The sequence below is a fragment of the Lactuca virosa genome, chromosome 9 (assembly GCF_052849685.1).
Source record: "Lactuca virosa cultivar CGN04683 chromosome 9, Lactuca_virosa_CGN04683_v6, whole genome shotgun sequence".
NCBI classification, from domain to species: domain Eukaryota; kingdom Viridiplantae; phylum Streptophyta; class Magnoliopsida; order Asterales; family Asteraceae; genus Lactuca; species Lactuca virosa.
The window spans coordinates 145,875,124-145,987,158 of NC_136434.1; the positions used below are offsets into that span (position 1 = coordinate 145,875,124).

Here is a 112,035-nt window from a genome sequence, read left to right on the forward strand (position 1 = left end):
ATAAATAACCGGATTCACAGTGATGGCACTAGCCAGGCAGCATTCTCTTAATCTGTAGATCATTGATCTGAAATCTCCATGAGCAACAGGAGGTTCATCCAACACAATCGCCAGATTATGCATGTCAGCAAACTTAAGATTCGCCATTGATCTGCACTAAAACAGGCCAAGTAAGAAAACAAAGTATTTAAACAATTTAAAACTTTAAGTTTTCTTAATTAAACAATTTTAATTTGGCCTTAAAAATTATTTTGACCACAAAAAATTGGAGTTTACGGTCAATATTGGTCAAACATTGAGTTTACGGTTCAAAGTGGTCAAACAGAGTTTACGGTCCAAATTTGGGTTTACGACCGTAAACCCATAGCAATGGTCATCTGATCGTAAACAGAGTTTACGGTCGTAAACTCGGAGGAGTTTACGGTCGTAAGCCCAAAATGAGTTTACGGTCGTAAGGCCAAAAGGAGTTTACGGTTCTTGAATCTCCCCAAACTGTAAACCCTCCCCAAACCGTAAACGCCGACGAACACTTAAACCCCGATTACTCCTTCAGTTTCAGTCGAATCGAAGAACAAACAGCATTTCCCCAGTCGGTTTTAGCATACCTTCGAAGTGGACTAGTTGATTTCGCAAAAACTCACAAAAAATTTCCGAGGAGAGAGAGTAGAGAGAGAAAGAGCTTGCGGCTGTAAAAGGGAGAAATGGGAGGTGAAAAAGGGTTTACGGTAGTAAGCCCCACCTTTTATACTTCCTTTGAGATTACCTGTCTCCCACACAGTATAATGCACAGTCCAAATCCCGATTAAAATTTTTAAAATAAAACTTTTGAGGATATTTAAAATAAAAGTAAAATTAAAATTAAACTAAAAATAAAATAAACTAATTTCTAAAATCTAAAAATTAAAGGATTTAAAAATTAAATTTTGACAATTATAAAAATAAAATAAAATTAAAATAAAATTAAAATAAAAATAAAATTAGAATAACCACAGACAAAATTTATCTCAAAATTCACTGAAAATTATCTTGTGACACTGGGATCAAAGTTGTTAGACAACCTTACTCCACTTGTCGGTACCGTCTATCTTCATGTCTTTGTCTGGTTGATCGTCGGTATTGTGGTCCACTTAAACACGAAAAAGTGTGACAAAATTAGGACATACTATTAATTATAAGACAAAGTGATCCTAAGTTCCTAGATACTATATTTTAAGGACCATTCAGCTGACGACGACCAGGGATATTGTTGTCCACCTAAATTTAGCAGCGAGATCTATAGACAATCTGTGAGTGTTCAATTTTAATTGTACTGGAACATGTTTCCCGCTTCCTGATATGCTCCAGTAATCAAGGACTTCCAGAATACTCCTTACATCAGGTGAGCAGACAATCATTAAGAGAGAAGATAGATTTAGAATGCATATGCTATACACCCAGGTCAGATCTCTTCCAATCACGCAGAGGGTGGAACATATGACTAACTGAAGTTTTAGAGGGATTGAGAAGTAGAATGGTGCATATACTGTGTACCAGGTCGGATTGTGAGTCACGCAAAGGAGACAGTATATGGCTAACAGATAGAAAGAATTGCATAGATAGAAGATGCAGAGAAGTAGAATTGCATATGCTACAGTCCAGGTCGGATTTTGAGTCACGCAGAGGAGGTAACATATGACTAACAGACAGATAGAGAAATAAAACAATTTTCTACAGACCTAACTTATTGGAATTCACCAGTCACCCCATCAATACCGGGATTAAGGACATAATCCGCACATCGAGGAAAAGTTAATCCACGGTTCCAAGTACAGGATCTTTAATGTGACCAGTAGATTCCCATATATATCTCCCTGCTCAACCTATCCAAGCGTCGTATTGTCAGGCTAAACGGATCTAACTAGGTCAAGATTTGTCAAGTCTATGAATTCCTTAAGTTCAACTCTGCCTAGTCATGTCCATTTAGAATCTTTCGTGCCTACCAACGCATCAAACCCAGAGCATAGACCCTTCAACTTTGGGTACGTTACGCAGACTCAGATTGTCTGTTATCACTTTATAATATCACTTCCCAGTACTATATCAACAAGCAAAACTGAAAGCGACAATATTTTTGATTTTTCTGATTTTTTTTTAATGTTTTTGGATTTTTGAATGTTTTCTGAAAAAAATAAAACAGAAACAAAATGTTTTTGGATTTTTTTTTAATTTTTCAATTTTTTGTTTGACTTTTCTTTATTTCTCCCCCTAAAGTTGTGCATGGGTGAGAATGAAAACACTAAAATGCACAAATTTAAACTAACCTAATGAATAACAAAAATTTAATCCTCAAAACGAATCATTTTTAAAAATCCCACAAGCACATCGAATCGAGCTTTGTTAAAAGGCTTGGTGAACAGATCCGCCACATTATTGGCAGTGGGAACCTGTTCTAGCCTAATGAGCGAGCGCTCATAACAATCTCTGATAAAGTGAATTTTGATATCAATGTGCTTGGTTTTGGAATGTTGGACCGGATTTTTAGTGATTTGAATTGCGGCCTCATTATCACAGTCAATTGGGGTTTCTAGATAATTCAAACCATACTCCAACAGCTGATGTTGGATCCACATAACTTGAGAACAGCAGGCAGATGCAGCAACGTATTCCGCTTCTACTGTTGAGGTAGAGACGGTATGCTGTTTCTTGCACTGCCACGATACCAGCCTATCGCCAAGGAATTGGCACCCTCCTGATGTTGATTTCCTGTCAAGCTCACAGCCTCCATAATTACTGTCAGCAAAAACATATAAATCAAATTCAGAATTTTTCGGATACCAAAGACCCAATTTTGGGCTGCCTTTGATATACCGAAAAATTCTTTTGACATCAATAAGATGAGAGAGTTTAGGATTAGCCTGATAGCGAGCACATTGACAAACTGCAAACATGATGTCCGATCATCCACCTGTAGTGTGTCTGATCTACGGATTCGCCATCAATATCTGGATTCAGCAGGGGTCTTTCAGCCATTGGTGTCGATGCAGGTTTTGCGTCTTGAAACCCGAACTTCTCAAGAATATCCTCAACATACTTAGCTTGATGTAGCAGGATTCCGGTTGAATTTTGTTTAACCTGAAGCCCCAGAAACATGGTCATTTCACCCAGTGAACTCATCTCAAACCGCTTTTTCATCACGCCTTCAAACTCTTTACAAAGTTGTGGACTGGTAGACCCGAAGATAATGTCATCAACGTAGATCTGGACTAGTATCTGATCATTACCAACATGCTTGATGAATAAAGTTTGATCAATAGTGTCGCGAGAGTATCCATGCTCGAGCAAATGCTTTGTTAGAGTCGCATACCATGCTCGAGGAGCTTGATGTAACCCATACAATGCCTTGTCCAACTTGTAGACATGATTAGGAAACTTGGAGTTAACGAACCAAGGGGGTTGATCAACATAAATTTCTTCCTTCACCTTGCCATACAAGAAGGCAGTCTTGACATCCATTTGGTAGACCGTGAAGTTCATGTAGGAAGCATATGCGAGAAAGATACGAATAGCCTCCAATCGAGCCACAGGAGCATAAGTATAGTCAAGACCCTCAACTTGTCGAAACCCGCGAACCACCAACCTTGCTTTATTGCGCACTATTACACCAGAATCGTCTTGCTTGTTACAATAGACCCAACGCGTGTCAAGAGACCTTTTGCCCTTCGGTAACTCAACCTACTTCCAAACCCCGGGATTTTCAAACTGATTTAGCTCTTCATGCATCGCATCTACCCAGCTGGGCTCATTCAAAGCCATGTCAACGTTCTTGGGCTCTATTTGAGATATAAAGCAAGAATAGAGACATGCATTTACATCTCCACTCTGACTTCTAGTTTTAACTCCGTCACCCAGCTGGACAATGACGTTATCAATCGGATGATCGCGTTGAATTCTTGAAGGAATGTCTTGGCTGATATCATTGAGTGAAACAGGAAGAGTGTGAATGTTGAAACCTCCATCATTTGCTGATTGATCCACATTGGATGGATCTGCTACAAACTCATTAGCAATTTCTTCAGGAAAGAGTAGTTCCATAAAAGTTGGATTGACAGCGGAAGCATCTCTAGACATGAACTCTCTTTCAATAGGGGTAAGAGGTGTAGCATCAACATCAGGAGTTCCATCTTGAACTTTAGACTCTGGACTAGTAGGTCGATCAGATGACTCCCCCTCAGGTGGAGCAGAGGACTCCCCCTCAGATGGAGCAGAGGACTCCCCCTCAACCGTTGGAGGTCTGTAAACAACTTCTTCGTCTTCGTCTTCAGAAACAATCTTCGAACCAGAAGAGGATCCATTCGAACCATCTGAAGACACATTTAAGGATTTGAAAAGCGATGTGTAATCAAATAGCCAGTCAGGACCCACTCGAGCGTCTGTTTCATTCTCCTCCAACCAGCGCACGTCATAGGATTCAACAATCTGCTTAGTCTTCTTGTTGTAAACCCTATATGCAGTGCGCGCAGCATATCCAATAAAGTAACAATCATCGGCTTTGGTATTGAATTGAGGGTTGGATTCCAAGTGAAGAAGGGTGCAAGGGCAGCCAAATACACGGAAATGGCTGACTGAAGGCTTGTGTCCAAAGAGAATCTCGTACGGTGTCTTCATTTGTGCTTTGTTGATTAGAACACGATTCTGCACATAGAAAGCAGTGTTAATCGCCTCGGCCCAAAAGAAAACAGGTAATTTTGAATCACATAGCATTGTCCTTGCAGCGTCTTTTAAAGTTCTATTTCTCCTTTCAGCAACGCCATTTTGTTGAGGCGTGTGAGCAGAGCTGTATTGACGCACGATCCCCTTTTCTGCGCAAAAATGGTCAAGAACCGCATTCTTGAACTCAGTTCCATTGTCAGTACGAAGCGCATTCACCTGGTTGTTGGTTTGTTTCTCAATCATCACAATGAACTTCTTTATCAGATCAGCAACCCCTGCTTTGTTGGATAAGAAGAAGACCCACGTGAAACGAGAGAAATCATCGATCACAACTAGACAGTACGAGCTTCTGTTGATGCTCAGGACGTTGACCGGACCAAATAAGTCCATATGCAATAGTTGAAGCACCTGACTAATTGAGGTGACTTGCTTGGGCAGGTGTGGTTTTCTGTGATCTTTTCCTTGAGCACAGGACACACACTTCTCAAATGTAATAAAGTCTCTGACAGGTAAGTCTCGGACCATCTCATTCTTAGCAAGGCGATTCAGATTTTTCGCGTTAGCATGACCAAGTCGTCGGTGCCACAGCATTGCGTTTTGTTCGGAGACTTTTGAAAATAGGCAAGTGACTTGTTCAGGGATGTTGCTGTTCATGTCAATAATGTAAGCATTCCCATCCCGCTTAGATTTGACGAGAATCCACTCTTCCGGGATGACAATGCCTGGCTTGAGAATCATGTATTCTTTATCGGTAAAATGGGTAGAATAGCCTTTGTCGCAAATTTGGGAAACACTCAACAAGCTGTGCTTTAACTCGGGAGCAAAGTTGACATTCTCAAAGCTTAGCACTCCATTTGTAACAGTTCCTCTTTGAGTGATCTTGCCACCATCTCCGCCCGAGAAGGAAACATACCCCCCATTAAAAGATTGAATTTCGCTCAATTGGGAGATGTCTCCTGTCATATGTCGGGAGCAGCCGCTGTCGACGTACCAAGGACGAACGACATTCCTCCGCAACTGTCCCTGCAAAATGAGCGGAATCATTTAGATTTGGGAACCCAGGTCATTACTGTCTTGGGTTTCCTTTTCGCTTTCTCTGATTTATCCTTTAATGTTTTCAAATTAGAATCCTCATTCCTAATCACTTCAGAGGATGGTAATGATGGATTGGAAATTGATTTGGGCATCCAATGATATTTAGGTTTTAAAACATTCTCAGGTGGTTTTGAAATAGGTTTCTTATGAGTTTGCACTGAGCCTCTGGATGTTCTACCAGAAGTGGAAGACCCAGAATTGCTTTTTGACGACACCGATCTTGGCGGAGCCTTGTTCGGTTTTGGCAAACTATTTGGAGATTTGTTAGTAAAAACCCTTTTATTCTTTTGAAAAACCGTCCTTTTTCTGCTTCGATCATCTTTCCAATCATCATTTCGAGAACGAGTTCTTGAGGATTTTCTAATTAAAGACCTTCCTCGAGATTCATTCTCTCCTCTTGGTGACATATAGTTCACAAAGATCCTATTTTGACAATTCCTAGCTATATGACCACCAACACCACAATTAAAACAAATCTGTTTATTATTTGAACTTGTATTACGTTTCTCAGATTTATTTTCTTGACAGACACTCTTACTCTTCTCAGAAGAACATGCATGAGAAATAGGTTGTGAGATAAGTGAGGGTGCCTCAGATGGTGTGACTTGTGGAATTGATGGTTTTTCATGAGAATCACAAGCATCAGAATTACCAAACAGTTCATCAAACATATCAAAGAAATTGAATTCAACAGTATCAGATGTGGAAGCATCACACGAAACATTATCAGTCTGAACATTAGAAACATAAACATTTTCATTTGAAACAAAAATATCAAAATTCGGAACAGAAACAGAAACAGATTCTCCAGCTTCACGCGTTGCCTTATCTAATGGTTGATCTGCAGGGGAAGTAGAAATGTCAGTACTTTTAACATTAATAAATCCTCCTGAAACGAAACCAGATGGCTTGCCATAAACCATAAACGGTTCATTGGCAATCTCATCCTTGGATAAGGGTTGATACTGATATGTATGATTATAAGGAGGAGGTACACTATCAAATCCTAAACCCTTTGACTGATTTCGTCTGAACTGCATGCAGTGATCAATCATGTTGGCAACTACCTCGCTTGATCCATCAAATTTTCTAAAATCAAAATTTGCAGTTTCAAATTGTCCTTTTAATGTATCAAGCTCGGTAATTAGCGCATCATTTTGTATTTTAATATAATCATAAAGCTCACACTTTTCACTGTATTCTGCCTGAATTCTTCTAAAATCTTTTAACTTAGTTTCTAACTGGGCCTTAAGGGGCTTTTGTCCTTTCCTAAGTTGGTAGCCCTCATATCTAAGGTCCTCTACTTCTCTACGTAATAATTTAATTTCATCATGAAGAAGTTTAACATATTCATTACAGGCCTGAGAACAAGACGGTAGATTTACCTCACTTTTCCTGGGCTCGGAAGTAGTAGACACCATTAGAGAAAACTGCAGCTCCATCATTTCTGCTTCGGGATCAGCTGCATCATTCTTCAAGGAAGCATCGTCAATCTGAGCTAGGTGAGCATTTTCTGGCCTTGAGATATTCAAAGCCTGAATCTGGTCCTCCCAGTCAAAAGACTGAGCGACCATAGCAGTCTCACCATTGACCGCATCACCTGCACGGTTGTTTCCCACTGCAACCATCGTCCTGTTGTTGTTCGTCCTACGATCAGGCTTTGGACACTCACGAGCAAAATGACCCGGCTCGTGGCAGTTGAAACAACGCAGCATGCCTTTGTTGAATCCCACCTTCTTGTCAGCATTCATGCCCCAGTTGCTCTTCCCTGTCTTCTTAGCAAACTACTTGGCCCTAAAGATAGCCATAGAAATCTGCCATGTGATATCCATCTCCTCCACGTCTTCTGGATGAATCTGATCCAGATCATCAAATGACAGCTGAGGTGGAAGCTCTCCAGCTACGAAAGCATTGTAGCAGTTAACAAGCCCAGTGGCTAGAGCCAGATTTTCATCAGTGTCCTTTGTGTTTGAGGAAGATGCTACAACTGGTACATTTGGATGGGGAACAGCTTGTGGAGTGACAAATGGTTGACTTTGTGGACTGGATGATGCAGCAGCAAAGGTTCGAATCTGAGGTTGTTGAGCAGCAAACACATGGCCTGAGGAAGTCATGATTGAGGAGAGAGAATTGTTGGATGAGATTCCAAGATTCGCAGTAGAGTACGAGTTCACATGGTTGATTTCTCTCTGCTTGTCATCAATATCACAAGCTTTGATGATTGCCATGATTTCAGCAAGAGTAAGGCGGTTTAGATCCTTGGTCTTCTTAATCACAGCAACATTCATATCCCATGATCTAGGAAGAGCATTTAGAAGCTTCTTGTTAATCTCTGACTTGGTTAAGAAAATCCCAGATATATTCATGTCAGTGGTGAGAGTTGTGAACCGTTGCAGCTGTGTCTCAAGAGTCTCTCCGGGAATGTAGTTGAACATGTTGAACTTTTGTCTCAACATGTCCTGGCGACTCTCCTTCATATCTTCATTGCCCTCATATACCTCAATTAGGGCTTCCCACAAATCTTTAGCTGATGTGTACTCTCAGAAACCTTGAGCAATATCAGGAGATAATGTCATGGTTAGAGTGGCTAAAGCCCTTTCCTGTTCTTCCACTTTTTCAAACTCTTCATCAGTGTAGTTTTCAACAGCCTTGTCAATCACCTGTCCTCCAACTGTAATAGTGATTCTAACAGGTCCTCTAAGTATGCTTCTCCAGACTTTAAAGTCCTTCATTTTGATGTACTTCTCAATTCTATACTTCCACTCAGGGAAACCATCTGCAGACATTAATCTTGGAATGCGCGTAGTAGTGCCCATGACAGTATCAAGTTCGTGAAAATGATTTTGACTTTGAGATTCCATTTGAAATTGAAGCAAATTAAAGTCAAAAAGGTGTTTACGGTTGATGATGATTACGACCGTAAACTGAGTTTACGGTTGAAGGTTTACGACCGTAAACTTGGTTTACGGTTGAGCAGTTTACGACCGTAAACTATGTTTACGGTTGAGCAGTTTACGACCGTAAACCATGTTTACGGTTGATGAGTTTACGGTTGGTGAGTTTACGGTTTAAGCGTTTACGGTTAATGAAGTTTGGTTTACGGTTTTTGAGGATTCACAGTTTACGGTTCTTCAAGATCTTGAGTTTACAACCGTAAATAGGGTTTACGGTTGGCAGTAAACTCCCAGAAAACCTTCAGAAACACGTTTTTACAGTTGATTCAGTTCCTTTAACCACTAAAACACTAAAACCAGGCTCGAACAATAAGAATATCAGTTTAAACAGCCCAAAAATCGATTGAATGAAGCTTTGACACCGGTTTCTGCTCTGATACCAATTGTAAGGTCCTGAAAAGGATCTTTACCAATGATCAAGCAACAAACAATCACAAAAGAAGAATAAGATGAAAAGAAATCGAGCTTGCACACGTTTATATTCAGAAAAATGTCAGGTACAACTCGATGGAGCACTTCTGTAAATGCAATGGCATCAACAACCACACAATGACCTACACCTCCACTATTTATACTGAACAAGACCGGAAACAGGGTTTACGACCGTAAACTCGGTTTACGGTCGTAAACGTGTTTACGGTCGTAAACACACTTTCTGAACAAAAACACTTAAACAACCCACAAACTGTGTTACAGACTCATACTGAACATAATACAATGAAATCCTAGACCAAACCATTTACTGGACCCTTCAATGTTTCCAGCGGAGAAGCACTAATTCGACCATCTTGCGTCGTAACTTCTTAGTCTTTCGGTCAACGATTGCCTCTGGTTCTGCAATTAACATTTTGTTCTCATCAATTCTTAACTCAGAAATTGGAATTATATCGGGAACTTCTCCCGTGAACTTCCTGAGATAACACACATGGAAAGTGTTATGAATTCCATTCAGTTCTTCGGGTAATTCGAGCTTGTAAGCTTGGTTCCCAATCCTCTGAAGAATTTTAAACGGTCCAATAAATCTTGGACTTAACTTTCCCCTTTTACCAAATCTTATAAGTCCCTTCCACGGCGAGACTTTAAGTAAAACCGAATCTCCAACTTCAAAAGCCATCGGTCGTCTTTTCTTGCCAGCATAGCTCTTTTGACTATCTTGAGCCGCTAACATTCTCTCCCTGATTATTTTCAGCTTTTCAGCAGTCTGGTGGACTATTTCGGGTCCCATAAACTGCTTTTCTCCAGCCTCAAGCCAACAAGACGGCGTACGACACTTATGTCCGTACAAAGCTTGATAAGTTGTCATCTTAATGCTCGAGTGGAAACTGTTATTGTAGGAAAATTCTACCAAAGGCAAATGTTCATCCCAGTTGCCTTGGAATTCCAGGGTACATGATATCTTTAAGTGTTTGTATCGTCCGTTCGCTCTGACCATCAGTCTGTGGATGGTAAGTTGTACTCAAACACAACTTCGTACCCAATTCCTCTTGTAGACTTTTCCAAAACCTTGAGGTGAAATGGCTGTCACGATCCGATACAATCGTTAAGGGAACACCGTGAAGCCTCACAATTTCCTTCACGTAAGAATTCACAAGCTTATCCATAGACCATTTCTCATTGGCAGCTATAGAGTGCGCACTCTTAGTGAAGCGATCCACGACCACCCAAATTATGTCGTGACCATTCTTTATTCTGGGCAGTTTAGTGACAAAATTCATAGCAATGTATTCCCACTTACCCATAGGTACAAGTAAAGGTTCTAAACTCCCATATGGTTTCTGATGTTGTGCCTTAACTCTAGCACATGTCACACACTCGGCCACATACTTTGCTACATCAAGCTTCATCGTCGGCCACCAGTAGTAGGGTTTTAGGTCCCTATACATTTTAGTGCTACCGGGATGAATCGAGTACATGGTTTTGTGAGCTTCTCCCATCAGAAGATCTCTTATGAATTAGGCACCCAGATTCGATCTTGGAATACCTTCAGTCTGTGACTGTTTATACCGAACACTAACGTTTTGCCCAAACGTTCTTCCTTTCGGTCATTCTTCTCAGAAGCTTCTACTTGAGCTTTCTTTATACTCTCCACACTTGTCGAGACAACTTCTATTCTCGACGCTCTTGGCTTTTTTCTTTCAAGATTGACTTCTATTCAGGGGTATAACTTGCACGTAAATCGAGGTAATATGGAGTGAGAGGAAAGAAATTGGCAACCCTAAACGGTTGGCCTCGCTTTCTATTTATAGGAGGCTGAAACTCTATGCTCACGTCGTGAGCCACTAATACTCACGTCGTGAGCTCGATAGGTCACTGCGTTTGTCATGGCCACTTGCTCTTGAGAATGTCCATCACCTGCTCACGTTGTGAACACTGTGCTCACGTCGTGAGCTCTGACACAGGGGTTGAAGTGCGTGCCCCGAACTTCAAAAATTCATATATTTCGCATACGAGCTCCGTTTTCGACGTTCTTTATATTCACGCGTAGGTGAGACTATGCTCTACAACTCTCATTTAGACTTCGTTGGCTAATTTTGATTTAACATTTATTATATTATTTTTAGTAGGCCGGGACAGGAAAACTCCGTTAGAAATTCATAACTTCTTCATCTGACGTCCGTTTTCGTCTATGTTTTTACCGTTGCATTACTATCGATGAGATCTTCGATTCTCGTTTAGATTGTTTCGTCTAGAAACCAATCGATCTCATATTCGAAATCAGATTTAGAAATTCATAACTTCCTTATACGAAGTCAGATTTAGACGTTCTTTTTATGCACGCTCTCGGTTTAACTTATTCTACGAGTTTCGTTTCGATCACTAAGGCTAAATATCGCTCTATCGTAAATTCACTATTTACGTCACACAGTGTCGTACCGGTTCTGTCGCGAAACTTCGACAGGTCATAACTTCTTCGTTATAACTCGGATTTCGGCATTCTTTATATATTCGGAAACCTTGCCACGACCACTACAACTTCCTTCATAGATATCGGGCTTATCTAATATTTTACTTTATCGCTTATTTTTATCCTTAATTCATTTAAATCACACAATTAAGCAATAAACACATAATACTCAAATAATACATTCTTATTATTTCAAAACGAGTTACAAAGGTTAACCTAGACTGTTACACCATCATTAATGTCTAGCCTAGAAACACGGGCGTTACAAATGAATAACAAGCAATTTGGAAGGAATACACGAATTTATGAGACACAAAAGGATCTGAGGTATCAGAACCAAATAAGATGTGAGCAAGTTTAGAGTTGACGAGAAATGAACCAGTCACAACATTCGGGTTCTCGTGTGCCTCCTTTATGGTAATCTGAAATGTACGACATTTAACCAAACGATTGTCAAACTCTTCAAACCTCTTAATTGATGGCGGTGTTCAAATCTGCACTCGCTCTTCATTCTTTATTGGGCCTTCGGTTCTAATCTTTGAGTTAAACAAAAATCAATTCTCATTGCAGACTCTTACTCCTTCATGAATTTGGGTTATTGACTCAACCCAAGATAAGGTTTTCACTTTTGCTACAACAACAACGCGAATGGTCGTATTCTAATGACCTTTGATTTCATAACGTAGAGGTCCACAACGAATCATACTCTTAATTCTATTAGTCATACATTATCATAGGAGAAACCTTCCTTCATGTTCTAATGTGATATAATATCTTCATAACTAGTAGCATTTCTAGCTAATAGTTGCTTAATCCCTTAATGAAGGCTGTTATACTTTTATTGACTACCTCGACCATCTTCTTCTTCAATCTTCTGACTGAAGTTCGTCGCTACACAAAACATGGTTCTCTGAACCAATCAACTCACTTCACAAATCTATATTAGTCGGACTCGATGCTTTACGACCACTAAGGTCTGAACGAAAATCATCTTCTTTGTCATCACCGAAACGAAGGTAATGACATACTCGAACAAAAATCGGAATCAATTTCTAGTTTCTTGGTAACCTTGTGACTTTCCTTGATCCAAGTGTGAGTCTTGTGCTTCCAGTAGTATAGGACTCTACTACTATTCACACCTACTCATACTCGTCCCAAGTTTTGTCTCGCAGTTTTCCAAGTCACCATTCAAAAGTTTTTACAAAGCGACTTATCACACATGAATGTGTTCAAACCAGTACATACGACAATTTCTCCTAGACTCAACTAGGGATTTTGCATTTCTATCAAACATATCTTGGATTTCCTATACTCGCCTTCTAGGATTCTTCTCATGCATATGCTCGATCTAGCATATCCTAATACTTTTTCATAGGTCGATAGAAATCTTACTTCCAATTCTTCATATAACTTCTTTCTCGGGTAGTGTCTAATATACCAGAATTTACTCTAGCAGCATGGAGACAAACGGTCTTCAACTACCTGCATCATCTTCTAACTGATGCAAATCATCATACATATTTGTTCATTTCATTATCCTTTCATGACATCGTCATTCTTGTATCTAAGTAAGTCTTCTTCTCATGGTTGTATCTTTTAAGTCTTCTTCATAGGAGTCTATTTAAAGAAGTTTGCATTATAGTTGCATCTCAGCATGTTCTACTACTTTCAACTGTATACTACATCAATTTCGATACTGTCGAAGTATTTATCACCATCTTCGGTTCTTCCTACTCTATAAGCAATCATTGCTTCAATCTGGACAGCGGTGGAACAACTTCATCGGTTATGCTAAAACATTCATCTCGTCTGAATGTACTTCGAATACACAACATTCTTCCAACGGTGTTATTATTTCACTAAACATAATTTGAATGTACAACACCACTCTATAGGTATTAATACACTATTTACGATATCACTTGATAAATATTATTTTACGATATCCCTCGATCGTTTATCTATAAAATTATCGATGTCGACTATCATAAGTCTTTTTATCACTTAGAAAAATTTCATATCAGTTCTAATATAGAAAATTTTAAATCTAGAATACATAAAATTTCCTCTTCCATACTATGGTCGGTAACAGACCTTAAAATTTCTCAAGTAATAACAATATATGTAAGCAACCTAAGGCACGCTATATTCATTTATCATTTAGCACATATTAGAATATAAGGCATATATTCTCTAATATTCTAGTGCTTGTGTCCATTTAGGTATTCAACCTAAAATATACTAGATACATGTCGTATCATCATCCCTTAACAATCCATGTTTAAGTCTAGAAATTCTCAAAATTCCTAGTTCACTTAAACTAATTCTCTGAAAATTCTTGAAGTAACTTAATATTTTAGAATACTAAGGTTTATCACTACCCAATACCCCACTTAAATCTTTCCTATGGTTTGTATCCATATACTTACAATGAATCAGGTCATATATTGAACTTCCGATGGTTTAAGTCTAAATACCAATCTGTGGTATTTAGTTCACTTAAACTACTGCTCTGATACCATGATTGAAAGACCCTAACTTTCGTATTTCTGAAAGACCCAAACTTTCATACTTCACAATATTTTTACTCCAAAACATGCTACATGCATATTTATAAATAATATTTCACATTGATAATTTGATTACAAAAGACTGGATACAAACCGACTATTACAAAGTGTTATATATTACATAACTACCCAGGATATTAAAGTTTTATACATACATGAGTACTAAATACAAAAGTAATAGCTTTTAACTATTCAAAATCTTCTAACAGTATATGACTATATTGTATGCTTATCACCTGCAATTGTTAAACACTGAGAGGGGTAAGTGGTGACGCTTAGTGAGTTCAATAATAGATACAATATAACGTTATGTCATATATACTTCAATATGGCAGAAGAAAATGCATATATGGATCATGTGACAAGCTTTCCATATCAATCAATGATTTGATTCAAAGATATACAATCAATGAGACATAACAATTTCGATACTTGATATACATCAATAAAGCTTCAGCCCAAATAGAACAGAAGACATACACTTTATGATTAAACATTTTGGTAGATTTCGGGCTTTCAGTCCTATATAACCTTCTGCCAATGCCATAGGGGTAGAAGTCATTCCTCTTACGAGGCATGTTCTACACGGCCAGAGGCTACATACCAATACCATCGTGAATCTAAGTCCTTTCACTGATCACATGGTCAAAGGTGTTGGGTTTTGAGCATTCTAACACTCCTATGGTGTACATGTAACCCTATAAACCTTGGATCTATGTTTTCTCTATTATACATGCAAATATTAACTATTCCAAGGTTTCATCCTAACTAGCATATTATGAAGCACCTATACTACAAAGTTCTAGTTAGATGACATACCTTTTGATGTAGCTTGATGTCTTCAAGCTTTAAGAGCTTAGCCCCAATAGTGTGGAAGCCTCAAATGGAATCACAAATCACCAAAACACCTTGGAAGAACTTGAGAGAATATGTATGCACACTAAAATCGGCCCACTCTTATTTTCACACACTTGTGCCAATTTTGTGAGCCAAGGACCCCTTTATATATTATGGAGGATTAGGGTTACATCCATGTAAACCCTAATACCCATGAGCTTTCATTTACATAGGATCCATGGGTTAAAAGCTCCATGGACCATCCATGAAAGCTTAGCCCAACCTAAATGAACTTGGCTCATTCCATATATATAAGAGTCCATATTTAATTAGTTCTTTTTGATCACTTAATTAATTCTAAATTAATTATTGATCAATACTAATTAAATAATATGATTCCATATTAATATATTAGAACTTATAATATATTAATATAAATCATAAATATACTATTCTCAAAAGACTATCCATATAAATTGTGCCGGTGAAGTGCAACCCAAATGGACCATGCCGGGTCGGGTCAAGTACATACCAAATATAATTATGGACTTAGACATTAATCCAACAGTCTCCCACTTGGATAAGTCTAAAACTATTATTGAGTATGACTTCAAAACCTAACTGGCAATCGTAGCTCTTAAAGCCGCTGTCGAACTCTCACCTTGTCAATGACTTGTCCATTAGATAAGTGATCATATATTCCTCCATTCTAGATATCATATGGACTGAGACATGGATTATAATCATTCTCTCTGTCCATTTGTTGTTTCCCGATTTTCGATTTATGATGACTGACTGATTGAACAAATCACATCAGTCCTGGATTGGCCAAGCACTCACATGTGTCATCGCTAAATCATCGAGGGGCCCACCGATATCGCTTTTATCCCGAAGGTAAAAGGAATGGATAAACTTCGACTCATATGGCTTGTTCTACTACTTGTTGAATCATACACAAAGGCACGTTTTATAACATCGAGTTACCAAATGCGTTTTCGTGCAATCAATGTATAACCAACTCATAGTAACAACTCATATCTATAGGTTTGAAGAATATAAGATATTATCGTCTCACACTCGTGATAAAATCCATGAAGTGATTCAAATGAGCGCGGGTTGAATCCAATACTCAGAACTTATGAGCACTCATGAGTGTTGTAGCACCACTTTGTCCACCAACTTGGACCTCTACAAACCAACCCATGACAGTCTTGATTCATATCCACATCCAACATATGACCGACTGTGGATGGTTTGAATAACTTAATCATTCAGGAAGAGCGACTTAGTTATTCTGGAAGTCAAAACATGCAAAGTGAAACACAAGAATAAATGAATCAAATATGGTATCAAACCCTATGAATATAAATAAACACTTTTATTTATCACCATACTGATTAGTCATTATTCATTGTTTCGGTTTTATCAACTTTATACTTGAATTAAAAACACTAGTTGTCCCATGCTCCAAGCATGTACACTATGTTTTTCTTAAACAATAGCTTTTCCATACACCAAGTATGCACTCTATGTTTGTCTATGATCCTTACTTTGTGAAATAAACCAATTGAACATAATTTCAATGATTCTAATTTCACACTCCCAAATCCTTATCGAAAAATGTGAGAATTTCAAATTCCTATCATTTATCGAAATCTGTTTAGATTTTAAACTTATATGCACTGACCCTCCTGTAATGAATATGTACAAAGTCACAAAGACTTGTCAACAGTCATTATAAGGTATTCCAATGGAGATCAACTCCATGGAAACTAAGTCTCATATTCAAAGTACATTGCTTTGGACATGCTTCTTGCATTAAGTTTTCTAATCTTACACAGATAACTTCCACCTATGGAGACAACTCCATATTCTCATTTTGACTATCACTTCTGAATAAGAGATGCCTCTTTTCAGAATATGTCAATATGGTCCTTCCAAAATTAGCACTATACTTCCAACTGTCCCTGAGCAACCAATCTTTGGTAAACCTCAGATTGTCCTCGACAATTGCTTAATCATTTTAGTCATATCCAATTCTAGACCTTTTCCCTTCTTAATGCCTCTGGGCATTTGGAAAAATTTAGAAATGACAAATATTATAGCACATGCAATCGATCCTGTACCCAAAGCAAATGGTACACGATTCATGATGTCTCACATAAAGACATGATTCTAGACCAGTCTTTTGCTACAATATTTTTATTTGCCATGTTTTCAAAATTTGACTATGAAGAGGGATGCCGTAATCATATTCGAATTTTGAGAACGCAATATATAGAATTTCCTTAAGTTGAACCAAAACAACATGAAATTCATATATATATTCTTGACTAAAGATGATTAAGGTCTCAATCTAAGCCTTTAGAACTGAAATGAAGTATATCCTCTCCCTTAATTATAGCAAAACAACTTTTTCAATCCCTGCAGCCTCACGAATTGAAACTTTTGTTTTCTATAATTAACATTGCTAACTTGCAACACTAACAATAATTATCATGCTCCCACTAACATGATGATTATTAGCATAACACTTATGCTCCCACTAGCTTTGACATGTACTCAGAAATCAGCTGGACTTCTAGAAATCAATACTTTATTGACTTTCTTACCAAAGTTCAGATTTCTGATATGAGATGCTTTGATAAAACTTTATCAAAATCATACACCTTTCCTTAGATAGCATGCATGTGTGTCTAAACAACTTCAGAACTATGAAAAGGGATACCGTAATCATAGTCTCAATTGTTTAGACCTTTTGCCATCTGCTTCAAATCTACTTGGTGGAAGTGTTTCCTCACCATCATTTTCATGAATCGGAGAGAAACTTTATGACCCTTAGATTTTATGGTGTATGTGTTCTTATCCATGTGAATCATCAAAAGCATAGTCACAAGACAAGGATAATGACAAATCCAAACTCATATGGACTGAACTTATGCAATCTTAACTTCTTGTCACCTGCCAGTATAGGGCCTACCATTGCTTCCAAGTTGTTATGCAACCAATTGAGAACTTTCAGAACTCCTATGCAAAGCCAACTTTAACTGGAATGGGCACAGAATATGTCAACACGATATGTTATAAACCTCAAGTCGTGTGCTAGTGAAGAACCTCAGGTTTTATTCTTGTGTAATGAGGATCTCAGAATAGAACTTAACAGAGTTAGATAATGGGCTCTACCTGATGTAGAGTCAAACTTATTGACTTTAACATCCTTAGGTAAATTTGGCAGCTTTGCAATCAACGCCCCTTCCTTTGGCAAAATAAACATATGGACCCTTTGGTAATGGGACTATCTCAGACTTAGCCTTTCTCTTTACCATTTGGTCAACCGGGTTGACTATGGCCAATCCCTTTCCATTGGGAAGAGAATGCTTTTTCTGGATTTCCAGTGTCACCATTGTCACTATCCATAAAGTTTTTGGGAAGTTGATCTTCTAATCAAATTTGCTTTACTATCGTTCCAAATCATTGCTGATTCAGCAGCACCAAGCAAATAGATATAATCATTAAGGTTCATGTCATCGTCTGTTTCATAGTAGTCCCAAAGGAACTCACTATGTGACTTAGAAAGTGATTGAACATCCAACTTTCTCAAGACTTTGACACCCAACTCTCCCGGCTTGTCAATATGTGACTTCATCTCTAAGATGTGATCACACATAGACCTTGCTTGCCATTAGGGCTTGAGTGACCTTGAACTTGTGGCTTAGGGAGAATAATTGGAGGAGGTGGAGGAAGATAAGCATGACTTCCATGAGCCAAACTCGGGAAGTCATATTCATTAGGAAAGCTTGGTTTGGGAAGATCATTGTTGTCTAAACCAAACATCAACAATGGGAGAAATTCACGTAAAGTTGATTTAAGTCCTTAATATAACACCCAATATGATATATTAAGGCTAGGACCCAACAAACTATTTTATAACTTGGAAGAGGGATGCCGTAATCCAAGCTATAAAATATTTGAAGGTAGGTGAATGACGATTCACCAATTTCCACCAAGATAAAAGAAATTTATTATTAGGTTTTAATTGGTTTTGAAACTCCTAGATTCTTTTGAGATTCATTGAACTTTTCAATGGCATGTTTCAATCTCGAGTGTGCCCTTCAGGTTTTGTGACTGGGATGCCGAGGATCACAAAACAAGGTGTGAAGTAACCATGCAAATATACTTGGTACCCTTAATATTTACCCCTCAATCGATGTGTCGGTTAACCACACACGCTCCAACGATACTATGATAAACATTAAGTTACCCTTTGCCTACCTTGTTAAGTCCAGGTTAGTGTGCCGGTTAACCACACACGCTCCACTAACAGCTTAAACAAAGTGCAAAGTGTTATTTCATGGATTAGCACCTTATTCACATTTTCCTAAGTAACTAAGATTGGGAATTTATAAGTGTTTAGTTACTTAGTATTTATCATTATACTTATAATGAAGGGAGAATTATAGTCCTTGTCCTACCTGTTCGGCTAACGACCATCCGCCGGTCAAGGAAGCGGTGAGTGAGAGTGGACACCCATTAAACTGCCATTTTATAGGCAGTAACCTTATACCCCCCTTATAGACCGGCTTCGTGAATGAGGCCTACTAATGGTAAGACGACTTGCTCTTATACATATAATATATTAAAATTTTAATATTATAATAGTATAAGGGTGTATTTTAGACATTTAAAATACTTGGTGGTTTAATCTATTAATTAAACTAGACTTTTAATTTAATTAAACTCAAACCATATATTTATGGATTTAATAATACTCTTTTAATTAAACACTTTAATTAACTATTAATAAAGTCCATAAGAGTTAATTTGAACTATTCAACAAAACATCATAATTCCAATTATTAAACTCAAAATTAAAACCATTTAATTAATTGTTTAAGTTATGAACCCAAGAGTTTTAGAATTCAATTCTTTTTTTCATAAAAAACTTTTTTCTCAAATTCCAAAACTTGAGGGCAAGTTTTGTAATTCTTGAAAACCTTTGGATTCCATAACTTATGGAATTAATGGTGTTTTATGATGAAACTTTCCATGTTCCATAACTTAAGAACAAGTTATGGAATTCTTTAAAACATTAACACCAAATTTTGTAACTCCATAAAAACTTTGAATCAATTTTTTTTTTTTAAAAAAAAACTTTCATATCCATAACTTATGGAAGTTTCAAAAACCCTTAAGATCACAACTTTAAAAAAAACTTTTGAGCTCCAAAATTTTATGACAAAATATGTAACTCCTTAAAACATTTAGATCAAACTTTTAAAACTAATAAAATAATCATATCATTTTATCTTTTACTAAATTTGACCTAATTCAACTCATATAACAAATGATTCAAATTTTACAAATAATTCGTTTTTCACAAAACAAGTAATTATCTTAAAATTTGACAAACGTCATGTTTTTTTTCCTTTTTTTTCAACTTGAAAATAAAACATTTGCATCAATAAAACAGAAAACAACTCATGACTCTGATACCACTGTTGGGTTTTGAGCATTCTAACACTCCTATGGTGTACATGCAACCCTATAAACCTTGGATCTATGTTTTCTCTATTATACATGCAAATATAACTATTCCAAGGTTTCATCCTAAATAGCATATTATGAAGCACCTATACTACAAAGTTCTAGTTAGATGATATACCTTTTGATGTAGCTTGATGTCTTCAAGCTTTAAGAGTTTAGCCCCAATAGTGTGGAAGCCTCAAATGGAATCACAAATCACCAAAACACATTGGAAGAACTTGAGAGAATATGTATGCACACTAAAATCGGCCCACTCTTATTTTCACACACTTGTGCCAATTTTGTGAGCCAAGGACCCCTTTATATATTATGGAGGATTAGGGTTACATCCATGTAAACCCTAATACCCATGAGCTTTCATTTACATAGGATCCATGGGTTAAAAGCTCCATGGACCATCCATGAAAGCTTAGCCCAACCTAAATGAACTTGGCCCATTCCATATATATAAGAGTCCATATTTAATTAGTTCTTTTGATCACTTAATTAATTCTAAATTAATTCTTGATCAATACTAATTAAATAATATGATTCCATATTAATATATTAGAACTTATAATATATTAATATAAATCATAAATATACTATTCTCAAAAGACTATCCATATAAATTGTGCCGGTGAAGTGCAACCCAAATGGACCATACCGGGTCGGGTCAAGTACATACCAAATATAATTATGGACTTAGACATTAATCCAACAAAAGGTACAACTTTTGCTACCATAATAGCATGAAATAATAACACGAGATAATAACACGGAAAAGCACATAGCACATATAACACATAACATACAATTGTCCCTATATATTGAACTCACCGTGAATTAACTGGAGGTTAAAATAGTAATTTGGGCAGCACTTCGTTACTATAATTAGCTTTCTTCGATGAAAACCGGGAGCTTTCTTGAAAACCAAGCCTTGCGAGGGTTGAGCTTCAAACCGAAAAGATAAACTTCTCGGGCTCTTCGGGCACTTCGGAACGTGTTTCGGGTGTTGGGTATGATCCCGGGGCTTCGGGGGATGCTAAGTAGCTTAAAAGAGGGTTTAGGAGTGAAAAATGTGAGAAGTTCCAACCAAAACCGGGAGATCTCGCACCTCCCTTTATATAGGGGAGGCTTCGGACCGAGGAGAGAAGGAAGGAACACGTGGCTCGCATACGAGGGACGCAGGTGGCGAGCATGCGAAGGGCGAGACAGGTGGAAGGCACGCGTCGGATTCTGGTTGGCCGAGCCTTCGGTGCGAGGAGGGTGCGACACGGGTCGACAACTGGCATCGTATGACTCATCAATTCGGACACGCGGCATGCTGCGAGCGAGGGTGACGTGGCCGAAATCTGACCATACGAAATTCCTTGGATTTTGGGATTTTCTCGAATTTTGTGCCCTGAACTTCAAAAATCCATAACTTTCGTATACGAGCTTCGTTTTTGACGTTCTTTATATGCAGGCGTAGGTGAAATTATGCTCTACAACTTTCGTTTAGACTCCGTCGGCTAATTTTGAGTTTATTATTATTATTATTATTTTTAACAGACCGGGGCAGGAAAATCCGTTAAAAATTCATAACTTCTTCATCCGATGTCCGTTTTCGTCTGTCTTTTTACCGTTGTACTACTATTGACGAGACCTTCGATTCTCGTTTAGGTTGTGTCGGCTAAAAATCACTCGATCTTTATTTCGAGTTTTTAGCTATCTACTGCTATTCCGAAACTTAGAAAAATCATAACTTCCTCATACGACCTCAGATTTGAACGTTCTTTTTATGAAAATCATCGGTTTAATGAATACTATGACTTTCGTTTAGATCATTAAAGCTAAAAAGTAGTTTATCGAAAACTCACTTTTTACGTCATACGGCGTCGTGCCGGTTCTGTCGCGAAACTTCAAATAGTCATAACTTCTTCGTTATAACTCGGATTTCGATGAGGTTTTCGCCTAAATGTTTCTAACAAGATTCTTTACAACTTTCAATAATAAAATTATACTTATTTCAAATTTTATATTTTCGTTAAATTTCAATATTTGACATTAGATTGGAATCTCATAAGACTTCCAATGTTTTCCGAGAGATTCTAAACATAGTTTTACTTCATTTCTAGTAAAAAATATCTGTTAGAACTCAATACTCAAATTCATATAGTATTTCATAATATTATTCATCATAAAACATGATAACAAAACGTGTATGTTACATTTAATTTTTTATATTTTATATATTTTAAAAGTTTTCAACTACTTTTGTTATGTCTACACAAACAATTTTCAGCAAACTACTGTCTCATCGTTAAAAAATAAAATATTAGTAGTTAGTTTGGCCAAACATACCCGATTTCTCTGATCTATATTTCTTACAAAATAAAAATATAAAATAGTAAAAAACAAAATGGAGTTGGGTTGTAGAAAAGTACTATGAATTAGTGATTTTAGTGTCACGTGATTTTTTTTTTGTATAATAGACAATTCCAAATAAATAATTTAAAGGTGATCTAATAGGAACAAGGTGTTGTGGAGTGCACGATGATCTAATTGAGGGGAACATCAACACCTTTTATGATTGGTGAAATCTCATGGAGGGATTAGATTCTCGAATATAGGAGCTAAATCGTGATGGTAATTTCACGGTAAATGAGACAATATAATAGATCGAAGAACTTTGTTATCCAATGAAACAAAATGGAATAGATATGTTCCTTCAAAAGTGATTTTTTTTACGACTTGACCTAGAACGGTTACCTAATCGGACAAATTTTGTTTTCTAGAGGCATTGATGTTCCCTCGATTATTTGTTTGTTGTGCAACATGCAACCAGAGTATCTATCCCATTGTTTGGTGTTTGTCAAATAGTTACATGGACTTAGGAATGTTGTAAAAAAAAATCTATGGAGGTTTTTAGTTAGAGTTGAGACTTCCGTGAACTAGTTCTTATTTTGTTCAATGTGTACTTTTTGATATAATATCATAAAATATCATAAAGGAACTCTTTTTAGTTCTTTAATGTCTATAATAATTTAATTATTTATTGAAAGTTTGAAACTGATATTTGTTGAAGGAATGCATAAATTTAGATGAGGGTCTGTAACCAGAAAAGAGGACTAGATGTACTCTTATTTAAAGATATTCAGAGATGTTAGTCTAAGTAGATGAAATAGATGTAGAATTTTGCAATTTCTGATTTTCAATATAAATCCATTTTTAATTTTCTAGTTTGTTTTTTTAGTAGTGGTTAAAAACATTAAATGAACACTAGATGCTAAGATGCAAGCAGTTTGTGGATGTAGGTTGAAAACCTAGGCACTAGCCTACATCCCTTGACTTTTTAATAGACCATTTTGTGAATTTGCAGTTTTATCATTAACTTTTATTAATATCATTTATATTCTAATTTTTGTTTTGCTTGTTCGTTTTCCAGATTATTTTGTTTCAAAAGTTCAAAATTTTTGATTATCTACTTGAAACAAAATTGATGGATAATATTTGTTTTAAGCTATAAATTTGACATGGCATGTTGCTATTTGAAATATATGAAGGAGAAATCAAAGTCGTATCTATGGACTACAATGACTCAAGAAATATCAAATAGGTTAGCACTTTTAAATATTAAAATTCGATTTATAGCAAATGTTATATAAGAAATTGATAAACGTGTTTCAGAAAATGCATCAAAAAATTGTTTTAGGTGATGTCTGCAAGTTTAGTTGTATAGCTATGAATTTTTGAAATTATAAAAAGTGCTCCATTTTTGTTTTATAAATTTATGTTGTATTTGAGTTCCCAGAATTATAGGACCATATTTAAGTCTCTTCGTCCGGGGCATTGAAAACGTATGGACAAGCCCTTGAGAGTGTAAGAGTATTAAAGAGTCCCCATTCTTATGTTTATCATGCTTGGAGAGTTTATCATGGCAGATTACCAACAAAAGAAAACTTATATAAAATAGGAATTGGCCCCAACCCACTATGCACCCTCTGCAACCAGCATGCAGAATCCGAGAGCCACTTATTCACTACATGTTCAGTGTCATTAAAAGTTTGGGGTGACGTTAGATCCTGGTGGCATTTGTTTCCATCGAGTTTCCAGTCGGTCTTAGAGCTACTACACTGCAAGGAAAATTTTACATCTAAAAATGATCTAGGACGGTTTCATGAAGCTGTATCCTTGGTCTTTATTTGGGTCATCTGGAATTTTAGGAACAAGCTAGCTCATTCAGAAAAATGCACCTCACCTTCTGGTCTCGTAAATGACATTCAGACCTTATCATATCTATGGATAAATGCTAGGCATAAAACTAAAAAGCTCAGATGGATAGATTGGTGCTGCAATCCAATTCTTGAGTCCGACATGTTGTACAGTTCATGTGGGGGGTGGGGGGGGGGGGGGAGATGGGTTGGTTTGGAATTCATTTGGTGTCTTGGTGTATGCCAAGTAGCAGTTAAGTGTGTGTTTGGTGTGCGTTTTCTTTATCTTGGGTAGACATCTCTCTAGGAATACAACTGTGCTTGGCATTCTTTTTCGTGTTTCTTTCTAGTGTGCGGTGTTACAAAATTGGGAGGGGGGCGAAATTTTATCTTGGCGTGTGTTTTCCTCTTTTCTGTTTGTTTCTTTTCGCAGGGATTATCAATTGGACACTTCTTGGATGTTGGACGTAGCTGCATAATTTTCATAAGCATTCGACTATGCGCGCTTGGAGAAGCCTCATGGAAATAATTTTTGGTAGCATTTAGTCTTTCTAGAGGGGTAGTTTGCATCCCCAACGTTCTGGTGACAAAGGTTCCTATTATGAAGACTCTATATTAAAGATCTGAAGCACAACTATTTTACCTGTAGTGTTGTACTACCCTTTTGGTGTTGCTTCATTCAAAGGTCGACGATACCTCAAACATACTTGGTTTCACTTGGGGAATTCTAGTTCATTCTTAGTTTTGGTTTCCATTTCTAATTCCTAGATCAACACTAGCTTTGTCTAGGCTATTTTATCTACATCTCTCTCCTTAATACACTATCTGTATGTACTGTGTTTGTCTAGTTACCTGCTGGCTATCTTTAATGAATGTTTTATCTTTGTCGTTCAAAAAAAAAATCATGCATGGACTTTTATATTAAGGCCTCAATGAAGGTTTCACCTTTTGGGGGAAAATGACGTTAGTCCTAGTACGGGGTAATGACATTGATTGGAGGATTGTTTCTCTTTCTCCCATCTGAGCGTTGATTGTCTCATAAGGAATATTGGTAGTGGTGCGTCATGCGTGCACTACTACCGGCATGTGTAGATGTTTTGTCACAAGGCGAATTGACCGTGGATATGTAGTATGACCATCATGCAACATGGTTAGCATGAGGTGGGTTGACTTGGCAACGAGACTACGAGACTTTAGGTTTTAGCGAAGGGTCTTGATGAAAGAGTTACCTTTAATATATTTGATTTTCCCTTAGGTTCTTGACGTATTGAAAGGATACATTATCATTTATATATTAAGATATGTTATTTTTATGATTTTACTAAACACTAAATTATAATAAACTAGTTTATAATTAAGATAACTTATTTTTTCCAAACAGAGTCTAAATTTATGTTTAGGAACAACTAGTTACAACTCGTTTTCTTATTAAAAAATAGTTTGTCACATCGAGAAATACAACCAACCAAATTCATTTTTTTTTATCATTTATCAACAACCTAACACAACCACCAATACATTTTATATGACTTTCATATATGTATATAACAATATATCATATTTTACTTGATTTATAAGGAATTAAAGACCATTAATTTTGATATAATTTTTCAATAAACAAATTCCCTAATAAATAGTCTTTGAAATTGAAAAGAAAAAAATATTGACCACTTATAGCTTGTCACGTGTGAGGTTGTGAAAAAATTGCTAGACAACATTTTCTTAATCTTGCCCTTTGATGTTTTAAAACTTGGTTTTCTAGCTGATCTAGTATGACGATAGTTTTACGGATTAATCGATTCAACCGTTGGTAGGGACAGAACACGAGCACTAACATTAGGTGGATGAAACCGAAACTTTAAAACAAAATTATATAAAATAAGTTTTTTTTGGGTGAATTATAGCATATAAAAACATTTATACTTTTTGCTTATGAATTAGTTCTATAACAACTAACAACTAGTTTTGGAAAGTCTAATCAACTAAAATGAAATATATTTAAATGAATAACTACAAATTTTTTTTTCATTTTTTTTTCTAAAATTTGTTTTTAGTAACAAAATTATTTATGTCCAATGCTAAAATCCTAATTAGACATCAAAACAATAACACAACTACAAATATAAAAATACTAGGCGAATACCCGCGCGTTGCACAAAAATAGAATTATATAGTTAAAATAATAACTTTTACCAAATTATTATTTAATATTTCTACTTTGAAACAAAATGTTAGTAGTAAAGCAAACATATAGTTAACATATTAGTTTTATTAAAATTATAGTTTAATTTTTAAGTCATTGTGATATATACAATTATTTGATAATTTTATAAACCGTTTAAAATTGTGTAAATTATATGTCAAATGAATGATAATATAACGGGTAACAAAACGTATGAACAAAAATATGAACTGCAACTTTTAGTAACAGAAAAATAGAAAAACATCTATTATAACATTTGTATTAAAAAGATATATATACAACGAATAATAAAAAATATGAAAAATAAACACTATAACTTTTAATAACATAAAAACACTAAAATATTTATTATAACATTTATATTAACTCTTCATATTTAAATCACAAATCTCTTCAAACACATTAATGTTTTTAATGAGCAAAACTTTACAACCTTATAAAAGAAAGGAAAATAAAAAGTTATTAGTGATTACTAATTAATAATCATAAGTTAAAAACTTTTGAATTGTAACTAATAAATATACATCAATTAGAAAACACTTGAGTTGTAGTGTGAGTTTCAAATAAATACGGTACTTGGAAATGTGTATTTATTATTATTATTATTATTATTATTATTATTATTATTATTATTATATTTCTCTAAATAATTGGTTTTGATGCATCATTTTAATCCCTTCAATTATTAAACATAAAGATATTTAATTATAAATTTATAACATACATAGATACATATACATGTTAAACAAATCACATATAATTATGGTTCTAAAAAACGCGTCATGGCGCGCCTCAAGGCGTGCCATGGCGTGAGGCGTGGTGTAGCCGTTACGAAAATGTCCAAGGCAGGTTTGTTAAGCGTGACGCCCAAATAACATGGCAAGGCGCGCCTTATCGCGATATGGCGTGAGTTTTTATCAAGGTGCGGGTATTTTTTGTTTTTTTTTTTTTGATTTTTTTTATCGAGCCTAAAATAATTGAGTTTTTGTTAACTTTTTATATTAAATACTAATATAACACTTCTAAAAACTTGATATGTTTGATAAAAATCAATAATTATGTGATTTATCTCTTTTAATATATATAAAATAGTCACGCCTTGAAAAACGACATGGCTCGCTAAGGCTTGTCATGACTTAACTTTTACCTTGCCGTCAATCCACGTCTGACGTTATTTAGAACCTTGCATATAATATATATATATATATATATATATATATATATATATATATATATATATATATATATCGTAAATGTCATTTGTAATTCTTGTCGTAGTAATATGGATAAATTAATTTCATATGAAGAAAATATCATGATAAGTCTATCATAATTACATATCAAATGTTAAAAATTATGTTATCTTTTAAATATTGTCTTTTAAACATGTTGTGTAGGATAACCCAACAAAAAATAATAGAAAATAAACATAATAAAAATAGAAAAACTACAATCAAATAAATAAGAGCATTGGGTGGTTGAATATATAAATAAAGATGTTACATAAACATACATTTAAATCAAAAGAAAAAACTAACATTCGTCAACTTTGCTCAAACAAAAAAACCTATATCCGTTTTCTGAATCTTCTTTCTTCATTTAACACCATTCAACAATAGAAACTTGATGACAATTCTTCACTAACCTGCAATCAAAATATTTTTCTTGAAAAAAAAAATCAGAAAGATATTCCAAGCAAAACATTGATGTTTGGAGAGTCACATTCAAGATTGAGTAATACACACAAATCACATATAAAGATTAATTGAGAAACTGAATATAAAGAAAGAATAGAAAAGCTTCATTTGTTTTGGTTGAAAGAAAAATCATATTACAATTACCATCGATGTGACATAACCCATTTCTTCAAATCATCATATTTGGATCGTGAATGCTTCAACTATATGAAAACTTTTGAATCATAATATCTTCAACCAAATGACGACTTTTTGTAAGAAAAATGTACTAATATAACTACATATATAATAAGAGAATGCAAAAAAATTATTGGAAATTTATAAATACTATAAATGTTTTTAATTAAGGAATATAAAAAGTTATGTAAGTTTCAAATCAATATGGTTTGAGAAAACAAAATATCTCTAAACATATGATTTTGAATGGTATGGTTTGAGAAAACAAAATATCTATAAACATATGATTTTGAATGGTCTTATTTATATTACTGAAAAAAAAAATATAACACGATCAAATTATGAGTAAAAAATGATACATTCATCCACAACCTTGACTTGTAAAGCTCTTTTAGGGACTCCATCACTGCAAATACATTCTAAAAGAATTGTGCCTATTGAAAATTTTTCTTTTCAATTTCTTATGACATCCTTCTTACATGTAAGATTTTATATAACACAAAAGACACAAAAGATTGACTTTTTTATAGTAAACTTTTCACTAAATGCTAATTAAACATAATATAAGTTATAAAACTTTTGAGTGTTAAATCATAATTAAGAAAACTTTTGAGTTGCATTAGTTAAAAAAGAGGGTTTCAAATGAATGTGGTTTGAGGAAGTTAAAAAGGGGGTTTCAAATGCATGATATTCAAGAAAAAATGCTAGCTTTATAAGTATGTATGACAAGATTGCTTAATATCTCAAATTCTAGCATAACAAAATAAAATAAATTGTATAGGCTAGAGTCAAATTCTATATTCTAAACATGATTGATTCATAGACACACATAAGAAAGTACATTGTACTTTAACTATATTCTACTCTTCTTCCTAAGGCCAAGCGGAGTGGAGGTCGCCAACGGTCTCGCTACACTCGCTAACCAACTTGAAACATCACCCCCTAACACTCGCTAGGGGGGGTCGCTAATCGAAGTTTTGGCGAGAAGAGAGAGAAACAGCAAAGCATTGTGATTGGTTGGACCGGATTGCAAAAAGACAAATGTTAAAGAACTTACCAGGAATTTCAGACAACAAGACGAAAAGCAAAGTTGTTCCAAACACCAAGATCAAGATCCACAATCCACTTCAATAAACTTATCAATTCATGAAGTAGGAAATTCCATTTATGAACGAAAACGCAAAAATTTCATAGAAGATTTGGGAAGATATGGAAATGGGAGAAAGAGGTGGGTCGATTTCAAAAATCTGGAGAGGATTTAATGAAAAGTCAAAGGGGGTATTTCGTCTTCACAAACCCACAAACTGTATCCTTTCTTGAACTCCATACCCGTTTTGATGGTGCCCCATTGATAAAGAAAAAGGGGTGTTTAATGGGAAGGATTTGGATTGCAAAAATGTGTGTGGTTTAAAAAAAATAAAATGTGTATAATATTTGTGCGCAAAAAATGTTTGTATATTAAAATAATGTAATTCAATTAAATTAGAAAAAAAATGGAGTGTTAGGAGTGTTACCACTCCCTAGCAAATGCTAAGATTAGGTGCTAAATGGTCAAAAATGAGATGACACTCAAAAATCTGATGTGGCAAGGTGTTAGGAGTGTTACCACTCCCCTTAGCCTAATGTTAAGGGAGTGATGACATTTATCTCCATTTTGCACTTAGGAAAAAAATCAAATCATGTTTTCTAAATATGTCATAGACAAACATAAGAAAATACATTGTACTTTAACTATACTTTACTCTTCTTTATAAGGTAAAAAGAGTGATGACATTCTATGCCTCCAGCTAGGGATGTAACTAATTACGGAATCGGACCGAAAACGGAATAACTGAAGATTTATTAAGGAGTGAACGGTGAACCGAGAACCAAACGAAATATCACTAATCGGCTCCAGTTCTAGTTCGGTACTACTATGAAGTGTGCTAATGTGCTATCTAAGAAGATGTTCGGTACCAGAACCGACCCAAACCGAAATAACTGAAAACTAAAATGATGGACTGAAAGAAACGAGAACCAAACTGAATACCACTAACCAGTTTCGGTTCCGGTTTGTTTTTTCGGTTAAAAAGTTCATCCCTACCTCCAATATTGTATGACACATATACATAGACACCACTTAAGATTTTGTCAATCTATGTCATTTCATGCCTTATTCATCCAAAAATGATATATATATATATATATATATATATATATATATATATATATATATATATATATATATATATAAGGAAATTTCACTATAATGTTATAATACGTTGTTTTGTTTGATATATTCATTATAATGTTCTTAAACTCCAACCCCTAACTTGATTTACTTTCAAGATTTTCGAAATTTCACTATTATATTTCTCTTACATCATATTTTTTTGCCGAACACCTACTAGGTTATATATTGTAGTTGAAAGTGAAAATTATATAAAAGGAAGATAAATGTGTAATTTATAAAAATCTTGGAAGTAAATCAAGTTAGAAGTTAAATTATAAGAACATTGGACAATTAGAATGTAATATGGTGATTGGGTACCTAAGTTTATATACCCTTAAGGGTATATATTAACTTTTCCCATATATATATATATATATATATATATATATATATATATATATATATATATATAAGATGTTCACGAGAAGATATTCACAAACAAAACTAAAACACTTAATTAAACCTAGAAGAACAAGCCTCATGGAGAATATTTGTGTTGTGTCATCCACAATAGTGATTTTGTGAGGGGAAACGACTTGACGATGGTGATGTAGCAAGGGGCGAAGACATGAAGCTCTACTTTTTGATAAACCCTGTCCAGGTCATTCGTAATTATAAATAGGCAAATACCCGCTTCTAGTTGGTGCATTTAATTCACCCGGTCATGATCCAATCATGTAACGCCCCGTTCCTGGTACGTATTTAATTTGATTAAATGTTTCTTTTTGTAAGAGCTACTCGGCGAGTTGTAGCCCTAACTCGCCAAGTAGATGTCGAATTGGACGCGGGCTTTAAGTGATCTACTCGGCGAGTCCACGCCTGGACTCGGCGAGTAGGCCAGTCAGGAGGAAACCCTAATCCTTAGGGTTTGCACCCTATTTAAACGTCCTTATAGCCCCATCTCAGCCTCCATCACCCTCATAGCATTCCTTATCGAAACCCTAGTCTCCATTGGTGAGTTTGAGTGATTGTTGCCTTGTGAAGGGACTTTTGGTGCACATTGGAGCAAGTGGAAGAAGGAAGGGGTTGAAGAGCTCAAGGAAGGGGACTTAGATCCAGAACACATTCATTTGTGGTCACCCATTCTGGTAATAAAGTTTCCATCTTGATTATTGATCTATTAGATCTTGTTTGTCCCTAAATTGTTGCTTTTAAGCCCTAAAACCCCAAATCCTTGGTAGAGAAACCTTATGGTTGGGCTATACTTCAGATATGGACCCTCATTACCTTCTAGAGTTGTAAAGTCTCAGTTATGTTCGTGATTGAGGTCCCTCTTGAGCTTAGAACCCCATTAAGAGCTTAGTTTTGACATTTGGAGCCCTTAAAGCTATGCATGCATGTAAAGTTTGCAACTTTACGTGATAAGCATGCCCTAGAAGCCTAGATCTATGGTTTGGAGCCGCTGCATGGCTCAAACCAGGTGTGTATGGAAAAAGGACTGAATGAACTCGGCGAGTAGAACGCTGGACTCGGCGAGTCCTATGAACATAGCCGTGAACTCGGCGAGTTGGTTGAGCAACTCGGCGAGTTCGTTGAAGATTGCCTTGAACTCGGCGAGTTGTTAGAAGACTCAGCAAGTTGGCTAGGGTTTCTTCCAAATCTTGGCCACGTATGAACTCGACGAGTTAAAAAGGGAACTCGACGAGCCAATCAAGGATTTCACGACTTCTCGAGTTCAGGAAGGACTCGACGAGTCGGTGATCTGCACTCGACGAGTCGAGTCAACATAGACTGTTGACTTTGACTGTGGACTTTGACTTGGACCAAGGGTTGACCAGTTGACTTCTGATGGTTTCTGGTAATTGGGCGATTTATGAAAAAGGTTTGTATGGTACCTATAGGTGGTGGAGTTCGTGTTGGACCCAGGAGTTAAGCCTTCTTATTTCCGACGACAGTTGCGAGGTGAGTTATCCTCACTATACTAAGGGGTCTAAGGCACCAAGGCCGGCCCATTGGATATGATATCCTAGTAGTTGTATTATGTTGAGTATGAGTTAGTTATGCATGCTAGTTTGATACGCTAGAGGGTAGGTCTGTAGGACTACCTGTGATACTGATTGATTGTCTGTATGTGCATTATCTGTTACATGTTGATATGTTATGTGGGATGGGTTGAGGTTGTACTGCTCCGTGCGGTAGCCAACAAACCCTAGAGTATTCCAGATATGAGCTGAGGGCCCGATAGGCATTCCAGACTCATACTGAGGACTTGGGAGCATTCCAGATACGAGCTGAGGGCTCGGTAGGCATTCCAGACTCGTACTGAGGGCTCGGTGGCATTCCAGATACAAGCTGAGGGCCCGGTAGGCATTCCAGACTCGTACTGAGGGATCAGTGGCAATCCAGATGTGAGTTGAGGGTCCGGTAGGCATTCCAGACTCACACTGTGGGCCCAGGGGTATTCCAGTCTGTAAAGTTGTGGACCCGTTATGTGCTGTTCTGCTCCGTTTGTTATGATATGTCATGGTGTGACATGGTTATGTGGACTGTATATGTATCGGTATTTTGGGGGTAACTCACTAAGCTTTCGGGCTTACAGTTTCAGTTTATTGTTTCAGGTACATCAGGGGATCGCGGCAAGGCGAAGGCATGATCGTAGAGCTCCTCCTATTATGTTATGTTTCTGGGAAAACTCTGATATAAATGTATTTTGAAAACAAAGTTGTAATGTTTTGATAAATTTGACATGTTTTGAAAGTTTAAATTTGGCTTGAATTTTTGGGTGTTACAAGTTGGTATCAGAGCCTTGGTTTGAGTGAATTGGAGGAACACTCGTGTGACTCCAGTCTCAAATCAAGGAAAGGATTTTCAAAATGATTTTTCAAAAAGGTTTTCAAAATAAATAATTGAGGATGCAGGGCGTACGATCAGCCGGAGCCAGTAAGTAGACCCCAAAATACTATACAAGTTATTTGATTATACGATATGATATAACAGCATGTTAGTACTAGGCTAGGGATCTTCAGGAATTGCATGATAGAATTGCCTGAATACATGATGCCTGCTAGCCTAGGGTTTCCTTTATGTGAGATTGACATCATTACTGTAGTTGTCTAATGTATGCATCCCAGTTGTACATAATTAAGATCTTATAGCCTGAGAATGTTTGATTTGGCCTTATGTTCTGTTCTTGTTTGATTGGGGGCTTGGGGTAGGATTGGATATTCTAAAGTCTATAGGGTCCAGGGTTATGCATGGCTAGCATACATTAGTGCTGCAGGGTTGGTGGAAGTTTCATGGATAGGAGGGATTGAGTGAGACCGGGAGGTCAGTTATAAGATATTTAGCATTCCTCTAGGAGTAAGGATTGAGCGCTCGCCATGTTGTGCATATTGTTAGGGTGTTGTGGTGATACTTGGGGCAAATATGGGTAGGTGTGGAAGGTAGTAGGGGCCCATGCTACTGAAAGCACAGGACCTATACGCGTGTCAAGTAAGTCGCAATCCCTAGGGTTAGTAGGGAGTTGGCTCCCAGTGATTTATATGAATTATCTGATAACTGGTGATATGTTTCAGAATGGTGATGACGAGGCGCTTCGTGGCTGGATCCGGTTCGGGATCAGGATCAGGGGACAGAGGCCAGGAGGGGCCGACAGCACCTGAGCCAGTGGTGCAGATGGGTACAGAGGAGTTGGATGCCAGGATTCGAGAGATCCTGCATGATGAGGTTGCTGCTGCATTCCGGGCTCAGTTACCGGAGATGTTCGGGTCGATCAAGACCGCCATGGTGGAGTATTTTGATGAGCGTTATGCAGCCCTTGCAGAGACAGCCGCCGCAGCAGCTGCATCAGCTGTATCAGCGACGGGAGGAGGAGTTGGTAGAGGTTTTCAGTACAGGGACTTCGATAACACGAAGCCCCCTACTTTTGATGGGACGCAGGATCCCATCAAGGCTATGAGGTGGATTTCAGATGTGGAGGGGTGTTTCTTCACCTGCTCGTGTCCTGCTGACCAGAAGGTCAGGTGTGCTCTGAACCTGCTTAGGTCTGGGGCCAAGGACTGGTGGAGACTTGCGACTGGGTCGTACTCTGATGATCAGAGAGCTGCTGTTACTTGGGAGCAGTTCAGGGATATGTTCCGCGCCTGTTACATTCCACGGGTTGAGCGGGAGCGATTGGCACAAGAGTTTTTGAGTTTGAGACAGGATGGGGAGTCGGTGACGGAGATCACCCGGATGTTCACTGAGAGGGCGATGTTTTGCCCGGAGTTTGCTTCAGAGCAGGCCCAGATGACCCGTTATCTGAGCATGCTCAAGACGGATATCCGTCAGTTTGTGTCTACCCAGCGATGTGATACTCTTCTAGAGTTGCAGGAGGCCGCCAGACGGCGTGAGTTGGAGATTGAGCAGCAGTTGAGAGAACAGCGGCAGGCCCCGGCACATTCTCAGCCGGCGCCGAAGCGGTCTAAGACCGCTGATACTAGGACCGGGGGTCAGCAGAGCCGCACATGTGGGAAGTGTGGCAAGGGTCATTCTGGTGTGTGTCGAGCTGGTAGTGGATGCCACAAGTGTGGCAAGGAGGGGAATTACGCGAAAGACTGTCGCCAGGCCGCTCCAGTTCGGAGTATGAGGTTATGTTACCATTGTGATCAGGTTGGCCATTTGAAGGCCAACTGCCCGTTACTCGCCGCCAAACCGGCGCAGGCTCCAGCGCCGGCTACTTTGAGGATCACGGATGGGAGACCAGTCAGGGCAGAGCCTCCAAAGGCTCAGGGTCGTGCCTTCCAGCTTACAGCGGAGGAGGCTAGAGCAGCACCAGATGTGGTTGCTGGTACGTTTTTAGTGAACTCCTTGCCTGCTTTGGTCTTATTTGACTCGGGGGCGAGTCGGTCCTTCGTATCTCAGACATTTAGTAGGGAGTTCAGTGCGCCAGTGGGCGAGTTAGAGTGTCCGTTGCGAGTGTCTATCGCCAACGAACACAGGGTTTCTGCTTCTTCAGTTTATCGAGGGTGTGACTTGGAGATTTTCGGGGTGTCATTTCCGATAGATTTGATTCCGATTCCCATGGGGGAGGTATGCGTGATTGTAGGCATGGATTGGCTCAGTCGATTCGGTGCCATGATCGACTGTGAGGGGCAGCGAGTAGTAATTCGAACCCCAAGTGGGGGAGAACTGATTGTATATGGCGAGGGCACAAGAGTGGGATCAGGGTTTTGTTCAGCTGTCAGGGCACGACAGTACATTCAGCACGGGTGTGCAGGTTATCTAGCGTATGTGGTAGATACGCGAGCCAGGGATCAGATTTCGGTTTCCGACGTACCGGTGGTCAGGTAGCCAACAAACCCTAGAGTATTCCAGATATGAGCTGAGGGCCCGATAGGCATTCCAGACTCATACTGAGGACTTGGGAGCATTCCAGATACGAGCTGAGGGACCGGTAGGCATTCCAGACTCGTACTGAGGGCTCGGTGGCATTCCAGATACGAGCTGAGGGCCCGGTAGGCATTCCAGACTCGTACTGAGGGCTCGGTGGCAATCCAGATGTGAGCTGAGGGCCCGGTAGGCATTCCAGACTCACACTGTGGGCCCAGGGGTATTCCAGTCTGTAAAGCTGTGGACCCGTTATGTGCTGTTCTGCTCAGTTTGTTATGATATGTCATGGTGTGACATGGTTATGTGGACTGTATGTGTATCGGTATTTTGGGGGTAACTCACTAGGCTTTCGGGCTTACAGTTTCAGTTTATTGTTTCAGGTACATCAGGGGATCGCGGCAAGGCGAAGGCATGATCGTACAGCTCCTCCTATTATGTTATGTTTCTGGGAAAACTCTGATATAAATGTATTTTGAAAACAAACTTGTAATGTTTTGATAAATTCGACATGTTTTGAAAGTTTAAATTTGGCTTGAATTTTTGGGTGTTACAAATCATGTTTCTAAACATTGGTTACCCCTGTTGTCCACATGGATTTTTTATCATCTTGTAACACCACCCCCCCCCCCCCATGGAAACCTAATATTGTCGGCTATAATAATCATTTTGATAAAAATTAACAAGTTTATTGATCTTATAAAACTTAAAATGAGTTAAAGAATGAATAATCATCATAATTTAAAAGTTTACTGTACTAATTATGACTTTAACCCTACATTTTATGAATATTATGAGTATAAATACTCGAACTTCTAAGACCGGAGGGTGTGGGAGTGATGTTTCCCTCACTTTTTGTGGGCCACACCACTTTTTTCCTCACTTTTCTTTCCCTCACCTAAAACCTAAGGAATGGGTGGGAAGCTTCCCTCACTATTTTTTTATATTTTTTTAAAAATATATTTCATACATATATTATATTCATTTTGTAGGGAATTAAAAACCATGAATTTTAATATATTTTTTATATTTTTTTGATAGATATATAATTTTATAAATATTATAAAGGATAAAAAAAAAACCCCTGTCCAATAGCATGAAGAGAGAGAGTGCGGCACTCCCTCCCCCACCTCTTTCCCGCGGGATGTTTCCCTCACCCAAGGAGTGGTGTTCAAGAGTGAGGGAAGCTTCCCTCACCCCTTTCCCGTTCCCACTCCGTCCAGCCTAAGAATTCGAATAAATTCAATACAAATGTGGTTTATGGGCTTTTCTTTTTGTTCCCAAGACATTTAGGGGGTGTTTGTGATTGTTTTTTAATTAGAAAGTGTTTTTTGATAGAAAAACTTGTTGACTTATGAATTTTTTTAGAAGAAGTTTTAAAAATGTGTTTATATTAAGAAGGGGTAAAAACCAAAAAGTCAAAAGTCACCAAAAATCATCAATTTCTTATTTCTAAAACAACTCTTTTTTCCTATTGTCAAAAAGTCCATCTAAAAAAACTTTTGGAATTGTCGAATACTTTTTTAAACTTTAAACTTTTGTTTTTTTTTTTAAAAAAGCCAAAAGTTCAAAAATCAGTTTGAAAAGTAATCACAAAACACCCTCTTAAGTGGCTACCGTTGGATTTTAAGTGGCTACTGTTGGATTTTCTTGTGAAATTATTTATGAAAAACTCACGTATAGTTAAATAAATTTCAAGGAAAGAAACATTTTCCAACGATTTGATCATCCATTCACTCTATTTTTAACATTGCTTACTTGTAGAAGAAGATTGAATAACATGCCAGGACATGAGCATGTATTTCATCCATAGTGAGATATTTTCAAGCTAAAACAGTTAACACCTCCATAGTTCTAAAAGGAAACCCACAAAGATATGTTATAACATATTGAATTTCGTTATGAAATAAACTAGATTATGACCCGAGTAAAACGCGGGGAATATATAAAAATATAAAAAGTTGGCACAGTAATTTAAAAGAAAGTAACAGAAATAAAATTAGCGTTATTGGTAACATTGAAAAAATTAATGAAATGTTTGAATATCTATAATCAATGAATGACCTCTTTGTAAACAACGGTTTTTGTTTTATTAGTTGGACGACCTTTTTTGTCACATATGAGTACCTTCAAGACTATATATTTTTAATTTATACTCTTCATAGGTTCGGGAACCAATGTCAGTTGTCTTTTTTCTTTCTTGTTGATGTATCAATGAATGCAATACAAATTGGTACTACAGTCGGAGCTTGTAGTGCTATCAGTCGATTTGTTAATGATCTTCCAGTAAGTTCATGTTTTTTTTTCTAAAAAATTACAACTTTTTATATTTTCTTCGAGTTAATGTTTTATTATTGATTTGTAATAATAATAATAATAATAATAATAATAATAATAATAATAATAATAATATGATTGGTGTAGGAGGGTCCTCAAACACTTGTAGGAATTACATTTGACTCATTACAACAGGTTATTTTTTTTTAAAAAATTAACCTTTCAAAAAGAATTATTCCTTCAAGCTCTTTTGCATTTTTTATTGCAGCCATTGATGTTCTTAGTTCCAGACATACATGATGTTTACACTCATCTCCCCTCTAATTGTTCAACTTTCTAAGGTAATGAAGTTACCAAAGACTGGCGTTGACGATCATTGGACATTAGAAAATAACATAAATGTTTTTTCAAGAATCCTGTAAGTAAATTTGTTTCTAACTCAAGTTATGACAATACCCTTGTGTTTGTCTGTTGTGTGTTTATCATAACATTTATTAAAGGTATTAGTATCAATTTATACATATCTCCAAATATAAGTCAATTTTAATCAAAGGGCAAAATGCACCTTTTTATTGAGTTAGCAAAAAACTTTAACCTGGAGAACACAAGTGCGACCTATATAAAAACTGTCAAATGTTATCTAGAATCTGAAATGTCATAAGTTGTCTTTTTAGTTGAATTATCTGTCATTTTTCATTTTCATTTCAGTTCTTTTGAGTATAAGGCTACAATTGGTGTAAAACCCAACAATGATAGTTCGTAACATTGGTCTAACTCATCTAATTTTGTATCATACACTAAAAGAACAAATAAAAGAATAAAAAAACAGCTGCAATGAAAACCTTGTTTTGTGTCTCAATAAGTTGGCATAAAACTCAATAGTTCTTATATATAGGAAGAGTCTACTCTTCAAAAATGAAATTGGAAACTCTAATAAGTAACCAGTTCGTATAGATGTGCAATCTGTAATCAAATCCAACCGTCCAAGTATACCTCAAGGGCTAATTTTCTTATGAGAAAGCATGACAAAATCACCGATGGGAAATTCATTTGGTGGCAAGTTAAAAAGCTTTTTGAATGTCGAATTCCTATGAGGTGACTTCAGATTGAGCTGTCAAGAAGTTAGAATAATTCGTATAGATGTGCAGTCTGTAATCAATATATTGCAAAAATTAAAAGATTTTTACAAAAAAATGAAAATAAAAAGCCCTAAAAAAAGAAGTGTAAAAGGGTCATTTACCAATCTTTAGATGGTTGCAAAAAAGAAACGCTCTTTGTTCATACTTACTTCACACATACATCATTTTAATAATGCAAATGTCAATTTACCTATAAAGAAATTAAAAATAAATAAAATAAATAAATAAGTCAAACCTGAGAACCTTTTTGACAACATATGCATCTGACTCAATTATATTGGATCTTGAAAAGCAAATGTATTGGTTAATGCAAGTGAAGGATATGGAATGGATTTTCCAACATACATTTTTGGTAACATCCACTTTCATATCCCTTTTACATATATTTCTGCTTTCATCATGTGCGATTCTTGCTTCTATTAAAAAATACAAAGTTATACAACCATATAAACTAGAGAAGAATTGCACTTTTAGAAAGCATGTATATTATGGAATAAGGTTAGAACAAGTTTGGTCTTCAAATGTAAGAATCTTAAAAATGACCTAACTACAAAGATTCCCAAGTATAGTGTCCCACTGTTGGTTGTTTATTCCAGTGAAGGTGATTGTATCTCAGTACCTCGATGGTATATTATCTAAGAAAGTAAAGAAATAAGGCTAAATGGAACTTGATGGCAAAACGCCATTTTTCGTTGGTTATACTGAAAAATATATAAATTTTATAAATTCTTGGAAGTGGATATATTTTGTTTTGGTAATCAACCTTTTATACATAAAAATCCCAAATCTTCCCGGTGATAAACTTTGATAGTACACGGTGATTACAATTTTTTTGTCTCAATAGCTTAAGCATCTAATAACGGCTTGAGGATATGAATATAAACTAAAGAACTACATACAATACATACCTAATAACCTTAAATACTCCAGAGCTTCAAATATTATTCTCACACTTCTTCTCTCAACTTTTACATATTGACGACATGTCTCCAATGGGTTGAAGCGCTTCAAGACTTATGAAATTGTTCATAACCTGCAATGATAACAATATACTTTTTAATCTTAATCCAAATACAAATTCTATTCGAGTACCTAAAAAACTACATTATGGTGTCTCTGCTTTACAATATTAGAAAAATAAAAAAAAATTCATTCCTTTTTTGCAACTTTTTCATAAATTGCATGAAAAGATCTATCAATCTTTTTCTGGTCAAGGATTTGATCTCCCTCATCATACTAAAATCATAGTATATTAATGATTCATGATTCATGATTCATCTGAGCCAATTGCAAGGTTTCTAGGATGAGGATCAACATGAAAGAAACCAGTTGCTATCTACATAAAATAGGAAAAATATATTAAAAATTCAGTAAAAAATAAAAGCATTTTTTATTTTTTTTAATGGGCGTGTTCATCTGAGTGTTGGACGTCTTATTTTGGGAGTTTTTCTAAGTTTTGTGCCACAATATACTCTTTTTTAGTCCAAAAGAAAACTTTCATTTTATTTTAGAGGCAAAATTATAAAATTATTTGACCACTTCTATTTTTTATGATCATACAAATAAATGTTGACCACTTTTTTATATTATTTATCAACTACTCAATCAATGTGAACTCTGGAACTAAAAACTCACCAAATATCTTTTGACGACAACATCTCTGTCTATTCTATCGTTTTCTACAACTAAAAGCAAATACGAAAAAGAGATATATTTAACTATCATATTACTTGGTCCATCGGTAACAACAAAAAAATCTAACAAGAAACATATTTGAAGATTGAATTGCTAACCGATGCAAATCGACTCCTCTTTTTTATTCCCTTTTTTTGTTTATTTTCATATGACGATACCATCAAAAAAGGGTATTTGCAAGATGGTGTTAGATGTTCTTGAGGTACTGGGTGAATGCCAGTTGACATCAAGAACACATATCATAATTGTGTTCAACAAAAACTCAAAATCAATATCAAGATAGCCCTGAAGAAAAAAGTAAACAAACAAAAGGTATATAAAAAAAACAGAGAATAGTGAAAAAAATTGAGGGAAAGAAAGAAAACAGTAACAAAAATCGTATAAAATGCAAAGCAAGAGGTTGGAGTGGTGTAGAAAACAAACCTATGAACAAATCAAAAAGACGAACGTCGAACGCATTAAATGTGTGTGTATGTCGTCTTTCCAGTTTCTGCAACAGATAGAAAGAGGAAGGTGGAGAAGGAGCGGCGATTCTCTTAATTTCTGAAAGCAAGTGTAGAAATTAGGTTTTTTTCATCAAAATTGAGAAATAAACACCAGAAATCGAAACATAACAAATTAATTATAAACTGTTGTGCGGAGAAACAAATAATTGACCGGAAGAATGAGAGCCCTAAGTGAAACGCAAGAAATATGAAGAAAGAGAAGGAGACGAAATAGATGAGTGTTTGTGGTTGTGATCATAAGATGAAAGGGATTCGAGGTTACACAATGAGGAATCAAAGGGATACGATTATGGATTGTTTGTGCATAGAGACATGGGAAGAGAAATTGTTTCCGGATTCGAGGTCGTAGAAGGGAGAATCGATTGAATCGTTGTGAAAGAAGACGTACGCATCATTGAAATTAGTGGGAGAATCTTTCTTATATATCTTCCAGCACCATTGATATTCATATCTTCTTTCCTGCGATAAATTGAAAAGAAAATAATGTATGAACAAAAGAAATGGGTAATGAGGGGTGGGGCGGTGTATTATTTTATTTAATTTTTGTGAGATTTAATTGTCATTAATAGATTTCTTAATTTTAAAAGTAATTTAATTTTTGGTGAGATTTGATTGCCATTAATAAATTTATAATGTTAAAAGTAACTGTCATTAATAGATTTCATAAAATTAGTAGACCAAAAAAAATAAGGGTTGACTAGATGATGATGTCATCGTAACGATCTAAAGGTGGAAAATATAGGAATGAAACACAATCAACGACCTTGATTGTTGAAGGTGATGTCACAAGGTTTCTTTTTTAATAATATTTAAAGATTGGTATCGGTTTTAGTCTTTCTCAGTGGTGAATGGGAATTGCTAGTTTTGACTACATGTATACAATAAGGATAGTATAAAAAGTTTTTCTTTACTAATAATATCAATAAACAATAGTTTTGAATTTTAACTTTTAACCCATTTGAGGAGTTTTGGGATTGTTGCAAAAGTTACTTTTCCTAATTTTAAGTGATCGACGAAATTGATCTTGGTATCTTTATTTTAAGAGGAAAGAGATTTTTTGCAATAAAAGTGAATTTTTAGGTAAACGTAAAATGACATAAGATTTCCACTTTCAGTTAAGAGTAATAAACAGTATTATAAATGTTATAAATTGCCTATGCAAAACATCAATCCATTGTCGTCCAGCGGTTAGGATATCTGGCTTTCACCCAGGGACCCGGGTTCGATTCCCGGCAATGGAACCTTTTTTGTTCCTGTTTTTCAGCCTAATTCAATTTATCCATTGACAAAAGTAATATTAATTAAAGCTCAAATGTAAAAAACAAATTTTATACATTTACAATTTGCAAACATCTTTTTTCTTTTCTATCAAACAATTAAAGTATGAAAGTTCCGAAAATCCCTTAAAATTTACATTGAAAAGTCATTGCAAATTTTTGGAGACATTTGGGACATCTGGGTTGATTGGCTTAATAATTGTAGCTATTTTTTTTGTAATTTTGTAGCTTTTTGCTAGTTTTAAATATATTTCACTTGTTCTAAAAAAAGTTAAAATAAAAAAACTAACTTCAGATATTCGTTATAGATTAAACAAACTATATAGCCGTAAAGCTATTTACAAATTAAAATACATATTATTTAATAATTCCAAAAGAAAATTACGCAAGTTTGCACAGTTTATGTGATCGTCATACTAAAAATCCAACTGTAAGAAAGGTTAACTACACATTTTCCCTACAAACGGATACAAAAGTTTAATTTTGGAAAAATAATAATCTGTGCATTGCAAATAGGATTTAACAGAAAAAATATATTAAAAAAGTTTAGGCACATGAAATGAAAATGATAAGAGATTGTGTGGTTATGGAGTGAGAAAGAAGAAGATAAGGGTAAAGGAGTCAAAAGGGTGTCTTAATGGATTTAGTCTTGTTTCCATTAAGTTCACAGCAATGGCCATTTGAGAAAGGTTTTGTATTTCAACAACTACAGATTGAAAAGATTGGTATTGATTAGTAACATTGATTGATTTTATATTTGAAAACTGCTAGCTTTTAATGTCATAAATTACAAATGTTTCATTTGTTTAACCATTAAAGGTTAAGCAAAATATGAACGATTAAAGATATGGAAAGAATTTACCGAATCGTTCTTCGAGCCTTGTAATTGTGGTGAGAACCTCCACTTCATCTTCCCCAAGCTATCCGTGAAATATTTTTGGAGCCCGAGATTCATTTTCCAGGTATAAAAACATGTTGCAACACATTTGGAACATTAAAAACTAAAAACTTCAAAGAAATGAAAATGTTTTGAAGGAAAAGACAAAAATACCCCCGGGTTGCCTCCCGGTTAGCCGCCCTTGTTTTAAGTCGTTGGCTCGACGTTGCCCCCGAATATGCTTCGTTCTAAGTATGTGGGCCTCTCCAACACATCAATCTTCTTGCCACCTCCTTCAATGGAACACTTATCTTGTACTTGACTTTCTTTTTGCATGGGAACCATGCTGGACTTAGACCCTTAATGACAACAATCGTCCAGTCGATACCTTTCTTGTACTTGTCTAGTAAGGTGGTCAAATCTTCCTTCTTCGATAAGGTGGTCGATTTGATGACCGGTTGGGTGTCTTCCTTCTCGGGGTACATATCCTTTGAAGGGTCCAACAAATTTAACGTTTTCAGCTCTTGTGGTTGGTCTACCATTGAAAGGAGTTTCTCATTGGTAGTGGGTGGCTCAGCCTCTTTTTTGTCAACCTCCAATACCTCCTCTACAACTTCCATGTCAGCATTCTTAATTTCTACTTTTTCCTCATCAGCCTTCTCCACTTCTACTTCTTCCTCCTATTCCCCATCTTCTAATTGCAATCTTGGGCCATCAACATTTTCCCATCGTTCAAGGTGATGGAAGAAACGGTATGCCTTGGGTCCTCCTCCGTCTGCGATGGTAGTTTTCCCCGAGTTTCCAATATACTCACAGATTGAGTAAGTTGTGAAATCTGTTGCTCTAAGCTTTTGAGGCTAGCTTTGGTTGTTTCTTGGAAGATCTGGGTAGTAGTGGCAATGCTTTTGACAATGTCATCCAAGGACATGCTCGACGTTTCAGGTTGTTAGGGAGGTGGAGAATATGGTTGTTGGAACTGTGTAGTTAGTTGGTATTGGTCATTTCCCCGGCAACGACGCCAATTTGTTAGGCGTGCTTGAGATGGTCGGGAAGAGCCTTCAACTCAAGAATCGGTGGTTGTACTATGGATGGGAGAAGTTTCGGATTGGAACTTTTTAGCTTCATGTGGGGTGGTTCAACTCTCATGGGTTGTGCTTTTTCCAGGGAATTGATTACTTCAATCAATTCATCCTCCAATGTGTACTTGTCAGCCAAATTCTTAATCCCTGTCTCATGTTCGCTCAAGATGGTGGTTAGCACATCTTGGCTTGACATCTCAAAGCAATCATTAATACATGTATCAATAACATCTATGAAGTTTAAAGAATGAATATCACTAGGATAACGCATGGCTTCAAAGATATTAAAGTTAATCACCTCACCATCGAACTCCATAGACAAAGTACCATTGGCTACATCTATTTTTGTTTTTGCGGTACTCATAAAAGGTCTCCCCAAAAGGATGGAGTTCGATTGTGGGGTGTTTTCATCACCCATATCCAAAACATAAAAGTCAGCGGGGAATACAAGTTCATTAACTTGCACTAACACGTCTTCCAATACACCTTTCGGGTGTACCAAAGACCGGTCAGCAAGTTGAATGATAACTCCGGTTTTTGATAAAGGACCAATTCCCATTGTCTTATAGCTTGAATAGGGTAAAACATTGATTGATGCTCTAAGATCAAGCATGGCACGTGGTACAAAAAGGTTACCCATTTTACAAGGAACCGTGAAAACACCCGGGTCCTTGCATTTTTTTGGTAGCCGCTTTTGTAACACGGCCGAGACATTTTCACCAACTTTCACAGTTTGATTTCCTTTAAGCTTTTTCTTAGATGTGCAAAGTTCCTTGTGGAACTTAACATATCTAGGAATCTGTGTAATAACATCTAAAAGAGGGATATTGATTTCAACCTTTCGAAACATGGCCATGATTTCATCATCTTCCCGTTCTCTTTTGGTGCTTGCCAACCTTGAAGGAAATGGAGCTGGTGTGATTTTCACTTCGGTCTCTATGGGCTTCTTTGACTTGGAAGTACTTTTCCTTTCCTCTTCTTTGATAGCTTCTTCCACCTCTATCTCTTTCTCTTCCTCTTTTTCATCCGGCATCTTTGGACCTTCATAGCTTTTCCCACCTCTTAAAGTAATGGCACAAGCATTGTGTTTCGGGTTCTTCTCCGTTTGAGATGGTAGTTTGCCTTGTGACTCCATCTTACTTACGGATTGAGCAAGTTGTGACACTTGTTGCTCCAAGCTTTTTATGCTTGCCTTGGTTTCTTGTTGGAAGCTTTGAGTGCTTGTGGCAAGGCTTTTCACTATGTCCTCTAAGGACATACTTGATGAACCCGCTTGTTGAGGAGGGTGTTGTGGCTGCCTTGGCTGGTAATTTTGAGGTTGGAAGGGTGGTCTTTGTTGATTTTGAGGAAATGGTGGTCTTTGCTGGTATTGATGTGATTGATTTGACTGATAGTTTCCTTGTTGGTTTCCTCCCCAACCTTGATTATTGTTCCATCTCTGATCACCTCGTGGTTGCTCATAACCTCTCTGATTTGACCCGGAATAGCCTCCCATGACTTTTGCTTCTTCACAATCTTCCTCTTGGAGTTGTGGGCACATATCGGTTGGATGCCCCACTTGAGTGCAAATACCGCATGGGTGGGGTGTGGGTTGCACACCTTTGTCTTTGGCCAACATCATTACTACTTTTGTTAGCTCGGACAATTGAGCTTCAATCTGAGGAGTTTGAACTTCCTTTACACCTCGGGGTGCATCCGTGTACCATTCTTCATCATGGCTTGAATGTTTGGAATCTTCAGCCATGTTCTTGATTAGATTGCGGATTTCGGTTGGAGTCTTATCGGGTAGAGATCCGCCACTAGAAGCATTGAGAAGTCTTCTTTCCATTGGGGTCATGCCTTCAATAAAGTACTGTAGGAGTTGGTACTCGGTAATCCCGTGCTTTGGACAACGGGCACATAGTTTCTTAAATCTTTCCCAATATGTGTGGAAAGCTTCTCTTTTGTGTTGCTTGATCCCGATAATTTCCCTCCGTAGGGCTGAAGCTTTCATTTCGGGAAAGCACTTATCCAAGAACAACCGTGCAAGGTCTACCCAAGTAGTCACCGTCCCCGGTGGGAGGTCATAGAGCCAGTCTTTGGCTGCATCTTGCACTGCAAAGGGGAATGCCCCAAGCTTGATCTGATCCTACGTGACATTGTGTGGTTTCATACCCACACATACTACATGGAACTCTGTGAGAAACTTGTGAGGATCTTCATTTTCCAGGCCTCTAAATGTTGGGAGTAAGTGAATGAGGCCGGATTTTAGTTCCAAGTTGGTGGCGGCTGGGTATGTGATGCAAAGAGGTTGTTGATTAACCTCTTGTCTTGACCATTGACGGAGAGTTTGTTCGCGTGGTAGGTTTGGAGGTGGATTTCCTCCAGGGATGTCTGCCATGGCTTGAGAAGTGGGTGATGTTTCTGTAGGTGAAGTGTTTAGGATATTATGAACAGGTGAAGAAGGTGGAGTGGTATTTATGGGTGAGGATGGTTGTGGTGAGAATGATGGGCTTTCTGTTTCTGAGGCTGATACACTTGAGAGGGGTATGTCCTCCCAAATGTTGATGACCGGGGGAGTAGATAACGAAGAAGTCTCGGAACCCGGTTGCTTCTTACGAAGCTTGGCTTGCTTCCTTAGCTTCTTTGCAGTCTTCTCTAACTCCGAGTCAATTGGCAATGGTGTACCTGTACGGAAAGATCTAGGCATAAACAATTAGTAACACCGTGTCCCCGGCAACGGCGCCAATTTGTTAGGCGTGTCAAACCCAACAAATAAAGGGGTACAAATGACTCCAAGTACACTACTCTATTGCACTAGAAAAATAGTACAAGGCAAGTAGGGTCGATCCACAGAGACACGGGATAATTAGTATATACCTCTTTGCGTAAGGTATCTGTTCACAAAAGATTAAATAAAGGGGGGGGGGGTTGAGTGTAATGATGTAGTAAACCAATTTAGAACACGAGTAAACAACTAAACTAATGAATTAAGTTCAGATTTTGTAAGGACTCCAACTCCATGTATGACAATTCAGCAATGTGAATCAAAGATGACAAGACATTTGTTTCATTCTATCTAAGTTGGTACTTGAAAGTGTTAACAAGCTCTAACACTTTCCATTCACCACATTAATCAATCAAAACAAGCTCTTTGATTAATCCTAACCTTATTAACCTAATCTAAACAAGCTCTTAGAAGTAGATTAAAAGATTGCATTAAGCTTATTGTGAATGTTCCCAACAACACCCAATACTCCTCACAAGCTCGGGAGCGTAAGAATGTGTGAAAAGATTTACACTAAATTAATTCATAAGAAATCAATTTAATGCTTGTTACTTAGTTCAATTCACAAAATAATTACGGATTTTGCAAAATGAATAACTTGAATGACCTAACCCCAATTCAAATGGCCAATAAGAATCATTATTAGAATCAAACATTCGATTGAAGTAAAATCAATTTCACTAGATAGAAATTAAACACAAACATCAGGTCATATGATTTGATTCACAACCAAAAACTCAAAACATGAAATTGGAGAAGTTAGGGTTCTAGCCACACATGGCTAGAACAAGATCACAAGTCTAAAGATGAAATTAAGTGTAATTACAACTTACAAAAACGAGAATTAATGTTTCCAAATGATTAACGGACAAACCCTTGCAAAAACCTTTGAAATCTCCTCTCCAATGGTGCTCTGATATGTTGTGTGTGTGTGTAAAAATGGCCCTCAACCCGTAATATGAAAGATAGGAAAAACTGCCAAAAGTTGGTTTTTGGGTCGAACACGGCCCGTGTTAAAATAGGCTAAACTGACACGGGTCGTGTTCAGCAGCCAACACGCCCCGTATTGATTTGCACTAAACTGACACGCCTCGTGTTCAGCATGGTCAACAGCTCCCATTTTGGTCAAACACGCCCCGTGCCCACTTTTCAGTGTAAATTCAACACGCCCCGTGTACCTCTCTGACTCCAATTCCAAACTTGATTTTTCCAACTTTTTCGTTCTTCGCCCGATCATCCCGAAATCTTCACCAATGCTTCCCGGCACTTCCCAAAGCGCGTTCCAACCTCCGGTTTACCTGAAAAAGACATAAAAGTGTGAAAATAAGGTTGTTCTAGAGACTAACATGAATATGATGAAATGTAAGAAAAAGGAAGAACAATTATGCTAAATAGATGCATGAAATGGGACTAAAAGTTGTGCAAAAAGGTGCACAAATAGCACCTAACAAATCTCCCCAAGCTTAGACCTTTCTTGTCCTCAAGAAAGAACAAGAACCGGACAAACATGACGATTTCTAGATGGCAAAAAGAAACATAGAAAAAAATGTGGACAGAAAGATCCTAAAAGCTAAGAATGAATGCATGCGATGAAAACCATGAAAATGAAACATATGTACAAAAGATACTTAAGGAACAAAAATTGAACCAACGAAAGATTTAAGAACACAAGTAATCTTTTTATTTATTTTTATAAATATGGACATATACGATCAAACCTTACATCAATGGGGCTCCAATCATTAATACCTAGGCGACCATCCTGCTTCCTTCCACATATCACAGACTCCCAAGGTGAAGAAGACCCGAAACAGTGTAACCCAATAATTCAACCCTAGTTTTATTAAAACTTTATACCTTACTAAGCTTTATGGGCGAAAATAACATAGTCCGGATCTCATGTCCTTACGACTAGATGGCCAAGAATCAGAATTGACGTATCCTTAAGAACCCGTCACGACGAATCAGCTTTCGCTGAAACAGTGAGCCCACCCGAAGGGGTCCATCTCCTATGCTTTCACTTTTTCGAGAGCCACAAGTATCATATCACACAGTTCTTCATTCGCCAGATTTGACTTTGAATTGCTTTTGATTTGATTGAACTTTGATTTGTACTTCGTTTTGAATTTGGATTCTTCAATCTTCATTTTTGGAATTTCTTGAGATTTCTTCGTTTTGGCACTTGAAATTCTGATTTGGGTACTAGATATGACAGTTGTACCCTTCCTTCTTTCTTGACTGTGGGGATCTGATACTTAAGCTCTCTGTCACCGCGAGGGTAACGCGTGTCAACAAATAGGTCCGTGTTCTGTGGGTCCAGAGTTGTCGATAAAGATTCTTTTTATATATTCAAAAGCAAATCATCCTAGAGCTGTTATTACCGCCCAAAAAATGTTTCAATATAAATTCTTTTTATTATCTAAGGCTAGGGTCTCGAATTACGTGTTTGGGTCCCCTAGTTATGACAGCTGATTCTACACTTCCGGTAACTATCCGGTTGCTTCGGTATTTTTTTTCATTTTGATTTTTCGTTTTCCCACTTCATGGAGCACTTGTATGTAAAGATTGTCTCATCTCGTATTAAATCTTTTTTTTAAACGAAATGCATGAAAATGAAAATGCATGGAGATGTTTTTTTTTAAGAAACTAGGAAAAAAATGGAAACTAAGAACATACACGAAAAATTCTTTTTGGATTTTTTTTTTTGAAATTTAATGCATGGAGGTGATCCTAATGTACAACTCTACCCCTCCCCAAGCTTGAATATAAGCATCGTCCCCGATGCTTGGAGAGGGTGGAACAACCTAATCACCGGAAGGTGGGCGGGGATGGTAGTCGGGTCGGGTAAGAGTCCAAAATAGTCACAAATGCACACCAATTGGATTTTTAAGCAAAATATGAATGATTAAAGATATGAAAAGAATTTACCGAATCGTTCTTGGAGCCTTGCAATTGTGGTGAGAACCTCCACTTCATCTTCCCCAAGCTATCCGTGAAATATTTTTGGAGCCCGAGATTCATTTTCCAGGTATAAAAACATGTTGCAACACATTTGGAACATTAAAAACAAAAAACTTCAAAGAAACGAAAATGTTTTGAAGGAAAAGACAAAAATACCCCCGGGTTGCCTCCCGGTTAGCCGCCCTTATTTTAAGTCGTTGGCTCGACGTTGCCCCCGAATATGCTTCGTTCTAAGTATGTGGGCCTCTCCAACACATCAATCTTCTTGCCACCTCCTTCAATGAAACACTTATCTTGTACTTGACTTTCTTTTTGCATGGGAACCATGCTGGACTTAGACCCTTAATGACAACAATCGTCCAGCCGATACCTTTCTTGTACTTGTCTAGTAAGGTGGTCAAATCTTCCTTCTTCGATAAGGTGGTCGATTTGATGACCGGTTGGGTGTCTTCCTTCTCGGGGTACATATCCTTTGAAGGGTCCAACAAATTTAACGTTTTCAGCTCTTGTGGTTGGTCTACCATTGAAAGGAGTTTCTCATTGGTAGTGGGTGGCTCAGCCTCTTTTTTGTCAACCTCCAATACCTCCTCTACAACTTCCATGTCAGCATTCTTAATTTCTACTTTTTCCTCATCACCCTTTTCCACTTCTACTTCTTCCTCCTCTTCCCCATCTTCTCATTGCAATATTGGGCCATCAACATTTTTCCCATCGTTCAAGGTGATGGAAGAAACGGTATGCCTTGGGTCCTCCTCCGTCTGCGATGGTAGTTTTCCCCGAGTTTCCAATATACTCACAGATTGAGTAAGTTGTGAAATCTGTTGCTCTAAGCTTTTGAGGCTAGCTTTGGTTGTTTCTTGGAAGATCTGGGTAGTAGTGGCAATGCTTTTGACAATGTCTTCCAAGGACATGCTCGACGTTTCAGGTTGTTGGGGAGGTGGAGAATATGGTTGTTGGAACTGTGGAGTTAGTTGGTATTGGTCATTTCCCCGGCAACGACGCCAATTTGTTAGGCGTGCTTGAGATGGTCGGGAAGAGCCTTCAACTCAAGAATCGGTGGTTGTACTATGGATGGGAGAAGTTTCGGATTGGAACTTTTTAGCTTCATGTGGGGTGGTTCAACTCTCATGGGTTGTGCTTTTTCCAGGGAATTGATTACTTCAATCAATTCATCCTCCAATGTGTACTTGTCAGCCAAATTCTTAATCCCTGTCTCATCAAAGTGTTCGCTCAAGATGGTGGTTAGCACATCTTGGCTTGACATCTCAAAGCAATCATTAGTATATGTATCAATAACATCTATGAAGTTTAAAGAATGAATATCACTAGGATAACACATGGCTTCAAAGATATTAAAGTTAATCACCTCACCATCGAACTCCATAGACAAAGTACCATTGGCTACATCTATTTTTGTTTTTGCGGTACTCATAAAAGGTCTCCCCAAAAGGATGGAGTTCGATTGTGGGGTGTTTTCATCACCCATATCCAAAACATAAAAGTCAGCGGGGAATACAAGTTCATTAACTTGCACTAACACGTCTTCCAATACACCTTTCGGGTGTACCAAAGACCGGTCGGCAAGTTGAATGATAACTCTGGTTTTTGATAAAGGACCAATTCCCATTGTCTTATAGCTTGAATAGGGTAAAACATTGATTGATGCTCTAAGATCAAGCATGGCACGTGGTACAAAAAGGTTACCCATTTTACAAGGAACCGTGAAAACACCCGGGTCCTCGCATTTTTTTGGTAGCCGCTTTTGTAACACGGCTGAGACATTTTCACCAACTTTCACAGTTTGATTTCCTTTAAGCTTTTTCTTAGATGTGCAAAGTTCCTTGAGGAACTTAGCATATCTAGGAATCTGTGTAATAACATCTAAAAGATGGATATTGATTTCAACCTTTCGAAACATGGCCATGATTTCATCATCTTCCCGTTCTCTTTTGGTGCTTGCCAACCTTGAAGGAAATGGAGTTGGTGTGACTTTCACTTCGGTCTCTATGGGCTTCTTTGACTTGGAAGTACTTTTCCTTTCCTCTTCTTTGATAGCTTCTTCCACCTCTATCTCTTTCTCTTCCTCTTCTTCATCCGACATCTTTGGACCTTCATAGCTTTTCCCACCTCTTAAAGTAATGGCACAAGCATTGTGTTTCGGTTTCTTCTCCGTTTGAGATGGTAGTTTGCCTTGTGACTCCATCTTACTTACGGATTGAGCAAGTTATGACACTTGTTGCTCTAAGCTTTTTATGCTTGCCTTGGTTTCTTGTTGGAAGCTTTGAGTGCTTGTCGCAAGGCTTTTCACTATGTCCTCTAAGGACATACTTGATGAACCCGCTTGTTGAGGAGGGTGTTGTGGCTGCCTTGGCTGGTAATTTTGAGGTTGGAAGGGTGGTCTTTGTTGATTTTGAGGAAATGGTGGTCTTTGCTGGTATTGATGTGATTGATTTGACTGATAGTTTCCTTGTTGGTTTCCTCCCCAACCTTGATTATTGTTCCATCTCTGATCACCTCGTGGTTGCTCATAACCTCTCTGATTTGACCCGGAATAGCCTCCCATGACTTTTGCTTCTTCACAATCTTCCTCTTGGAGTTGTGGGTACATATCGGTTGGATGCCCCACTTGAGTGCAAATACCGCATGGGTGGGGTGTGGGCTGCACACCTTTGTCTTTGGCCAACATCATTACTACTTTTGTTAGCTCGGACAATTGAGCTTCAATCTGAGGAGTTTGAACTTCCTTTACACCTCGGGGTGCATCCGTGTACCATTCTTCATCATGGCTTGAATGTTTGGAATCTCCAGCCATGTTCTTGATTAGATTGCGGATTTCGGTTGGAGTCTTATCGGGTAGAGATCCGCCACTAGAAGCATTGAGAAGTCTTCTTTCCATTGGGGTCATGCCTTCAATAAAGTATTGTAGGAGTTGGTACTCGGTAATCCCGTGCTTTGTACAATGGGCACATAGTTTCTTAAATCTTTCCCAATATGTGTGGAAAGCTTCTCTTTTGTGTTGCTTGATCCCGATAATTTCCCTCCGTAGGGCTGAAGCTTTCATTTCGGGAAAGTACTTATCCAAGAACAACCGTGCAAGGTCTACCCAAGTAGTCACCGTCCCCGGTGGGAGGTCATAGAGCCAGTCTTTGGCTGCATCTTGCACTGCAAAGGGGAATGCCCTAAGCTTGATCTGATCCTCCGTGACATTGTGTGGTTTCATACCCACACATACTACATGGAACTCTGTGAGAAACTTGTGAGGATCTTCATTTTCCAGGCCTCTAAATGTTGGGAGTAAGTGAATGAGGCCGGATTTTAGTTCCAAGTTGGTGGCGGCTGGGTATGTGATGCAAAGAGGTTGTTGATTAACCTCTTGTCTTGACCATTGACGGAGAGTTTGTTCGGGTGGTGCGTTTGGAGGTGGATTTCCTCCAGGGATGTCTGCCATGGCTTGAGAAGTGGGTGATGTTTCTGTAGGTGAAGTGTTTAGGATATTATGAACAGGTGAAGAAGGTGGAGTGGTATTTATGGGTGAGGATGGTTGTGGTGAGAGTGATGGGCTTTCTGTTTCAGAGGCTGATACACTTGAGAGGGGTATGTCCTCCCAAATGTTGATGACCGGGGGAGTAGACGACGAAGAAGTCCCGGAACCCGGTTGCTTCTTACGAAGCTTGGCTTGCTTCCTTAGCTTCTTTGCAGTCTTCTCTATCTCTGAGTCAATTGGCAATGGTGTACCTGTACGGAAAGATCTAGGCATAAACAATTAGTAACATCGTGTCCCCGGCAACAGCGCCAATTTGTTAGGCGTGTCAAACCCAACAAATAAAGGGGTACAAATGACTCCAAGTACACTACTCTATTGCACTAGAAAAATAGTACAAGGCAAGTAGGGTCGATCCACAGAGACACGGGATAATTAGTATATACCTCTTTGCGTAAGGTATCTGTTCACAAAAGATTAAATAAAGGGGGGGGGGGGTTGAGTGTAATGATGTAGTAAACCAATTTAGAACACGAGTAAACAACTAAACTAATGAATTAAGTTCAGATTTTGTAAGGACTCCAACTCCATGTATGACAATTCAGCAATGTGAATCAAAGATGACAAGACATTTGTTTCATTCTATCTAAGTTGGTACTTGAAAGTGTTAACAAGCTCTAACACTTTCCATTCACCACATTAATCAATCAAAACAAGCTCTTTGATTAATCCTAACCTTATTAACCTAATCTAAACAAGCTCTTAGAAGTAGATTAAAAGATTGCATTAAGCTTATTGTGAATGTTCCCAACAACACCCAATACTCCTCACAAGCTCGGGAGCGTAAGAATGTGTGAAAAGATTTACACTAAATTAATTCATAAGAAATCAATTTAATGCTTGTTACTTAGTTCAATTCACAAAACAATTACGGATTTTGCAAAATGAATAACTTGAATGACCTAACCCCAATTCAAATGGCAATAAGAATCATTATTAGAATCAAACATTCGATTGAAGTAAAATCAATTTCACTAGATAGAAATTAAACACAAACATCAGGTCATATGATTTGATTCACAACCAAAAAGTCAAAACATGAAATTGGAGAAGTTAGGGTTCTAGCCACACATGGCTAGAACAAGATCACAAGTCTAAAGATGAAATTAAGTGTAATTACAACTTACAAAAATGAGAATTAATGTTTCCAAATGATTAACAGACAAACCCTTGCAAAAACCTTCAAAATCTCCTCTCCAATGGTGCTCTGATATGTTTTGTGTGTGTAAAAATGGCCCTCAACCCGTAATATGAAAGATAGGAAAAACTGCCAAAAGTTGGTTTTTGGGTCGAACACGGCCCGTGTTAAAATAGGCTAAACTGACACGGGTCGTGTTCAGCAGCCAACACGCCCCTTGTTGATTTGCACTAAACTGCCACGCCCCGTGTACCTCTCTGACTCCAATTCCAAACTTGATTTTTCCAACTTTTTCGTTCTTCGCCCGATCATCCCGAAATCTTCACCAATGCTTCCCGACACTTCCAAAAGCGCGTTCCAACCTCCGGTTTACCTGAAAAAGACATAAAAGTGTGCAAATAAGGTTGTTCTAGAGACTAACATGAATATGATGAAATGCAAGAAAAAGGAAGAACAATTGTGCTAAATCGATGCATGAAATGAGACTAAAATGTGTGCAAAAAGGTGCACAAATAGCACCTAACAGTTCTTCATATCAGGTGGCATACTCCTATTTTTGGAGAGGTGTTCTTTTTTGGAATGCCTCCATCAGTTATTAGTGTTAAGATTTTCAAATTCTTGACAGTGATAACTAGCTTTGAGGTATATAATTATAAACTTGAGCTGTCTAGGTGGAGGCCTTTTATGTTCTTCGTGTAAAGTCTGAAATTTTTTATCATGAAGATTTGACTCTTATTAGTTAGGAGGAACAAATGAAAATAAGATGCTATAATGAACAAATCGATGAAACTGCATTGCTATTTTTCTGCATCTAATCCATCCTAAACTAAATACTTATATTAGTTTTATGTATTTATATAAACTTTTATAGATGGAGATCTTGGTTCTAGATATTGAATATATTTAAATTGTAGAAAAGTGTCTCATATGGTTATAACTGCAAAAAGTAGCAAAATACTTTCATTTATTTGTGCAATAATACTCTCATTTTTTTCCATTTCATCTATAGGTGCATTATAGAAATGAAAGTAGGATGATATATTAGTAAAATAATTACAAGGACATTTAAACAAATGAAAAAGTAAAAAAAAAAAAATTCCCAAAACAGGCCGGGTTTTGGGCCCGAGGAAATCCACACAAAGCGGTTAGGATATTTGCCTTCACCCAAGAGACCCGGTTCGATTCCCGACAACGGAACTTTTTCGCATGTACTTTCCTTTTTTTATATTTATTCATTTTATCCAATGAGAGAAGTAATATTAATTCAAGCCCAAATGTAAAAATAATATTCCAAAACATCGAAAAGAATTTTTATTTTTAAAAACATTTTTTTTTCTTTTGTCAAATCAAAATCTTAGCTATATTTTGGTAATCAAACAATTAAAAAAAGAATAATGTCTTCTACACACGATTGGTTCATGTTTCTTTATATATATCCCAAAATTCAAGGGGCTATCGTGCCATTTGTAGTACAATTTTGGTCTTTTACTTGAAAGTCTTTTTAAAAAAAACCATTGAGGACGTGCCAACCCGTTCATATGGAGGAGGAGGCGGTGTTGTTCTTCGATAATGGATTACGCGGGGCGATTGAGGACATTGTGGTTTGTGGTGGCCCCTTCTTTGGTGACTTACAGTGGCGACTTGCTTCCCTACCCATTCGGTTTGGTGGTTTGGGTTTATACTCGGCAGTAGATGCTACCTCATATGCTTTTGTTGCCTCAAGGGCCCAATCTTAGGTATTGCAAGACCACATCTTATGTGATAGCGGTATTTATGTTATGGATTCTGATTATGATTGTGTCTTAGATTCTCTTCGTAACAAGCATCCGGACATTGACCTTAGTAGTTTTACCACTAAGGACACCGTCCCCCCTAAATTCCAGAATACACTGGTGAGTGCCCTTTTTAGTAAAATTATCCAAGATATGGAGGTGAATTTTAATATGACGACTCAGCAGAAAGCAGTTTTCCAGTGTTTATGTGCACCACATGCTCAATATTTTCTTCTAGTTATCCCTATAGATGGGCTTGGCCAACATATGTCTCCGGTGGAGTATCGTACCATCCTCAGATATCGACTCATGATTCCAATATTGCCAACCGATGTGATATGTCCGGTGTGCCGCAATGCATGTTTGGACTCTTTCGGCGAGCATACAGTTCATTGCAAAGAACTCCCGGGGTTCAAATACAGACACGATATGGTTAGGGATGTTTTGGTCGACATATGTAAGCGTGTCGGGGTTTCCGCCAAGAAAGAGGCTCCAGTGAATTTCCTGACTGACCCGACAGAAGGAAGGTCAACCCTTAGACCGGCTGACGTTTTGATTTTAGATGGGTTGGAGGGAAACACGCATGTGTGGACCTTACAGGGGTATCACCTCTCGTAAGTTTGAGGGTCGAAGGTTTCACGGCAGGACAGGCTGCATTAAAAGCTGCTACATGCAAGGTCACCAAACATGAGAAACCGTGCATGGAAAATCAACACGCGTTCATACCATTTGCATTTGATACGTTTGGTTTCCTTGCGCCGGATGCGGTGGAGCTTCTTAGTAGACTACAACGGATCATGCATAGCAATGTTATATCCCCTAGATCTATGGATGTAGTCTTCAAAAGAATTGGTTTTACCATACAAAAGGGCTTAGCGGCGCAACTTGTTGCCCGTTTGCCTTCTCATTCGTTGTATGATGATAACTAAAATGTTTATGAATTAATTTTAGTTTCTGTAAAAAAAAGTTGATAAAATGATTGTTTTTTTTGTTCTTTTTTCATTTGAGGCTGTATCATGGGGGACTATTTTGGATTGTTTTGGAGTGGACAATGGACTCTTTTGAACTATACTCTTTTCACATAACCAATTTTAGTAGGTAAATAATGACTTCAACGAAAAAAATCAAATTATATTAGTCTAAAAAAAAGTAATGACATATTAGATAAAATCAAGAAAATGTAAAAACTTTTCTGATTTCATAAACACATTCATCCTTGGATTTTAGTGATCACTTAGTTTTCCTTCTTTGGAAAAAAAATTATTAGAAAAAGGTGCATATTATAAAGACAAAATAGAAAGTGAACCCAAGCCAACCCAACATCATTAATTGGTTTAGCTTTAGCATGCAGGGACTATGGGAAGTTTGATGGGAAAGAGTCAGAGAGTAAAGTCAATAGAGTTTCAATTGCATTCCCACATCGCCAGTTGAATGGAAATGTACAACTTAAACAAGCTCTATAAAGAAGGCCCTTCACCATCCTTTTGAAACCATGCAGCCATGTGATGAGCACAAAGCGAACAATTCTTTCGCCTTTTACTAAAGAATACCGTGTGTTCTTCACATTATGTGGCATACGCCAATTTTTGGAGAGGTGTACCTTTTTGGAATGCCTCTAGCAATTAGCAGTTTTTAAACTATTATCCAAATGCTAGATAGTGAAAGACATTTGTTTAGTTGCTAATTATTAAATTATTTTTCAATACTTGATTGCAAAAACTGGCTTAGAATTATTAGACAAGTTAATGTTTTCATATTAACAATTTCCATTAAAATGTTTATCCCCAATACTGAAAAGCTTAAGTTACTCATTTCGTCACCATAGTCATTACAAATTATCCATTCTATCAGTCAAGATCTACATGATTTCTTTGTGTTACTAGTATTAAGAAATATTTTAAACATTTGACTAACATGTTCACAAGCTTAAATACTACATTGTCCATAAACTTTATAAAAAAAAAGAAATAACCAACAGAGATTATTGCAAAAATGGTGTCATGTGCTTGAGAAAAATATATGGTTTTGGTCCAAAAAAGTTTGTCGTTGCATCGGTTGTCCGATTTTGGATCTTTTAGTGATCTTGGTCTGTATCAACATGAAAAGACTATTATACCCCTTATACCATCTTCCACCATCACCACCTACTACCATCATTGTTCGCCTCCACCACCTTCATCTCCACCTAGATTTTTTGCCACCTTAATCTCTGCCCAAAAATCATTCCATAAACGATTAGACGCCACGATATATATATATATATATATATATATATATATATATATATATATATATATATATATATATATACACACACACACACACACACTAGCCGTTTACCCACGCTAAGCGTCGGGCGGCAAAGAGTTTCTTTCGGAAGATAATTTTAATGTGATGATTAGTTTCCTTTAGACGTGAGCTATTCATTGCGGCCTTTTGGTAGACTATTTTGTGTCGAATAGTTCATTTCAACGGATAGTTTCTTGCTAGGTGCATAGTCATATAATACGACAGAAGTTGAGTCTACATTTGGATTTTCATCTAATAGTTCATACTTGATTTTACAATATATAAATAACAACAATCTGCAATTATGTAGTTTTGTACACTTATAACATGTCCAATATATAAACTACATCAATCTGCAATCATGTTGCTTCATCTGTCAGCCCTGCATTAAACATCAAATGAGCATCTAAGATACATATTTGAAGTAATTGTAAAATAATAAGTTGTTGATTGTACCTTGTTAATCACATAAAACTTCTTTGTACACAACGTTTGATGTGTAGATTCCATCATTATCAAACGTTTTTTCTGGCTTTACTAATACCTTGGTATTGACACGTGATATTCCTCCGGACAGCGCCACATACAGTTGGCCATGTGAGAATATCGATTCTGGTGGCTAAACACCTACATTTGGAATTGTTTGTCCTTGAGCTTTATTGATTGTCGTAGAGAAACTAAGCTGAATTGGAAACTGCTTTCTCTTTAGTTTGAATAGGAACATCTCATCGTCAGACAGACATAGAGGAATTCTTGGTAAAAACACTATTTTTCCAGCATGTTGACCAACAACTATCTCTGCATCAATGACATTTTGTTGGAAAGCTCAACATATCAATTTGGTGCCATTACATAACCCATTTGAAGGATTGATATTTCGCAAAAGTATTACTGGGCACCCAATTTTTAACCGAATATAATGAGGGGGTACACCACTAACATTTAGCGAGTTCAAATATTCCATCAGATATAAGTTATTTTTGTCATCTTCCGCTTCATCAAAATTGTAGTAAACTTTTTGCTCGCCAGAAAATCGTTCAATCAACTTATTATTAATCTCATCAACACTTTCATTTTTAGAATATAATGGTGATGATAATTAGGTGATGATAGATAGGTGATGAATTACGAGTCCAGGCGATGATAATTAGGTGATGATAGATAGGTGATGAATTACGAGTCCAGGCGATGTTGTGGCTACGTATTCATGCGATGATAGTCTAACCCTTATTATGAATTACGAGTCCAGGCGATGTTGTGGCTGCGTATTCATGCGATGATAGTCTAACCCTTATTATGAATTACGAGTCCAGGTGATGTTGTGGCTACGTATTCATGCGATGATAGTCTAACCCTTATTATGAATTACGAGTCCAGGCGATGTTGTGGCTGTGTATTCATGCGATGATAGTCTAATCCTTATTATGATTTACGAGTCCAGGCGATGTTGTGGCTGCGTAATCATGCAATGATACCCTAACCCTTACTAGATACATATTGAGGGAGTGATCCGCGAATTAGTATTGTCTATGCGATGTAGGCGATGATCCTTAGGAAAAGTTCTTAGGAACAAACATATAAGGAAATAAGATGTAAGGAGATGAGAGGTAAAAATGATATAGGAGATGACCCTTAGGATAATATCTTTAGGGAAGATTAAATGAAGATAATGGGGATTGGTAATTGGGTTGATTGTTTGATGATTAAATATAATAATTATATTATTGTGGGTTGAAAACCCTATACGCTCACCAGGCTCCCAAGCCTGACCCACTCAGTTTTATTTGCATTACAGGTAATGGCACAAGAGTATAAGTTGGTGGACTTGACGAGAGATTTTGGATTATAGATCAGTAGTTATAAATGACTGTTGTAAGGTCTATTTTATACTGTTTATGCTTTTGGTCTGTATCGGAACATGACATCCCGAGATTTTGTTATTTAATGAAAATACATTTCTTTAAAGAAATGCTTTGATAAATTCTTATCACATTTTGTTTTGGGAACAAATTCCGCAGCTCTTTTAATCAAAGGACTACTCTGATTTTATAAAACAAAGCATAAACAAATCGGACTTTTCTGGCCGTGATTTTGGGGGTTTCACAAATGTTGACGAGGACCATATTTTGCACTCATTCGGCACATCCATATTGTTTCCTATAATCTTCAGAAAGAGAATGATAGTGGTTATCCCATAACTTGCGAACATTTCCTGGTTCACAAAAAATCAGCATTGTCGCAAATAACCTTCTAAGTGCGCTGGGAAATTGAAATAAGGAAGCCTCTACAATACATTGTGATAAATTATCATCGGTCTCTATTAAACCTCTTTCAAGAGCTGCTTTTCGAAATGTAGGGTGTAATACACCATTAGCTGTGTATAAATCTTCAAAGCAGGTAGGCCCAATAATATGACATAAAAGCAGGCGTAGGTAGACCATGTGATTTAGTAGTCATGTATGTGTGTGTTTCACACGAATAAAAGTGCAATAAATAATATACTGTAAAAAATACAAGAAACAATTGTACGATACCAAAAGCTTAAAGCGTCGTGTGATGTGATGGGATGAACATTAACAATTTTAAAAGTACAAACTTTTCATTTGTCCGATCTAAACATTAACAACTGTATACATGCTCATTAATTCAACAAAAGATTCTCACATGAAACTAATTTGTTGTTAGAAAAATCATCAAATTTGATTTTCACAATAATTTTTTTAGTTTTTCAGGAAGCAACACTGCCTTTAATAAATAACCAACTATACTAAAAACTTGTAATCCAAAAACACAATAGAAGAAACTAATACATAGTTAAAAGAAAATTTCCATAGATATCCAAAAATTATTATATATCAATTCATAAGCCAAGACAAGAAAAATAAACCACACATGAAAAAATTCACCACAATATGTCTAACATTAATGTAGATCAACTCTAAAAGCAACGCACTCATAAAAATTGTCAAAACTTCAAAAAAAAAACACCACCAAATGTCTCACACGGAATTACAAATTCTTATAGGCATATTTATGATGTTAAATGCTTTCGGCATCCTCGGTTGGAACTCTACGTTGCTTAATTTGGGTGATATCAAAATGTTCACTGAAAATAAGATAAAAACTATTAAAACGTATTGATTTAGTTATTTTAATATCACTACGAGTATTATAGTTTTCTAGAAAAAACTTACTTGAATCCAAATGAACCAATTTCACCCGAGAAACAAATATTATATACTTTCTCTTTATCGTATAGCAAGTCTTCACAATCTGATGGCGTGTTCAGTCGGTTATATATAGTTTCATCTTTATTATACCCCCTATTTATAATCGAATATTTCCAAAGTCGTCTAATTTTGTTTTAGTGTAATAATAATAATAATAATAATAATAATAATAATAATAAACACTTACGTCCCATCTTGGAGATATAAAGTGAACGAAGTTAACGTCAGTAAACCAAAGTAACGGGAATAGTTTTGCTTGCCTTTGATAATTTTTCCAACAATATCTAAAAATAGTGATTATTAAAAGGATAACTTGTTATTATTTTAAAAACTTTAGAATGCTAAAAATATATATAAGTTATTAAATTTACCGATCATCATTTTTCTCTCTGTCCGATCCTCTACTAAACTTTTTATCGAGGGAACCAATGTAAAAACCGGAAACCATGATATGATAGCATCGGCCAAACGATTAAATTGTGTGTTATTGCTGATCTTAATCATCAAATCACCACGTAATAAACTGTATTGTTGATACCTCGGATACTCAGCATGGGTTGGTTCGATTTGGAAATGGTTTAAAGAGAACACACTACCCAATAGATTCCCTCCATAAATAAAACGCATCATTTGTTGTGGAACAACTGCTACCAATTTCTCTCTCTAATAGAAAATGTAATATTTTTATAAACTGAATACTTATGATAAATTATGAAAATGAAAATAAGATATAAATAATTTTTTAAACATACATTTTGATCAATGAGAACAATGAAGAGTTTGTTTGCTCTCGCGTCTCTCCAAATGAAATCCACACAAATGGGTGTCAAAATATACCACAAATGGAAGTTTAGTAGCAATGAAAATGCATCAAAGTAAATGTGATCGTTCATGATTCTACAAAACGGAAGTCAGATGTGATTGATTAAAATTGTCAAAATTGAACTTAAATCTTACTTTTTGTTGAAATGGTTAAAATAGAAACCGTAGTTTTCGGTTAAAAATGTTTGTAGTTTATAGGTGGAATAAACTATTATAGAATTGAAATGGTTAGAAATGAAGAACATATACTGAGTTTATATGTGGAATAAACGCTTAAATCGTGTGTTATTGTTGATCTTAATCATCAAATCACCACGTAATAAACTATATTGTTGATACCTCGGATACTCAACATGGGTTGGTTCGATTTGGAAATGGTTTAAAGAGAACACACTAACCAATAGATTCCCTCCATAAATAAAACACATCATTTGTTGTGGAACAACTGCTACCAATTTCTCTCTCTAATAGAAAATGTAATATTTTTATAAACAAAATACTTATGATAAATTATGAAAATGAACAGGGCAGGTCTTGAAAAATGAAATATTCTTAAATGCCCAGGATGAACAAGAAAAAAAGGGCCCTTATCTTTATTATAATTTTGTATTTTTAAATAAAAATATATAATGAAAAATATTGGGCCCTGTGCAACTGCCCACTTTGCCCCCCCCCCCTCCCCCCCCCCCCCCCTTCTAAGCCCCCCATGAAAATGAAAATAAGATATAAATAATTTTTTAAACATACATTTTGATCAAGGAGAACAATGAAGAGTTTGTTTGCTCTTGCGTCTCTCCAAATGAAATCCACACGAACGGGTGTCAAAATATACCACAAATGGAAGTTTAGTAGCAATGAAAATGCATCAACGTAAATGTGACCGTTCATGATTCTACAAAACGGAAGTCAGATGTGATTGATTAAAATTGTCAAAATTGAACTTAAATCTTACTTTTTGTTGAAATGGTTAAAATAGAAACCGTAGTTTTCGGTTAAAAATGTTTGTAGTTTATAGGTGGAATAAACTATTATAGAATTGAAATGGTTAGAAATGAAGAACATATATTGAGTTTATATGTGGAATAAACTATTATATAATTGAAAATAATGTATTTTTAGATATTGATAATCATTCCAAAATTAATCAAATTAAAATCTTATCGTGAATACTAACATTGACAAATATACTTGAAAATTTAAAAATAAATATAATAACTATCAAAATTCATACCAAAAATATTTAAAATCATTCAAAACTTAACAAATATACTCAAAAATTTAAAAATTAATATAATAATTGTCGAAATCCCTACCAAAAATATTTCAAATCATATAAACAAATACAAAAAAGGCAATCTACTTATAATCCTATAAAATAAAAAAATATAAATTTAAGTGAGTTTGACTTTGTTGACCAAAATTAATTACCTTGGATCCTTTTTGGGAGAGTGCCTGTTGGTCTAAAAACTCACGTTTTTAACGGATTTTTAGATCATTCCTCATTGCAAATGGAATTCCAGTCACAATCACAACTCTTCCAGCTTGATTAGCAAAATCTAATCATTCACTTACCTATTTATATAAAAATTTAAACTTTTTAATAAATGTCATAAGGAGAAAATAGTCAAATACTATATAAAATTATAAATTACCTTTCCACGACATACAACAAAAAACACTGCATCAGTAGTTGAGTTGTCTCTTAGCTTAGCCATGTAGTCCTGTTCAAATTTTAAAATGAATTAAAGAAAAATAATTTTTTTTAACTGAAAGTGAAAAAATAATTTACTCTTACATCAATTGCTTGAGGAAAAAGTGAAGATTGTCTAGGTTCCACAACTGGTAGCTTATGCTTACAAATTCTTTCCCAAATAGTACTTGAATTTGTTGAAGTTACACCCTGAAAAGATCAAGTTTGTATATTAAAAAGTACAAGAAATTGTAATCTAAGATATTATTAATTTATTATTACCGTGTTCTTCCAGAAATCAATGCATAGTTTCAAAAGGTAGTAAGATAGAAAAAAGACAAGAAGCCCATCAAGTACTATTCGAGCAAAATTCACTACAAAACAAAAAATTGTAATATTAACAAGTGATTTAACATAAAATTTTATTAAAATTGTCATATATAATATACTTACCAATGGAATACAGCAGACCCTTCACCAAGCTCCCAGCATCAACTCAATTCCAGCTTCTTGTAGCTGCTCAAATACATCTTCTGCTTTCTCACAAAGTCCTCTAGCAAATTCATTTATCAAAGCAGTGTAAGTACAAATATTCGGTTTGCACTTTTGACTTTTCATTTCATTGAACACTTTCAAAGCCATGTATGAACGATTTGCCTGGAAAGTATACAACACAAATTTAAAACCTGGAAAAAAGATGAACAAGAAAAGAACTTCAATAGATTACATACATTGTTTTTTTAATAAATGAGCTGTAATTTTTATCACCTTCCTGTATAAGTTTGTCAGCATTGTGTAGGTATCAGTAGAGGGTTGGCAACAATTTCTCTTCATCCTTTGGAAAATCTCTACAGCTTTCTGTGAGTTTCTTCCCTTTATCAACCCATCATATATAGACATTATACACCACAACACCTACAAAAAGAGCCACGTTGCTTGACTTTAATGGCAAGATATCATGTGAAATTATTTCTAAAAGTATTTAATAACGTGTACACTGAAGAGGTTTTTTAGTATTGGAGATATAACAAAATAGTCGGCCAACTAATATGTCCTAGGTCCCTCCCACCCCACCTTTTTAACTAAATACTCAACAAAAAAACAAGCAAGAAACTTGCGTTGAATTTCCTCTTTCAAATCATCATTTTTTCCAACCAAGCACATGAAACTACATCCACACATTAAAGACAATTAGTAAACAGACAATGAACATTTTGAGATGTATTCCAAAAATTGAGATATAAACAGACATATAGAAAAATCACCAAATCAAGATGTTCTTGATTTTCATATTTATATTTAGCAAGTTTAAAAAGAAATGGAACAAACGATCATCAATGAAAATAAAAAAGAAAATAGATCCCTATCGTATACTTCCTGTATCAACAATATTGTTTCAAAATCTGAAATCAATTTAGGGGAAGTGAACCAAGAGTTTGAAGAACAGCTTACGAGTTTAACGGGAAGAGGCTCTACAATCGAGAGAGTTAAATCTTCATCCCACACAACATTTAGGTTTTTCTTCACCACTCGAGTCTTCATTTTCTGTACAAAAAATTAGGAAAAGAGTTATTTTATTATCAGAATTTTTTTATTGTTTTTCGTCTCCCTCAAACCGAGATTATTTTCCAGCCTTGGTTTCGTACTATCGTAATCAACTCTACACTAACACCGGTAGCCACCATCAGCCACCGCACAACCACTACCATTTTCTTAGTAGCTTCAACACCTCCGTCGATGAAAATTTCGACAGAGCAACAAACTTCCGTAGTTTCCGCAAGTTCATTGATCATCCACAAAATTAACATTTGGAAGAAGAATAACCCTTGTCTGACTAACGATTTAGAAAAAATTAGGGTTTTAGGACATAAATTATGACATAAGAAAAGAGAATAGAAAGAGAGTTACAGACTGGAGCGGAGATTGTTTGATGTTGTAATTTGAGGAGAAGCCAACTTTTGTTGATCCCATCCAATCGTTGTGGTTTGCTAAGAATCGAACGAAATGGTGGACGGTGACCCGCTAATAGGTTGTACCGACGACGATCTAATGGTGGTTGAACGTGGCGGCGGGATAGGGTTAGGGCTACTCATATTGACAGAAGGTATAAGCGGGGAGACAACGGGGGTGGCGGACATCGGTGACGGAAAAGGTGGACTTCCAGGGGGTCGTCGATTCTGAAGCGATTAGGAAGGAGACTGTGACATCCCTATTTTCACAGCCAGAAAAGACCGATTTTGTTTATGCTTTATAAAAATCATAGTACTTCTTTTAATAAAAATGTTGCGGAATTTGTTCCCAGTAAAACATGATAAATATGTTATCAAAGCATTTCCGAAGAAAAGTATGTTTTATTCATTTTAAAACATTTGGGATGTTATCGTTAATACAGAAACATAAAAATAAACAGAACTTACATTCATTATCACTAGTGATTTATATCTCCTTAATCTCTCAGTGTAATGTGACTTCATATCAACACCTGTGATATAAATAAACTGAGTGGGTCAGGTTGGGAAACCTGGTGAGTACATAGGGTTTTCAACCCACAATAATATAATTTTTATGTTTAATCATCAAACAATTAACCCAATTACCCATCCCCATTATCTTGTTTACTCTTAAGGATCTACCCTAAGAATCAACTATTTCTTGTTCATTCATTCCTAAGGATCATCCTAAGGAATAGACACAAAATCCATCGTTGCCAGGGTTTACTCAACATGCACTAAATCCATAGTTGCCAGGGTTTGCTCAACAGACACTAAATCCATAGTTGCCATGGTTTGCTCATCAGGCACTAAATCCATAGCTGTCAGGGTTATCTCGTTTATCGACAATATCGTTTCCGAGAATCCACTCGCAATACATGTCAATGGGTTTTTATCTCGTTTGTCGACAATATCGTTTCCGAGAATCCACTCGCAATACATGTCAATGGGTTTTTTATCTAGTTTATCGACAGTATCGTTTCCGAGAATCCACTCGCAATATATGTCAATGGGTTTTTATCTCGTTTATCGACAGTATCGTTTCCGAGAATCCACTCGCAATACATGTCAATGGGTTTTTAGAGTACAGCTGGTGAATACACAGTTCAAATAACACCTACAGGTTGCGAGCCTGCTAGTGTTCCACTGGACTGCCTAGAATAGTCCGTGGTTGTCATCCATACTCTGCTAGATGACGGGGCCAACACTTGGGTAAAAGGCTTCTCTCATGGTTCACCTCTCACCCTTATCTCATGGTCTATATCACCTCTCATCATTTTATTTTTGTCACACAACAACTATTTCATCTACCCATGTTTTACCCAACACATTTTGTAGATATAAAATACATATACAGTTTAGATCATTTAAGGCATGTATAAAACGTTTCATCCAGCATAGACAACAAGTATTCAGACAGTATACACACATAGCATGTAGTTTATATAAAATACTTCATATCTATGTGTAAGATGAAAGTAACTATGCACTCACCTGATAAGGTGGTGACTCGGTACTCGGACAACACTTCGTTTTACTTTAAACAACTTCCTTCGACAAAACCTAGTATCATTACTGATGGGTTTTTGAGCATTCTAACACTCCTATGGTGTACATGCAACCCTAGAAACCTTGGATCTATGTTTGACTAAGATACATGCAAATAATTATTTTTCTAAGGTTCTTATCCTAACTAGCATGGCATGGGGTACTTGAATCAAATAAAACTAGTAGAATTACTTACCTTGTAGTAGTAGTTGATTGCTTGGAGTTTGAGAGCCTAGCACCAATAATGTGGATGCCTCAAATGGAAGTCACAAATCACCACAAACTTGGAAACTTGAGAGAATAGTCACAAACTTCTTGAAATCGGCCCTCTTAGTTTTCACACATCAACTAGTGTGATTTCAAGAACCAAAGCCTCCTTTATATAGTGTGGTGGATTAGGGTTACATTCATGTAAACCCTAATACCCATGTCTTTTCATTTCCATGAGATCCATGGGTTAAAGCTCCATGGAGTATCCATGGACTTTCCGTGCAAGTCTAGCCCATTCCAAATAAGCATTAGCCCATACTATATAAATACAAGAGCCCATATTTAATTAGTCATACTTTTGATCTCTAAATTAATTCTAGATTAATTATAGATCAATACTAATTAAATAATATGATTTTATATTAATATATTAGGACTTATAATATATTAATAAGTCATAACTTATACTATTCTCAAACGATTATCCATAAATTATTCGGGTGAAGTGCAACCCAAATGGACCATGTCGGGTCGGGTCAAGTACATACCAAATATAGTTATGGACTTAGACAGTATATCCAACAGTCTCCCACTTGGATAAGTCTAATAACTATAGTTGCAAGTATGACTTTAGGAACCGATCAGCAATCGTAGCTCTTTAAACTCTGTTGAACTATGAAGCGCCATTTTAGATAAGTGATCATATAATCCTCTGTTCTAGATATCAGCCGGAAAAATACATGGAACATGGTTTTGCTTATTGTCCAGCATTTGTTTCCTGATTTCCGATTTGTTTGACAAAGAACTTAATTGAACACATCAACTTAGTTCTGACCGGGCCCGGTACATAGGTCAAAACAAAATCATCGAGGGGCCCAAATATCAGCTTCTAATCCAAGAAGGAACAGATAAACTTCGACTCATATGTTTGTTCTACCACTCATTGAATTATACACAAAAGCACGTTTTATAACATCGAGTTACCAATGCGTTAACGTACAATCAATGCATAACCAACTCATAAGTAACAAATCATATCTCTAGGTTTGAAGACTTATATGATATTACCGTCTCACGATCACTCGAGATAAATTCCATGAAGTGATTCCAGTGAGCGTCGGTTGAGTCAAATGCTCAGAACTTATGAGCACTCATGAGTGTTGTAGCCATGTCCAACAACTTAGACCTCTGCAACCAATCATGACAGTCTTGATTCATACCTACTTCCGACATATGACCGACTGTGGAGGTTCGAATAATATGATATACCAAACATAATTATTCTGGAAGTCAAAACATGCAAAAGAAATATAGTAAACGATCGACAAGAGATAGCAACACTTTACTCATAAATAAAACACCTTTTATTCATCATCTAATGTCAATTACACTTTACAAATTTCAAGGTTATCTAACTACTAAATCTAATATCATCCTTCAGCCCTATGCTCCGAGCATGCTGGAGAAGCTTAACCCGAGTCAGTCCCTTCGTGAGGGGATCTGCTGGATTCTGTCGATGTGTCTAGATCTCCCGTGATCCCTTGGTTCCTTGGCTAAGGCAACTGCACTTTCACTATCACAGAAAATTTCCATTGGCTCTTTAATAGCTGGTACAACTCCAAGGTCTCCAATGAAGTTCTTCAGCCATATCGCCTCCTTTGCTGCCTCGCTAGCTGTTATATACTCTGATTCGCAAGTTGAATCAGCCACTGTCTCTTGCTTGGAACTCTTCCAAGAAATTGCTCCTCCATTTAAGGTAAAGACCCAGCCTGATTGAGAGCGGAAACTATCCCTATCAGTCTGAAAGCTAGCATCACTATACCCTACAACTCTCAATTCTTCACTCCCACCGAGGGTAAGGACCCAGTCCTTAGTCCTCCGTAGGTACTTGAGGATATTCTTTACCGCAGTCTAGTGTGCCTTGCCAGGGTTCCCCTGATACCTGCTAACCATGCTCAAAGCAAAGGCTACATCAGGTCGAGTACACGTCATAGCATACATGATCGATCCTACAGCCGAAGCATAAGGTATTCGACTCATTTCTGCTATCTCAGCCTCAGTACTAGGGCTTTGTGTCTTACTCAATCTGGCGTTACTCTGGATGGGTAACTCTCCTTTCTTGGAGTCCTGCATGCCGAATCTCTTCAGCACCTTATCCAAGTAGGTACTCTGACTAAGTCCAATTAGTTCTTTACTCCGGTCTCTCAAGATCCTTATCCCTAGAATATAGGCAGCTTCTCCTAGGTCCTTCATAGAGAAACACTTCCCAAGCCAAGACTTAACTTCCTGCAGAGTTGGGATGTCATTTCCTATGAGTAGTATGTCATCCACATACAATACCAAAAAGCTAACTATACTCCCACTATCCTTGACATATACACAAGATTCATCTTCACTCCTAGAAAAGTCAAATTCCTTGACTTTCTCATCAAAGCAAAGATTCCATCTGCGAGGTGCTTGCTTTAACCCATAAATGGATTTCTCAAGCTTACACACTCTATTAGGGTACTCTGTGTTGACAAAACCCTCTGGCTGACTCATGTAAACATCCTCAGCCAACTTTCCATTAAGGAAAGCGGTTTTGACATCCATTTGCCATATTACATAGTCATGAAATGCGGCTATGGCTAACAGAACCCTAATAGACTTAATCTTGGCCACTGGAGAAAAGGTCTCATCATAATCAACTCCCGGAGTTTGTGAGAAACCCTTTGCAACCAGTCGTGCCTTATAAGTGTGTACATTACCATCCATGTCGGTCTTCTTCTTGAAGATCCATTTGCACCCTACAGTCTTACGACCTGGTACATTCTCAACCAAGTTCCAAACTTGATTGTCATACATGGACTGTATCTCGCTGTCCATTGCCTCTTTCCACTTGGCTGACTCAGGGCCTGCCATGGCTTCCGCGTAACTGTTAGGTTCATCCAGACCTATCAGTGTCTCATCACTGATAAGTGTATCACCTTCCGCAGTAATATGGAATCCATAGTAATGCTCAGGTGCATTCCTAACCCTTATGGAACGCCTCAGAGGTACAAACTTGTCAATTGGCTCAACAGGAGTTTCCTCCTCAAGTTGAGTGCTAGGGTTTGAAGTTCCTTCACCACTTGACTCTTGAATTTCTTCAAGGTTAACTTGCCTCCCACTGTCTCCTTGGCTTATGAACTCTCTCTCTCGAAAGAAAGCCCTCCTAGCTACAAAGACCACATTCTCACTAGGTCTGTAGAAGAGGTAACCAAAGGATTTCTGTGGGTAGCCGATGAAAATACACCTCTCACTTCGAGGTTCGAGCTTATCATGAGTCTCGCGTCTCACGAAAGCCTCGCAACCCCAAATCTTAATGTGGTCTAGTTTGGGTACTTTACCAGTCCACATCTCATGAGGAGTTTTGGCAACTTTCTTTGTGGGAACTAGATTAAGGATATGGGCGGCAGTCTCTAAGGCATACCCCCAAAATGAGATTGGTAGCGAAGCTCGACTCATCATGGTACAAACCATATCCAACAAGGTTCGATTACGCCTCTCAGCTACACCATTCAACTGCGGTGTCCTGGGAGGTGTCAATTGTGAGACAATCCCACATTCCCTAAGATAGTCGAGGAACTCTGAACTAAGATACTCACCACCTCGATCGGATCGAAGCATCTTAATGTTCTTGCCCAATTGATTCTCGACTTCCTGTTTAAACTCTTTAAACCTCTCAAAAGTCTCTGACTTATGCTTGATTAAGTAGACATATCCATATCTACTGTAATCATCAGTAAAAGTCAAATAATAACGATTAGCATCCCTTGTGGCATGTTTGAAGGGCCCATACACATCTGTGTGTATAAGATCCAATAAACCTTCACCCCTCTCACAAGAACCTGTGAAGGGTGACTTTGTCATTTTTCCAAGTAAGCATGATTCGCAACTATCATATGACTTTAGGTCAAATGACTCCAAGACTCCATCCTTTTGGAGTTGGCCTATGCGTTTCTTGCTTATATGTCCAAGACGACAATGCCATAATGATGCTTTATCCAAGTTATTATCATTAACAGAATCAATACACAATACATTATTTCCTAAGTTATCAACCACAGATACAGTTTCATACACACCATCACAAGGTAATGCTTTAAAATAAAGAACATTATTAAAGAAAGCATTAATCGAACCAACTTCATTATCAAATGAAAAGGTGAAACCTTGTTTATACAATGCATGAAAGGAAATAATATTTATTGCCATTTCTGGCGAATAACAACATTTATTCAAATCTAAACTAAACCCACTACTTAGCGATAAAGTATAAACTCCAATCTTGGTGACAGGTAAAGCTTTCCTATTCCCCATGATTAAGTTTATTCTTCCATGCTCCACATTCTCACTTCTTCTTAGTCCCTGCAAATCAGAACAGATATGAATACCACAACCGGTATCAAGGACCCAAGAGTTAGAATGGGGTGAGTTATTAGATAAGATAGTGTAAATACCTGCATGGTTGGGTTTAACTTTCCCATCCTTCACATCTTGCTGGTACTTTGGGCAGTTCCGCTTCCAATGTGACTTTTCATGGCAATAGAAGCATTCAACCTCTTTAGGGTCAGAAGAAGGAGTGACAAAACCTTTCTTGGTTCCACTTGAAGAAGAGCCATCAAGGGTCCTAGCCTTGGTACCATTCGAAGAGCTCTTCCTCTTCTTCCCTCTACCTTTCCCGATTGCCAAAACCGGGGCGGAGTTTGGAGTAGGAGTGTTAACAACCGACTTACCCTTAAGACCTGTTTCTGCGATCTTGAGGAGTCCCTGAAGTTTGCTGAGTGTGACCTCTTCCTTATTCATGTGATATGTCATGCGGAATTGATCATAGCACGATGGTAAGGAGTGCAAAATGATATCTATTGCAAGCTCCTCAGGGAAGTTCACATTAAGCTTTAGCAACCGATCCACATACCTTTGCATTTTCTGCATGTGGCTCGTGACGGATTCCCCGTCCTTCATCATGGTTGTTATGATAGAGCATATGATTTCATACCTCTCTTGTCGTGCACTTTGATGGTATCTTTCCATCACATCTTGGTGCATTTCAAAAGGGTAGAAGTCCTCATAGGACTTTTGGAGTTCCGCTGTCATGGTGTCCATCATGATGCATGCCATTTTTGTAGCATCTCTTTCATGTACCTCATATTCAGCAAGCTCTTCAGGAGTAGCAGTTGGCTCGGGTACCTTCAGCTCCTTGTCGAGAACATATTCTTTGTTCTCATACCGAGTGACCATCCTGATGTTTCTGATCCAATCTGTAAAGTTGGACCCATCAAAGATGACTCTCCCACAAAGATTAATGAGAGAGAATGAGCTAGTAGGGTTTGAGCCAGAAGCATTGTTATTGGAAGACATCTGAAAAGAAGAGAGAATAGATTAGATTAGATATAGAGATAGTCCTTAACAAAACACCCAAATGTAATATTAAGGTTAGGACCCAACACAATATTTTATAACTTAGAAGAGGGATGCCGTAATCTAAGCTATAAGATATTTGAAGGTAGGTGAATGACGATTCACCAATTTCCACAATGAAAAACGAAATATTTAACTAGGTTTTAATTGGTTTAGAAAATCGTAGATTCTTTGAGATTCATTGAACTTTCTTCAATGGCATGTTTCAATCTCGAGTGTGCCCTTCAAGTTTTGTGACTGGGATGCCGAGGATCACAAAACAAGGTGTGAAGTAACCATGCAAATTACTTGGTACCCTTAATGTATTACCCCTCAATCGATGTGCCGGTTAACCACACACGCTCCATCGATACTATGATAAACATTAAGTCACCCTTTACCTACCTTGTTAAGTTCAATTTAGTGTGTCGGTTAACCACACACGCTCCACTAACGACTTAAACAAAGTGTAAAGTGTAATTTCATGGATTAGCACCTTATTCACATTTTCCTAAAATAACTAAGATTGGGAATTCAATAAAGTTTAGTTACTTTAGTATTATCATTATACTTTTAATGAGAATTTATAAGTCCTTGTCCTACCCGTTCGGCTAACGACCCTCCACCGATCAAGGAAGCGGTGGGTGAGAGTGGACACCCATTAAGTTGCCATTTTATAGGCAACAACCTTATACCCCCCTTATAGACCGGCTTCGTGAATGAGGCGTACTAGCGGTAAGACGACTTGATCTTATACATATATAAATATTATTAAACTTATAATATTATAAAGTATAAGGGTTGAATTTTAACTTTTAAAATTGTAGGGGTTGGAACTAAAGTTTTTAATATGACTTTACATGTTCCAAAACTTGAGGGCAAGTTTTGTAAACTTTCAAAACTTTTCATTTCTCATAACTTATGAGTTAATGGTTATTAAAAATGAAGACTCTTCATTTTTTGTAACCTATGTGTTCTTTTAATGGTTATTTATAAATGTGACTTTTGGTTATCCATAACTTAGGAACTAGTTATGGACTCCATTAAAACACATAAAGATTAAGAATTAATCTAATCAATTATTAGCACATAATTTCTATGATCTTCTAAACTCATGTGTTTATGAATGTTCATATCAAAAATTTCAAGAATCGTAAGTACATATACAAAACTTGAAATTTTGCTACGAGCTTTTGAACAAAACTTTGATTTTCAAGTTTTTTTTTTTTTTTTTGCATCAAGTATCAAATAAACAAACCAGGCTCTGATACCACTGATGGGTTTTTGAGCATTCTAACACTCCTATGGTGTACATGCAACCCTAGAAACCTTGGATCTATGTTTGACTAAGATACATGCAAATAATTATTTTTCCAAGGTTCTTATCCTAACTAGCATGGCATGGGGTACTTGAATCAAATAAAACTAGTAGAATTACTTACCTTGTAGTAGTAGTTGATTGCTTGGAGTTTGAGAGCCTAGCACCAATAATGTGGATGCCTCAAATGGAAGTCACAAATCACCACAAACTTGGAAACTTGAGAGAATAGTCACAAACTTCTTGAAATCGGCCCTCTTAGTTTTCACACATCAACTAGTGTGATTTCAAGAACCAAAGCCTCCTTTATATAGTGTGGTGGATTAGGGTTACATTCATGTAAACCCTAATACCCATGTCTTTTCATTTCCATGAGATCCATGGGTTAAAGCTCCATGGAGTATCCATGGACTTTCCATGCAAGCCTAGCCCATTCCAAATAAGCATTAGCCCATACTATATAAATACAAGAGCCCATATTTAATTAGTCATACTTTTGATCTCTAAATTAATTCTAGATTAATTATAGATCAATACTAATTAAATAATATGATTTTATATTAATATATTAGGACTTATAATATATTAATAAGTCATAACTTATACTATTCTCAAACGATTATCCATAAATTGTTCGGGTGAAGTGCAACCCAAATGGACCATGTCGGGTCGGGTCAAGTACATACCAAATATAGTTATGGACTTAGACAATATATCCAACAATTACCACTAGAGTTTAGTCTAATATTCGCCGAGACTAATTAATAGTCTGACTATTATTACTTTTATATAAACGTTAAACAATACTCTTCACCCACTATGTACAGACAGGGGCCAGACATGAAACACCGGAGGGCAGGATCATTTTGGCATATAGCACTTCTGAATCCAGCAACCCAAGCGGCCCTCCAAATCGGATTCCCCGTACCGCGAGTGGTTAGAAAGATATTATAACGACACTTATATAACCCATAATAATAGCCCAAATAATTATTCTAAGGTCCTAATAACATTACTATACTAAAACATAAGCTATACTAAAGATAGGGTAGGCATAACTCACTTACAGCGGGTTTTCTCGAAAACCGGGCTTCACTGGAGCAACGTTCCCGAGCCAAAAGGCTCTTTTCTCGGGACTCCGGGAGCCTCGGGGCTTCCTTCGGGTGCTAGGGGGTTTACCTAGACTTTAGGGGGATTAAGGGGGGCTAGAGAGAAGTTCTAGAGAGAGAAGGAGAAGATGGAAATGTGTGAGAATGAATGGAACCCGACACCTCTATTTATAGGAGGTTGAAGGAAGATTCACGTCGTGAATCTCTTGATGTTCTGTAACATCCAGATTTCCAGGTATCATAAATTGAGTATTTATTTTTGAGTCAAGGAGAGGGACTCGACGATTTGACGCCTAGACTCGTCGAGTAGGATCGCGACTGCTGATTAGGATTAATGAATGGACTCGACGAGTCGGTGAGTCGACTCGACGAGTCCGCGCTGTGGACAGAAACCCTAAATCTTTGGGCTTGTGCCCTATTTAAGGGTCCTTATGGCCTTCATTTGCGGCCACTCATACCCTGGAGAAACCCTAGCGAGCCAGAGAGCTTAGAGAGAGAGAGAGAGAGGGCTAATTTCACCACCATAGTGCATTCTTGCAAGGAAGGAAGGAAGATTCAAGCTAGGCTGCTTAGAGGGGGCTCAGAACTTCTTCTATTTCATCAAGGGCTTCTGTTTGAGGTATGAATCCATGCTTATTTTCGTGTATATAGTAGATTTATGGAATCTAGGGTTTCTTTACCCTTTCTTTAGTTGGATTATGGAGCATGTGAAGTCCCATTGAGGAATAGGCTTTAGATCTGGACCTTGAGAGGTCCAGAGTGTCCCAACAATCAAGCTTTATGATGTTACATGAGAGTATTGAGCCACATTTGTAGATGTCATGTCAACACACTTAAGCTTAGTTAAAGGTACATTTATTGATATTCCATGACATGCTCCATTTATTGATCTGTCAAATACATGTCATGTCATCAAAACTTAACGGTTAAACAGTTCAACACGTCTAAGTGAAACATTCTTTGTGAGTACAATGACTTCACTTATAACATATGGAAAAAGAATTGATAACCGAAGAAATGGAAAAAATGTTATCACTCACTCATTCTATCACCTTAATCCTAAATAAAAACTAAAAATATTAAACGTTTTCAAGAACAAACCTACTAAGATCCCATATCAACAAGAATACAAGATGCTAGAAATGTCTTCTTCGAACTCCATCCAACCTGAAACACCAATAGATTGGTTGTTGTCAGAAAAAGAGTTAAAAGGTAGTTTCCAAAAACATATGAAAGGACTCTTACTCGTGACTATCAAATATTGTGTGAAGAGTAGCCGTCCGTTTTTGTAAATCAAACAGCTTCACAGTCTTCTGTTGGCCTCTTTACGAAGACAAGTCATTGAAAGACGTGAACAAAACACATATCCATTGTCGTCCAGCGGTTAGGATATCTGGCTTTCACCCAGGAGACCGGGGTTCGATTCCCGGCAATGGAACTTTTTGCTGTGTTATTGCTTGTATCAGCGTAACAAATTAATATTTATTTACAGCATAATCCAATTTTTTCGTTGGTAGAAGTATTAATAATCCAATCCCAAATGTTATCCAAAACATCAATTTAATTCATATTACAAACATTTTTTTTTTCTATCATCAAATCAAAACCTTTGCAGAGCATAAAAACGGATTTTTAATAAACACATTCATCAAGAAAGAAAAGAGTGTCAACTTGCATTCCCACATCGCTGGTTAAATGGAAATCTACAACTTAAACAAACTCTATAAAGAAGGCCCTTTACCAGACTTCAGAAACCAAGCGGCCATGTGATGAGCACAAAGCGAACTATTCTTTCGCCTTTTACTAAAGAATACCGTGTGTTCTTCACAACAAGTGGCATACGCCTATTTTTGGAGAGGTGTCTCTTTTTGGGATGCCTCTAGCAATTGTTAGTTTTATGTTGTCAAAATTCTTGGTAGTGAAACATAGCTGTAAAATCATTTTGAAACCAAGGACAAATATTGAGGACATTTATTCCACTACTCTGTTGTGGCTTAATTCTGTCATTGAGGACATTTATTGGAAAATTCATGCAAGACACGAGCATATGAAGGTAACTATGTGGTTTGTGGAAAATAAACTTTGTTAAAACCCTTTTATAAACAAGTATGTCTAACGATTTTCTGAGCATAATCCAATTTATTCGATCCAAATGTAAAAAGATAATCAAAAGAATCTATTTAATTCATGTTTACAAACATTCTGTTCTGTTATGATCAAACGAAAGCCTTCGCAGCATAATGGATTTCAAGAAAGACCAAATTTTAATAAACATATTCATCATCGATTTTTACTCACTTGCAATTGGTTTTTTTTTATCATGCAGGGATATAACACGGTGAAAAACAGGGGGTTTAACGGGAATTAATAGTTAGGCATGAATGAGAGAAGAAAAGAGTGTACAGTTGCATCCCACATCGCTAGGTCAATGCAAACCTAAAAATTCATATTTTTAATTTTTTAAGCTATTGTCTTGATGCTTGATTTTGAAATACAGATGTTTAGTAGTAAAATGTTTGTTTTTTTTTTTAATTTTTTTTTTCAATAATATATAGTTTCCATAAAATTTTAATTGTCATCGTACAATGAGTGAGATTAATTCAAAACTATGGAGTTGTTTGTGACTATTTTTTGGCTACATATGAAGTTTGATATTATCTCGGAAACATAAAGACCAAAATTTGCATCTTTTATAATTTGTATCATTGTCATCTATCACATCCAATGGATGTTAAAAGCAGAATTATCATGTCCAGTATTACATAACCAGTGGGGCCTAAAGGAAGTCTAACTAAGCTACCACAAAAAAAGATCAAATCAATATATAGCCTAGTTACTCTTTTTTTACAACATGAAAAGGTTGAGTAACAAAACCTAGATTACGAAAGGGGCATGAAAACCTTGCCTCCGGTTTACAAGCACGTCATCCCAATCATCTTACCAGATCAACAGATTTGAAAGATAACAAGAATGTTATCCAAAGCAACACTAGCAATGACCTAATCTTCACATAGATGCCATGTGAGCAAAATTATGTTAAACATGTCAACAAGTTAAAGAGCGATCTAAGTGGAACGTTATTTGTAAGTACAAATAACTAGACTTAACACATGGAAAAGAATTGGTAATCGAGGTAGGAAAAACGGAAAAATATTGTCGTTGTATTAGCTTATAAATCCTAAATAAAAACTAAAAAAAATGGATAATTCAAGAGCATAGCTACTAAGATTACTTGCATGAGTCTCCTATCAAACAACAAGATGCTAAGAATGTTTGTTCTTGGGACTCAATCTAATTTGAAACACCGAACTGATTAGTTGGTGTCAGAAAAGGGTAAACAAGTAAACATATGAAGAGCAGTTGACAGTTTTGGTTAATCAAACAGCTTTGCAATCTTGGCTGTTGACCCGCTAACCGATTAGTCATTAAAATGCCTTTAGTATACATCAATCCATTGTCGTCCAGCGGTTAGGATATCTGGCTTTCACCCAGGAGACCCGGGTTCGATTCCCGGCAATGGAACCTTTTTGCTCTTTCTCTAACATTTTTGACACGATTTTCTAAAACATAATCAATTCATCCATTGATTGACGGAAAAATAATTAAATCCAGAATATATAAAAGATAACCCAAAATATATAAAGAATTCATATTTACGAACAGTCTTTTTAATTTCTCTTTTCTCATTATCAAATCAAAACCTTTGCAATATTATGGATTTCAAGAAAAGACCAATTGCAAATAGCACGATCACTTGGTTCGATGGGATTCACTTTTTCATCAATAGAAAATACCTTAACGCCCTTCCTTAATTTGCTTCCTTGGTACTTGATGTTTTCCATGTGAACAATGAACAAGAAGGGAGCAGAAAGTTATTATAATTTATTTGTGGTTGCATTGAAAATGACCCAAAAATGCAGCTGTTGGGTGTTTTTCATTGGTAAAAATCTGATTTCTTTTAGCTTTCCTTCACTGAAAACTACAGCAGAAATGGGGCATACCTTTATTCCTTTTTAAATTTTTTATTTTTCCTATATTTGTTGATGAAACTTGAAAAGGAGATGTGACGAGGGGTAAGAAATATTCTGAAATTAAAAAACAAAAAAGAAAATCGGAATCTGGTAAATTTCGAAATACAATTTTTTTTAAAAGTGCTTCGAAATTCACAAAGTTTCAGAATACTTTTTTAGAAAAAGTTGAACTTCAAAAGTAATAGGAAGGGGACCTAATTTCAAACTTGTTGATTACTCAAAAGATGGCTAAAATATGAAAGACAAAACTTCAAAAATGGTCATTGTGGTTTCCGAAAATCTGAAGTTTAGTCTCTAATTTTTAAAAACCTCACAGATGGTCCCTGTGGTTTCAAAATTTTTAATAGATGATCATTTTCGCTAACTCCGTTAACTTTTGGGCGTTAAGTGAAAGACATTTCTATCATTTCACAATCATATGGACCATTTACGAAGTTTTGCCTAATTTTAAAAAAAAAATAAAAAAATATATATAATTATTTAATATTAAATCGTCTCTCTCTCTCTCTCTCTCTCTCTCTCTCTCTCTCTCTCTCTCTCTCTCTCTCTCTCTCTCTCTCTCTCTCCCTGTTAAGACGCATCACCCCAAACACCCTCTATTATTGTTTTGCTCGACCCCTGCTTTCTCCGAAGCCACAACTCCGGTAAGATAAGCTAACAGTCTTATGGTGAGTTTGGTGTCATCTCCTTGGATTTCGAATATGATCAACCATCTAGGGCAGACGAGGTCGATAATTGGGCAACGATGAAGAAACCTATGATGCCTACTTATGACGCTCTCACTAGACCTAACCGTTACGGTTCTCTCGATGGAGTTGGTGGCGGAATTTCTAGAGCTGACGAGATTGATAATTGGGCGGCGAGCAAGGAGCCCATGCCACTCACCAGGTCTTCTAATTTCGGTCCTGGTTTTCAGGTTTCCGGTGGTTCTATAGACGATCGTTGGAAAAGGGGAGTTGTGCCTCGTGATGGTGATCAGGAACAACCAACGGAACGCCGATGCTTGGTGTTAGATCCACCAAAGGTGAAAGTGCTCCAGTTTAGCCATCAGCGCACACCAAAAAACTGAGTCCTTTTAGGGCAGCTAGGCCCGGGGATGATAAAGGTTTGGATCACAAGAAGGTGGATTTGGAAATTGATGCTAAGAAAAGTAGCAGTCGGCCCACGAGTTCACATTCCGGCAGTTCAGTAAAGGGACGGACTGCATTACAGCCGCGGAGATTAGAGAAGACAAGGCCTAAGGTGAACCCTTTTGGCGATGCTAAACCCAGAGAAGTTTTGCTTCAAGAGAAAAAGGTATTGATTACAGAAAGATTGATGTAGAGTTGGAGCGTCGTCGGCTTGGCAGGTTAGTATTCCTATCTATTATCTTCTATTCTTCTCTTGACACTTGATGAACATCTCTGATCTCTGGCTGTGTGAAATTGGGTATTCCATTCAAGCATCATCATCATCATCATCGAGAAACTATAGAAATATTGCATATTAATCTTCGTACTTGGTCAAGCATCATCATCGAGAAACTATAGAAACTATAGAAATATTGCTGTGTGAAATTGGGTATTCCATTCAAGCATCATCATCATCATCGAGAAACTATAGAAATATTGCATATTAATCTTCGTACTTGGTCTTTTAGTAACCTTTGGTGTTTTTATCGTGAATACCCATCATCATAATAAATTGTTGAGCCTTTTAATTTTTTGTCAGGTCTGACACAGAATAAGCGATAAAGAATTTGAAGGAAGAGATAGATAATCTGAAGAGAGAATATAATTCTGGTTCAGATGCAAAAAACGAATCTAATGGAAATGGAAACCAAAGCAGTAGTAGTTTAATTGACATAATACTTGAAAAAGAAAGGAAACTGGAACAACTAAACCATGATCTAGATTACAAAATCTGGTTCGGTCAAAAACCAGTTGAACGAACTGGTTTGGGGTCGATTAATGATTCCAGAAGTGTTGACTCATCAGAGACACGTGGCAGTAATAGAGATCATTCATGGGTAAGGAAGGGTGATGACAGAGACAAAGATGATAGGGGAAAGCCATGAAGAAGATGATGAAGAGAATGAGGTTGAGGAGGATCGGTGCACATGGAGAGAGAGAGAGAGAGAGAGAGAGAGAGAGGTGTAGGACCCCTTGCATATTAAATTTTATTCATATATGAACATTTTCAAAAAGTTCGTTACCTAGATGTGTACAAAAAAAAATAGTTACCTAGATGTGAACAAACTGAAAAGTTAATTACCCTGATAAGTCAAATTCTTTTCTTTTTTATTTTACCTTCTAATTTTGATTTGGTATAAAATTTAGCCTAAATGGTATATATTTTTAAAACCATACGATCTTGGTAAATATCTTTTTAAAATACACTACTTTGGTTAAAAATAAAAAAAATAAAAAAACCTCTAAATTTGACATGAAAAAAAACACATCGTCGTTTTATAGAATTTTATTGTTTAAGATATTAAATATAAAATTTTAAATTTACTAGTGACTAAAAGTATCATAAATTGATTTTGGTTCTCTTAAAGTATGAGGAATCAAATCCAAAATGTTGTCCCCGTTGACCTGGAACCATAAAGTTGAACTGACTGATGATCCTCTAAGCAGAATTCCCAGTTCTTCCCCACTTGGGGTTCGAACCATCATTGACTGACGTCTACCACACTCGGGTTTTAAACCGGCTCAACGAGATACATACCAACCTTGACTCTCAGAATGAAACATAACTTATGACAATCCTTCGAATAATGACCAACCATTTATAAGGATACCATGAACTTTATATGGAGGACCTCATAAACTTTCCCCAGTACTACCACCTCGAGCATTATGTTTCCTATGCAGGTACACAAGAAAAACTCTAATAGTCCTATTATAGCACTACATATATAGCTAGCAACCGATGGACTAACCACCCACCTAGTAACTCATCGCAAGAATCAAAATGAGTAAAAGAGACTTCATTCTTATGGCCGAGACACATCAGAGTCAACGAAAGTTACCGGTCCTGATTCAATTCCCTTGATTACCTGAAACAGTCAGTTAGAAGATGGCCTAATTGATTCCAAAGAAAGTAGACCCTTGATCTCATCTTTTACAGTCTCAACAATAATGACTCCCTTGCCCAAATCTAAAATATTTTGAGCCAATCATGCAACAAGAATCCTCTTGTGCATTCCTACACTTGTCACAGAAACCGAAACAATATAGACCCATGTTGGGTCTACACCCCAAGTCGGAATTCATATGTCCGCTCTCTCTTCCCTTCGAACTCGAAAGGCTGGAAGCACATAATCCCCGTTAAAGAAAACAACATCCTAAGCCATTGGCCGACCACTCAGCCTCAGGATGTAATCCTCGAGTCGATCATCACAATCTGTAACACCCATAAAATTTAAGCAAATTTTTAACCTTTTTAAAAAACTTAATAACCATTCAACATTACATAGTTTGTTTTCAAAATAATAATTATCAGAGTATCCCAGTATCAAATCATAAAATCATAACAGCAGGAGGAGCGGTACGATCATGCCTTTGCCTTCCCGCGATCACCAGAAGTACCTGAAACAATAAACTGAAACTATAAGCCCGAAAGCTTAGTGAGCTACCCCCAAAATACCAACCTCAACAATATCATAACCATATCATATAACAAACACATAACAACCATGCATCTCGAGTCTACAGTGTGACTGGTCCGCCCGCACCGGGCCTTCAGTCTATCTGGTCCACTCTCCGAGCCTCGGCACGTCTGGACAGCCCTCTCGGGGCCTTCAGCCTATCCGAATCGCTTGCCGGGCCTTCGGCCTGACTATGTGCCCTCCCGGGTCTGCAGTCTATCCGGTCCACCCTGGGTATGTTGGCCTACATCACAAAGCAGGACTCGCCTCAACCCAACCCCCATACCAACAACACGTGCACATAAACAAATAATCACATAACAGTCCATAAATAACCAAACCGATCTAACATATCATATATCATAGCAACATCCTAACCAGAATACCGACCTAACCGGTCACTAACATAGCATCATCCTATATACCAGGCAACTGACCTAACCAGGTCACTAACATATCATCATCCTATATACCAGGATACCGACCTAACCAGGTCACTAACATATTACCGTCCTAACTACCAGGACGCAGATCTAACAGATCAAAAGCATATCAAACAAATACCAGTACACAATCCGAGAAAGGGCCGGCCTTGGTGCCTTAGACCCTGTTGATAAAGTGAGGATAACTCACCTCGAAATGCCGAACCGTAGAGATAAGATCAAACCCCCGAGTCACAGTCCCGAACTCCACCACCTATAACCACTATAGGACCAACTTCATAAATTCCCGAATTACCAAAATACCACCAGGAGACAAACTGGTCAATTCTTGGTCAAAGTCCAAGTCAACTGTCAAGGTCAACAGTCCATGTTGACCTCAACTCATCGAGTACTCTCAGCTACTCGCCGAGTTCCTTGCATATCTTGCTAACTCGCTGAGTCACTCGCCTGACACGCCGAGCCCAAGGCAATCTTCATCGGACTCGCCGAGTCATTTATCCGACTCGCCGAGCCCACGACCATCTTCATCAGACTCGCCGAGTTGACCATGCCACTCGCCGAGTCCCTTCAGACCTTCTTCCATACAGATGATTTTTAAGCCATGCAAGGTCTCTATATTGTAGATCTAACTTTCCTAGGCACGCTTATCACGTAAAGTTGCAAACTTTACGTGCATGCAAAACTTTAGAGCCTTAAAATAACAAAACTAGGATTGCAATGAAGTCTAACACTTTAGGGGAGGTCCATACTTGTCAAATCTGGCAACTTTATGGCCTTAGAGACCGAGAGAGTCCAGATCTGAAGTTGCAAACTTCAGATCTTAGCTCAATCACAAGAATAGCTTCCTAAAAACCATCCAAAAGAGATCTAGGAAGAAATGAGCCATAGAACAGCTTGATACCTTCAAATGAGTACCCACTTGTCACAACTAGCATTTTTGCTAGGAAATTCCACTCTCATAAAATCATTCAACTAGTATAATAACTGGTACTCTAAGCGAATATCATACTCTATGCTCATCCGAATACATCTCATATGCTCAACTAAGGGCTGAAAACCTTAGAAATCCCGGTTCAAGTTCTTTATGGATTAGGATTTTCTTACTGGGCCTAATGGACCAATAAGCATTATTCGACTATTTTGGGCTTATAAACCCTACTTGGATTCTAAATGGACCCAAATTCACAAATCTATAACATTTTGGACCATTTGGGCCTAGAATGATTCATTCTAACCCTAATGGGCCTTGTTGGGCCATAAACAATTCCATTTGCCCTAATGGGCCGTAAACCCTTTTAATTGGGTGTCATTGGGCCGTGAACCCTCATAAAGGCCCAATGGGCCGAAAAATATTACTTGGGCCTCATAATTTCGAGCTAAGTCAAGATAAGGCCCAAACTTATCTCAATTCCTTAGCCCATTCTCGGCCCAACTATATAATAAAAAAAGGAAATCAACAAAGGGTGCTTAAGAGTTTGACACCTCACTTTAGTCTAGTGGATATCCATGCATATTTTGCATGTATTTAGGCAAGCATCTACCAAACTTTTCACAAGACAAACTCCCATTCTCTCTCCCTCCCTCTACCTCTCGGCCAAACACCCCACAACACCACCTCCATTTCTTTCTTTCAAACTCTCTCAAGAACTCTCCTCGTCTTCCTCTAAATTTTTGAGTTTTGGTGTGTAGTTTCAAGAGGATCTTCATCTAGATCATCAACTTTGGTAAGTTCTCACTTAGATCTATGATTTAACTTCTTGATCTCTTCAAAAATCTCCTCTTACATCCATATATTTGTGGATCATGTTCTTAGAACCATCTAAGTTCAAGATCTACTCAAGAAAGCTTGCTAGGATCAAAAATATTCTTCCACTTCTTCACCAAAACCGATCCATCACCCCCAAGGTGAGTTCATACCCCCTATTTTCGATTTTTACTTGGTTTTGGGGGAGAATACAAGTTGCTTTATGTAGATCTATGTGTATATGCATGAATATGTGTGTTTTTCATGACTTATTTGTTGATTATGTACTATTTACTTCATAAATCTAACAATATGTTAAGAATACTAAGTTTATCACTTGGATCTACATGAAAACCTTGAGAAAAGTATGTGTTATCACATATAATACATGTAAACTAGTAGATATGAGATTTATACACTTAAAATAGTAAAAATGAGTGTTGTGTTCAAAGATCTATAAACTAAACTCAAAAATCAGCCCTTCACAGAAACGTTTTGGTCCAATCTCGAACTGTTTTGACCACCTAAATGATAATATTTTTCAAAACTGTTTTACATGAAAACAGTTCAGGTTTATACCTTTAAAATGACTACTCTCACGTTTTCATAAGATTTTTCTACAAATTTTGGTGAATTTTACAAAACTGCCTATCAGATTTGAAATAATTTCGGACCAGCCTGTGAAGGTGACCAATTTCACACTTGTTAGAAGCCATTAATAATTATGAGAAAAATTGTGAACAAGTAGACAAAATTTCAAAACTGCCAGAATTTACGGATCCAAATTTCGACTTACGATGATTTTTCTACAAATTTTCCAACAACTAGGTCAGAAAAGCCCAAAACCAGAAAAATGTGTGTTTTCACAAAAATCAAGCCAAAAATGATATTTTTGACAAAAATGGGTTTAAAATGTTATTTTTACCACAAACTATTCATAAACACAAGTTTTGAACAAAATGGGGACTAAAGTGTTATTCATACAAAAATTGGGCCTTAATTGTAAATTTTTGGCTTATTGGGCCAAGAACGTCATTTTTACAAAAAGTGGGATTTTATGCTATTTTAGTGAATACTTGAACCAAAACCAACAATAAACTAACAAACAGATTAATTTTGATCATTTTCTAGGTTATTGGGCCTTAGTGGTCAATTTATATGCTTGATAGGTTTTGTATACTATTTGCACGTTATTTGGGCCTATAAATACCTTACATGTGAAATGGGCCTTAGTTGTCATTTTACATATACTTTGGGCCCTTGTTATATAATCTCATTCATATTAGGTTTTGAAATTACTCACATGTTTAGCGATGCCCTAGTGGCTCACTTACATGGTTCGTTGGGCCTGGAATGAGTTTTATCCGTTTATCTTCGCGTAAATTCGATTAAGGATCTAGTGAGTTTTTGTCGGTCGACACCTATTAAGTGTACGATCGTAGCCTGTAGTTATAATCAGAGTCTCTTTGAGGGAGAGCGGGGTTTTGTGTATAGATCTATACGGGGATGACACCCCACACCTGAGCTGTTCGCTACAGTTAGACTACATCGGTCTAGGGTGACTATAACCTTATTCTATTTTTCAGTCGGCGTTCACAAACACCAAGACAGGTGAAATTGTCATTATTTAGTATGGTTATGACGGCTCACTTAGAGGAATTAACGTTATGAAGTTTGCGGAAGACTATTTTCTTTTATGTTGGATTACTCGGAAACTTACTCACACTGGTACCCCACCTCGGTGTTGGTACGGCAACATTATCTATTTTCTTTTATGATTGGATTACTCGGTAACTTACTCACACTGGTACCCCACCTCGGTGTTGGTACGACAGCATTAACTATTCTTCTTTTACGGGCAACATCGGGTTGTCCGGGGACATTCTATATACATTCTCATCAATCACTTTTGACATTCTATTAAACAATAACACACATGCATTAATACAAGATCAGACATAAACATACCAAACTATTTTAAGAAAATACAGGATTTTCTTGTGATTACAAAGTTATACAAATCATTTTCTCAAATATACTTATGAACTCACCAACATTATATATGTTGACCTTTTCAAAATAACTTGTATTCTCAGGGACTCGTTAAGCAGAAGAATCAACAAGAATAGGGGATTTTGTTTTGTGTACTGTCCAACATCATACATTGAATGTTTTGGTCATGTTATTTAAAAGATTGTACTTGATGTAAACAATGACAGTTGTATTATATTATGCATGGTAATGATGATGTTATGTTTCATTTGTATTCACTGTAATGATATTTCAAGATGAAGTCACGCACAACCCCCGGACGTTTCCGCCGTCTGGTTCGGGGGTGTGACACCACTGAAGTAGTTCTCTGATTCCCCACGAGTCCCTTGCTTCAATCTACTTGTTTTCCTCAAGCTCTTCTCCCCAAAATCCTTCTTCAAGCTTAAATACACACCAATGTAGCATACACACACGAATTAGGGTTTTGGATCGTCAAGAGGCTGTAAAGAGGAGGCTGGGGAGGCCAATGATCCTTAAATAGGGTGCAAAACCCAGTAATTAGGGTTTTTCCTCCACCAGCTCCTACTCGTCGAGTCCCTTCTTGGACTCGGCGAGTAGGTCACTTAAACGCGTGGCCAACCCGCTGCTACTCGGCGAGTCAGGCAACCAACTCGTCGAGTAGACCTCGAAATCATGAGAATTTATAACCTTAAATTGATACTCGGGAAATCGGGGTGTTACATAATCGCTTCCTACTTGAGTCCCGCGACTCAAAATGGCACCAGTTCGAGCGAGGCCCTCGGGTCCTTATAATTGACTAACTCACACAGTCTGCACCAATCAGACCCGGTCTGCCATGACCACTAAAGCCCAGACAACTACCATACTCATTATCCTTCTAAATAACCAAAACCGAAAGGCCGATAAATACGAGAATACATTGCAATGAATCATGGTGGCAACCATGCTATCTACCCTCAACCAACTCCTTAGAATCCCTGCGATTTTCCTTGATTCAAGTACATATCTTGTGTTTCCGGTAGTACGAGCCCAATACTACCTTCCACACTTACCCGTACTTTCCTCAAGAATCATCATGAATCCTCTAAATCACTTTACCTTGGCAACTCTCATAATCCATATGCTAAGCAACATACATATCCCACTATAGCACTCCCTAGGCTCTCCTAGGAGTCCTGGTCTCATTTGCTTCTGCAATACAAGGAACCTCTACTAACACCACCGATTGCTTATGTATGCAAATTATACACAATATGGGGATCAAATAGACTGTCGAATAAATGATTCTACCCTAAGTCCACAACTAAACAAGGAACAAGAAATAAGGCTAAGTCAATCATTCTAGGGCTATATGATCCTAATCGTATATAAGTTTTAAACATACACTTAGCAATTAACTTCGGCAATATAGATTCCAGGTAATACATAACATCCAATTCCTCCTAGGCTACAAGGCATAACAAATCAGACAATTATATCATGCAATTCCTGAATGTATCGTTAGCCCTATCCTATCATGCAATTCACATAAACGCCTTTACTCATGTATGGGTATTTTGTGAATTACTTACTTGAGATCGACTGATTGCACACATCACACCCCATTTCTTTGTAAAAATCTTTTTAGAAAATTTATTTTCTTTCAAAAAGATTATCAATTCCTCAATTTGAGTTTAGAGACACCCGAAGGTGTGCCCGAATCTCCCAAACCAAGGCTCTGATACCAAATTCTAACATCCCAAATTTCAAACCAAAAATTTCTTTTAAAAATAAAAGTATTTACTCAAATTGCAACTTCAAAGATCTAGATAAAACCATTTGATTCATGAACATTTATCAGAGTATCGTCAAAAGTTATTATGTGCGGAACTCTCCAATAGATGCAATGAAATCGAGTTGTGCCCCTCTTTTAATGTAAGAAAACCTGAAAACATTTAAACCACAAATTATAATCACAAAGCTTAATGAGTTCCCCAAAATGCCACATACAATAAATTAGTGAGATCATCCCTGGGGTATATTTCAACCCATTACATATTATTGGGCCAAGCCTTGGGTATGTTTCAAACCAATAAATATGACCTTTTGACAAAAAAGTCCTTAAGTTTTGCAAAATTTGTCGTTTTTGTCCCTGCAAGGATTTTAGGTGCGTGAAAGCCCAACATTTTCAAACTTTTTTTCATTTTCACCATTTAGCCGGTTACCCTCTCCACAACATGTCATTTTCGCATAGGTGGCGGTTTTCCTTAAATTAAAAAATTGGCTGAAATATCGAGTAATTGCTGTTAAAGAGTTCCGAACCCTCGCTTTGGCTACATAACGACAACGCAAATACCAGTATACCACCATACCAGACGATTTTTTGTGGTAAAATGTTGAAGTTGTATATCTATACTATATGGCTGCTATAATAATATTAATAATAAATATAATAATAATAATTATAATTATTACAATTATAATTATTATAATTATTAAAACTATAATTATTATTATTTTATATAAAAAGTATTTGTTAATGTTTAAAAGTATAAAAAACATATTCTTTAACGTGTTTGAACGTATTTAAATATATATAGCGTATTTATATGTATATATTATATATAAAAATGTTTTTATACACATTAAGAATATCTATTATAAATTTATTTTATCATTAAAATATGTTTTTTACAAATAAAACGTTATATTGTAAAAAAAATGTTATTTTTAAGTATAAAAAACATAAAAATTACATTTTAAAGGTAAAATAAAAATTTTAAGGTATTAAACAAATTTGTACATTCTTAAACGTTATAAAATATAGTTATTTGTATTTGAAAATTATAATTATATATTTATTTCATATAAAAATAATAAGAATACAAAGTTCTATACATTAAAAAATATTGCTTGTTAAAGAATACATTTAAACATTAATAAATGTGTTTTATGTAAAAATAAAAATGAGAATAATAATAATAATAATAATAACAATAATAATAATAATAATAATAACAACAACAACAACAACAACAATAATAATAATAATAATAATAACAATAATAATAATAATAATCCAGTATAGTACACAATATATACAATTATTCGGGAACAAATGTACAACAATCATCCAGCTTGGTAGGTGTAAGGCTGCCATACTCCAGAGGCAGCCAAATTTCGAACCCCTCTTAGAGCATTATCCCCTCCGTATTTTTTAAATGAAAGGAAGAACATGACGTGGCTAGCCAAAAGGCCCAATAAATATCAATGGACCCAACCCTGGGGTATATTTCAACCCAAGCATACAATAGTGGGCCCAACCCTAGGGTGTATTTCAACCCAAACATACATGCAAGAGTCACAAAGACAACTAACATCCTACATAAGACAATCCAGTGTGCCGACATTGGTGTCTTCGACCCATAAGTATAGTGAGAAGACTCACCTCAACTACTCAACATAAGCTCAACATCTACCTCAACAACATAACAACCAACCCAAGCTTCTTAAAGCCAAACTGAGACCAAACCTTAGTCAAATACTCAATTCTACCTAAGTTTGATAGAAGTCAATCTGGTCAACGGTCAAAGTCAACTCAGATGACCTCCACGTCGTGGCAATTCCTTTACCACATTGTGGTCATGTCCAGACAAAACAGACGCGTTGCAGCATGCCACCACGTTGTGAGCCTTCCTTGGTCACGTCGTGGTTTCGGTTATAAGGGTTTTTCTTAATTAAGAGCTTACTCCTTAAAGACCAAAACTCATATCATCAGATCTGGTTCCCAATAGCTTCATAATGGATAAAGTTTCCAACTTTATCCATTAGGATGGTTCAAACAACCAAGATCTAGTCTTTTAGTCTCAAAAAGGACCAAAAATGCATTTTTCTCAACTTAATCTATTAAGTCCAAGTCTTCAACCTTCAGATCTGAATCAATATGATTTTTGGATGGATAAAGTTTCTAACTTTATCCATAACAATGTCACAAACTTTCAAGATCTAAACTTTAATGCACCCAAATGACCTAAAGGACCAAGATAACTTGAATTGCTAAAAGGGAAGACAAAAGATCATAACTTTCCTACTCCATGAGGTCCAAGAAGCATTCCAAACTAATCAAAATATGTTGGATTCCACTTAACTCAATGATCACTTATAAAATGGACCAAAAGTTCCAAAAACCACAAATGAAGATATCTAAAGAACTAAAGAGCAAGGTTGGAACTTTATACTCACAATAGTCGATAAATGGGGTGACTTTGATGGATCCAAACTTGAAACAACATTCCTTGAAACAAAAAGAACCTTATTGATCTTCAAGTTTCATCAAAATACCACCAAAAGCATCCAAAAGATGAGAGATGAGAGGGAAGGAGCTCAAATCTTGAATATGGAGGCTAAGGTTGTTCCCAAGGAGTTCTAGATGTGATGAAGGCTAAGAAAATACATAAACCATCAATCCTTACCTTTAAATACCTTAAAAAACCTAAAAATTTGTGGGCTTTGGCTTCACAGTTTTCACCTCGTGACAACCTGCGTGTCACCTCATGATGACATGTTTTCACCCAATTTCACTCAAATTTCAAACAATCGTAACTTCTTCGTTTCAACCCCGTTTTCGATGATCTTTATATGCACGGAAAGGTATCGATGAGCCCCACAATCCCATCTAATTAATTTTGAATTTATACTTGTCGAAATAAAACCATAATTCATGCAAGGAGCTCGGAATATTACTTTTCCCATTTTACCTTTTTGCTTCAAAGCATAATTCGAGGGCTTAATCACTTAAACAACACTATCAACATCCGATAGGTTCTAAACTCTATTTAATTGAAGACCAATGACTTTACATGATTGAATTACGGTCCACAATCTCGAAATAAGAAACATCCTAAAACTGGACGTTACATAAAGGGTTTTAAGGATTGATGGTTTGAAGGTTGTAGGAGGGTAATTGGACTATATGGTTGTTTCTTAAAGGGCATATGCAGGGGTCAGTTGCTTGCAACTATAGGTAAGGATGAAAACAACCACGTTTATCCTATTGATTGGGATATGGTTGCAATAGAAAATAAAGAAACATGGGAGTGGTTTATTAACCTTATGATTGATTACATTGGAATGAGAGTTGGGCATGGACCAACCGTAATATCAAACTAACACAAGGTAATCAATTTCTGTTTCTTATCTCTTTGTACTGCTTAATTTATTTAAGCTTATGTTTTGTGTCTAATGCTATCAGAGATTACTTGAGGCTGTGAAGGAAAGAGTTCCAGCAGCAGAGCATAGGCAATGTGCTAGGCATATTTATGCTAACTTCATGAAAAGATTTAAGGGTGAACATTTTAGGAAGCTTTTCTGGTATGCTGCTTCATCTACTATACATGCAAAATTTGAGTAACATATGAATGAAATCAAGAAACTAGAACCACTAGCTTATGATCATCAAATGGAAAAGGACCTTAAAACTTGGAGTAAAGCATTCTTTCAGACTGATAGGCCTTTTGATGTATATGAAAATGGTGTATCAGATAGTTTTAACTCAATCATTGAAGCCGCCAGGAAGAGATCACTCATCACCATGTTAGAAGAAATTCGAATTTATGTGATGGAGAGGCTTTGTATCCAGAAGAGTAAGGGACAATTTTGGGACTTAAACATATGTCCTTCCATTAGACTGAGGTTGGATACGCTTAAGGAACATCAAAGGTAAGTGCTTCAATTTTTTAGGCTTATGTGTATGTCCTTCAATTGTTTTTACTTATATGTATGTCATTATGTGTATGTGGACATATTTTTGCAACTTGTACCATCTGGTTATCAATAATTTGATGTGAGGATTGGGTATGATGCATATGTTGCAGCTTAATAACATGACATGTGGATGTAGAGCTTGGCAGCTAACATGTTACTCATGAGTGCATGGATATGCTTGCATTTCAAACCTCAATAGGGATCTAGAGGACTATGTGTCACCATGGTTTACCACATCAATGTTCTTAAGTTGTTATAAGTATACCATTAAGCCACCCAATTTTAGTTCTATGTGGCCTCATGTAGATTACATAACACCATTGCCCCTTATAAAGAGAAGGCTACTAGGAAGATTAACAATGAAAAGAAAAAAAAGGATTAGGATAAAGGGGAAGACCGGGGGACAAGGCATTAAGCCGCAAAAAAGGGGGAAGACCAACTGATGTATCCATTTTTTTAAAGAAACCCAATAAACATGGTATGTGTGGTCCCTTACCTTTTGAACATGATAACATAACATTTTTGGCATAACTTAACTTTTCAACTTTTTCATATTAGGTAAACTAAAGGTTGAATTGGAACATGAAGTTGAATTAGAAAGTGATAGAGAAGTTGAAATGGAACCTGATAGTGAAGTGGACTCTTATGAAGTTGAATTTGAAGAGGATACTCAAGGAGAGCCTTAAGTTAAAGTGCAAGATCAAGTTGAAGTTTAAGCTCAAGTTGAAGTAGAACCTCCAGTTGAAGTTCAAGTACAACCTGGAGTGCAAGCTCAAGTTGACGAGGATGTTCAAGGACAAGATGCAGTTCAAGATCAAGTGGAAGAGGCTATACAAGAAGTACTAGCATTTCAAGTTCAATTGGGAGAATTACAAAAATTAACATAAGTAAGAAGTTAGAGGGGAAACAGGGGAACAATGGTGAACACCCATATGAGTTGGAATGGTTTTTGGCATCTTTGTCTTGAAATCTTTTGACTTGTAATAACTTTTGGCATGTTTAAACTCTTGTTAATTTTTTTTTTGGGTTTAGGTCATTTTTGGTCACTTAACTTTTGGTTTTGTGTTCATTTGGTCACTTAACTATTTTTAAATTTTAAAAGGTCATCAAACTGTTGGCTTTGTGCTCATTTAGTCACTCAACTTTTGTTTTGGTCATATTTAGTCACCAAACTTTTAAAATTGTGCTCATTTAGTCACTAAACTTTTGAATTTTTTTAAAAGTTTAGTGACTAAATGAGCACAATTTTTAAAGTTGAGTGACTAAATGAGCACAAATCTAAAAGTTAGGTGACTAAATGTGACCAAACCAAAAGTTAAGTGACCAAATGAGCACAAAGTCAAAAGTTTGATGACCTTTTAAAACTTAAAAATAGTTAAGTGACCAAATGAGCACAAAACCAAAAGTTAAGTGACCAAAAATGACATAAACCCTTTTTTTTTTGCATCTTTGACTAGGAATCTTGTGTCTTGTGATGGCTTTTGGAATCTTTTAGCAGTAATGCATGTTCCCTGTGTGACGTTTAACAACTTTTGGCACATCTTTTGTAATCAATGTTCCCTGGAATCTTTTACCATCTTTTGTAATATCAATTGTAATGCTTTTTACAATTCTATTCAAATGTTTCATCACATTTAAAATATCAAGTAACCATTTTCCCAAAGAATCAAAGTTTCATTACATTCTAATTCAATTCCAATCTTTTTTTTACAATTCCATTCCTAATGTTTCATTACATTCAAAATATCAAGTAACCATTTTTTATAAACAATCAAAGTTTCATTACATTCAAAACATCAAGTAATCATTTTTTCTAAACAATCAAAGTTTCATTACATTCAAAACATCATGAACTACATCATTTAGTCATAATACATCAGAAAGGATACACAACAGATCAAACATTCAAATCAACATTTTTTACATACAAGAAAAATAACACAATCAATGCAACTTTGTGAGTTAACAACTTCCAATTTGCTTTGTCCAATTCTTGTCTAAAAACCAAATTGGTGTTCTTCTATTGTTTGATTTTCATTCTACATATATTGATTTCATTCTTCAAGGTACAAAGTTTCAAGCTAAATTGCAGTTATCTTCTAATTTCATCATGTAATGTCTTCTTCCATAGGTCCTCCCTTCATCCTCATCCAACCATTACCAAAATTTACAGCTTGGACTTTTCCATTCTTCAAGAAAAATTTTAAAAAACTTAAACTGAATGATGATCAGCTAGTTTTGACAAACTCTAAAATTTCTTCCATGATTTTTGGGGGCCCTTGAAATCTTCACACGAGATGGTAACTTGCAATCACATGGATGATCAACTTGAAATTCATCTATCGTTTGGAAGAAAAAGATAAGGAAGAAGAAGCCAGGGATTGACTTAGGGTTTGATTAATGAGCAGTCTACTTATCTCACCCTTATTTATATTGTACTCAATGATACATATGTACAATGCCACATATATACAATATATATCAATGTATATGTCAAGTAGACGTCACATCAGCCAAAACATGTGATAATGGACACTTGTGAATACTTAAAACAAGTTAGTTGTATGGACGTGTAAAAAAATTTATTTATATGTGAACATACCCAAGATAACTCAATTTTCATTTTTCTTATTAAAAAAAATCAAAATAGAAGAGAAACATGAGATTATAAATAAAGTATCAAATGTAAACAGTTACCCGATGCGTACGGGCACGGGGGTATAAAATAGTGTATCATACAGAACGCCGATATCCACCTCCCTGATTCCAATTTTTTAGGGCGGGAAAAATTTAATTTCACACAAGTCTATCATCATTCATGAGAGGCCCCGCCGGACGCCGCCCTCCAACGGAGCGCTTCGTCGGCGACCACCGCATCACTACTCCAACATCTGTAGATCCACGGCAGTTCAATGTTGGCGTTGGAGGAACCCGCCGAGATTCCGACGGTAGTTTCTGCAGTAGCCGTCCCTCTTCTTGTTACTCTGCTGGCGTCAATCACCACCGTCCGGCCTCCGCCGTCGTCGTCAACGACCGATCCTACCAAAGCCTCGCTGTTTCCACCATCAATTCCTACCTATCCGCATGTTCCTTCCCGATCTTCTTTAAACTTAAACCCCTCCCGTCTGGCAAAGACATCACCGAAACCCTAAAATTCATTCTCACTCGCCTCGAATATCCGCCTGGTAATAAGATCGAGGACGATCTGTTTGTAGTTTTGAAATGGTTGAATTGCCCGATTAAGATGAACAAGTCGGCCTTAAAATCCCCTGGAACGCCTCACATGTTTCCTACTGTTTTAGCCGTGCTTCATTGGCTTGTACAGATTGCAATGTATAACGAGCACCTTGCAAATTCCACTCAGTCACAGTCGATTTCTGGCGACAGCATGTTCATCTACACTCTGAATACTTACCTGCTTTACATAAGGGGAGACGACGATGCAATGGAAAGGGAAGATGAAAATTTCATGGAGAAGTTACACCAGGTATTAATATCACTTTTCTTCGTATAATCAAAACACCTAAAAATTAGTTTACTCAGGCTGATTTGGGTTCCTGAAACGTTGACAATAGGAGAAAATCTCTCTGGAGGAGAATATAAAGGTCAAATCAGGAGATGTGAAGGATCTGGAGGCAAAACTGGAGGCAATGAAGTCTGGGCCATCACTGAGGGAATCAAAGGAGGAGGAACAGGGAATGTTGGAAAAGGATATTAAGAAGTTCAACGAATTAATCGAACAGTTGCAGACACATGTTGTGTCTGTGGAGAAGCTATTGGAAGAAAAAGAGAAGGAATTGGGAACTAAAATAGAGGAGAGGGTTAGGATGTGTGAGGAGAATGAAGAGTTGAAGAAGAAAGTGGAAGAACAGGCTATGAATATGAGAGATGCAGAGAGGATGAAGAGAGAGTTACAATCAGTGGAAAGAGATATAGGAGAGGCAGAGATTGAAAGGAACAAATGGGAGGAGAAATGCTGGGATCTTAATGCTGTCATGGGGACAAATTTAAAGGAGCTTGAGGCACTTCAGATCGAATGCAACCAGACTATGAGGAGGTACACTTTTTTTGACATATGAATCATCTTTATCACAACCCTTAATTCATATTTCTTGTTTTCTTGTTGAATTTTTAGGTTGAAACTAGGAAATGATTTCCAGTATGAGTTGAATGACAAAGGTTTAACACCTGCTGAGGTGCTTGGGATGGATTATAAATCAACACTGAAACCTGCACTAAAGTCTGCTAGTGATGATGTAAAGAAAAGTTCAATGGAAAATCTTGAAAGTTTGATATCTCTTCAGCAATTATCCCGTGACATTAATGCAAAAATTGATGCCAAAAGAAATCGTATTGCTGTACTTCAATCACGAATTGAGGAAGTAAGTCCCAATTTCCAAACATTGCAGTTTGTAGTATAAAATTAGTATTGATTGTTTTATAAGTAAAATAGGGACCAAAAATAAAGATTCCATTTTGGACCAAAATCCCCCCAAAAAAACTGCACTTTGGTCTTTGCCATTTTCTGATGTTTTTAACATTCAAACTTATTATTTAAGTTAAATAACTACACATATTATAATTAAGTACATTGCTATTATGGGTAAAAAATAAAGTACATTGCTATTTAATGCAATATGCTTCTGTTTGATCATCTTGAGACTATTTCATGAGTACTTTATAGTCTTGTTTGAAGTTATAAGTATGTTTTGTTATTCGTTTTAACAAATTGTTTGATCAGGTGGAAAATCAATTAAACTTGATAAAGAAGGAAACACAAGAACACACCTCTCGATGTGCAATGGAAGCTCAAAAATTGATAGAAAGCTTTGAAGCCGAGTCTCATAAAGTGGATGTTGTTGAAAAAGAAGCTCTTGAACTTGCTCAGGTAATTTCTCATTTTCTATTAATTTTTATATTAAAATGTCAACTAATTATCTAACAAAGTATATATATTTATGCATATTTGTGAAGAATTCAAAAGCAAAGTTACAAGAAACAATGAAGAGAAACGAAGAAGAAATTCAAAAATGTGCTCATGAGCTTTTAGCATCGATTGATTCCATCTCAAAGTACAAAGAATCCATGCTTTCAACAATTTCACAAATCAAAAACCAAGTCTCAGAAACCGCTCTTGCTATAGCACACATTCACAAGGCTTCATTAACCACTTCAAATACCCCGATTTATGAAAACTAAAACAACTCCTCCTTTTTAATATTTCTTCTTATATCTAGTGTAATTAGTCTATTTGAAAAAACTTGAATGTAAGGTGTTCATGTGTTGTATCTTGATTTGAAATTGTTGTTTCAGTATCAGGTTAACAATATATATGTTAAGATATTTGCTATCTAAGTTTATTACAACATATGGAATGGTTATTGTTTGATTTATTAAATAGTGAAATTAAACTACAAATGTAATATAATGTTGTTAAAAGGAGTCATATTGCAATATTACATATGTATAAATCAATTATTTTTGTGGTTTACTTTTATAACTACCAAATGAATGCAAAATCTATGTTCTGAAATAAAAACAACTAACCAAGTCACGCCATTTTAACTTCTAATTCAATTTAAGTATTTAACAACTTTAGTATGACTTCTTATAAATGAGTTGTTTGGAGGCAATGATCACTCATCTTCACTTCTTTCCTCTCGTAATGCAAAAATATTATAATATTTTTTTAAAATGATAAATCTAATATACTCTTAAATTATTTCTTAATTACATCTATGTCTAGGATAAAACTTGAACCCTCAAACTCAAAGAGGAAGGGCAACACCGGATACTACTGAACTTTGGTGATATTATAATATTTAATCAATGTTTGATACATTTGTTTATCAAATGTTGAAACATGTTTCGGAAAATATTACAAAGTTTTATCCTTGTTTGAGATATTGGCGTGAACTAAAAAAAACTGAAAGGTAAATATTTAGACCATGTTTATTGCTAAGAAATAGCGACAGTTTATCCTCTAAAAGAAAATAAAAAATATACATTAGTACATTTAATGGTTGCAATTTGAGTCCAGTGACAACTCCAATGTCACGACCGATTGCGACGTAAATTGCCACATGTTATTAGTGCTTTGTATTTTTTATTTATTTGTTTTTCTTTTAAACTAAATAAGTATAATATTATACATTAGATTTATTATAAAAATATAAAAAATATTTTTTATTTTTACACAAAGCAGCAAAATTAGGTCATTGTGGTTTCGTAAAAACTGTAGATATGGTTCAAAAAGTTTCCGACTTGCATAGAAGGTCTAAAATCAAATTTTCTGTGGTTTTGGTCCTAAAAATGTTGAAAAATACTATTTTGCCCTTATTATTTTTTTTACATTTTCTTTATTTTATTTTATATTTTAATAATTACAAAAAATAAAAAATAAAATCCCCTAACCTACTTTCTCTCTCCCTCTCTTTCTCTCAAAAACACACACAACTCTCACTACCCGCATCGTCATCGGAACCTCAACCATCCCTCATTCCCATTTTTCCATGCATTTTGGTTATATAAAGGTTGTTTTAGAAAAAACAAAAAGTTGTTTGTTGGTATGTTTGATATGTTTGTTGTGTATTAACAACCCATTAGAAAATTTGTGGTTATTATTTATTCATATGATGATATAGTAGATAAATAAGTATTATTTCATGTGTTTATTTTTATATGTAATAAATTAGTTTTAGACTAATTGTATTTTATTTTTTATAAAAATGTAACAAGATTGAGCTTAAAGATCTTATGAAGATATGAAGACATGGAACATTTTTTTGAAGATCTTGAAGTGTCTCATTAAGTCCTTTACGAAATGATTTAATATTTGTTGTGATGACTCACAATAAATATTACTAGAAAAATGGCTTTGTTTATACACTTTAAAATGCATGCATGTGATGGTTATTTTGGTTGTTGTAAAATGTTGTATGTATGAAAATATGTTTGCCATGAAAAAACATTTTCACAAAAATAACATCAAACTTGGGGTTTAGAGTTTTATATAAAAATTTCAACATAAGATGTCAAAACTGAGTTTTTTGTTAAAAAGAGTTTTTGAATATTTTTTTAAAACTCTAAAGTAATCAAACTTTTAAAGATATAAAAACGTTTAAAATATTTTTAAACTTAAACTAAACTCCATAACTCAATAATAAAAGGTTGTTTTATTAACAAAGTTAGAAACTGGTTCTAATCCTTATAACGTCGGATTAAAATTGAATATAAATTTTAACCGATAAAATTGTATATAAAATAAATTCAACTTTATGATTTTTGTAACACTTTAAATGTACCATGAAATATTTTATGCATGAAATGTTCATGATACAAAATGTTTTAAAATGCTAGAATAATAAAACATTGATAAAAAACTCTTATTTACAAAACTTCAACTCCATGCAATCCACTTAAAAATCACTTGAGATTTTTGTGCAATTCATATGGATTTTAGGGTCACCTTATTCATTTGAGTTGTCAAAAATAGTCAAGGTGTTTTGTATTTGCTTATGAGATAAAGGTCACCTAATCATTTGTGAAATATAACTCACATGTTTTTTAAATGGATGATTTGATCAATTTTTTATGTGATAAAGGTCACCTAAGCATAAGAGTTTTGAGGCATAGATGGGATGAACATGCCATTTAAAAATAAAGTAATGTTTTTGGATCTCATAAATCTAAGAATTACATAAGAATTGTAATTGGTTATCATAACCTACTGATCAACAAAATCACTTGAGTTGTGGGTCACCTCCTCAAGTTATTTTGGGTGATGTGGATCTTAACTTTTCAAAATTTAATTTGAAGGGTAATTATTTTTGAAAATAATTTATATTAAAGATATTAAAATGAATATTATTATTTTGTAGATGACTACCCCAACTGTAACCACCTCATCACTCACCATCCGATCCATCATCGAAAAAGAAAAACTAAGTGGACCCAACTTTCTTGATTGGTTCAGACAACTGAGAATTATCCTCAAGCTTGAGAAAAAGGGCTATGTCCTTGATGAACCTATCCCAGAAGAGCTCCTAGCTAATGCTGCCAAAGCATCGAAAGATGCTCGGCTGAAACATGTTAATGATTCAACCGAAGTGGCTTGCATCATGCTTGCAACTATGATTCCTGAACTTCAGAAAACTTTTGAGTTCCATAAAGCATTTGAAATGATTGAACAACTAAGAGTCATGTTTCAATTTCAGGCTAAGCAAGAGAGGTTTGAGACCTTGAATGCTTTTATTGGTTGCAAGATGGATGAGGGATCTTCTGTGAGTGCACATGTACTCAAAATGAAAGCTTATGTTGAGCAACTTGCCCGCCTCGGATTCCCATTTGGGGATGAGCTAGCTACTGATGTGATCCTAGCCTCATTGCCTAAGTCATTCAACCAATTTGTGATGAACTTCACAATGAATGACTGGGAGAGGAGCATCAATGAACTTCATAACATGCTCAAAAATGCTGAGGCAAACATCAAGAAATCTGGGTACAGTCAAGTGTTGATTATCCGTGAGGGTCAAATCTCCAAGAAGAAAACCGTAATAATATCAGTAAGGGGAAAGGCAAGGGCAAGGGCAAGGGAAAGGGTAAAGGGAGGCCTCCTTCTACTAACCCAACTCATAAACCCAAGCTTGCTGTTGACTCTGATTGCTTTCACTACAATGAAAAGGGATACTGGAAGCACAACTATCCCAAATACCTAGAGGAAGTTAAGAAGATCAAGGCCAACCAGGTTGGAACCTCAGGTATATATGTGACTGAATTACATGCATTCCGTACTAATTCTTGGGTATTCGATACTGGAAGTGGTACTAACATCTGCAATGATTTGTAGGGACTAAAGAATGTTAGAGAACTAAGAGATGGCGATTTGGAACTTCATGTCGGCAATGGCACTCGAGTAGCTGTCAAGCCATAGGGCAATATCATATTTTGCTTGCAAATGGCCTTAATCTTATTTTGAATATTTGTTGTTATTTACCTAATATAACTAGGAATATTATCTCTACTTCTCGCTTGTATGAACAATGTTTTCGTTATAAGTTTGACTTTGATTCTGAAAACATTTATGTGTTTAAAGATAATGTGTTCTATTTTGAGACTAGTCCCAAAAATGGAATATATGAAATCGATTTAAATGGTTCATACAAAAAGGATAATTCAATGTTCAACTTAAATAAGAAAACAAAGTTAGACTCAAATAAAACTTATTTATGGCATTGTCGACTTGGGCACATAAGTAAAACTCGCATTGCTAAGCTCCAAAAAGGATTGGATCTTAGAGTCAACAGGCTAAGAGTCGTTTGATGTATGTGAATCATGTCTATGTGTCAAGATGACCAAAGCTCCTTTTACCGGAGTTGGTGAAAGAGCTTCGGATCTATTAGGACTCATACATACTGATGTATGTGGACCTTTTAGAACAATGACCAGAATCGGTGCAAGATACTTCATTACATTTACTGATGATTACAGTAGATTTGGATATGTGTATCTCATGAAACACAAATATGAAGCATTTGATGTCTTCAAGTTTTTCCAAAATGAAGTACATAATCAACTTGGTAAAAAGATTAAAACCATACGATCAGATTGTGGTGGTGAATATATGAGTAAAGTACATTGCTATTTAATGCAATATGCTTCTGTGTGATCATCTTGAGACTATTTCATGAGTATTTTATTGTCACACCCCCAGCCGGCGGCGGAAACACCGGGCGGTGTAACGTCATTCCTTGTATCATAGTTATCAAATATATATTGAACAGTACAAAAGAATTATTGTAAACTACGTACCTTTATTGATAATAGAAAGTTATATTATTCCAGCTTATCAAGTTCCTGAAAACACATGCGTTTTGAAAATACGTCAACATAAAGTTGGTGAGTTCACAGGTTTTGACTCTGAGTAAAAATAATACTCTTTCCGAGTTCAAAAAGTATAGAACATAGTTTGAAAATATTATTCTGACTCATACTTGTTTCTACATAATATATATTAATCCTAGGTATAATGGTTTACTTACCAAATAAGCAGTATACCTATAAGTTTCATATACTATGGATATAGGTGTTTGTAATTCCATACAAACAAAGGTTGCTAAGTATAAATCTTATTTCAATTCTATACGAGTAAAAACGGCTACGTATAAATCTTATTTCAATTCTATATGAGTATGTAGGCTAGTTATAGTTGTCTACTTAATATACAAGTAGTATACCTACCAGTTTCTTGTACTTAGAGTATAAGTGTTTGGGAAACTTATACTTAACATTAATACTTGTATAATGACAAAGTATAATGCTTCTAACAATTTGCTACCATGAGTCCGTAACCGCGGCTGTATGACTTAGTTTTATACCTGTGGTTATTGTTACAAGGATCACACCTTGTGGTAGTTACAAGGATCACACCTTGTGGTAGTTTCCGCATGCTTCATCGACGTCAGAAGGTAGTAAATTAGGCAAGTTCGTCACCCGCCAAATATTGGTTGTAGCTAACAACCACGGGTGGGGTTGTCATGCTCACACGGGATTAACGGATACAGGTCAGAGGACTTTCACTAAGATCCCCAATCTTAGTTGATGAATACAATAACTCATGTAGACTTTGTCGGCTTCCTATAGCTCTAACAACAAAAGCATTTTCGTGTTTAAAACCCTAAGTTACTAGACTATGCTTTTAAACATTACTCCTAAGTTCATAATACTTTAGGCAGTACAACAGCTATAACTTGAGAAAAAAAAACTAGGTTTTATCTTGACATAAAACCAAATAACAACATATAACATACTCAGTTTTATCTTGACATAAAACCAACAATAACAACATATAACATACCTGGTTTTATCTTGACATAAAACCAACAATAACAACATACTTATCAATTAGCATATAGAATTTCCGACTATAACTCTGGAACTATTTCGCACACAAAATACATATAGAATCCTAAGTATAACTCAAGATCTACATTAGTATACTACTATAAAAATAACATGCTAAAAAGTTTACGATAGTTGTATAGATACAAAATAATTATATCCCGATTAACGAACATACTATCATATAAATATAATATTAACTTGTATTCAATATTTAGCATGCATTTTCCCCCGAAAACATTAAAAAGTGGGGCCGTGAAACTCACTTTAATATCGTGCTTTGACGGAATCTAACTGAAAACGGTCAACGGTTCGCGATCGTCGGGCTCGGGATGCGAAATGACCTCAGCAAACGAGAGAGAAAGAAGAGAAATGGTGTAAGGAAAGCTTATGGCCGAACTTGCTATTTATAGGCTGATTTTTGGCCCTCACGACGTGAGAATGATAGGCTCACGTCGTGAGCTATGGCAAGAGTCATCCCGTAGTCTTCCCAGGTGTTTTCCAGGCTCGATTAGTGTCCTGCAGCGTCTTCACGTCGTGCGTAAACCTTGCTCACGTCGTGAGCTTGGTTATTGTTCCGTAGACTTCTAGCTTCGAAATGTGGCGTTTTGACTCCTCACGTCGTGAGTTCAGTCAGATTAGGGTTTCTGACGGCTGTATCTTCGGAAGGTCGTAACTTTTGCATACGAACTCCGTTTTTGACGTTCTTTATATCCATGCGTAGGTATTTACGAGTACTACAACTCTCTTTTAGAATCTAATAGCTAATTCTAAGTTTATTTTAAATTCCTCTTATTATATAGATTTATTGTGTTAGGATTTATCATAACTTCTTCACGCGAAGTCAGATTTAGACGTTCTCTATAACTTTGGAATCGTATGGACGTATACTTTGAGTTGTATCATAAATTATGTATGAAAGTTCATACTTTAACATGAATTACATAGTAAGTTTATCACATTACTAGTTTAACAAAATCACATTACATGATTGGCATAATCACATGTGGTTGTTATTGACCTATTTTGACTGGTGTTACATTTATAGTCTTGTTTGAAGTTATAAATATGTTTTGTTACTCTTTTTAACAAATTGTTTGATCAGGTGGAAAATCAATTAAACTTGATAAAGAAGGAAACACAAGAACACACCTCTCGATGTGCAATGGAAGCTCAAAAATTGATAGAAAACTTTGAAGCCGAGTCTCATAAAGTGGATGTTGTTGAAAAAGAAGCTCTTGAACTTGCTCAGGTAATTTCTTTTTTTTATTATTAATAATTTTTATACTAAAATGTCAACTAGTTATCTAACTACCAAATGAGGGGGTGTTAAAATGGTTTTGGAAGGAATGGATTGTTAACAAAGTATATATATATATATATATATATATATATATATATATATATATATATATATATATATATATATATATATATATATGTGAAGAATTCAAAAGCAAAGTTACAAGAAACAATGAAGAGAAACGAAGAAGAAATTCAAAAATGTGCTCATGAGCTTTTGGCATCGATTGATTCCATCTTAAAGTACAAATAATCCATGCTTTCAAGTTTCAACAATTTCACAAATCAAAAACCAAGTCTCAGAAACCACTCTTGCTATAGCACACATTCACAAGGCTTCATTAACCACTTCAAATACCCCGATTTATGAAAACTAAAACAACTCCTCCTCCTTTAGTAGGGTTTTTATGCAAAATATCAAATATGATGAATTTCTTGTTATATCTAGTGTAATTAGTCTATTTGAAAAAACTTGAATGTAAGGTGTTCATGTGTTGTATCTTGATTTGAAATTGTTGTTTCAGTATCAGGTTAACAATATATATGTTAAGATATTTGCTATCTAAGTTTATTACAACATATGGAATGGTTATTGTTTGATTTATTAAATAGTGAAATTAAACTACAAATGTAATATAATATTGTTAAAAGGAGTCATATTGCAATATTACATATGTATAAATCAATTATTTTTGTGGTTCACTTTTATAACTACCAAATGAATGCAAAATCCATGTTCTAAAATAAACCAACTAACAAAGTCACGTCATTTTAACTTCAAATTCAATTTAAGTATTTAACAACTTTAGTAAGACTTCTTCTTATGAGTTGTTTGGAAGTAATGATCTCCTTATTAAGTTACTCATCTTCACTTCATCTTTCCTTTCTTAATGCAAAAATATTATCATATTTCATTTTTTTTAAACGGTAAATCTAATATGTGTAAGACTGAGATAAATTGAACCACACACCAAAACGTGTGTATGATATTGTATATATACTAATGAATTATAATAATGAGATCCTATAATGTAGGATCTATAGAATACAGATATACATAACATATTTAACAATATATACAATATATTTATCTAATAATTATCTAATATCCCCCCTCAAGCGAATAGGCGGTGGACCAACGCGTAGCAAAGTACGAAAATGCTCAAACTGAGGACGTGGAAGGCTTTTGGTGAAGATATCCGCCACTTGAAGCTTGGTAGAAATAAACTTGGTGTGAAGTTTGCCGGAAGTGACAAGTTCCCGGATGAAATGATAATCAAGGTCAATGTGCTTAGCGCGCTTGTGAGCAACAGGATTTTGAGTCATAAATAAGGCGCTTTTGTTATCACAGAGCAGAGTTGGTCGATCCGGTGGCAAGGCATGAAGTTCACGTAGAAGATGAGTGATCCAGACAATTTCTGCAGCTGTGTTCGCCATGGCCCGGTATTCAGATTCACAACTAGATCGTGAGACAGTTGGTTGCTTCTTTGCACTCCAGGAGACAAGATTGCCGCCAAGAAATATGGAATAGCCATAAGTAGAGCGACGAGTTTCAAGACAACGAGCCCAGTCAGCATCAGAATAGCCCAATATGGTGTTGGTCTGCGGATGACAGAAAAGAAGCCCAAATGAAGCAGTACCCTTAACATAATGCAGAATGCGTTTGACAGATTGAAAGGGAGCATCCGTAGGTGCATGAAGATATTGACTGGCTTGATTAACAGCATAAGATAAGTCTGGTCTGGTAATAGTTAAGTACTGTAAGGCCCCGACAAGCGATCGATAAAGCGTGGGATCGGAAAAAGGAGAGCCATCAGAGGTGAAAGTCTCATGTGTAGCAAGAGGCGTGTGGACCGGTTTGGAATCAAGCAAATCCGCCCGGGTAAGAACATCTTTAGCGTATTTAGACTGAGTTAGAAATAAACCATTGTCAGTGTAACTAACTTCAAGTCCAAGAAAGTAACTCAAGTCGCCAAGATCTTTAATGGCAAATTCACGATTTAAACGAGCAGTAAATGTAGTGATGACAGACTCATGACTGCCGGTAAGAATCAAGTCATCAACATAAACGAGAAGATACATGATGCAAGAGTCTCGAGAAAAAATGAACAGGGAAGTGTCAGCACGACTGCAGACAAAACCGTTGGATAGTAAAAAGGTGCTGAGACGTTGAAACCAGGCTCTAGGTGCTTGCTTCAAACCATAGAGAGCTTTGGATAACTTGCATACATGATTTGGAAATTGGGGAACGGTGAAACCAGGTGGTTGCTCCATGAACACAGTCTCTGTGAGTTGACCATGAAGAAAAGCATTTTTAACATCCAACTGATGAAGACGCCATTTGTTCAATACTGCAAGAGATAGAACAATGCGGACAGTAGAGGCTTTAATTACAGGACTGAACGTATGTGAATAATCTATCCCTGGAATTTGTGTGAAACCTTGAGCGACCAGACGTGCTTTATACCGTTCAACAGATCCGTCGGCATTGAATTTAATACGATAAACCCATTTAGAACCAACAATATTTGAGGAAGATGGGCGTGGGACTAACACCCAAGTATTATTGTGACGTAGAGCCTCCATCTCCTCATTCATGGCAGCCAACCATCGTGGATTTTTTGCAGCTGACTTATATCCTTTTGGTTGAGATTCAGAAAATAGGGCAGCATGCAATGCATGTTGAGCGAAGGAAGAAATGTCAAAGAGATGTTTGGGCTTAAAAATACCAGACTTGGAGCGTGTAGTCATAGGATGGAGTGAGGAAGCTCGATTTGGAGGGTCCGGACATGGTCTGGGATCTGAGTTGTCATTATCAGAAGGTGGACTGCCATAAGATGAATCGTTAATTGGGTCGTTGTCAGGTGTAGGAGGTGTAGCAGGGCCATCGTCGGATAATGGGCCAGCAGGGATATTGTTGCGAGAGACAGGTTCACATAAAGAGCATGGTTTGGTAACTGGAGGCGAATGGGTCCGTTGAATGGTATCGGTTTTAGTAGGCTGATCAAAAAGTGAAGTATGAAGAGGCCCGTCATCCAAGAAAACAGATAGGTCCAGCTTGGAAAAATCAGAGGACACATGTTGATCAGCAAAGGGGAAAGAGGTTTCATTAAAACGCGCATGCCGAGTGATATAAATCCGTGATGTTGTTGGATCAAGACATTTGTACCCTTTATATTGAGGATGATAACCAATGAAGATGCAAGAAATGCTCCGTGGTGTAAGCTTGTGTGTTGAATAGTCACGAAGATATGGGTACACTTGACAACCAAAAGTGCGAAAATTTCCATAAGAAGGTATGCGTGAGAAAAGCAACTGAAATGGAGAATGATTATTGAGAATCTTGGTAGGAAGCCGGTTGATGATATATGTAGCTGAGCTGAAAGAATCAACCCAATAGGAGGTCGGGACATGTGCATGAAAAAGCATAGACAGACCAGTTTCAACGATATGCCTATGCTTCCGTTCAGCTCTGCCATTTTGTTGGGGAGTATGCGGGCACGAAAGCTGATGAACAATACCATTTTCTTCAAAAATTTCACGAACAATGTGATTGACAAATTCACCGCCCCCATCACTTTGAAAAACCTTAATTTTCCGTGATAGTTGTGTTTGAACAAGCTTTATAAAATTCTTTAAAACAGCATAAAACCCTTTCTTATTTTGCAAAGGATAAAACCATGTGAAACGTGAGTGATCATCAATAAACACAACATAATATAAATAACCATTTGATTCAACCGGAGCTGGTCCCCATAAATCACAGTGTATCAAATCTAACGGATTTAATGATCGTTTAGGATTTAAATCAAAGGGTAATTTTTGTCCCTTAGAAAGATGACAAGGTTCACAAAAAACTGGTTTAGGCAAAATAGAAGTAACATTCAACAAACCAAGTTTTTGTAAATTAGAGATAACATCAAAAGAGGTGTGTCCTAAACGATTATGCCATAGTTCAAAAGAAGCTTTATTAGAAACTCCAGAAGAAGCGATCAAGGCTGTATGATCATCTTTAAGCACATACAATCCATCCTCACACCGACCTCTTGCTATCACTTGTTTGGTTGACCTGTCCTGAATATGAAAGAATGGTTGAGAAAAAAGAACATCAACTGGATTATCCATGGTAAGTTTACTAATTGATAACAGATTCTTGGTTAAATGAGGAACAACCAAGACATTTCGTAAAGTAATATTTTTGTGAACCATGGTGTCACCAATATGTGAAACTGGCAGATTGTTTCCATTACCAAAAATAACATGTGAATTACCAGAATATGGAGCAGGTGAGGTGACATTATCTGTTGAGGAAGTCATATGTGCAGTTGCTCCCGAGTCCACATACCAATCGGGATTTCCCTGAGTTACATGACACTGGGAATGAAACGTTTGTGCCAAGTTTGAGTCTTGATGAAGAGAGTTGGAAGCATATGTAGACAGACTTGGACAAGAGGACGCATAATGTCCATTTGTGCGACAAAGCTGGCAATGGGGAGGACGACGCCCCCCACGGCCTCTACCACCACCAGCAGATCCACGAGAGCCACCACGTGGATAATTTGTTGACCGACCCCTGTTATTGGTGGAACGAGATTGAGAAATAAAAGTTGCAGGTGGAGTAGTGGTGCCATGGATGGATTTTAAAAACAACTCATGGCTCTCTGCCTGAGATATAAGATCACGAAAGGTTGGAGAGGGTTTACTGGTGCGTATGGCAATAGAGAATGTTTCAAATGAAGGCCCTAATCCGCATAAGAACCAATAGATTTTATCCATATCTTCAACTGGTTGGCCTATGGCAGCCAATTTATCACAAGCAGACTTAAACTTTCTACCATATTCAGAGATAGTAGAGGTACCTTTTGTCATTTGGCGCAAAGAGTCGCGTAAGGAATGAATTCTTTCTACCGAAGAACTGCTATAGGCGGATTCCAGTGAGGTCCATATCAAACGAGATGTGGAGAGCCCAAGTACTTCAGCAGCAGCCTCTTCAGTTAATGACGAATTGAGAAGAATCACAGCCTTCTGATCAAGATCAAACCAGGAGGTAAAAGCTGGATTGGGAACTGATTTGTTGTCAACTTCGACTATTGCAGCAGGTTGAACAGAGGTGCCATCAACGTGGGGCAAAAGCTTCTGATAAGAGAGTAAGGGAAGCATCTGATTCTTCCAGAGAAGATAATTGGTGGAACATAACTTGATGGGAAT

At 36.5% G+C, this 112,035-nt stretch overlaps 4 protein-coding genes, 1 long non-coding RNA gene, 4 other non-coding genes and 1 pseudogene across 9 annotated transcripts; 7 read left to right on the forward strand and 3 right to left on the reverse strand.

Moving 5' to 3' along the window:
* The first annotated feature begins 43,152 nt into the window (after positions 1-43,152).
* TRNAE-UUC (transfer RNA glutamic acid (anticodon UUC)) lies at positions 43,153-43,223 on the forward strand. The gene has a single exon. It is a non-coding gene; the product is annotated as a tRNA-Glu (tRNA).
* Positions 43,224-45,162: 1,939 nt separating this feature from the next.
* LOC145139890 (uncharacterized) lies at positions 45,163-47,595 on the reverse strand. Its single transcript, XM_079073560.1, has 3 exons — positions 47,370-47,595; positions 46,635-47,309; positions 45,163-46,463 (listed from the first exon to the last, which is right to left on the reverse strand). Exons 1-3 carry the CDS (start codon positions 47,593-47,595, stop codon positions 45,163-45,165), a joined length of 2,202 nt encoding a protein of 733 aa, XP_078929686.1.
* A 4,357-nt stretch (positions 47,596-51,952) lies between these two features.
* Positions 51,953-54,391, reverse strand: LOC145139891 (uncharacterized). Its single transcript, XM_079073561.1, has 3 exons — positions 54,166-54,391; positions 53,431-54,105; positions 51,953-53,133 (listed from the first exon to the last, which is right to left on the reverse strand). Exons 1-3 carry the CDS (start codon positions 54,389-54,391, stop codon positions 51,953-51,955), a joined length of 2,082 nt encoding a protein of 693 aa, XP_078929687.1.
* A 4,499-nt stretch (positions 54,392-58,890) lies between these two features.
* LOC145141535 (U5 spliceosomal RNA) lies at positions 58,891-58,999 on the forward strand (annotated as a pseudogene).
* A 6,536-nt stretch (positions 59,000-65,535) lies between these two features.
* LOC145136556 (uncharacterized) lies at positions 65,536-66,010 on the reverse strand. The gene is made up of 3 exons (XR_013720539.1): positions 65,879-66,010; positions 65,708-65,799; positions 65,536-65,635 (listed from the first exon to the last, which is right to left on the reverse strand). It is a non-coding gene; the product is annotated as an uncharacterized LOC145136556 (long non-coding RNA).
* Positions 66,011-78,388: 12,378 nt separating this feature from the next.
* TRNAE-UUC (transfer RNA glutamic acid (anticodon UUC)) lies at positions 78,389-78,460 on the forward strand. The gene has a single exon. It is a non-coding gene; the product is annotated as a tRNA-Glu (tRNA).
* Positions 78,461-78,782: 322 nt separating this feature from the next.
* Positions 78,783-78,900, forward strand: LOC145141534 (U5 spliceosomal RNA). Its single transcript, XR_013722731.1, has one exon. It is a non-coding gene; the product is annotated as a U5 spliceosomal RNA (small nuclear RNA).
* Positions 78,901-80,472: 1,572 nt separating this feature from the next.
* TRNAE-UUC (transfer RNA glutamic acid (anticodon UUC)) lies at positions 80,473-80,544 on the forward strand. The gene has a single exon. It is a non-coding gene; the product is annotated as a tRNA-Glu (tRNA).
* A 16,823-nt stretch (positions 80,545-97,367) lies between these two features.
* On the forward strand, positions 97,368-99,981 carry LOC145140994 (kinetochore protein). Its single transcript, XM_079074363.1, has 5 exons — positions 97,368-98,113; positions 98,202-98,683; positions 98,762-99,008; positions 99,368-99,514; positions 99,601-99,981. Exons 1-5 carry the CDS (start codon positions 97,445-97,447, stop codon positions 99,823-99,825), a joined length of 1,770 nt encoding a protein of 589 aa, XP_078930489.1. The 5' UTR covers positions 97,368-97,444; the 3' UTR covers positions 99,826-99,981.
* A 2,525-nt stretch (positions 99,982-102,506) lies between these two features.
* LOC145139892 (uncharacterized) lies at positions 102,507-103,343 on the forward strand. The gene has a single exon (XM_079073562.1). The coding sequence runs from the start codon at positions 102,507-102,509 to the stop codon at positions 103,341-103,343; it is 837 nt and encodes a 278-aa protein (XP_078929688.1).
* The last annotated feature ends 8,692 nt before the right edge of the window (positions 103,344-112,035 follow it).

What these genes read in the sequence shown, in the direction of transcription:
- LOC145139890 (XM_079073560.1), bottom strand. Translation starts at nt 47,595, where the DNA reads ATGGCAGACATCCCTGGAGGAAATCCACCTCCAAACCTACCACGCGAA. An exon ending in GTTCCATGTAGTATGTGTGG is followed by an intron (nt 47,310 to 47,369) that starts GTATGAAACCAC and finishes TCCCCTTTGCAG; the next exon opens with TGCAAGATGCAGCCAAAGAC. An exon ending in GAGATGGAACAATAATCAAG is followed by an intron (nt 46,464 to 46,634) that starts GTTGGGGAGGAA and finishes GTATGTCCTTAG; the next exon opens with AGGACATAGTGAAAAGCCTT.
- LOC145139891 (XM_079073561.1), bottom strand. Translation starts at nt 54,391, where the DNA reads ATGGCAGACATCCCTGGAGGAAATCCACCTCCAAACGCACCACCCGAA. An exon ending in GTTCCATGTAGTATGTGTGG is followed by an intron (nt 54,106 to 54,165) that starts GTATGAAACCAC and finishes TCCCCTTTGCAG; the next exon opens with TGCAAGATGCAGCCAAAGAC. An exon ending in GAGATGGAACAATAATCAAG is followed by an intron (nt 53,134 to 53,430) that starts GTTGGGGAGGAA and finishes TGGAGTCACAAG; the next exon opens with GCAAACTACCATCTCAAACG.
- LOC145139892 (XM_079073562.1), top strand. Translation starts at nt 102,507, where the DNA reads ATGACTACCCCAACTGTAACCACCTCATCACTCACCATCCGATCCATC.
- LOC145140994 (XM_079074363.1), top strand. Translation starts at nt 97,445, where the DNA reads ATGAGAGGCCCCGCCGGACGCCGCCCTCCAACGGAGCGCTTCGTCGGC. An exon ending in TGCAACCAGACTATGAGGAG is followed by an intron (nt 98,684 to 98,761) that starts GTACACTTTTTT and finishes TTGAATTTTTAG; the next exon opens with GTTGAAACTAGGAAATGATT. An exon ending in TTCAATCACGAATTGAGGAA is followed by an intron (nt 99,009 to 99,367) that starts GTAAGTCCCAAT and finishes TTGTTTGATCAG; the next exon opens with GTGGAAAATCAATTAAACTT.